Genomic DNA, 144,179 nt, shown 5'->3' with positions numbered 1-144,179 from the left:
TGAAAAATCAATTCAATTGAAAACCTATCTGGACTATAATCCTCAGATGGAAGGAGCTTAGAAGCAACATTAGCCAATAAATCAGCTGCTGCATTCTGAGATCTAGGAATAGGAGAAATGTTGAATGCCAGAAAATGAGTTATGAGATCTTGAACAAGGGACTGATAATGTTTGAGATGTACTGAAAGACAATGAATAGTGTTCCTTACTTGTTTGATGACAATTTTGGAATCACCAAATACTTTCAGATATTCCGGCCTATTGCTTTATAGAGTCCTTGAATCAATGCCTCATATTCAGCAGTATTATTGGTACACTCAAATTCTAGTCTACATGATAGCATAGTTTTTTCCTCTTCTGGACTAACTAAAATACACCCTGCTCCTGCACCGTCATTGGATTTTGATCCATCAAAATATAAAGACCAAAATAAAGGCTTATCTACATATTTATTTACAAGTTCATCAACAATACTAACACATCTTGAGGTATCAGTATGAGAGAAATTTTCAATTTGTGATGTGAAACTATTAACAGGAAAAGGCGATGGTTGAGCATTAAAATTTCCAAAGAATGACTCAACTGAGTAATTTCCGAGAATGTTGTTATTGAAAGCTACATGTTGGTTTTCTTGTTCAAACTCCATTACTATATGGGTCATGTGTTTTTCCCGATCTATTTTGATTTGATTTGGTTTCCCTTTATAGGGAAGCCACATGTGAGACCAATCAGTGGAAATGTAACCATGGAGTTTCTCAGACCAATCCCTGCTTAGAATTAAACCATAGAACTCAGGGATGTCAGAAATCAATATATCAATTCTTTGAATTACTCTGGGATCAACCAAGAACCTAATGGTAACTAAATTAATCTCTCCTAAGACTTGCACTTTAGTCTGATCTAATTGAACAATATGGACTACAGATTTCTGGGGCTCAATGTTTAATTTAGAGCAAACTAAGGTTGGCATTATGTTTGATGAAGCCCTTGAGTCTATCAGGCAATTATGCAGATTTCTATTATAGATCTCATAAGTAAGGAGAAAAGGAGGAGTATGAGAATTAGACCTATCTCCGATCAAAACAACATCAGTAGCATCTACTTTATCCGATGGTGGTTTACCTGATCCTTTGGCCACTTTGGATAATATACTAGTTGGAAGAGGAGAAGAAGGTACTGCATTTAACTCTTTAAGTAACAACTTCTGTTGATGTTTGAGCTTGCTAAGTTCATATAAAGAAATATTTGCTCGAGTCTTCTTCATGTCTTCCACAATGTTGTAATCCATAGAGTCATAGACTACTAATGTTTTAGATGATGAGGATGATGGTTGATTTTGGGTAGGCACAACTAGAGTTTTCTTCATGGGAGCTTTGTCTTTAATAACAGGGCTTGACTTTTTCTTCTTTGGATTCGTTCGAATAGGCTATACTGCATTTTTGCTTCTGGTATTTACTGGGAGAGCTTCTTGTTCACTTTCAATATCAGAGTTAGGCAAGATAAAGTCCCACATTCCATGACATTCAATTGTTTCATCTTCTTCCGTTTCCTCCGATAACAAAATTGTGTCTTCATCTTCATCATCATCTAGATTTGATTCTGCATTGGATATAGCATTAGGTGGTTTAGGGTCAGTTGACTGATTTCTTCTAAAATTTCTAAATGGTTTTTTAGTAGAAGTTTCAGCTACCTGCTTTTTTATTTCCACCATTTCATTGGACATAGTTTTCAGAAACTTTTTTAAACCTTCCATGTCATATGGGTCTTTAACTGCTTTCTTTTTTGAATCATCTTTGAAAGTAACCTTTTTGTATTTTCTTTCTTCAAGAGAATTTTTCTTTTCCAAAGCAATGACACGTTTTTCAACAGTGATCGCTCCCTTCATATTTTCTGCTAATGTGGGTTTGGCAGCCCTATCAACAAAGATGGCTATGTTTGAAGGTAAAGCAGAGATATACCATTCACTTCGGACTTCTTCACTAGGCTTGGATTTTGCAGGAAATTTATTCAATAATTTATTAAATCGGGAGTTGAAGTCTTTGATGGGTTCCTTTAACTCAGATTTCAGATTGGATAGATCATTAATTAAAGTCGTTGTGGAACTATCGTCTCCAAACTTAGTTAAGAATTTCTCCTGAAAAGCATCCCAACTATTGATGGATCCTGGTGGTAATGAAAAATACCACGATCCAGCTGCTCCTTATAGAGTGTATGGAAATAGCCTAACAACAGTATCTTCTTCTGTTACCCCATTCAAGTTTATTGACAGCATGAAATTGTTTATATGTTCTTCTACTAATATGCCAATGTATGGATTAAATTTTGGTAACCATTTTTCAGGATGGGCTGGTAATTGACTCAAAGGTGCAGGCATTGCAACTGCTCCTGGATTTGTCCATGGCCTTGGTTGAGGTTAATTATGTGCCATTGTCGAACTAACAGCAGAAAAGGGTGAGGAGGTAGTTGAAAGTGATTGGGTAGAGGATGTTGGAGTACCTATACCCTTTTGGACTATGATCTTGAGTTGGGGAATGGATGGATGACTTTGCAATGGTTTAGATGAAATGGATGATGATGAAGAAAGAGTCTCACTGTCAGACTCTAAAGGTTTCTTCCTAACTCTTTTTCGACTTGGCAGAGGAAATTCAGTTGGTGGGATACCAAGCTTTTCACTCTGCGATCTTGTAAGAGGCTAAGATGGGATTTACTGCGAAGTCACACCGCCTTGGGATAAACCAGACTGTTCTTGGGATATCGAAAACCCTTGGAGTTTATGAATCAAGGTTTGTACTTCAGGGGGTTCAAGAGAAGAATTGTCACGTGTGTTTAAGTTTTCAGTAGTGGGTGTTGTATTTTCCTTTTCAACTTCTCGCTTAAAAATAGGAGATTTAGAATGCGAAGGAGAAGTTAGAGGAGATAGTGAGGGAATTTTACTCTTAGAATGGCCTATGGATTTGGATTCGCTTGCCATTCACAGTTCATGCCCTCCTTCAAGCACCAAAAATGTTGATGCCTCTAAAATCCTAGCACCAACATTGGGGATAACCACCCGGTCCGGACCTTAGTACAGCTCTTTTTCCATTTGGTGTGGTGGCTCCAACTGGATATTATGGAACCAATTTCCCATATAATAAATGGTTTGATGGATGATTATTTTATAATGTATAATAATGATCATAAGTGCTTTAACCTATAACTCAAAAATATACAAATATACTTATATAACCTGGGTATTCTATAAGCAATGCGATTTCTGATTATTTCTAACAGACAAATAATCATATAGATGAATTACTAATCGATAGAAAGATGCATTCATAGATAATGATTACTTTGTTTAAGAAATTAAACAAAGTAATTATAAATAAAACATATCACATTCATAACAATGTATATCGCTGACACATATCTGTAAAGTATAACAATTCTAAATCTTCAGAAATGACATGATAAAGAATTATTTTGAAGAGTATACATATATCAACAATAGCAATTTTTAAAAGGAATGCTTCATCACATAAGGAAAGAAGAGAAAAGAACAGTGATAGAAATACCGCATGCATTTGAGTCTTTCCAATGTAAATAACACTCCGATTCCACTTTCTTATTTGAGATAACTTCCAGGAGATACAAAAGTCCAGATATTGAAAAAAGTTTCTTCACAAAAATATAGAACCCTAATCCACTACTGATAAAAAAATATATTTAGAAGTACAAAAGTGTAACTTCCCAAATCAAGTTTTTTATGCAAATTGAGGACCCTTTCTTAAAAGACATGAAAGGGTTTAAATAATAAAAATAAAAACTAACTGTCAATGAAAATCGCTTTGAGCTGTTGAAACTGTAAACATGAAAATCTGGGATTTGATCTATGAAAATAACAGTGCGATAGCCTTTTAACTGATTCATTGTATTTACTTCTTCTTTTGTACTTGAAACTGACAAATTGAGAGCATTTGCTGAATTTCCGAAGGATGACTCAACCTGGAATGTAATTGAGCTGTGTACGTAGCATCTGAAAGTTCGGGAACCATGAGATTGACAGTGTCGAAAAGGCATTTGGTGGCCATCTGCTGGCTGTGCGGCTTGACTAGGAAAAACCAAAATGAATCCTAAATCAAGTTTTGTACTTTGTTGATTTGTTCTTCTCTATTGGCCAGATCCTTTCTCCATTGATCTTCTAGCGTTTTTGCTTTCGGGAGCTTTCCTTGAGAGCAATCGGAAATCAAGTTAGTTCCATATAAATTGTCATTTACCAACTCAATCACACTGTTCATTGTAGTCCTGGCTCTTGAAGTAGCTCTTTCGACCTTTATTAACTATGATTCCCACTCCGAAAACAGGATTTCTTTGTGCGATTCTTGGATTTTTAGTAGATTAGCAGCTATGCCTTCTTCTGAACTTTGCCAGAAGAGAAATTTTGTTACCTTATCATCTGCGTTTTCAAATTCTAGCCTGGTGTCAACTGCCTGTTCAATGAGTGATGCAGTGATAGAGCACAATGGATCAACCAATGATATTTTATGGAAAAGGATATTTAGTTGCCGAGATAAGGATTTGGTCACTTCCAGGGCTTCTTTATTGAATTCATCAATCTTTGGATAACCTTTGAATTTCTCTACCTATAATTGCCGCTGTGCAACTTGTTCTTATTTAGCCTTCTTTTCCTCATGAATTGTTGTTTGAAGCTTGCTGAGTTCTTGAGACAACTTTTGTTGTTTCTGGAGAGCCTCCTGATCAATCTTTTGTTTCTCCAGATTTAACTGTTCTTTTAGTCGCTCATTCTGTTGTTTCTGCTCTGCTAGTTGTTGCTCAAGTAGTCCGATCTTCTATTGTTCCACTGCTATTTTCTCTTCAAGTTGGGTGATCCTTAGATCCTTTTCCTTGAATAGTTGGATAAATTCGGAGGCCTTGTCCATTGTAGCAGTTGTACAGGCACCTGCATATTGAGATAATTTGGTTAAATCCTCTAAAGGATTGACTTCTGAGTCTTTCTGTACCACATTCATCAGTTCAACATGAAGAGTTGAAAATGGTCCCTGGTCAATTTTTCTCCTTTTCCTCTATCTTTTTACCATAGCCCTATGCTTTGGACTGTAAAATACATCCAGGGGTGGTATTTCCTCTACCTTCAATACAATCTCTTTGGAAGGGTTTTCTAGAATTATTTCAATATCATGTTGAGTGTTAACTATACCGATCGCCCCTTCAATTGGAATATTAGTAATAGTAGGCTCCTGTGTTGCAGGAGATTTTGGCATAATGATGTTTTGGGATTCATTCTGGTTCTTGATCATTTGATAGAACTACTCCCATTCCTTGATTAAGCTGGAATCAATGTGCATATCAATATCTAGGAGCTCGCTGGTCTTTTCATTTGTCTACTCCTTTTCGATACTCTGCTCCTTTTCAGGACTCTTCTCAGTAGTTTGTTCTTGACTATGGCCTTCTTGCTGCACCATAGGGGTAGTGTTCAATAAATCCAGAGGCAATGTTTGTGACCTCTGTGTCCTAAACTGCATGAACTTATCTACCCCTCCTGCTCCTAATTTGATCTTTGAAAGATGTTTTACTCGTGAAAATGAGTCAGCTGAAGAGAACAAGTCATCATAGTCATCTTTCTCATGTTAAAACTTGGCAAGTTTCACCTGAGTGGTAAATTTGTAAGCCACTACTTTTGGATCATACTATCTCTTAGGAATGACTGCTAACTTTAGAAATTTTATCTTCCCTGCTTCTTTCTCTACATGTTTGAAATCATGGAGTGAATAAGTACCACATCAGAGGGGAAATGAAGGCCACATTTGTTTCTTGAACTCTTTGAGGTTCCTGGACATTCCTGTTTCTGTTATCTGGTAAGCTATTTCTCTGGCCAATAGCTTATCAGGAATGTACAAGGGGAAAACATGTGGATCTGTGGTGCTGCCAAAAAGTCTGACATAGGTGAACTTTTCTTCACCAAACCAATTGTTGATTGATGGTAGGTCAATGTTGGCCTCATCGGATAACTGAGGTGCAGGTCTGTTGAATATGGCCTCATGGGCGGGTAAAACAAAACCATGACAAATTCGATATATATGATCTTTATATTGGGCCTTCCACAAATACTTATGATAAATGTGAATAGAATTTGGGTCTTGAGGAGTCCATTTCCAACCTAGAATGGGGTAATCAGAATTGAAACAGATGGTATCCATGATGTAGGTGCTCATATAGAATGGGGGTATTGTCCGGGTAGTTACAAACCTATTTCTTCTATAATTAAGGATTTGGTTGGTCATTTTATCTGATAAAATGGTTGCCCAATCCATGATATAAGATAGGATTACTCCTTCCATTAAAGGCACCATTTCTATGGTAAACCTAGTTGAATCAGAAACTCCAAAGAGTCTACATATCATAGCGCCAGCATAGCAATAAGGAGATGCTAAGGAGTCTACGGAGTACATACCAGAAGATCCATGCTTATGCTTGTTTGGGAAATGTCTCCATTTCCTAATAAGGTCCGACTCTATATCATTCTTCTTGGTGAAAGCTTCTAAAAATGCTTTGTTGTAATGTTTCTGGGGGTCCAGCAAATGATACATATTCTTGATATCTTCTGCCCTGAATTTCTCGAACATCCTTCCATCGGCTGTATAGAATGCTCTATCGGTTATATTGATACTTTCTATTACCCATCTCACCAAGTCATTATATGGTAATACTTTCACACGTACTATTATTCTGTGGAGGAAGGAGCTGGCTAAATCGTTAAGAGTATTTTTTGATTTATCAGTTGAACCAGTCGTTGCTCCTTCTTCTTCAATTTCTGATGGATCCTCGACTTCTATTAGATTATATATGCCCTCCCATGAAGTCTTGCCAAGGCCTGAACAAGTAGTATCAGCTATCAGTACCAACTTTGTTGGTTCATCCTTCGCTATGACGGGGACTTTTGCTTTCCGAGATTTCTTAGACATTTTTGCAGGACAGATGACTTCAGACTCGCTCTACAAAATGAAACAAAAAGACGTAATAGTGGAAAAACTTGTTCAAAGCTAATACACAGCACACAGGACTAACAACAATTAAGCATAATAGATGCTACGGATCTATGATATGTTAAGCCACCAAAGATGAATTTCTCGAAGGATTCAACCATAACTGCTTATTAATGATTTCCCCATAACTTCCAACGTGAAACTTAATGCCATGATGATATGTCGCATCACAAATTTATAACAATCCTTTTTAGAATGGGTATTATGTCTTCCTGATGGGTGATTAGCGATAATCGCATATCGCAAATCAGGATTTACAAGTGCCATGCTTAAATGGCTCCTTTGCATGGTTGCGATTGCGATCAGTGGTGAGCTAGCATGGGGAGGCGGCATGCTTTAAAATTGATAAATAATTTGACTTATAACTTTAAACCACACATGTTCGTAATACTTCATGTTTTGCTTTATTGAGAGCGTGCTACACGATAATGAAATCACATCGGAAGATTTCAAAGGGGCTTTTGGGAAGTGCTTTATGATTTTAGCGATGCGTGATTGCGATCGGCTTATCGCATCGGAATTTTTCTATGGAACACTTGGGACAGCTTCTTGATGAGTAGTGATCAAGGATAATTTTAGGGGCGAATGTTCGTCCTTTGGCGAAATTAAGGGGTTTTAAATTTTTAGTGGGCGAATATTTTGTATCATAGTACATTTTTACAAATCACCTCAAATAGCCCACCTTATTTTAAGGGAGAGGGTAAAAAAGGTAAATTTAGCCCTTGAAATTAGGACTTACAACCTTCCATTCGCCCATTTTCAAGAATAGGTTTTATTTAAGTGAATTCATTCGCCCATTTTCAAGAATAGGTTTTATTTAAGTGAATCCTATGGGCCAAATACCATATTTATAAAAGAGGTATGGTAAATTAATAAAAATATAAATAAATGAGAGGTATGGTAAATAAATAAAACATTTATTATATTTACTCCATAAGTCACCTTATCTACATGTAAGGGTGTAAACAAATAAAAATATAAGTAAAGTGGAGGTATGGTAAATAAATAAAACGTCTTTTTATACTTACTCAAAAGGTATGGTAAATAAATAAAAATACAAATAAACTAGACGTATCGTAAATAAATAAAACCTCTTTTTATACTTAGTCCATAACCCTCGTTCTATTTATGAAGGCTCAAGAAAGAGGTTTTATTTAAGTGAATCCTATGGGCCAAATACCATATTTGTAAAAGAGGTATGGTAAATTAATAAAAATATAAATAAATGAGAGGTATGGTAAACAAATAAAACATTTTTTATATTTACTCCATAAGTCACCTTATATTTACGAACACTCAAAAAATGGGTTATATTTAGGTGAAACCTATGGCTTTAATACCATGCAAAAAACCATTATTAACCCTAATATTAGAATTAATAAAAATAAAAATGGCACATGGTATTGACCCATGGTATTCACCAAAATGGCACATGGTATTGACCCTTGGTATTCACCTGGAATGTAGCCTATTTAAATGGGGGAATTAAACCAACATGTAGCCTATGCTAAGATTCACTAGGACTTTACAAAGTTTTATTATTTAGTGAAAGACTCGCCAAGATCTTACAAGATTTTATAATTGAGTAAAATATTCGCCATGCCTGGTGAGAGATTCGCCAAAAAATTATATATGCATATTATATTATTGATAAAATCGTCTTCCATTTTTCCTATATACCATGGAGATTCGCCCATTTATTATATTTATAAATTTAGGGGGAGTTCTTAAAATTTTCCCTGGTAGTGATATGCGATTTCCGATAGAGTTATCGCATCGGCAGATCTCAATGGAACACTTTAAGTTCAATATTGAAATCAAGGATGTGCGCAATGCGACATATTCCTTTTATAATTGTTTTTCCTCGATAAAGCTTTATGATAAGGTTTTATTATAATTCAAATCGGATCGGTCATTATTAAGAGGACTTTCATGGGTTCGATATATTTGCAAATTGCGATTGCGATTTAACCTATCTTAAATGCAAATTTTATATAACCTATTATAAAAATTTATTTTCAAATGTTTTATTGATTTTATTTAAATTCTAAAATGGGACCCATTTATTATTAAAGTTTTATATGAAAAAATTGAAATGGGGAGGGTTGTCATATAGCACAACAATTGGCGATTCACTAGGAGAAACAGTTATCTCTTAAAAAATAATGCAATATCTAAAACTTTCTTAAGTTGGAAATAATTGAGGATAAAGAAAACAATCTAAGAATAGCTAAAATAAAAATTAACTCTGAATAAAATAACAATTTTTTGCAATTTCTTTTACAATCCCTTAAAAATAAAAACATTTTTGGTTTCTTCAAGCTTTGATTGGTTGATAAAGATAAAGTAGGGGGCTCCTCCAACTCAGCTTTTAAATTTACTCTTTTGTCACAGGTAGTGCCTCTGCTGCCAGCAAACATCTATAGTCTCGACAGGGTTACCTTTTGACCATAAATCATTCATTTTCCCCATCCATCTAAGAGCATAAGTTTTGAAAGATAAATTCGAAAATACATGTTTACATATATTTTTTGATTTTATATTCTTTTTTTTTTAAGATAAAAAGCCATTGTCCTGGTTTGGTAGCCAGCTTATAACAATGCCATTCACTGGTTGTAATTGAACTGAACAAGCTGGCTCGTGATGAGACCCCTTGTCTTATGATTATAAGCCATTACCCTATTTTGATATGCAGTATTGGTAATGTCAGTTTAATTAGTTCCCTATGATCATGGTAAGCAGGCTCATGATGAGACCTCTTATCTTTTATATCAAACATACTTTAGGATTACACACTGAAAAATCATAAACTTAGTGGATGGGGTGAATGATTTTCTCCTTAAGAGTTTATGGATGACAATTTTTTAGAGTTGTAGATGCCAAGTTTGGAAAAGTCTTTACTTTTTACAAATAACCTCTCTTAACTTTATAAAACTTAGAATGATTTATAGTATTTTCAAGGTTTTGGAAGATTTTACAAATTTTAAAGAGGTTCTCAGAGTTTCATGTTTTATTTAACTTTCCAAAATTGTAATCATTTCCTTAAAAGTTTCCACCTATTGAAAGCAAGTATTCACAATATTCTCTTAAAGAACTTTTCAATAGTAAAAGGGCAATGGAAGAATATTTACAACATTATTTTCTAAAAATAAGCAAACTTGCATAAAGAATATTTACAGGTAAGAAGGGGTTACCTCCTTAAGGAAAGAATTTCTTTAAGATAAGCCCATTCACAGGAAGAGAATCTCTCTTTCCTGATAAATCTTTCAATATGAACGTTGATGAGCCTATCTTTTCAATGATTTGAAATGGTCCAAGCCACATATTTTAAAATTTGGTATGTTTACCTTTGTCTTCATGTATTATCTTGTGAGCTATAGTATCTCCTCCAAAATGTCCACTTGCTAGACCATCATGTAATTCCTGCAAAACCTTTTGTGCTTCAGTTTTTTCAAGGCATATTAATAAAATTGAATCATAATTTCTTCTAAATAACACATCATCAATGATTTCGAAGTGTTTTTCTTTTAGTCTTAAGGCACGTTTGTTTTTGTAACTGAAATCAGGGGGAGCATATCCATTTTTCATGTAAAATATCATATCATCATATTGAGATTCAAAATTTATGATACTTATCTCATTCACTTGAAGAGTATTATCTGAATCTTCATATTTTGTAATATTAGAAGCTCCTACTAATAACCTGCAAAAACCTTTTCCTCTCACAATTTTCGCTGGTTTAATATCAATATCATAATCTTGTAAGGTTGTTACACAATTAGTTCTCTTCTCTCCTACTTCCCTTTGAACTAGCAATTGCCTCACTGCAGAGAATGGGACTATTACTTTTGTATGTGTTTTTAGGGTGAATGGTCTAAAGTGTTCGATAGATTTAAACACAACAAAAGCTTGCTTTTCAACTTCGGAATAGTTGAGTTCAACACCTTGTAAATTAGAACTGAAGAAGGATATAGGTGCTTCTACTTGTTGGTCATTGATCTGTGTTAAGACGGCGGCATAAGATGTTTTAGTAGCCAAAGTATACAAAATAAAATGACTAGAAAAATTTGGAGTATTCAATGCAGGAGCATTAATGATTTCTTGTTTGATTGATTCAAAAGCCTCTTTTTCATTATGTCCCCATTTGAAAACTGAATTTTTCTTAATCATGGTTTACAAAGGCAAGACTATATGATAAAAATCAAGAACAAATCTTTTTACAAAATTTATCTGTCCCAAAAAAGATTGCATTGATTTCTTGTTATGTGGCACAGGAATATCAGAAATATCTTTTATCCTATCAGGATCAATATATATGCCATCTTTGGATACAATAAACCCTAAGAGTTTGCCTTCGTTAAGAGCAAAGAATCATTTCTTGGGATTTATAGAAATCCCATACCTTTTACATCGTTCACAAATTTGTTTTAAATCATGGAGATGATTGGCCCTTTTCTTGGAAAATACAGTTATGTCATCTAAGTAAACAACAACTGACCTATTGATCAAACCTTTGAAGGCTATATCCATGGCTCGTTGGAAAGTAGCTCCAACATTTATCAAACCAAAAGGCATTTTCTGATAAGCATATGTTCCCCATTTAGTTCTGAATGTAGTTTTTAGTCTATCATCTGGATGCACCAGTATTTGATTGTATCCTGAAAAACCATCAAGAAAGGACATTAACTCTAAACCAACTACTGATTGAAGTATCTGCTCCATTGTTGGTAATGGGAAATTATCTTTTTGACATGCCTTATTGAGATTTCTAAAATCAATGCAAATCCTAATATCACCATTCTTTTTCCTTACAGGTACCAAGTTTGAAACCCATTTAGAATGTCTGACTGGGAAAATTATTTTAGCTTTCAGAAGTTTATTCAACTCTGCTTTGATTTGACTTTCCAAATTTTGATGAATTTTCCTTAACTTTTATTCTACAGGTTTCTCATCAGAAATCATTGGAATTGTGTGTTGAATGATAGAAGTATCATAAGTTTTCAGATCTTCGTAATTCCAAGCAAAAACATTTTTGTGTTTATTTTTTAATCTAATGAAAGCAAATCTTTCTTCTGATGTGAGTTCAAGTCTTAGATTGACATTTTGTGGTTTTGCCTCAGTCCCAAGATTTACTAATTCAAACCTTAAAGTATAACTTTAAATTTTTGCATTAATGACCTTTTTGAATCTATCTTTGATATCATAGAGATCTTCTAGCTTGACCACAGATTTAGGAATAGAATTCTCATTTAGTCTTTGTTTTAGTTGAAGATTATGAACGTTTTCATCAATAATTTGATCATCATAAGATTTTCCAGAAGTCAAGAAATTTAATATGTCTTCATCATGATTAAATACCCGCCAATTGGTGACATTGTCTGTGACAGATGGCCGAAAAATTAATTCAATTGAAAAACTATATGGACTATAATCCTCGGATGGAAGGAGCTTAGAAGCAACACTAGCCAATAAATCAACTGCTGCATTTTGAGATCTAGGAATATGAGAAATGTTGAATGCTAGAAAATGAGTTATGAGATCTTGAACAAGGGATTGATAATGTTTGAGATGTCTTGAAAGACAATGAATAGTGTTCCTTACTTGTTTGATGACAATTTCGGAATCACCAAATACTTTCAGATATTGAATATTCAGGCCTATTGCTTTATACAATCCTTGAATCAATGCCTCATATTCAGCAGTATTATTGATACACTCAAATTCTAGTCTACATGATAGCATAGTTTTTTCCCCTTCTATACTAACTAAAATACACCCTGCTCCTGCACCGTCATTGGACTTTGATCCATCAAAATATAAAGACCAAAATAAAGGCTTATCTACAAATTTATTTACAAGTTGATCAGCAATACTAACACATCTTGAGGTATCAGTATGAGAGAAATTTTCAATTTGTGATGTGAAACTATTAACAGTAAATGTCGATGGTTGAGCATTAAAATTTCCAAAGAATGACTCAACTGAGTAATTTCCGAGAATGTTGTTATTGAAAGCTACAGGTTGGTTTTCTTGTAAAAAGTCTGTTACTGTATGGGTCATGTGTTTTTCCCGATCTAATTTGATTTGATTTGGTTTCCATTTATAGGGAAGCCACATGTGAGACCAATCAGTGGAAATGTAACCATGGAGTTTCTCAGACCAATCCCTCCTTAGAATTAAACCATAAAACTCAAGGATGTCAGCAATCAATATAACAATTCTTTGAACTACTCTGGGATCAACCGATAACCTAATGGTAACTGAATTGATCTCTCCTAAGGCTTGCACTTTAGTCCGATCTAATTGAACAATGTGGATTGCAGATTTCTGGGGCTCAATGTTTAATTTAGAGCAAACTGAGGCTGGCATTATTTTTGATGAAGCCCCTGAATCTATCAGCCAGTTATGAAGATTTCTATTATAGATCTCATAAGTCAAGAGAAAAGGAGGAGTATCAGAATTAGACCTATCTCCGATCAAAACAACATCAGTAGCATCTACTTTATCCGATGGTAGTTTACCTGATCCTTTGGCCACTTTGGATAATACACTAGTTGGAAGAGGAGAAGAAGGTATTGCATTTAACTCTTTAAGTAACAACTTCTGTTGATGTTTGAGCTTGCGAAGTTCATATAAAGAAATATTTGCTCGAGTCTTATTCATGTCTTCCACAATGTTGTAATGCATAGATTCAAAGACTACTAATGTTTTAAATGCTGAGGGTGGATTGGAGGATGATGGTTGATTTTGGGTAGGCACAACTGGAGTTTTCTTCATGGGAGCTTTGTCTTTAGTAATAGGGTTTGAATTTTTTTTCTTTGGATTCGTTTGAACAGGCTCTGCTGCATTTTTGCTTTTGGTATTTACTGGGAGAGCTTCCTGTTCACTTTCAGTATTAGAGTTAGGCAAGATAAAGTCCCACATTCCATGACATTCAACTGTTTCATCTTCTTCTGTTTCCTTCGATGACAAAACTATGTCTTCATCTTCATCATCATCTAGATCTGATCATGCATTGGATATAACATTAGGTGGTTTAGGGTCAGTTGACTGATTTCTTCTAAAATTTCTAAATGGTTTTTTAGTAGAAGTTTCAGCTCTCTGCTTTTTTATTTCCACCATTTCATTGGACATAGTTTTCATAAACTTTTGTAAACCTTCCATGTCATATGGATCTTTAACTACTTTCTTTTTTAAATCATCTTTGAAAGTAACCTTTTTTTTATTTTCTTTCTTCAAGAGTGTTTTTCTTTTCCAAAGCAATGATACGTTTTTCAACAGTGATTGCTTCCTTCATATTTTCTGCTAATGTGGGTTTGACAGCCCTATCAATGAAGTTGGCTATGTTTGAAGCTAAAGTAGAGATATAGCATTCACTTCGGACTTCTTCACTAGGCTTGGATGTTGCAGGAATTTTGTTCAACAATTTATTAAATCAGGAGTTGAAGTCTTTGATGGGTTCCTTTAACTCAAATTTCAGATTGGAGAGATCATTAATTAAAGTCATTGTGGACCTATCGTCTCCAAACTTAGTTAAAAATTTCTCATGAAAAGCATCCCAACTATTGATGGATCATGGTGGTAATGAAAAATACGACGATCCCGCTGCTCCTTGTAGAGTGTATGGAAATAGCCTAACAACAACATCTTCTTTTGTTACCCCATTCAATTTTATTGACAGCATGAAATTGTTTATATGTTCTTCTGCTAATATGCCAATGTCTGGATTAAATTTTGGTAACCATTTTTCAGGATGGACTAGTAATTGACTCAAAGGTGCAGGCATTGCGACTGCTCCTGGATTTGTCCATGGCCTTGGTTGAGGTTGATTATGTGCCATTGTCGAACTAACAGTGGAAGAGGGTGAGGAGGTAGTTGAAAGTGATTGGGTAGAGGATGTTGGAGTACCTGTACCCTTTTGGACTATGATCTTGAGTTGGGGAATGGATGGATGACTTTGCAATGGTTTAGATGGAATGGATGATGATGAAGAAAGAGTCTCACTGTCAGAATCTAAAGGTGTCTTCCTAACTCTTTTTCGACTTGGCAGAGGAAATTCAGTTGGTGGGATACCAAGCTTTTCACTCTGCGATCTTGTAAGAGGCTGAGATGGGATATACTGCGAAGTCACACTGCCTTGGGATAACTCAGACTGTTCTTGGGATATCGAAAACCCTTGGAGTTTATGAATCAAGGTCTGTACTTCAGGGGGTTCAAGAGAAGAATTGTCAGGTGTGTTTAAGTTTTCAGCAGTGGGTGTTGTATTTTCCTTTTCAACTTCTCGCTTAAAAATAGGAGATTTAGAATGCAAAGGAGAAGTTGGAGGAGATGGTGAGGGAGTTTTACTCTTAGAATGGCCTATGGATTTGGATTCACTCACCATTCATAGTTCATGCCCTCCTTCTAGCACCAAAAATGTTGATGCCTCTAAAATCCTAGCACCAACATTGGGGATAACCACCTGGTCCGGACCTTAGTACAGCTCCTTTTCCGTTTGGTGTGGTGGCTCCGACTGGATATTATGGGACCAATTTCCCATATAATGAATGGTTTGATGGATGATTTTTTTATAATGTATAATAAGGATGATAAGTGCTTTAAACTATAACTCAAAAATATACAAATATACTTATATAACCCGGGTATTCTATAAGCAATGCGATTTTTTATTATTTCTAACTGACAAATAATCATATAGATGAATTACTAATCGACAGAAAGATGCATTCATAGATAATGATTACTTTGTTTAAGAAATCAAACAAAGTAATTATAAATAAAACATATCACATTCATAACAATGTATATTGCTGACACATATATGTAAAGTATAGCAATTCTAAATCTTCAAAAATGACATGATAAAGAATTATTTTGAAGAGTATACATACATCAACAATAGCAATTTTTAAAAGGAATGCTTCATCACATAAGGAAACAAGAGAAAAGAGCAGTGATAGAAATACTGCATGCATTTGAGTCTTTCTAATGTAAATATCACTCTGATTCCACTTTATTATTTGAGAAAACTTCCAGGAGATACAAAAGTGCAGATCTTGAAAAATGTTTCTTCACAAAAGTGTAGAACCCTGATCCACTACTGATAAAAAAATATATTCATAAGTACAAAAGTGTAACTTCTCAAATCAATTTTTTTATGCAAATTGAGGACCCTTTCTTAAAAGACATGAAAGGGTTTAAATAATAAAAATAAAAACTAAATGTCAATGAAAATCGCTTTGAGCTATTGAAACTGTAAACATGAAAATCTGGGATTTGATCTATGAAAATAACATTGCGATAGCCTTTCAACTGATTTATTGTATCTACTTCTTATTTTGTACTTGCAGTTGACAAATTGAGAGCTTTTGCTGAATTTCCGGAGGATGACTCAGCCTGGAATGTAGTTGAGTTGTGTACGTAGCATCTGAAAGTTCAGGAACATGAGATTGACAGCATCGGCAAGGCATTTGGTGGCCATCTACTGGCTATGCGGCTTGACTAGGAAAAACCAAAATGCATCCCAAGTCAAGTTTTTCACTTTGCCGATTTGTTCTTCTCTTTTGGCGAGATCCTTTCTCCATTGATCTTCTAGCGTTTTTGCTTTCGAGAGCTTTCCTGGAGAGCAATCAGAGACAAAGTTAGTTCCATATAAACTGTCATTTACCAACTTGATCACACTGTTCATTCTAGTCCTGACTATGGAAGTAGCTCTTTCGGCCTTTATTAACTGTGATTCCCACTCCGAAAGCAAGATTTCTTTGTGCAATTCTTGGATTTTTGGTAGATTGGCAGGTATGCCTTCTTCTGAACTTTGCCAAGAGAGAAATTTTGTTACCTTATCATCTGCATTTTCAAATTCTAGCCTTGTTTCAACTGCCTGTTTAATGAGCGATGCAGTGATAGTGCACACTGGGTCAACCAATGATATTTTATGGCAAAGGATATTTAGTTGCCGAGATAAGGATTTGGTCACTTCCAGGGCTTCTTTCTTGAATTCATCAATCTTCGGATAACCTTTGAATTTCTCTACCTGTAATGCAAATGTGCAACTTGTTCTTCTTTAGCCTTCTTTTCCTGCTGAATTGTTGTTTGAAGCTCGCTGAGTTCTTGAGACAACTTTTGTTGTTTCTAGAGAGCCTGCTAATCGATCTTTTGTTTCTCTAGATTTAACTATTCTTTTAGTCGCTCATTCTGTTGTTTCTGCTCTGCTAGCTATTGCTCAAGCTGTCCGGTCTTTTGCTGTTCCACTGCCATTTTCTCTTCAAGTTGGGTGATCCTTAGATCCTTTTCCTTGATCAATTGGCTAACTTCGGAGGTCTTGTCCATTGTAGCGGCTATATAGGCACCTACATATTGATATAATTTGGTTAAATCCTCGGAAGGATTGAATTCTGAGTCTGTCCATACCACATTCATCAGTTCAGCTTGAGGAGTTGAAAATGGTCCCTGGTCTATTTTTCTCCTTTTCCTCTATCTTTTGACCACAGCCCTATGCTTTGGACTATAAAATGCATCCAGGGGTGGTATTTCCTCTACCTTCAATACAATCTCTTCGGAAGGGTTTTCTGGAATTATTTCAATATCATGCTGAGTGTTAACTGTACCGATCGCCCCTTAAATTGGAATATTAGTAACAGTAGGCTCCTGTGTTGCGGGTAATTTTGGCATAATGATGTTTTGAGAGTCATTCTAGTTCTTGATCATTTGAGAGAACTGCTCCCATTCCTTGATTAAGCTGGAATCAATATGCACATCGGTATCTAGGAGCTCGTTGTTCTTTTCATTTGTCTGCTCCTTTTCGAGACTCTGCTCCTTTTCGGGACTCTGCTCCTTTTCAGGACTCTTCTCCTTTGAGTACTCTTATCAGTAATTTGTTCTTGAATGTGGCCTTCTTGTTGCACCATAGGGGTAGTGTGCAATAAATCTAGAAGCAGTGTTTGTAACCTCTGTGTCCTGAACTTCATAAACTTATCTACCCCCCCTGCTCCTCATTTGATCTTTGCTAGATGTTTTACCCGTGAAAATGACTCAGCTGAAGAGAACAATTCATCATAGTCATCTTTCTCATGTTCAAATTTGGTAAGTTTCACTTGAGTGGTAAAGTTGTAAGCCACTGTTTTTGGATCATACTGTCTCTTAGGAATGACTGCTAACTTTAGAATTTTTATCTTCCCTACTTCTTTCTCTACATGTTTGGAATCATGCAGTGAATAAGTACCACATCGAAGTGGAAATGAAGGCCACATTTGTTTCTTGGATTCTTTGAGGTTCCAGGACATTCCTGTTTCTGTTATCTGGTAAGCTATTTCTCTGGCCAATAGCTTATCAGGAATGTACAAGGGGAGAACATGTGGATTTGTGGTGCTGCCAAAAAGTCTGACATAGGTGAACTTTTCTTCACCGAACCAATTTCCGATTGACGGTGGGTCGATGTTGGCCTCACCGGATAACCGAGGAGCAGGTCTGTTGAATATGGCCTGATGGGCGGGTAAAACAAAACCATGACAAATTCTATATATATGATCTTTATAATGGGCCTTCCACAAATACTTATGATAAATGTGAATAGGAGTTGGGTCTTGAGGAGACCATTTCCAACCTAGAATGGGGTAGTCAAAATTGAAACAGATGGTATCCATGATGTAGGCGCTCATATAGAATGGGGGTATTGTCCGGGTAGTTACAAACCTATTTCTTCTATAATCAAGGATTTGGTTGGCCATTTTATCTGATAAAATGGTTTCCCAATCCATGATATAAGAGTGGATTGCTACTTCCATTAAAGGCACCATTTCTATGGTAAACCTCGCTGAATCAGAGACTCCAAAGAGTCTACATATCATAGCGCCAACATAGCAATAAGGAGATGCTAAGGAGTCTACGGAGTACATACCAGAAGATTCATGCTTATGCTTGTTCGAGAAATGTCTCCATTGCCTGATAGGGTCTGACTCTATATCGTTCTCCTTAGCGAAAGCTTCTAAAAATGCTTTGTTGTAATGTTTCTTGGGGTGCAACAAATGATACATCTTCTTGATATCTTCTGCCCTGAATGTCCCGAACATCCTTCCATTAGCTGTATAAAATGCTTTGTCGGCTATATTGATACTCTTTATTAACCATATCACCAGGTCATTATATGGTAATACTTTCGCACGGGCTGCTATTCTGTGGAGGAAGGAGCTGGCTAAATCATTAAGAGTATTTTCTAATTTATCAGTTGAACCAGTTGTTGCTCCTTCTTCTTCAATTTTAGATGGATCCTCGGCTTTGAGTAGATTATATATTCCCTCCCATGAAGTCTTGCCAAGGCCTGAATAGGTAGTATCAGCTATTAGTACCAACTTTGCTGGTTCATCCTTCGTTATGACGGGGACTTTTGCTTTCCAAGGTTTCTTAGACATTTTTGCTAGACTGATGACTTCAGACTCGCTCTGCAAAATGAAACAGAAGGATGTAACAATGGAAAAACTTGTTCAAAGCTAATACACAATGCACAAGACTAATAGCAATTAAGCGTAATAGATGCTACAGATCTAAGATATGTTAAGCCACCACGGATGAATTTCTCGGAGGATTCAACCATAACTGCTTATTAATGATTTCCCCGTAACTTCCAATGTGAAACTTTAATGCCATGATGATATGTCACATTGCAAATTTATAATGGTCCTTTTTAGAATGGGTATCGTGACTTCCCGGTCGGCGATTAGCGAGAATCGCATATCGCAAATAAGGAGTTACAAGTGCCATGCTTAAATGGTTCCTTTGCATGGTTGCGATTGCGATCAGTGGTGAGCTGGCATGGGGAGGCGACATTCTTTAAAATTGATAAATCGTTTAAATTTTCTTTATAATTTGACTTATAACTTTAAACCACACATGTTCGTAATACTTCATGTTTTGCCTTTATTGAAAGCACGCTACAGGACAATGAAATCGCATCAGAAGATTTCAAAGGGGCTTTTGGGAAGTGCTTTAATATTTTAGCGATGCGTGATTGCAATCGGCTTATCGCATCAGAAATTTTATATGGAAAACTTGGGACAACTTCTTGATGAGTAGCGATATGCGATTTCCGATAGAGTTATCGCATCAACAGATCTCAATGGAACACTTTAAGTTCACTATTGAAATAAAGGATGTGCGCGATGCGACATATTCCTTTTATAATTGTTTTTCCTCGATAAAGATTTATGATAAGGTTTTATTATAATTCAAATCGGATTGATCCTTATCAAGAGGACTTTCATGGGTTCGATAGATTTGCAAATTTCGATTGCGATTTAAAACACAAATTTTATATAACCTATTATAAAAAATTATTTTCAAACATTTTATTGATTTTATTTAAATTCTAAAAGGGGACCTATTTCTTATTAAAGTTTTATATGAAAAAATTGAAATGGGAAGGGTTGTTGTATAGCACAACATGTCCTTAAAGGAAGATGGGCAAGCAAGAAAATAAGGATTAAGTGTCAGCATATGTAGAGATAGACAAATTGTCCTCCAGGTTGGAGGAAGATATCACCATGTTTGCAGCTATACCTGCAGGAGTGAGGTGGAATGATATGGAGCTATAGTCCCAGAGTTGGGAAAAGGTTTGGGAAGGATCGATTGAGGTGAGAATCAGTTGGTGTTTTCTCATGGGTCATTACCTTGCTATAGGGGACCACAATATTCAGTAGTAAGTGGATTAGTGTTAGTTGATGCATTTAGATTCCAGAGTGACAATTGTAGAATAGTGCACAATGGGTCAACCAATGATATTTTATGGCAAAGGATATTTAGTTGCTGAGATAAGGATTTGGTCACTTCCAGGGCTTCTTTCTTGAATTCATCAATCTTCGGATAACCTTTGAATTTCTCTACCTGTAATGCAAATGTGCAACTTGTTCTTCTTTAGCCTTCTTTTCATGTTGAATTGTTGTTTGAAGCTTGCTGAGTTCTTGAGACAACTTTTGTTGTTTCTAGAGAGCCTACTAATCGATCTTTTGTTTCTCTAGATTTAACTATTCTTTTAGTCGCTCATTCTGTTGTTTCTGCTCTGCTAGCTATTACTCAAGTTGTCCGGTCTTTTGCTGTTCCACTGCCATTTGCTCTTCAAGTTGGGTGATCCTTATATCCTTTTCCTTGATCAATTGGCTAACTTCGGAGGTCTTGTCCATTGTAGCGGCTATATAGGCACCTACATATTGAGATAATTTGGTTAAATCCTCCGAAGGATTGACTTCTGAGTCTGTCCATACCACATTCATCAGTTCAGCTTGAGGAGTTGAAAATGGTCCCTGGTCTATTTTTCTCCTTTTCCTCTATCTTTTGACCACAACCCTATGCTTTGGACTATAAAATGCATCCAAGAGTGGTATTTCCTCTACCTTCAATACAATCTCTTCGGAAGGGTTTTCTGGAATTATTTCAATATCATGCTGAGTGTTAACTGTACCGATCGCCCCTTAAATTGGAATATTAGTAACAGTAGGCTCCTGTGTTGCGGGCGATTTTGGCATAATGATGTTTTGAGAGTCATTCTAGTTCTTGATCATTTGAGAGAATTGCTCCCATTCCTTGATTAAGCTGGAATCAGTATGCACATCGGTATCTAGGAGCTCGCTGTTCTTTTCATTTGTCTGCTCCTTTTCGAGACTCTGCTCCTTTTCAAGACTCTGCTCCTTTTCAGGACTCTTCTCCTTTGAGTACTCTTATCAGTAGTTTGTTCTTGACTGTGGCCTTCTTGTTGCACCATAGGGGTAGTGTGCAATAAATCTAGAAGCAGTGTTTGTAACCTCTGTGTCCTGAACTTCATAAACTTATCTACCCCCCCTGCTCCTCATTTGATCTTTGCTAGATGTTTTACCCGTGAAAATGACTCAGCTGAAGAGAACAATTCATCATAGTCATCTTTCTCATGTTCAAATTTGGTAAGTTTCACTTGAGTGGTAAAGTTGTAAGCCACTGTTTTTGGATCATACTGTCTCTTAGGAATGACTGCTAACTTTAGAATTTTTATCTTCCCTACTTCTTTCTCTACATGTTTGAAATCATGTAGTGAATAAGTACCACATCGGAGTGGAAATGAAGGCCACATTTGTTTCTTGGACTCTTTGAGGTTCCTGGACATTCCTGTTTCTGTTATCTGGTAAGCTATTTCTCTGGCCAATAGCTTATCAGGAATGTACAAGGGGAGAACATGTGGATTTGTGGTGTTGCCAAAAAGTCTGACATAGGTGAACTTTTCTTCACCGAACCAATTGCCGATTGATGGTGGGTCGATGTTGGCCTCACCGGATAACCGAGGAGCAGGTTTGTTGAATATGGCCTGATGGACGGGTAAAACAAAACCATGACAAATTCTATATATATGATCTTTATAATGGGCCTTCCACAAATACTTATGATAAATGTGAATAGGAGTTGGGTCTTGAGGAGTCCATTTCCAACCTAGAATGGGGTAGTCAAAATTGAAACAGATGGTATCCATGATGTAGGCGCTCATATAGAATGGGGGTATTGTCCGGGTAGTTACAAACCTATTTCTTCTATAATCAAGGATTTGGTTGGCCATTTTATCTGATAAAATGGTTTCCCAATCCATGATATAAGAGTGGATTGCTACTTCCATTAAAGGCACCATTTCTATGGTAAACCTAGCTGAATCAGAGACTCCAAAGAGTCTACATATCATAGCGCCAACATAGCAATAAGGAGATGCTAAGGAGTCTACGGAGTACATACCAGAAGATTCATGCTTATGCTTGTTCGAGAAATGTCTCCATTGCCTGATAGGGTCCGACTCTATATCGTTCTCCTTAGCGAAAGCTTCTAAAAATGCTTTGTTGTAATGTTTCTAGGGGTGCAACAAATGATACATCTTCTTGATATCTTCTGCCCTGAATGTCCCGAACATCCTTCCATTAGCTGTATAGAATGCTCTGTCGGCTATATTGATACTCTTTATTACCCATATCACCATGTCATTATATGGTAATACTTTCGCACGGGCTGCTATTCTGTGGAGGAAGGAGCTGGCTAAATCATTAAGAGTATTTTCTGATTTATCAGTTGAACAAGTCGTTGCTCCTTCTTCTTCAATTTTAGATGGATCCTCGGCTTTGAGTAGATTATATATTCCCTCCCATGAAGTCTTGCCAAGGCCTGAATAGGTAGTATCAGCTATTAGTACCAACTTTGCTGGTTCATCCTTCGCTATGACGGGGACTTTTGCTTTCCGAGGTTTCTTAGACATTTTTGCTAGACTGATGACTTCAGACTCGCTCTGCAAAATGAAACAGAAGGATGTAACAATGGAAAAACTTGTTCAAAGCTAATACACAATGCACAAGACTAACAACAATTAAGCGTAATAGATGCTACGGATCTAAGATATGTTAAGCCACCACGGATGAATTTCTCGGAGGATTCAACCATAACTGCTTATTAATGATTTCCCCGTAACTTCCAATGTGAAACTTTAATGCCATGATGATATGTCACATTGCAAATTTATAATGGTCCTTTTTAGAATGGGTATCGTGACTTCCCGATCGGCGATTAGCGATAATCGCATATCGCAAATCAGGAGTTACAAGTGCCATGCTTAAATGGTTCCTTTGCATGGTTGCAATTGCGATCAGTGGTGAGCTGGCATGGGGAGGCGACATGCTTTAAAATTGATAAATCATTTAAATTTTCTTTATAATTTGACTTATAACTTTAAACCACACATGTTCGTAATACTTCATGTTTTGCCTTTATTGAAAGCACGCTACAGGACAATGAAATCGCATCAGAAGATTTCAAAGGGGCTTTTGGGAAGTGCTTTAAGATTTTGGCGATGCGTGATTGCAATCGGCTTATCGCATCAGAAGTTTTCTATGGAAAACTTGGGACAACTTCTTGATGAGTAGCGATATGCGATTTCCGATAGAGTTATCGCATCAACGGATCTCAATGGAACACTTTAAGTTCACTATTGAAATAAAGGATGTGCGCGATGCGACATATTCCTTTTATAATTGTTTTTCCTCAATAAAGATTTATGATAAGGTTTTATTATAATTCAAATCGGATTGATCCTTATCAAGAGGACTTTCATGGGTTCGATAGATTTGCAAATTTTGATTGCGATTTAAAACACAAATTTTATATAACCTATTATAAAAAATTATTTTCAAACATTTTATTGATTTTATTTAAATTCTAAAAGGGGACCTATTTCCTATTAAAGTTTTATATGAAAAAATTGAAATGGGAAGGGTTGTTGTATAGCACAACATGTCCTTAAAGGAAGACGGGCAAGCAAGAAAATAAGGATTAAGTGTCAGTATATGTAGAGATAGACAAATTGTCCTCCAGGTTGGAGGAAGATTTCACCATGTTTGCAGCTATACCTGCAGGAGTGAGGTGGAATGATATGGAGCTATAGTCCCAGAGTTGGGAAAAGGTTTGGGAAGGATCCATTGAGGTGAATCAGTTGGTGTTTTCTCATGGGTCATTACCTTGCTATAGGGGACCACAATATTCAGTAGTAAGTGGATTAGTGTCAGTTGATGCATTCAGATTTCAGAGTGACAATTGTAGAATAGTTGTAGTTAGGTGCTAAAGAGCATAGAGCAGTGTTGATAGTAGAGAAGGAAGCTCAGTAACAGAGTCAGCATCGATGCAAATTCCCCAGTGGATAGTGCAGAGGCTAGTAGCACTCATATGCTCAAGAGATAGATGCAGCACAAAGGCACAATTGATTCAACATTTTGGATGCTTCTCAGTAGTATTAGTTGCAGTGGCAACAACAACAGTTGAGAGGGATATGCAGTGTAGATGCAGAGTTAGCAATAATATAACAGTGTCAGAAGTAGCACAGATGCATCATTAGAGATTCATAGTGGTTGGTGGGCAATGGCAGGCAGTCATAGTGGCCAGACATCAATAACGTGTATAGAGGGTGATGTAGAGACAAGGCGTTGTAGCAATACGACACTAGAACAACTTCCTTGCTAAGAGGGAGTGTTAGTTTTTTGTAGCATCAGCTGGTGTTCTAGTCTTGACAATTGTCAAAGAGGCTAAGAAACACTAGGAATCTAGAACCCAACAAATGTTTCAAGATAATCCACCTAGAAATGCCTTAATTAAGTTAATTAATCAATAATTAATTTTTTCCTAAGTATAACTTAGAGAAAAGGATTAACTAACAACGATTAATTGAGGAAGGCGAGATTTCTCTAGAAAATCACATGGATCGACTAGGAAATGATCTCATCCATTGATCAAGTTTTAATCTTTGCCGTTGGAGTCCCAACTAGAGGTTATAAGAAGAAGTCAATGGGTAGATGGAGGAACACACTTGAGATCAATTTCCTTGGGTAGTTCGACCTTCCAGAGAGCAACAACATTCTACTGGAAGAGTTCGAGCCAGTGAGGGTGTTAGCACTCCTCAGTGTCCCAACGCTAAGAAAGGAAGCCATGGAGGTAACCTCAAACCAATCTTTAGAGTTGGTAGCTAGCCCTGCCAAATCAGAGAGGGCTCTCTCAAGAAACTCATAGCCAATGAAATGACTGGAGAGAGATTTCAGATGTTAGGCTAGATATTAAGCTCAATGGTGTTTGATTTTAGAGTTTGTTGGATGAAACTCATAGATCTAGGAACTAGGCTAAGGTTTCTAATGATCAATTGCAGAGATATAATGGGGAAAGATAGGCATGATCAGTGACAAAAATAGTTTTTCATGGTGGTGCATAGATGAAAAGGTAGAGGATCAGAATGATCATGTAACCATGAATTCATTCATTAAGAAGAAAGACCACTTGCATGAAGATCTCATCAAAACAAAGTATATAACTTATAAATTATGTTTAAAACTCATGAGATGATCACAAGAAAGCATAGAGATGGTAGGAAAAACAAATATCATAGAAAACATTGTCACATAAACATACCACAAGAATCCCAAGATAATAACTGCAATTGTCTGTTATATTACTGTAAAATGTACACTAGCTCCAAGCTATGATTATCAAACATCCAACCTCCAATACTTCCAGATTTGAAGTATTTATACAATTATTTACAGAAAAATATCTTGAAACGGAATTCAAGATTTTTTACAAAAATTCATAAAAAAAAGTTCAAATTGCTAAAAATATCATTTGGCTGAGCTCTAGTGTTGTTCTGGCATTCTAGTGTAACTGAGCCCTCAAATAGACATTTTTGTTAACCCTGTTGATTAATGAATTGCACTGATGTTCCTCTTTTTTTGCATTCTGTTTGAGTAGAGGTGAAACGGAAATGCATTGCAATGTCCTTGTTTCCCTTTGAGCGAATGATCTGGTGCTCTGTGAATGGAGGTCGTGATTGTTTAGTTTGGAAATTACATGAAAACAAGCGAGAAAACCGTGGTCGGGAGCATAGAAAATGAACTGTTTTTTACCATCGAGAAATATTGTGAACCGTTGATCTGAGCCTCTTGATCCGAGCTGATCAAATATGGGTCGTTAATCCTTATCACAATCGCATCTGGGACAGGCCTGTGTCGTATCGCAATCACAATAGAGAGAGGGGCCTTTACACTAATATTTCTTGTTTTACAAAAAAGGCAGACCTGAAATTTTAAAAATTGCAATACATAACATATCACGTCCAAAGGAAATCACACATCGCCATTGGGGAGTGGGAAGGGGTTTCGGTGGAAGGGGAACTTAAGATTTTGCGATCTCCGATTGCGATATCGCAATCAGTGGGTCGGGTCTCATCGTAATCAGCGAGGGAGGAGAGTGACGGGACTTATCAGGGAGCGAGACTATTTGCGATATGTGATATCGCAATCGCAATCGGGAAGGGGAGACGGGAGGTCATTTTACTGTTTCATGCAATATGTTTGATGGGTCCCGGCCTTTAAAAGACTTCAGCATAGTTTTGAATATTTTAAACATTTCAAAGGAAAATGGAACAACGACTAGAGTTTGGAATATTGAATGGATTTTCGGCTTGAGGGATATACAAAGGGATTTTTGGGATAAGGCTAGAGTTTGAGAATTTCAATATGGTATAAGGCTAGAGTTTAAATATGTTTTTTTTCAAGGAAAAATGGGTTTTGAATTAGAATTTAAGGAGTTTCTCAAGGAAAAAGGGGTTTTAGAGGGAATGAGGGGATTTATGAGAGAAGGTTGAGAGAGGTATATGGAGTATGAGTGAAGATGTTGAAACACGTTGAAAACTCTTTGAACATTTTTCCCTATTACTACTCCCATGATGATGACCTAAGTGATGTCATGACTCTTATATAACTCATTGATGATTTGGACTTTGAAACATGACTGACCATGATATGAGACTGAGATGGTGATCAAGACATTTTACTGATGACTCATCATAAATAGTGATGACAAGACCAAAATGGAAAGTTGACCATGAAACGTAGGGAGTAGTAATAACTTAGAACTAACCAATGATCAAATTTTATTTGAAAATATAACAATTTGTACTAATAACCCTATCAACAACTTTGAAAGAGTACATTTGATCACTGGTAACTGGTAGGACGGACATACACTAACATTGGCTCCAGCTGGGGATGGAAGCTCCTTTAGGAAGTGTCAAGATCACCATAGACGAGGTAGCCTCATCCATTGGGCAATGAAGTCAAGAAGAATAAACAGACCCAAAACTCAACACTGAAAATGACTGACTGACAAAACATAGGACACTGAAACTATCTTAACTACAAAATATTGACTTACTTATGGCAGAAAACCATCGAGATCTTAAAGCCTTCACCTCAGGCTTCAAATCTTGATGATAACTGCCCACCTGCTGAATATATATATACAATCATGCGATATGATCCCTCTAGTGTAACCAATCCAACAAATGGCTACTTGAATCTTGCTCACACTTTCCTTGAGCAGGCAAAAAAAGCAAAAGCTAGGCAACTCCAAGTGACCACTGAACATGTGCTCATGATCCATAAATATAAGAAAAGACATCTCCCTTGATGACTACAACAAATCAATAAAAGGATCTTCAAACAAATGTGCACTTAGGTTTAGCTCTTCCAACAGATTGTAATTCTTCTCTAGATGGTATTTATACCATAAATATAAACTTTCATTTTCATCCTTACTCTCATGCAATTCTAACTTATAATTGTCCTGATATGACTGCACATTTTCAGATGAGCTTTGTAATGAGACTCCTACTGAACAAGACAATGAAGTCGGTTGTCTGATCAAGTTTTTATCATCTCTATTTTTAAGCTCATAGTTAGCTAATGGAGAAGGAATTTGACTACATATATCATCCAAAACATCAGCTATTGGATCATGGAGAACCTGAGAAGACTGTTGCAACTTGTTATACATTGGTTCCAATGAGACTACATGATTTTCTATAAGCTTGTCATTCTTTGCTTCAGAGATATTATCAAAAAATTTCTTCAAAAACTGAAATGAATCAAAACTTAATGGTACAGAATTATCCTGCATCAATTCATAATATGTTTCAGGTTCTAATCTTTCATCTGTGGTTTGAAACTCAATGTAACTCAGTGACTGCGATTTTGGAGCGAAAGAAGCTTCCATATCACAAGTGACATCCTCAACCAATTCATGAGAAGATTTCCCATTTATACTGTTGACAACTCACTGATATATTTGCTTATAAATTTCTCTTATTTTTGCAAATGAAGAGAAACACAAGGGTAATGAGTCTTGATCAAGAATTTCAACGTTGTCTTCATGTTCAATATCAAAACTGAAAGACTGCTAATTACTAATTTTGGGAAAATTCTCTCTCAGAAATTGTAATGAAGTGAAACATAAGGGCAAAGACCTTTCACTTACTTTGAAAATTTCTGCATTTTCTTCATTGCTGTTATGATTGATATGCACAGGCTAAGTGCAATATTTCAGTTGTTGTAACTGAGCTTCCTCCTCCCAAAAACATGTCGTTGATTTCTTCGAAGAGTCAACCTAGATTTCGACGATACTGATCATACTTGGGTAACTCATCAATATAAGGAATGTCATCAAGCATGCACATTAGATCAACAAATTTCTTCTCCACAGATTGATCTACAAATCTATTTTCATGATTGTCCATAAATGAATACAAAAAACAATCATTTTTTGATCTACGGTAACTGGGTTTAGCAGTAAAATGGTTAGAATCAGCAACCTCTTTTTCTTCTGCAATAAGTGGGACATGGTGTTTTTGAACAAAAATTTCATCTCTCATGGTGATCCTTCACATCATTTCTTCCATTATTCTTACCAAAATGTTGAGCTTCACTTCTGAAGATGTCAGGTGCTCCTTCTCTATATTCTCCCTCTCTGCTTCCTTCAACTTTGACCTTTTGACTAGCAGATTAGCTTCCATAGCTATTGCAATGTCCTGCATTCCTTCAAGTGTGGTAGGGTCCCTTTCTCTCAATTGAAACACCATTTTCGGATCAAAGGCATTCGGGTAGTGTAAGAGAGCTAAACCGGGAGACAGTTTGATATCAACAAGGATTGAATGGTATACTTGATTGAACCTAGCTGAAAAGTGGCTATTTTTTCAAACGATTATATTCTTCTAAAATTAGAAAAGGATTCCTCTTGATCACCCATTTCTTAAGGAAGATTTTCACAAATTGGTGGCAAGTTTTTAAACCATTTCTTGGCTTCACCTTGCAAAGATAGAGCAAAAATCCTGATATTGACATTATCTTCTTCAACCTCAAAAGGGTCGAGAAATTTTTCCAAACTCTGAATGTGGTTTTCAACAGTAACGTTACCATATTCTCCATCAAACTTGGGAAGATATTTGTAATAATCTTGAGGGAAGTCGTGGAGTATAGGAGGTAAGATGAGTAGCTTGTATCTATATGGTATTTTACAAGGTATAGAAGTATGTACAGAAGCTATAGGATTATTCTTGATCTCCTGAGACTCATCAGGATGAATATGATCAACATAAGTTTCAGAAGAAGGTTATTGACCAAGATCAAAAGTGTAAAGGGAATTTGTATTCACAATCTTCAAAGGAAAGGAATCAAATGTAGGTCTGGGATCTTTTCTCAAATATAGTATACTTTGGGAAACCTTCTTGACATTCTCAGGAAAAGAGAGGAAATAATTTATGAAAAAGAACATGATGTCTTGCATGAAAGTCCAAGTTGAATACCTATATTGTCTTTTCATGTTTCTGTTGGTAGGGTTCATCCTCCAGTCGAGTCTTCAAATCAGGTTGTAAGTTGATTGGAGTCACCAGGTGAATGATTCAACCTTCATATGTGTCTGATTGCTTTCCACCATCAACAAATCAGATCTAAACTTTGATAATCTTTCCTGGTGAATATGAAATTGTTTGCTTTCCACAGTATGGACACCAAAAATGTTATCACTCCTCAGTGTCCCAAGGCTAAGAAAGGAAGCCAAGGAGGTAACCTCAAACCAATCTTTAGACTTGGTAGCGAGCCCTTCCAAATCAAAGAGGGGTCTCTCAAGAATCTCACAGCCAATGAAATGACTGGAGAGGGATTTTAGATGTTAGGCTAGATATTAAGCTCAATGGTGTTTGATTTTAGAGTTTGTTGGATGAAACTCATAGATCTAGGAACTAGGCTAAGGTTTCTAATGATCAATTGTAGAGATATAATGGGGCAAGATAGGCATGATCGATGACAAAAATAGTTTGTCGTGGTGGTGCAGAGATGAAAAGGTAGAGGATCAGAATGAGCATGTAACCATGAATTCATTCATCAAGAAGATAACTTATGAATTCTGTTTAAAACTTATGAGATGGTCACAAGAAAGCATAGAGATGGTAGGAAAAAGCAATATCATAGAAAACACTGTCACAAAAACATACCACAAGAATCCCAAGATAATAACTGCAACTATCTGTTATATTACTGCAAAATGAAAACTAGCTCCAAACTATGATTATCAAACATCCAACCTCTAATACTTCCAAATATGAAGTATTTATATGATCTGATATTCACCCTATGAGTGACATCAGTTAAAGATTTATTAAACAAAGGTATTACAGACTCATGTGCTGGTGTGTGTTCTATGTTATTTAAGCAATGAATCGATCAAATTGCCAATACACAGACATTTAAATGGAAAGACAACAGAGAAATACAGTAAGCAAACACAAAGACACAAGAAATTTAATAAGGAGTTCACCCTATTCTCCAAGGCTACATCTCCAGTCCAAATTTCAGTAGTGGCCTTGTTTTATTGTGTCTTTAAGCAGAGAATTACAATACAGAGACTCAATGTGAGTTCTCCTGAAGCATGTTTTGCTTGGCAGGGTGGTCCTTGGATTCCCCAAGCCACTTGAGTACACAGACTTCTTCTTCCTACCAGCTCTGTGACCTTCTAGTCTACAGGGGAAAGAGCCAAATGTGGTGCTCAGTCCGGACAAATCCTCTATGGGATGGCTTGAATCTTCAAGTTCTTCTAGTGCTCGATGCTGCCTTTGATCAGCTCGGCCCTTTGTCTTCTTCTGCTTTGCTTTACTGCCTTCTTCTCTGTTTCTATCTCTCTGTGTTCAATCCTCCTCTCGAGGTTCTAACTAACTGACTTCTTCATCTCTCAACTAACTGACTGTGACTGTCTCTGTTCATGACTTTAGCCATTCGTTCCAAGACCGTTTGGTTCCTCTCCTGCCTCTGTCAATTCACCTTCTGTAGCTGCGCTTGGAGTTCCTGTTTGACGTCATCATTAGCGCTTAGGGAGTGGCCACATGTCCTCCTCTAACTCGCGCCAGCCTGCTTTGTCGGTTCGTTTCTTTAGTTACGTCGTGGATGAAGTCTTTCCTCCACCGTGGCGGTCAACCAGATTCCAAATCTTTACAAATCGCGATGCATTCCCTCGTCGATTCTGCTTACTCCATCGGGCATGATCTCAGTCATCCGATCTGGGACCTCCAGATCTGATGCCATACGCACGTTTCGTGCAGTTGACTTGCTCAACCGTTAGCACACGATCAATGGCAATTTTCTCTCTCCTCCGCTTGCCACACATCGATCGTTGAGTGGAATCACTTCACTCTCATCCAAAACCACTTACCATTTGAGGGCGCCCCGATCAATACCGTCGGTTTCCAGAGCGCGGGTCCCGCCTTTGTACTTTTAGCGCCTTTCACTTTTCCGCCCGCGGTTCTCTGGCTCCCAATGCGACCGAGTGCTCGGGCTTCCTCCATTTTGGCCCTGTTCGCCCATCAATGTGTGATTATCAAAAATCACCTCCATTTCCTGATCTGGGCTCCCAGGGGCTACTTTGACCTTCCGCGCAGTCTCCATGGGCCTCGGTCAGCGCGCTTTGACCGAGGTCCTCGTCGTTCCACACTGGCTGCCATTGCCACTGGTTTAGGGTGTTTTTGATCATTGTTTTTTATTCTTTAGAGATTTGCTCTGACCTGATACAGTCATGGTTCTTTGACAATCTTTTATGGATCCAATTCGGATCACGGCCTTCCCACTGAAGAAGATTTTGGACCACCAAAAGTTGGTTTTCAAGCATCGACTAAGTGAGGGTATTGCTTCTTCACTTGTCCAATCTCAATGCACTTTGCACTGCTCGACTTCGAACCTTTGACCCCAATTCTGAGGTATTCGACATCCCCCCTGTGCGTTGTCCTCACCTTCTTGTCTAGCACTGTATCTTCCTGCAATTCATTAAGATATTCAAGTAGCAAGTCATCAATAGAAGGCAATTGACTCTGCTCTTCAGGGTCCTCAATCATTGAAGGTTCAAACAATCTCAAGCAATTTGCATTACGACAGAGTAGATGTGCATGTAAGCTAGTAGATCAAGGCGAAAAGCATTTTCACCAATCTTCTCAAGTATCCTGAAGGGTCCATACCTGATAGGTTTTAGCTTTTTACCTTCACCTTGCATCCTGTCCTTGCTGATATATAGCCAGACTTGGTCTCCAACTTGAAAATTATGCTCCATCCGATGCTTGTCATGCCTAGCCTTGTACTTGGCCTGGCTCTTTTCCAGTTGTTCCTGTACTGCTTGGTGGATCTCCTGGATCTGTTCAATGAACCTAGTTGCCTTGTCCACATCATTGTGTCCATCAACCATGGTATCTTTACCAAAGACAAAATCCAAAAGAAACCTTGGTGTGAAACCAAAACAGGTCTCAAAAGGAGATCTTTGTGTAGAAGAGTGCTTGGCTCTGTTGTAAGCATGTTGCACATAACACAAGTGTTCATCCCAAAGCTTAGGATGTTTGTTGCAATAACCTCTCAGTAACTGGATCACTGTCCTGTTTACTACTTCTGTCTGGCCATCTGTTTGTGGATGAAAAGTCTTGTTTTTCTTTAGTTTGGTGTCCATCAGTTCCCACAAACTCGACCAAAACTTCCCCACAAATCGGGTGTCTCGATCAGATACAATGGAAGTGGGTAATCCAAAATGAACCCATACATGTTCAAAGAACAATTTTGCAGTCTGTTCAGTTGTAATCTGTTTATTACAAGGTATCAAAATACACATTTTGTTGAACCTATCCACAACAACATATAAATAATCATGACCTTTCCTAGACTTAGGCAGTCCTCCAACAAAATCCATGGAAACACTTTCCCAAGTGTGAGAAGGAACTAGGAATGGAGTGTACAAGCCTAGTTTTCTGTTGCTGGGCTTGCTTTTAGCACACATAGCACACCCTCTTACATATCTAGAAACTGTCTCATTCATTTTCGGCCAATAGCAGAACCTTTGCAGCTGTGCAACTGTTTTACTTACCCCAAAGTGACCTGATATCAGAGAAGAGTGTGCTTCCCTAATTATCTTTACTCTCTCGGTTTGTGGAATGCAGAGTTTCCCACAATGATATAAGAGTCGATCCTTCACATGATAGTATAATTCTTCTACTCTTTTGCCTTGACTCAAAGTTGCATATACATCCTTAAAGTCCATATCCTGAGCATATTGTTCTATGTAGCTCTCATGTAGCACAAAAGTATGCTTAAGTATGGTAGATGCATTTATAATGGGTCTAGATAACATGTCTGCAACCTTGTTATGTATGCCCTTTTTGTATCTGATGACTAAATGAAATTGTTGTAGAAAACCCATCCATCTGTAATGTCTTGATTGCTGCAACTTAGTTTGGGAGTGTAGATATTGAAGTGGTTGATGATCAGTATGTATTACTGTCTCTTTGCCCATTAAGTCATGTTTCCACTTTTTCACACCCCGAACTAATGCATACAATTCTTTATCATAGGTAGGATAGTTAACTATTGCAGGATTAAAAGTCTCAGAATGATAACATATGGGTTTACCGTGCTGTGTCAACACTGCTCCCATGGCATAGTCATTGGCATCAGTTTAGATCTCAAATGGTCTTTGTAAATCTGGCAGTGCTAGTACATGTGTTGTACTAATTATCTCTTTCAAGGTGTCGAAGGCTTTTTGATGTTTGCCTCCCCACTGAAACACCTTATTCAATCCTGTTAGAGCATGTAAGGGAGCTGCAATCGAGGAGAAGTTAGAAATGAACTTCCTCCAATATTGTGCTGCTCCTAGAAGCTTCTCACTTCTGTAGCAGACCTAGGTTTAGGCCAGTTCACAATGACTGCCACTTTAGAGGGATCTATTTTTAATTCACCTCCCCCTACGATATGACCCAAGTAGTTTAGAGATGTTTTGCCAAATTCACATTTTGAGAGTTTAACATAAAGTTTTTCTCTTTTCAAAAAATCTAATGTCTGCTTAACATGCTTTAAATGTTCTTCCAACGTTTTACTAAAAATCATAATGTCATCCAGATACACAATAACAAAATCATCAAGAAAAGGTCTGAGTACATCATTCATTAATCTCATGAAAGTAGCAGGAGCATTAGTTAAGCCAAAAGGCATAACCAGCCATTCATACAATCCCTGCTTTGTTTTGAAAGTAGTCTTCCATGCATCTTGCTCTGCAACTCTGACCTGATGGTATCCACTGTGCAAATCCAGCTTGGTGAAATAAACAGCTTCCTTTAATTGATCTAAAAGATCATCTATGCGAGGAAGGGGATAACAATTTTTTATTGTTATCTTATTCAGTGCTCGGTAATCAATGCACATTCTCCACGAGCCATCTTTCTTTCTCACCAAAACGATTGGTGATCCGTGTGGTGATGTGCTAGGCCTGATGAACCCTTTCTCGAGCAACTCCCGCACCTGCTTCTTGATTTCAGCATTCTCTAAAGCAGATAACCTGTACATCCTAATGTTAGGCAATGGAACATCTTGCTGCAAAATAATATCATGTACTATTCCCTTTTTGGGTGGCAAACCTTTAGGTTCTTGAAATAAGACATCATACTTTGAAACAACATTTTCTATATCAGCTTGCTGTTTAGCATTACAACCCTCAAATACATTGGTTTTATCAGGTTTCTTTTCCTTTACAACCATCAGTAAGAATTGTTTGCATGAATTTATCATTCTTTTCATCTGCCCTGAGTTTATGAGAGTATAATTATTCTTGAGCTTATGAGCTCTTACAAAGTATTCGATTCCATATTTAACAAGTAAATACATGTTCTTAGCTCTATATAAAATAGCCTTTCTATCATACAAGTAAGGGCTTCCTAAAGCAATTCCACATATATCCAAAGGAATTATGTCTAACTCAACCTCATCTACAAATGCTAACCCAAAAGAAAACTTGAGTTTGCACTATCTAGTCACTTGTAGTTGTGCTTTATCTCTCAACCATCCTAATGGGTATGGTTTCTTGTGAGGTGTAGTTGCTAATCCCAATTTCTTTACAATTGCTTCAGAAATCAAATTTACTTATGATCCACTATTAAACAAAGTATCAATCTTTTGATTTTTGGAAATAACTCGAATATGGAAAAGCTCATGTCTTTTTCTCTCATTTTCTTCATCAACAACAGATTGAGCAGAATTACTAGTAGATTCTTCAGAATTCTTACCTTTTATACCTGTGGCTGCTATAGTTGTTTCATCTCCTGATTCTGACCCCAAATCTTTCTAAATAGCTGCAGCAGTCTTCTTCTTCTTGCCCTCGGACTTCTTAGGTCTCAGCTCTGGATGCAGAATCCAACAATGCTCATCATCATGCCCCTCCTTTTTATAGTGAGTGCATGAAGCTTTGGCTTTCTGTGCAGTGTTAGCCTTCCTTGCTTTCCACTTTTGCTTTCTTTTCTCCTTGCTCTTGCTTACAGTGGGTTGGGATGGTCCCCCAACTTCTGGATTTCCATTCTTTCCTCTAGCTTCTAGATGAGTAGCTTGTACAGATACCTCATCTATACTAGAGGGATTAAACATGAGGATGGTATGCCTCATGTAGTTTTTTAGACCACCAATATACTTCAAAAGAGTCTCTGGTGAGTCTAATGAGATACCCAACATCAATGCTCTCTTTCTGAATTCTTGAGTATACCCTTGCACAATTTGCCCTTTCAATTGTCGAAGAGTTTTCCAACTCATCATGGCTTGTTGCATGAAACAAAGTCACTCCAGACAGAGATGGTCTTACCATGTCTTTTCATATCAGCTTGGGTTCTGCCTTGCCACCAAACCAAGGCAGTGCCTCCTAGGCGTAGGCTTGCCAGTTGAATATTACTCTTGTCTGAGTCTATGTTCTGTACCCTGCAATACACATCAATTTGTCTAATCCAATTGTCCAACTTTTTAGCATTTAGCTCTCCATCATATATAGGCAAATCAAATTTAACATCTAGCTTGATCAAAGATGCTTTCTTATTATGCACAGGGCTATTAGGAGGTGTGAGAAAGCTTTCCTCTTTCCCCTTTCCTTTGGAGTGGTCATGGCAGTGAGACTCATCTTCTTCCTTATCTTGTTTAGAACCTGATGAATCTTCAACCTTATGCTTTCTAAAGTCTCTATACATTTCTTCTACCATAGACTTTATAGCTAGGAAACTTTCTATGAACTAAGGGTTTGGCCCTATAGAACCTTCTTCTGACATTGTCTTCCGAGAATAGACTCTCCCAATTTCAGGATTAGTTTCCACCAGCTCTCTTTCTCCCAATTTGAGCTTTGATCTTGTGAGCATTCACAGCTAAACCAACACAAGCTTGTCTAACCTTACAGCCTAGAGCTCTAATACCACTTGATCTGATATTCACCCTATGAGTGACATCAGTTAAAGATTTATTAAACAAAGGTATTACAGACTCATGTGCTAGTGTGTGTTCTATGTTATTTAAGCAATGGATTGATCATATTGCCAATACACAGACATTTAAATGGAAAGACATCAGATAAATACAGTAAGAAAAAACAAAGACACAAGAAATTTAATAAGGATTTCACCCTATTCTCCAGGGCTACATCTCCGGTCCAACTTTCAGTGGTGGCCTTGTTTTATTGTGTCTTTAAGCAGAGAATTACAATACAGGGACTCAATGTGAGTTCTCCTGAAGCAGGTTTTGCTTGGCAGGGTGGTCCTTGGATTCCCCAAGCCACTTGAGTACACAGACTTCTTCTTCCTACCAACTTTGTGACCTTCTGGTCTACAGGGGAAAGAGCCAAATGTGGTGCTCAGTTCGGATAGATCCTCTATGGGATGGCTTGAATCTTCAAGTTCTTCTGGTGCTCGATGCTGCCTTTGGTCAGCTCAGCCCTCTGTCTTCTTCTGCTTTGCTTTACTGCCTTCTTCTTTGTTTCTATCTCTCTGTGTTCAGTCCTCCTCTCGGGGTTCTGACTGACTGACTTCTTCGTCTCTCGACCGACTGACTGTGACTGTCTCTGTTCATGACTTTAGCCATTCGTTCCAAGACCGTTCGGTTCCTCTTCCACCTCTGTCGATTCACCTTCTGCAACTGTGCTTGGAGTTCCCTTTTTGGCGTCATCATCAGTGCTCAGGGAGTGGCCACATGTCCTCCTCTAACTCGCGCCAGCTTGCTTCGTCGGTTCGTTTCTTCAGTTACGTCGTGGATGAAGTCTTTCCTCCACCGTGGCGGTCAAATAGATTCCAAATCTTTACAAATCATGGCGTATTCCCTCGTCGATTCCGCTTCCTCCATCGGGCGCGATCTCAGCCGTGCGATTTGGGGCCTCCAAATCCGACACCATACGCACGTTTCGCGTGGTTGACTTTCTCGATCGTTAGCGCGTGATCAACGGTGGTTTTCTCTCTCCTCCGCTTGCCACACATCGTTCGTTGAGTGGAATCGCTCCACTCTCGTCCAAAACCACTTACCGTTTGAGGGCGCCCCGATCAATACCATCGGTTTCCAGAGCGCGGGTCCCGCCTTTGTACTTTTAGCGCCTTTTGCTTTTTCGCCTACGGTTCTCCAGCTCCCAACGTGACCGAGTGCTCGGGCTTCCTCCATTTTGGCCCTGTTTTCCCAGCGATGCGCGATTAGCACTAAGAGAGCATCAAAAATCACCTCCATTTCCCGATCCGGGGCTCCCAAGGGCTACTTTGACCTCCCGCGCAGTCTCCATGGGCCTCGGTTAGCGTGCTTTGACCGAGGTCCTCGTCGTTCCACGTTGGCTGCCATTGCCACTGGTTCAGGGTGTTTTTGATCGTTGTTTTGGATTCTTTAGAGATTTGCTCCAACCTGATACAGTCATGGTTCTTTGACAATCTTTTATGGATCCAATTCAGATCATTATACAATTATTTACAGAAAAATATCTTGAAATATAATTCAAGATTTGTTACAAAAGTTCATAAAAATAGTTCAAAATGCTAAAAATATCATTTGGCTAAGCTCTAGTGCTGTTCTGGGCATTCTGGTGTAACTAAGGCCTCGAATAGACATTTCTGTTAATCCTGTTGGCTGATGAGTTGCACTGATGTTCCTCTTTTTTTCTGCATTCTGTTTGGGCGGAGGTGCAACGGAAATGCATAAAAATGTCCTTGCTGCCCTCTAAAAGGAGGCGGAATATATGACCTGGTTCTTTGTGAATAGAGGTCGTGATCGTTTAGTTTGCAAATTACATGAAAAACAAGCGAGAAAAACGTGGTCGGGAGCGTAGAAAATGAATTGTTTTTACCATCAGGAAAGGTTGTGAACTGTTGATCTGAGCCTCTTGATCCGGGATGATCAAATTTGGGTCATTAATCCTTATCGCAATCGTATCTAGGATGGGCCTGTGTCATATCACAATCGCAATACAAAGAGGGGCCTTTACATTAATATTCCATGTTTTACAAAAAAGGCAGACCTGAAATTTTAAAAATTGCAATACATAACATATCATGTCCAGAGGAAATCACACATTGCCATCACGGAGTGGGAAGGGGTTTTGGTAGAAGGGGAACTTAAGATTTTGCGATCATATATTGCGATATCATAATCAGCGGGTCGAGTCTCATCGTAATTGGCGAGGGAGGAGGGTGACGGGACTTATCGGTGAGCGAGACTATTTGTGATATGTGATATCGCAATCGCAATCGGGAAGGGGAGATGGGCGACCATTTTACTATTTTATGCAATATGTTGGATGGGTCCCAGCCTTTAAAAGACTTTGACATAGTTTTGAATATTTTAAACATTTCAAAGGAAAATAGAACAACGACTAGAGTTTGGAATATTGAATGGATTTTCGACTTGAGGGATTTACAAAGGGATTTTTGGGATAAGGCTAGAGTTTGAGAATTTAGATATGGAATAAGGCTAGAGTTTAAATATGACTTTTTTCAAGGAAAAATGGGTTTTGAACTAGGATTTAAGGATTTTCTCAAGGAAAAAGGGGTTTTAGAGAGAATAAGGGGTTTTATGAGGGAAGGTTGAGGGAGGTATATGGAGTATGAGTGAAGATGTTGAAACAAGTCGAAAACTCTTTGAACATTTTTCCCTATTACTACTCCCATGATGATGACCTAAGTGATGTCATGAATCTTATATAACTCATTGATGATTTGGACTTTGAAACATGACTGACCATAAGATGAGACTGAGATGGTGATCAAGACATTTTACTGATGACTCATCATAATGAGTGATGACATGACCAAAATGGCAACTTGACCATGAAATGTAGGGAGTAGTAATAACCTAGAACTGACCAGTGATCAAATTTTATTTGAAAATATAACAATTTGACCTAATAACCCTATCAACAACTTTGAAAGTACATTTGATCACTGGTGACTGGAAGGATTGACAGACACTAACAAAGGGGACACAAAGACAGAGAGGGGCAAAGACAGTGAGTCTGGAGGAAGTTTTCTAGTTCCAGAGGGTTAGAAAGAGGAGGCTGAAAATATTCTCCAGGAGGCTGCATAGAGGCAGTGCAGATCCTCAAGTGAGCAGTTTGATTCAGCTGAAGGGGAGGATGTATTCAGTTGTAGAGGCCGGGAAGATTTTCCAAAGGGTCGGAGAAGCATTTTCCTAGTCAGCAGCAAGCAGGACAACTAGATTGGTAGCTGATTCAGGTAGAGTGTTTGGGAGGCAACGCAAAGCCTGCACAAAACTAGTTTGGACGACTAGCTTTTTAGAGGTCAGACAGTGCCAAGATTGCTCGAAGAGAGGGTAAAATCCCTCAGTATATTTTCGCCAGTATTTCTCTTGGGTAGATTAGCCAGTTTTGTGACATTTATTATACTCATATTTTTCTCACTGTTGTTTAATAATAAAAACCCTCACCTGCTACATTAGTTTTCCCACATTGGGTTTTTCCGAGGACTTTTGTCCAAAAATAACAGTATTATATTTTTGTGTGTGTGTGCTAGTATTTTCTCAGTTTCCATTTTATCTTCCATAGTAATTATATTTGTGAATATTGCATTGTGATTAATTCGTTGTTGTCATAGCAATAAACTGCATAATTTATTTTCAGTTAGGAGAATTAATTCCAGTTGCTGTAGTAGAAATTTCGTAGTGATTTTCACACCTAGCCCTTTAAGACTTATTTTTATTTATGTGTACATGGTGAACTCTCACACATAAGGCATCCTTGGACATGCACTACATTTATTTTCCTCATTTATATGATAACAAGAATATAAGTGCATCCTCAAACATTAATGTGGATTGAGTAGCACTACTAATTGCTACAACTAGATTGTCCCAAGATTTTGGAAAATAACATAGTAAGGTAATACATGTATCTTCTTCCTCCATCTTAATTTCAATAGAGATAAATTGACTTACAAGAGTGCTAAAGGAATTTGTGTGCTCCATAACGAAATCAACATCGTCCATCCATCATAAGTTTGCCTCTGATCTACCTTCTTTAGCTTTCTAGGGGAATATTATGAACAAGTCACCAAGGTATGGGTTCTCCTCTCTCCCATTGTTGCTAACCTTTTTATGGAATTTTTTTACAAGAAAGCCCTTGACTTGTACCACCTAAAGCCTTCAAGATGGAAGAGGTATGTTGATGATACTAATGTAATATGGTCACATGTTAATGAAGAGTTGATTGAGTTCCTTAACCACCTAAATAGGATCTTTGAAGATATCCAATTTACCATGGAACTAGAAAAGAATGGAGGCATCTATTTCCTTGATATCTTTCTCACTAGGAAGGATGATGGAAATTTGGGGCATCAAGTTTTCAAGAAAAAGGCTCACACCTAGAGCTATCTCCATGCTAACTCCCACTATCATTTGTCACAAAAGATTGGTATTTTGAATAACCTCTCGATAAGAGCCACACTAATATTTGATCAGGAGCATCTCCAACAAGAATAAGAATACTTAACCAATGCTTTCAAAAAGATAGGTTATAAGGTTAAACATACTAAGAATGCCCTTAGGAACGCTGAAAGTATGTCCCACTCTCAAGGTTATCAAAACCTTGGAAGCAAAGCATACCTCCCCTACATCAAAGGTGTCACTGATAAGATAGCTAAAGTTCTAAGAAAAAAGGAAATTGTGACTTCATTCAAACTTGTAATATTTTCAACTTAGGATAAAAAAGCATGGGGCCGACATTAGGAATGAAGGTATTCATACCTCCTCCCTTGCAAAACATTTCATTAAATCTAAGCACCATATCCTCCTTGAAAACACAAAAATCATTTTTAGAGAAGACCAATACTACAAATGTAGGTTTAGGGAAGCCCTAGAAATAATAAAACACCCAAGCAATCTAAACAAGGATGGAGGTACCAAGGTTAGCAGGAATTGGATTTTGTTAATTATGCACCATCGAACCTAAGGTATTTTTTGTCCTCCACCCACCTACCATTTTCTCCTATGTCTATAATTGTTCCCTTGTTTTGTCTTTCCTTTTCTTTCTTCCTTATATCTTCCAACCAACTTCCTTATCATTCTTGGTTATTTGTTCATCCTACCCTATATTACATTTTATAGAAAGTTTTATTTTTAATTATTGTTATATTTTTACAACATATTTATCTTATTATTAGTATGATTCTTTATGATTGATAAATAACTCATTATCAATATCAATCATAAAGTCTATCCATTAAATTTTGTTAAAATTTAATTGATATATAATATTATTATATAATATACAATATTATCGTATCTATAATATAATATAACATTTAATTGAATATAATTTTAATACACTATATTATTAATATCATTAAATGTATAAATTGTTAATATATATATATATATATATATATATATATATATATGATTCATATTAATTTATTACTATATTCATTTTCTTTGAACTTCTATTCTTATTACTTGTATATATAATTTTACATCATTTATTAATTAATTTTCCATTTGAATAATTCAATATTAAGGAATCTGAAAGAAAGTTTTTAAATTGGATTTGAGATATGATAAGACTTTTTGGAAGTGTTTTGGGTTATTTGTCAACACTAGGATAATTATGGAACAAATCTAGATTCATTTGGTAAATCAGATTCAACAAGTTACTGATCCCAAGGGGTACAAATTTGTGATAAGCATATAGAGATTATTTTACAACAAATGACATTGAAAGTATTAATTTCAAAAGATGAAACAACTAATGTTTTTTCATCAAGGGAACTCGTCGGATTATCAAAAGCACAAAGAATGCAACGTGCTCTGGAAGAGGCAATTTACTATCAAACCATGTTATTGAATTATTTTCGTTTTTGTTTAATTAATTTAAATTATTCTAGGTTTGTCGCTTCTTCTTTTTTCTTTTAGAGTTTATGTTAGCCAATCTTTGCACCCTCTGTATCCTTATGCCCTTTGCATCTTCGGTCCCTTGACATTTATTTTTATTACTGATCTATTCTTCCTTATCTCTTGACTAGTGGTCTTGATGATGAATCCTAGTTGTGATTCAAAACTTTGACTTGAAACAATGAACATTGTGGATCATCTTCCAAGTTTACACTCTTCAAACTCTAACTACATAAATTTGCAAACCGTAATGATACCACTTATTTAAAAAAAAAAAAACCTATTTATCAAGGATTTTGATTGATACAAATTCCCCATCTTATCCCATAACTTCTTTTACTATCTTCTCTAGAGACAACCAACAACATTGAATCTCAGTGGCAAAGTTGAATCATACTTCTTTCTTTTATTTCCAAGTTCTCTTTGTCTTCTTTCGACATATCAATAAGTTTTGTTCTTGGATCCATAACAACCCATAATTCTTTATCTACAAGAAGATATTCTATCTCAAACTTTTATAGCTCAAATATTTGACTATTAAATTTGTCAATCTTGATCCTAGAAGTGCTCTCTATTCTCTCCAACACAAGGTTCACTACCATAAATCTTCCACTAAAACTAGGTTTATCATAGACCTAAGAAAAACTTGCTCTATTAAGAATGAGCTAAATATTGGCAACAAATGTGTCCCCTGATGCTAATAACATCACTCTTATACAAATTGTAAGTTTTAAACATTTGCTAGTGAAGCAAGGCATACAAATCCTTAAGCAAAATAGAAATAACAACAATGACACACATACAATGTATAATGATTTACCCTGGAAACCATTAATTGAGAAAACCAACTTAATTAGAGTCACATCTTTATTTTCTTTATTATTATTGGGTGTAACACCCCACTTGATGCCATCTCTCACTATTGGAGTTATTCAAGTTTCACCTAGCACAATGGACATGCAAAGAATATAACACATCTCCAACAATTATCCCACTAAAATCAATTTTGACCTTGTTAAATTTGACTAGGCCCAATTGGATGTCAGTTAATCAATGCCATTAAATTGATTAATCAATGCCCCAAAGTGGTTGTCTATTAAGCAATGTTTATCAAGCCCCCCAAAAATGAGAAATTTCATTAAAAATTGATGTTAGAATCAATTTTTTATTCAAATATGGATATCAATGTTGGAATTTGACTTTAGATGTAATAGTCCCATAAGGATTTTAACAACCCGTCACTTTCCCCAAGCATGGGTTGCCCCATCCAAACACTATATGCTACTTTTAACTTATCTTCTACGTGTGCATGTGTTGCACCATGAATTCTAAATTAAATTTTCTTACCTGTCATTTCACTTCCACTTCACCTCCAAAGTTGTATTATAGGATCTTCTACTAAAGGTTGAAAGTTGGTGTATGAGACTTCCATTCACCTCTTATTCTCAGAGGGTTTTCCTCCTCCTCTTCCTTCTTATAGCTTCCAAGGTTATGGGATGAGGTATTTGATTTAGTGTCTATTACACCAAAATTTAGCACCCTAGTGCAAAGCCTCGCTAGGTGATAGTGATGACACTCCCATCGTTTCTCATTGTCTAGGTCATCTAGTGAGGCTTTACACTAGGATGATGACTTGGCCATTTGAACCATAAGATCTAGTAAAGAAGTCTCCCTTGTGTTGGATATCCATCCTACACTAAAATGGGGGGAGTAGTTGCTAAGGTGACAATGGCGACACTCCCATTATTGCTCATTATCGAGGTCACCTAGTGAGGCTTTGCACTAAGTGCTAGATTTTGTTGTAATAATTTCCATGGTTCATTTTCCTAGGGAAAATCACATACCAATTACCTAATTTCTTTTGCTAATTCATGAAGCTTTTAACCAACTTTGCTTTAGCTACATCGTAGGATTTGGGTTTGTTCTTTTTTGTTTAATACCACATAAGACACATATAAATGAATGAAGCTTTAAACCAACTTGCAATGTTTATGTGCCCAAGATGGAACTATTATTGTAGCTATTGATTTGAAAAAAGTATAAAACTAAGAATAATAGAAATAAGAGCCAAACACCTAAGGGTGAATTGTGCTATAAACTTGATCAACAAAATAATACTTCTTCAATAAGTTAATTAATTGTATTGTTAAAATTTTTTAGGGGGAAACCCTTTTTATACTAAAAGAGACTCTGACATAAATCTTGAGTGTTTAATAAAAATGAGAAAGCCCTTATGTAAGGGCGTCCTTTTACAAATATTAAATATGCTACTATAAAGGCCCATAACCATAACTTTATCCCAAATCATGAGCATACGTACAAAATAAATTATGTGCATAGAGTCTAATACCTAATAAAAATGTTGTAGTTAGCTATACCATACCAATCTTAGGTAAATGCGTTATTACCACCCTTGAACCAAGCATTTGAACTGAGAAAACAATGGTGCTTGTCTCACACATGCTCACTCATAGGTTTGATCTTACAACTCCTAGTAGCTAAAGAAAAAAAAAATGCTATTCTATGTTCCAAGAACAAGAGAGAACAACAACCCAAACATCCACAAGACATGTCGTGACAAGTCAGATGATAAATTGCTAGCCTACATGCTAATACAAGTATTCCTTACCATGCTTCATACTAGGCAAGAGACCCTATTCTACCAACCTATCCCATGAGTCAAATTATCGTTAAAATACAATGTAACTTACTCTATATAGCCATCACTAGTACTTATACCTCTCCATAGAAGGATGCAAACCATAACAAAGTAAGGTGTGCTATTAGAAGTGGACCCTCTCAATTAGGGATTTCACAGTTGCAACCTTAATATATCACATAATCCTTCTTTAACAATGCATTTGACTCACAATAGTACTCACCAAGTTCCCTTTTTGATTGAAGCAACAAGAAGACGAGGAGGTCTCCATAAAGAAAATGCATAGTCTCCGAAATGAAAGTGAGGAATCAAAACTTTTACATAATGCAAAAGTTGACTATTTATACCAAAAGTTAAGCTATATGTAAAGTACAAGGGTGATTTTTTTTCATGTTTATCCATACAAACCACCTATATTTATATCATGAAAACGAATTATATGCATTCCATGTGCCCCACCCACTATCTTTCATTCTGATATGCCTATTGTCATATCCCCTTCTATTTTAATTATAATCATTTATGTTCACTTTTATATTATTTATATATATATATATATATTATTCTTACCACACACATGAGAATTAGCTCAACAAAGCATATAATATTGATATAACCTACTTGACAATTGTATTCATATTGCTTCACTAAAAATTTACATAATCACATAACTTTATCATAAATACACGAGATTCACACTATAAAATGCTTTTAGCTCGCACCAAAACAAAATTTTATAAAATATCTTTGATTTAATACTTATATATGATATATATTTATTTATACTTTCACTCTTACATTATTTAAATAATTATATTATTTTTACCTCACACACATGAAAGTTAACTCAACACATGTACAAAATTTTATAAAATATCTTTGACTTAATACTTATATATGACATACATTTATTTATGCGTTCACTCCTACATTATTTAAATAATTATATTATTTTTACCTCACACACATGAAAGTTAACTCTAACACATATACAAAATTTTATAAAATATCTTTGACTTAATACTTATATATGATATATATTTATTTATGCATTCACTCTTACATTATTTAAATAATTATATTATTCTTACCTCACACATGAAAGTTAACTCAACAACACATATATTAATAATATTAATAACACGTATATTAATAATATTAATAGCAACATTGACCTAGCTTATTTGACAATTACATTTATATTATTTTACTAAATTTTTTTACATAATTACATAACTTTTATCATATACATCATAGAATGCCTTTAACTCAACACCAAAACAAAATTTTATAAAATATCTTTGACCTATGATATAATATAATATAATATAATATATATTAAAAATAACTCATATCTACATTTATATTCAAAATAATTCATATTGAAAAAGTACCTCCAAATGCATTTTATCCAATCCTCTTTTGTTAGGATTAAATAGAAAGCTACAGAGTAAGACTACCAATAAAGTTTTAAACTATTAACCATCACATAATAAGGAATCCATTGCCAACTTTTCACAAATCCATTCCCAACCTTTTTGACCAGCAATGTGTTTTTATAATTTATTTCATGTCACTTAATATGATTTATATCACATGGTAAATTCAGGAAAAAAATCGATAAGCCTGCGTCCGAATATTGTAAGTTAATTTTTCACTTCCAAGGATTTAGGTAAACTTTGTTGAACTAATTTATTTTTCACACTAGTTTTAGATATAAGAACCACCCTCTGTAAATATATCTGCAGTGCATGTCAAAATCAACTTAAACATATAAGTTAAAAATTTTCTTTTATAATATTTTAATTATATATATATATATTTTTTTTTTTTTTCAATTTTATAAATTATAAAATAGGTAACGACTTGCCACGGAAAGATACATATGCCGTGCATGTAAACAGCGACTCAAGTGAAGCAGCGAAGATGGCAATGGACTGCTGTCTAGACGTCATCATGCTGCAAATTCTTATTCTGTTGTGCACCTATGTATTTTCCTGTCTCTCATCGCCAGTTAATAGAACTGCTGAACAGATACAGAGCAACCTGCTCTATGTCACATGAGAGATTTTCGATGGAACATGACTTCCACTCTACAGATTATATCTGCTACTCACCATTCTCATTCTCAGTGTAAAGGAAAAGGAAAAGCAAAAGGAAGAAAAAAAGTGGAAGGCAGGACGAAAGCTCTAAAGTTGAAGTCGCTCAGAAGGAGCCGTGGAACAGAAAAAATTTGATTCCAAGTACTGTGTGTAACTTCCTCGTAAGTGTACTTTATGTTTTCCTTTTTGTTTCAACATTGCACTTCAATTTACAGCTGTTTGGTCCCTGCAGACTTGGTCCGCAAGCAATGATTTTATTATTTATTTCCAAAACAGGGTATTATAAACCTCTGAGAAATAGTAGACATTTTAAGTTTGCTGAGCACAAAATATAGATTTGTCAAATGAATCGTTCTCGTTTTAAAGGGAGAGTAATCGATTTCAAGACCCAACTGTGTTTCTTTGAATACCCAATTATTTATTTTGTCACCCAAATTTGTTTTCTGAAGTGGGTTTGATATCCATATATCGTTTATGACTAACAGATTTGAAGCAAGGTTCAGAAGTTTGAATTGTGTACAATGTTTGCCTGAGCATTTCATACATACTCCTGTGGTTTTGGGTTTTTGTTGAGTACACAGTATGGGAACACCCACACAGAAGGAGATGCAATCCATGAATGATCAGATTATTAATGATTTTTTCATGAAAGGCATTCAAATTATCCTGCAATCGAGGATACCTGGTAAAGGAGAATCATCTGCAAAGTCTTTGTCTCTGCCTTCTTCTTCTTCTAGAGGAGGACCACGGGACCGTCGGTTCAATCTTGCATTGGGGGACTGTCCTGCAGCTGTCGGTGCTTTGGAGGTTTCTAATATGATTGGGTTCAGGTCAATTGTTTTGGATGTCCTTCTTGTGCAGTCTAAACAACACCAAGCGGTTGATCAGTTAGACTTTAAGCTTGGTAAGATAGACAAGCTGTGGAGTATAACCCCACGACAAGAAGATTGTAAAAGTGTTATTGAAAGATGGATTCTACAGTATTTAGATCAAGATGATGGGAAAAATGTAGGAAGTCACACATCGGGCACAGAGGAAGTGCCAGTGGTATACAAAAGTATTATGATACTGTTGCGGTCCTTGTTCTGTATGTCAAGAGTTTTACCGGCATATCGTCTTTTCCAGCTGGCCAGTTGTTCGTCATATGGTAAACTGTTTGCTCTTTCCTATAGATTTTTGCCATTACCTCGACCCCTTTTGCATGGAGAGAGTATGAAAATGAAGTCTTACAAATTTACTCCAATTGAGGCTCCTTTTGGCAAGATATGTTTATCAGTGGACTTCCGTTCAATTGTGGCTTCTGAAATGAAAATTCCATCGGAAATAAGGTTACCAAGAATCATGCCAAATTACATAGGAAGCCCAACCACTGATCGATTCAAGAAGTTATCTGATCAGAGCAGCACAAATCTGATGCTGAATTTTGGTGGTTATCTTCCTCTAGATGGAAGTGTCCTGCCTGCAATTCCCCATGACAGCTGCAAAGAGAAAAAGTTGAACTGCCAAAAATGTATCACTACAAGCGATAGATATTCATATCCACAAGGAGCCTTACAGAAGTCCCTATTTCATGGAGCCTTAAGAAGGTCCCTCTCTTGTAGAGGATCATCTGGAGGGATCGAATTCTCAACCGAGGCACACTTTAAAGCTGCGAGACAGGTAAGCGCACCTTTTTTCTGCTTCTTATTATTTATTAGTGCAGCTGTAAGAGGCAAAATAGGATTGTTATATCTTTGGATTGCATTTAGGAATTCTTTTCCCCCTCCGTTTGTATTAAGCAGTTTATGAAGACTGTTAATCCCTTTTAGTCCCTTCTATGTTGACACTGCTGTCTATTTGAAAATTTGTTAGCCCCTTCTATATTGACACTGATCTCTACCTAAATTTGTTCAATTTAGTTTTTAACATAATATGTTTGACCCCTGTAACTTTCCGAAGGCAATATTGACTGTTTCTTTGGTAGTTGTACTAGTTGCAAATTTCAAAACAACAATGTTTCCATACAAAACACAGTTCAAATTGTTTGACAATGAATATGGTCTCTGTCTATTAGTATGATAAAATAAAACTTACATAAAGATTAGTTGACGTTTGGATTTGTTAAATTTGGGATTAGTTTAATTAAATATTTAGTTAATATGTTATGTACTTTAGCAAATCCAAATTGCCAGTGAACTTTGCTGACATACAAGAAGTGAAAGCTCCTGAAAGATTTTTGAATATGAAACTTTTCTTTGTTCAGCTAACATGAAACCTCTCCAAAATCTGAAAATAGGTCTGCTGCCATGAACGTTGAATGGGTTGCGAATTCAAAAGTGAAAAACCATGGTAGTCTCAAGCTGTTTAAGGTGGCATTTGCCAGTGATTTTAAAGCCTATTCAGTGATGTTTTTAAGTGCTGTGACTCCCTACTACATAGACATTGAATTAATTACTACAAGGCTGCATGGGCATAAACCTTCATTTATTGGAATACAGGAGATGAAAGGGAATTGGTCCTGCATCCAGGCGAGGCAATGTGATTTCCAGATTGCCTACAGCTTCTCCTTCCCACAACAACAACAGCAAAATGTTTTGGCTGTCTGTTTAATTTTTTACCTGTTTCACATCCTCAATGGGGTTGCGGCAATTCATGATTCAACAAATGCTCTAATTTTGAGCTCACCAGATTCATAAAACTTAAATGTTGTTGAAGCTGATATAGTAGATACCCTGATGTCAATGAACATTGAAAATTCAGTTATAACTAATACGTTTGAGGTCAGAGCAATGCTATATTGGGGGTTGATGAGCAGTATCTGTTGAGCTGCAGTCTGCCTGCCATTTTTGATTTATGCGTTCTGTGATTATCATCAACCCCTCTGTTTTTTTTTTTAAACAAGAATGAGTACTGTTTAGATTAAATCCGCACCCGGTTGTGGCAAGAACCCAGGTGAATTACATTGCAGAGTGATTCCCAGCCATCACAGTGGCCATGAGAGAGCTTTCGAAGCCAGTCCAAGCAGAGTAAAAAATTATACTATATGACAGTACCCTTATTCCTCTAGTACTATATAGACGACAAAACTGATGCAGAAGAAAGATACATTGAAAACCAAACATCTAGACTGGTTAATCAGTGGGTGAAGCCAGCTGATTCAGGTCTATATTCCTGCAAAGCTTAGTTGGTGGACTGTCAACCTTGGCAACCTGCAACTGGAGATCCACCACAATGTTCCGGAGGGCCTCCACTTCATCCTCAAGCTGAGAAATCTTTTGCCGCTGGCTCTCTATGGTGTCCAAGGTGGAATTATCAGCGAGGCTCTGCTGATGAAGCAGAACTTGGAGGTCATAAACATCAGCTCTTAATTCTGCAAGTTCTTTGCAGTATTGTTCACATGAGGGAGCCATGGCTTCAGCGCTGAAGAGATTACTTGCAGGGGCACTGCGCTTACCAAGCTTCCGAGCCACTCTCCTGGAGCGTTGGTGTTGACGGCCCCAGAATCCAAACTCCATAATTGAGTCAAAGAACCAACCACAGATGCACAAGATAAAGCAGCGAGAGTCGGAGAAGTCACAAACGTTCTGATGCTCGGAAAATTCCACAGAGAAGGAGGTGACACAACAAATTTGGAGAATGGCAACTACTAAGTGGGTGAACTCAGGACTTAGAGTAGAATAGGGAGGTTTACCCTTTCATGGACGAAATTTCCATCTGTAGAATTGCGCAAACCCTTGAACCGAGACTGCCAAGAGGAGCTGAGCACCCTGACTCCAAACGTTCGGTGGGTTGAGGCTAGAAACGAACTGAAGAACCAGTGCACTGAGCGGCAAGCAAAGCACTAATTTATGCCCATCCAAATCCCTAGAGCTTGTGCGGAATTCCAAAACTGCAACTACACTGCCTGGATCCCAAGGTTTCGCCATCTATCTCTTACGACCATCTCTGCAACGCTGCAAAAATTGCGAAACTCAAATATTTGGAGAATACGAACATGAATTTCCTCTCTTTCCTGTGGCTCCACTTCTGCTACTTGCACTCCCTTCTGGAATGCGCATTCCTACCTACTGGTTCTGCCTATGCAATTGGAAAAATTAGATCTCTAAAACTCGAGATCCCCTGAGAGAAATTTTCCCTCTATGTGCGCTTTTCTCTTCCAACCGACGCTGATCTTGCTGCTGCAAAACCCTCTATGTCCAACTAGAAATTTGTTTCGCGAAAATCTGAGTTGTTGTTGCTCCCTCTGACTTTTGGAATCACTATCCTAGGCAACTCGACTTTCCCTGCAACCTTGCAACTGAAAAACGAATTTCTGCCCCAGCGATTCGGCCTGCCTGTCAATGGACTGTGCAGCCTCTAGGAATTTCAGCCTGTTGTTCCCACTGAACAACGAAATTCCCTTGTCTGCTTCTGAGCTTCTTGGTTGATCACTCACGCTCTGATACCATGTGAAAATTCCAAAACTAAAATCCTATTGCAGCAACTAGAATTAATTCTTCTAATTGTTAATTAATTTAACAATTTATTTGCTACGACAAATATCAAATTAATCACACTGCAACCTTCACAAATAAAATACCATGGAAATAATAGCGATGGAAACTGAGAAAATTCTAACATCTACACACAATAAAAAATGGCACTATTATTTTTGGACAAAAGTCCTTGGAAAAACCCAACTTGGGAAAACCGGTGCAGCAGCTAAGGGTTTTTATTATTATGAAGCAGTGAGAAATTCTAAGTACAATAATCTGGATGCCAAAGCTGGCAATCCTACAAAGAAAAATACTAGAAAAATTCTAGTGAGGAATTTTCCTCACCCCACAGGAAAATCCGAGCTTTGACTGCAGCTCCAAGTGAGCCGTCCAAACAGCGTTTGCGCTGGCCTACGTCATCCTAGCACAGTATCTGTGTTGCTTAGCCTAAATTAGCTGCTCTTGTAGCCGTCCTGTCTGCCATTGGCTGAGAAATTGTCTCTCTGGCCTTCTGGAACCCTTTCCTGACCTCTGGAACTGAAACTCGACTTCTCTCCAGCTAAATCGAATTGCCCTCTAGAGGCTTCTGTGCAGCCCCTGTATCAGCCTCACTGTGGTACTTCTGCGTCTCTGCAAATGCAATCACTGGATCTAGAAAACTTCCTCCAGCCTCACTGTGCCTGCCCCTCACTATCTCTTCTTTGATCTATGGCTCTTTGACAACTATTGCAATTGCTCCTGGAAATCGATTTGCCAAGGAAATCGAACTTCTGGTGTATTCTCCATCACCACATCGATCCCCTCTAATATCTTCCTATTGGGACTCCAACAACCAAGATTAAATCTTAATCAATGGCTGAAATCATTTACGGATCGATCCATGTGAGTTTCTAGAGAATTCTCACCTTGACTTAATTAACTTTGATTAATTAACCACTTTTCCCGAGTTTAGACTTCGGAAATATTAAAAAAATTGGTTAATAATTTAATTAAGTAATTTCTAGGTGGAATTTCTAGAAACAATTTCTGGGTTTTGGAGATCTCATGTATTCTAGCCTCTCCACCAAATTTTGTGGCTAGAACACATCTGATGCTACATAAACTAACATATCTTACATATCATGCTCTCATCCCCCCAAGCTCTGAGCAATTACAAAAAGAAAATCTATAAAAGGAAAATGGCATATGAAGATGGGTGGAAAAACAATGGCCGGGGTAACTCATGTACCATGATTTCTCCCTCCTACATTCATATACCCAAGTGTGGGATTCCCTTATTTTAGCTACCCTTGTACTGCGGCATTTGGCTTGGAGTCTTCCCCTATTGCCCCACTCCATTCCATCATTATTTCACATACCACTTGCCATTTGATGGATGTACTGTTGAATTTCCACGATCTTGGTTCTAGGTTAGAATCTTAAAATCTCTGACGCTACCAAACCAAGAATCTCAACTAGAACTACTTTGCATAACGAAAAATATAAAGCAGTAAATCACATATGCACAAGTTATGCACAATTTTTAACAAAATTTTACAATAATGTAAAACCCCAATCTTCGTTATATTAAACCAAATTTGAATAATACAACAGTCTATGGTATACAAGATACAATGACAAGCGTCACTGCAACTTCTATGTCGTATCTTGTCCCGCCGGTCCTTCGCTTCCGTACTGCTCACTAGTTGTGCCTTAGTCCATCAAGGCCACAACACATCGAGACTCCAGGAGGGCTTCCACCTAACACTGTTGCACGCCACTTATGTAGCATGTACACGGGCTGATCCAATCTGCTCTCTGGGTAGGCCTAATTCCCGAGCTCCAATCTGCCAGGATAGTAGTCACCTTTGTCCATCAAGGTACTGCACTTTGGCACCAAAATTCACCCAATCTTCAGCTCCTCTTCGTCACTTCAAGCTAGCTCGTCTAGGGCTACTTTGGGCTATCAACATGCTTCCCTCCACCAGACCAATGATGCCCAATCCTTCACTACGAAATTTGCTCCTAATTGAAGTCTTCTCGCCACCCAAGTCAACTCCAGTACATGGCTTCCACAGGATGCAATATTCTGATCCAAATTGGTCAACAGACTGTGACCCAACACACACCAACACTACTGTTTTGAACTTGCTGCAATGCTGGAATTTTGGGATTGGTTAGGGCACTAACCACAGTCCCTAACAACCCATCAAACTAGCCAAGAATTGCTCCTATTGGCTACAGCTATCCTCCAATGGAATGCTGCCCTGTACGCTGCTCCTTTAGGGAGGTTTCAAGCCCAATCTTAGGCTTCTCTCCCTAAAACATCTACGGTACCTTACAGGACCTTAACTAGGTATGTGGAGCCTCTTAGGAGGTCTGTCCAACCTCTAGGAAGCCCTCAAACACACCTACCTGCATTCAACCTTCAAGAATAGGGCTACGACCCTCAAGACTGCACCTTGGCCTCCTCAACAATGCCCAAAACAAACTTTCAACCCTTGTTGTATTGTTCCTTTAGTTGCTGCGACTCCACAAAGATATCCAAGTTCTTATCTAAGGTATGTGTTGCACAAATGGATTGCTCAAATGCCTCCTTTCCACCTTCGATTTATACACTAAATGAAGGTCTCCAGGAATTGATGAAGAGACATGTCTATGGGACGAATTCCTCAAGCCTACATGACTTTGACTGTCCAAACATTAACTGTCAACTTAAAAAATTCATATCTTCGTTTCTAGAGCTTCGATTTGAGTGATCTTTGGAGCGTTGGAATCGGCAGGCCAAGCTCTATCACCTCAAATTTTCTCATGCTCAAATTCTTCATGGTTTTGGCCCAAATCCCGATGGGTACAAAACCCCTACCCTGGGTTCCAAGCCCACAAGTGACCCTTGTGGTGCTTTGCCCTCCAAACCCTAAACCCTAGGGCTTGGAGTACCTCTCAATCTACACAAATAAACACTTACTCTTAGCGAGGGAGGTACTTCCAAGAATAGGAAGTAATTCATCATCACTACTCGCAACACTCGCCAAACTCTTGGCGGTCACAATTGCAACAATCCCTGTTCTGTGAACTACGTCTTTCTCGGAAGTGTCATTGTCACTGCTGGAAGCACCTTGCTTCTTCTTCTTTTCCTATAACGTCTTCTTCTCTCTCCATGATTCCTTCTTGGCAGTTGTTGGAGCACCCTTGCTCCCCACTGACCACGCGCTCTTCTTGGACTGCAAAGTCTCCCTCTGCACCTGCAAGCTCCCTCTCGAACTTGACTCCCTCTGAGTCTCTGGAATCTGGACCTTCTTCTCGGGAACTTGTACCTGCTCCTCTGAAGCTTGCCTGCACCTGCTTCTCATGATCCATGGGATTGCTCGTCAGCCTATATAGACCATGCTCTCTAACTCCAAGTACGATACTAGCGGAGCTAGAGCCTCTAGACCTGAGTCTTACCTTCCCATCCTAGAACAAGACCTCAAACCCCTTCCTCTCGATCATCGAGACGGAAATCATGCTATATCTAAGTCCTGGTACAAACAATACATCTGGACCCGCATCACTTGTCTTGTCTCCATCTTGAATGGCACAACACCCGATCCTCGGATCTCCTTCTCACTCTTGTCGCCCAACACCATGTGCAACTTCGAGTCCCATTCAGCTAGAGTCTCAAAAACCTCCTGTGGCCCTGTCATATGCTTTGTCACACCATTGTCCACGTACCATCCATCCTTATTGATAGTACCCTGCGAGAAATGAGAAATCATAGCAAAGTCCTCCTCTTCCAATCTCCTGGTGAGATCATCTATCTCAGTTGAAGTGGCAACACTGATGACCTGCTTTCCTTTCTTCTTCTCGTCATCTCCCTTCTTCTTCATCGGACATCTCGACAAAAAATGACCCATCTCGCCACAGTTGAAACACTTGATTTTACTCAGTCCTGCTTACCCTTCATTCGCGCTGCAAGTGCCACATCATCGGATGAAGATCCTCGTCTCACAATTCTTCTTGAATGAAGTCATCCCACAACCTATCCCAGTCTGGCAGCTTCTCCCTAGCAACAATCCCTTTGATGAAGGGCTTCCATTCCTCGGTGAACCCTTTCAAGGCAATCCTTACCATATTTCCATCTGAGATAGTCACACCGATGGAAGCAAGCTCATCTTTGACCCGAGACAATCTTGTCAGATACGAGGTCACGCTTTCACCCTTTATCATCTTGCTGTACTTCAACTTATCCTCCAATACCAGTACCCAGTTCTCATTCTTATTCTGGAACAAATTCTGAAGAGCCATCCACATCTCATGTGCATTGTTCTTCTCGGACAAATGAGGTATTAGAGCATTCTTCACACCATCTAGGATGATCAATCTCGCCTTCGCATTCAAATCTTCAAATATTTCCAGCTCCTTAGGGTCGGTTGGCTTCTTGATCTCTTTCTCGATGAACTCCCAGATCTTGTTGACCTGCAATACCAACTTGATCCTTTCTTTCCAAGGACTGTAGTTGGATAACCCCTCCAACCTATCCTCATATCGGAGACCTACCTGCAACTTCGACATTGTAGTCAGCCCTTCACTTACAATGTGACCAACTCCCTCTCACGTGTTGAAGAATCTAGGGCAAATTAGTGTTGTGATGATTCTTCGTTACTTGATAACAATTTGTGGAGTCTTTTTACTTTTCTTGTTAGCTTATGCCTCTTCTTCTGCTTATCAGTGCATATGTGTGTACTTCGTCAAACTACTACCAAAACAAAATAACAAGAACACAAAGTTTGGCTCTTTGCCAAGGACAAAACCTCTCCACTCTTGAGAGGAAAACCCTTTGTAAGTTTTCTCTTATTGAAGCTTCTTATTTGAACAATTGCCAAACCCTAGACCCTTGACTAGGATATCCTCCAAGCATAAGTCAAATCCTTCCTCTTTCTGCGCTATAATTTCTGGCACATGATCCTCTGTCTTCCGACACTTTTGCTCCTTAGCACTTCGTCCTTCTTTTGCTGCTTGTCTGAGTTAGGAAACCCTAGAACATTAGGGCTTCTTTGCTTTGTTATAGAGATAACCTTCTTTTCCTTTCTTTGTATACCTTGTAGACCTAGATGCACATCCAAATGAGACTCCTCTTGTTGCTATCTACAATTGTTGTCAAATCCGCAAAGCTTTCTTTGTTGTACGTGTGGACAGAACCCTAAAACAATCCTCTTTTTCCTCGCTGGAGAGAGAGGCCTTGTAGGCCTAGTTTGCACCCAAAACAGTGATATATAATGATCTTTATTTTCCTGCTGCTATGGGCGCAGGCAAGCCTTCCTGAACCTCGCTTGTGTGGCTGTAGCTCACCTGGAAACTATCTTCTTACCCTCGTTGTTCTATCTCCTTATCATGCTGTCCTTGTAACCCTTTTCCTTGGCTTGTCTTTGTCTTACTTCGTTCTCTTCTGCTTGCAGATTTCAAAGCTTGGTTGTACGTTGTATGAGGAATGGACAACCTCTATAAATAGAGGTATGTCCCTCCTCTTTAGGTTGACTTGACTGTCCTTTAGGCCGACATGATAGTTACACTAAAAATTCATCTTTTATCCATTGTTTTGCTGCTTGGAGACTTCATTGATGCTAGGAGCGGATTTGACTTATCTTGGAGGTGTTCCCATGACCTTGTACATTGACTTACTTGATGTAACATGCCCTCAAAGGGTCTAATCATAATTACATTTTGACTTTGACTTTCAAGAAGCAAAAAAATGTGCTTGACCTATTTTCAATGAGCAAGAAACTCATTGACAAATATTACAAAAATAATTTCTCTTTTCTTGAATAAATACAAATATCAAAATTACATTTATGAAGACCTAGTCTAGTTACATTTCCTTCCACATCACGTTTTACTTCGCTGCACACAACTCTGATTTACGTACTTCCAAAGTAGCTCAGACACACTCCGATACCATGTTGAATTTCCACGATCTTGGGTCTAGGTAAGAATCTTAAAATCTCTGAAGCTACCAAACCAAGAATCTCAACTAGAACTACTTTGTACAACGGATAATATAAAGCAGTAAATCACATATGCACAAGTATAAACAATTTTTAACAAAATTGTACAATAATGTATAACCCTAATCTTTGTTATATTAAACCAAATATGAATAGTACAACATTCTATGGTATACAAGATACAATGACAAACATCGCTGCAACTTCTATGTCGTATCTTGTCCAGTCGGTCCTTCGCTTCCATACTGCTCACTAGTTGTGCCTTAGTCCATCAAGGCCACAACACATCGAAACTCCAGGAGGGCTGCCACCTAACACTGCTGCACGTCACTTCTGTAGCATGTACACGGGTTGATCCAATCTGCTCTCTGGGTAGGCCTAATTCCCGAGCTCCAATCTGCCAGGCTAGCAGTCACCTTTGTCCATCAAGGTACTGCACTTCAGCACCAAGCTTCACCCAATCTTCAGCTCCTCTTCGTCACTTCAAGATAGCTCGTCTAGGGCTACTTTGGGCTATCAACACGTTGCCCTCCACCAGACGAATGGTGCCCAATCCTTCACTACGAAATCTACTCCTAATAGAAGTCTTCTCGCCACCCAAGTCAACTCCAATACATGGCTTCCACAGGTTGCAATATTCTGATCCAAACTGGTCAACAAACTGTGACCCAACACACACCAACATTGTTGTTCTGAACTTGCTGGAATTTTGGGACTAGTTAGGGCACTAGCCAAAGTCCCTAATAGCCCATCAAACTGACACATAATTGCTCCTATTGGCTGCTATTGTCCTCCAATGGAATGTTGCCCTCCATGCTGCTCCTTTAGGGAAGTTTCAAGCCCAACTCATAGGCCTGTCTCCCTAAAACATCTTGGCACCCTACAGGACCTTAACTAGGTCTATGGCAGCCTCTTAGGAGGAGTGTCCACCCTCCAACAAGCCCTCAAACACACATCCCTGCATTCGGCCTTCAAGAATAGGGCTACGACCCTCAAGGCTGCACCTTGACCTCCTCAACGATGCCCAAAACAACCTTCCAACCCTCGTTGTACTGTCCCTTTAGTTCTTGTGGCTCTATAGAGATATTTGAGTTCTTCTCTAAGGTATGTGTTGTATATTCAGAAATTGCACAGTTGGGCCTCCCACGACTTCGTCCTGGCAACAGTCACTGCCCGCTGAAACTGTGCTGATATATCTCTCAGTGACTACAGGGAAAGGTGACATGCTAAGATCACCCCCAAGGAGTTGAGGAGAAGGACCAAGAGACTAAGTGATGGTAAAGTTCAGGACAACATGCAAACTCCGTCGGATGCATGATCATCTTAAGGGTAAGTATGGCAAGTAAAGAAAACCTTTCGAAGTACATCTCTTAGTTGAATTTGCAAGACTACTTGTCATTTTCATATCATCATGTCTTCAGTAACATGCTTGTGTGCAAACACCAAAAAGTCATTTCATGTGTTTCTTCTACATGTTTTGCTTCCTTTTTGCTTGTTTGACCAACTGTCATCTTCAACATGTTGATTGCTATGTCATACTTGCGACCTTGTTCTGGTGATGTTGAAGGTTTGTGTATGAGTTGTGTTCACTATGTAAAATTCTTTCGCACTCACACACGATGTTTAAGCACTGTTGCGCAAGTGTCGTCACAGTCGTCCAAAGGTCTATCCGAAGTGTCGCACTTGTCATTTTCACCATTAGACAGTCCCGTAGTCAGTCACACTGAGCATATGTTGTCTTGTGGTTTGGGGTGTCTTGTCGTCGAGTCATGTTGAGTGTGTGTTTGCAAGGTCATGTATACACGAGTTCACTCGCTCACACACTTAGCCATTTTTTCCAAAAGTCTATCGACCGGACCACCCTCCATCAACCGGACCTCCACTAAGCTACACTGCACAGTCTCAGCCCTTAGTGACCAAGAACTGTTGCCCAGAACTACGCAGAGCTTGAGGTTGCCCTCCAGGCAGTCTGCACTGCGCAATTCTGGAATCAACCCAGCTGACTGTCACCCAGAACAACGTAGAGGTTACCCAAGATGTTATCTCAGTCTACGCTTCCCGCAAGCCTGTCCATCAAGCCTCCCGCTGGTTAACTGAAGAATTTGACTTGGGCAGTGACCCAGGGTTGCATTCCCAAAAATTGCGCAGAAGCTTCTAGCTTACCTGCTTGCACAGCCTGAAGAAATTGCGCAGACAAGAGGGATAGACACTCGCTGCCTGTCACTGCACTGTCTCTGGAAATTGTGTAGTTCTGTTAGTTAGTCCCTCTGCTGGCCTGCTTGCTACTCCTCCTGAAAATTGCACAGTTTTCATGGACAGTCCACCTGCTTCCCGACACCCCGCTCAACCCGAAAACTACGCAGACATGTCCTACATGACTGCCTCCCAGATCTGCGTAGTTCTGGCCAGCAAGCTCCCACATCCTGATCCCGACCTCCTTTGAAAATCTGTGCAGTTTTCATTTCCATTGCCTCCTGCTACCCACACTGCCTTCCCCGAAAAATTGTGCAGTTCTGCCTCCTAGCTGAGCCAGATCCCGCAGATGTCACTGCTTTCCTGGACTGCTCAACCCAGCGTCTCAGTGATCTCTGCGCAGTTTTTGCCGATAGTGTCCCGGAGCCTCGCATCTCGGCCTGACATGTGCTCTGCGTTGTTTCAGAGCCTTGTCCTCTCTCTCGGTCACCTGCACCCGGAAACGAAAGACAATGCATCATGGTAGACTAGGGGATTTTTGGATTTGATGTCGTCTTGTCATGAGTGATTGTAGAAATAGGTACATGGATGAGACATGGCACGACGACAAACAGGATGAACAAGGAGTGCATGCTAGAAGACTTGCTCGCGGTTGGACGAACACACGAAGCATACCAAGTAGCAAGCGAAGGAGACACATGCGCATGCATGAACTATCAAGCAAACACCAAGAACATTGAAGACTCTGCGCACTTTTCCATGCGGAGGTGAATTTATGGTACACCACGGGCACACTCATCACTCAACAACACAACAGCTCGACACAAACAACACAACCAACATGTGCATACTAGCAGTGTCATGTCAAGTTGTGTCATGAGTCGCCTTGGCCACATCACTATTTTGGGTCATACTTGTGTAATCAATGTAATGTAACGTGGAAGTCCAAGAGACCCATGGATGAAGTTAAAGAGTCATGAAAATCAGAGAGTCATGTAAGTCGAACAGTGATGAGGGAAGTCGAAGAGTCACAAGGGTTAGTTTTACACTTGGCTATATATACCCCTCATTTATACATGCAAAGGACTTTTCACCTTGTCTCCTCCCACATAGCCTTGAGAGTCTGTAGTCTTTTCTTTGAGGAGCGAGCAGTGGCTCCAACGCCCTGCAATTGGGGTTAGTGATGTAATGGTGTACGAATGTGTCTTGAAACTTTCTCTTAATTCAGAAACCTGTTAACAGGCCAACACGTTTTCACACATGTATTGTATTCGTTTGTAAGACTATTCTTTGGACGCTTGTAATGCATGTTGCTTTAACCTGTATTAAGACAGTTGAACTATTTCGGTTGTTTTAGTACATATGCTGTTGGAAATGTGTTGTATTAGTTGTTAATGTTGTCTCTCCTATGTGGATTATTCCACCGGAAACTCGACAGATTCATTCTCATAAACTTGTTATAACGACCGTCGCACTCGTGGACTATTCTGCTGGGTGTTGTACATGCTATATGTTCACTTTGTGTTTGTGACTGCCACATTCGTGTGGACAACTTCGCCGGAAGCTGCGCATGTCCTGCTATGTTCTGTATCTATAACAGAGTTGGGACTATTCCCTTTCAACTTGAGACTCTCTCTCACCCTCTACTTGTGCAGTGAAAGAACTTAGACACAAGTTACACTAAGCACTCACCAGGCACACGAACCTCGTTGTTTGAAGACTAAGTAAACCACTCTCATTTTCTGACAGGCAAGAGCTAAGGAATATCTTTAAGATAATGGCAACTGGGCCATCATACCGGATGAGACTCCTACACTAAACGGTTTGAGGTCTAGTTGGGACTTCATACTGGGGAGATCCCCTGAATGTTGGCGGGTCCAACACCGTCAACATTTCTGGCGCTAGAAGGAGGGCTAGATGACAAGATGAGCCCTCTCAATCTGTTTTGAATCTTCGTACATCTATCATTGAATTTGTTATAGTCCACCCTCCGAAATGTTTGTCCAACAGACATATCTTTGACGTCGAGAGGGAGTTTTGGGATGACTTGTTAGAAATCACGTATGATGGTGAAGGCGAAGTGGCCTGGCTTGAGCACTTAGATGACTTCCATGCACTCATGGAGAACGTGGAAGGTTTTAATGAAACAGAGGTCTGTATGCTGCTCGCACACACACTTCGCGACTACCCATTGTTATGGTGTAGCATACTGCCTCATAACTCCGTGCACTCATTCAAGCAGTTCAGTGATCTAATAGAATCTGTTTTTCACCATTTTGATCCTGAAGCACTTGATAAGAAAATGTTACAACAACGGAAGGCCCCACATGAATCTCTAGAGGAATTTTGGGGGCGCTTCTGTCAACTCTCTTTTGAAGCTCTGAAAAGTCAGATGAAGTTCCAATATCTTATTGAAAGATATGAGTATGTCTGTATCAAATCACTCTGTCCAAAAGTGAAGAAAAAGCTCAAACCCCGCCTCAGCATACTTCGGTGATGGAGCTACGCAATCTTAAGCGGACACAGTCGCTATCACAAGTGACTGTTCGCCTTCCCCTCATCAAACAACTCCACCCCCGCAAAGTGATGTGGGAGAGCATGCACATAAGTTTGTTCAACTGTCACATCCTCCCACCCTCACTACTCTCAATTTCTGCGCAGATTTGGTTGGGAAGCCCATGGGTTGTCATATGCACTTGTTACCTCAACCTCCGTCCCCGTGTTCTGTTGATCCTCCAGATTGTACTGTCTTGTGTTCTTCTGTTCCAGACTCCACACTTGTTGTGAACGAGGATCAAGCTATCGACGGAGTTGATGTTGCATAACCAACCTGCGTTGTCATTTACGATGAGTATGACTGGGAATCTAAGCATGAACCTGCGGTGAAGGATGACCTCCTTCTGTCCGCGCCTCCTCCGCTTTTTCCTGACATCTTTGGTGATTTTGTTACCTCTGATTTTCTTTGTGTAAATCCATCCACGGATGCATCTACTTCCAATCATTCACAGAACACACCCGATGTCAGTTCATCATTTGATAGCGGAGATGACAAATCTTTCATTGAAAATCCACTCGACAGTTCATCTACTATTTTCGGAAACGCAGAGGGTGAACATTCTTGCTTCTCAGCTACCCCTATGCATGATTCATCAAATCATGAGGATGCCGACGAACATCCCGAATTTTCTGATCATGGTTGTCGTGATCTATATACTTCTTCATTTGATCACGATGTTGATTCACTCGTTGTTAATATTTCTAAGCCACTGGTCTCTGATGATCTATCTATTGACGAAGTGGAAACCCCGCAGGCTGTTGAGGCACTTCAGCCTGAGCTGATGGTTATGTCAGGCCCTTGTTGTCTTGAGGTTAGTTCCACTTCCGATCAGAAAATTTGTGAAACACCCAAGGCTCCTCATCACTCATCTGTATGCACTAAAGATCAATCCAACATAGATTTCACTTCCTCCACCGAAATCACATGATCCCATCGCTTATGCACTGGAGGAATCATACACAGCAAGCACACTTGCAAAGCGTAAGTTGTCTCTCTTTCTCATGTTTTCTTGTCTGTCATAGTCAAAAGAGTACGCATGCTTATCATCTGCACGCAGTGTGTCACAACACCATGTTAAGTTCACAGAATGCTTGTCTTGCGCTTTCACTCTTTTCTTTTCTATGGACGCGTTTAAACTCAGAGTGTGTTGGTCTTCATTGTTAAATCTTTCTTGTTCACTGGTTTACATGTATATCTTTCTTGTTTACCATGCCTTCACCAACATGGGCTAGCCAATGCACCGGTGGCTGCATTGGAAATATCACTTCACGTGAGTAGGCCCATGCATTGTTTAGCGTAGGAGTAGTAGTGTTGCTTTCTTGCTTTGCTTTGCTTCTTGGTTTGCATGTTTACTTTGCTTGCTTACTTGGTTTGGTTTGATTGCTTGCTTGCATTGCTTATTTGGTTTGGTTTGATTGCTTGCTTGCATTGCTTACTTGTTTTGCTTTCACTTTACTTCTACTTTTTTCTTTTTGCTTTTTTTGCTTGCTTGTATCCGTAGGTAAGCCTCACATGAAACCGTGTTTGGCTCTCGAGATAAGTCGAGAAAATCTAAGAGGACTTGTACAACTATCAACATTTGGTTATTTGTTGTCCTCTCTCTTTATGAAGAGCTTGTCATCCTCAGTCGACGATGCCTTGATGGAAAATAAGTTTTGTTCAGAGTGAGTCTTGGTGAAAACACAACGCTTGCACTGTTAACTAGTACTGCCTACTCTATTCGGTCCTTTGGGTTAGCCCTTGTCAACTCAGTCAAGTAGAGTAAGGTGAGGGAGAAAACCTTAACAACCTCTTCTGCTCTCAATAAGTCGGGATCCCTCTTCTGCCTCTGAAATAAATAAGTGCCTATGCACAGTTCTTTGAAAATGAAAAAAATGAAAAAATGGAAAAAATAAAATAAGGCGAAAGAAAAGAAAGGCTTTCTGTGCAAAGAGGTGATGCAAGTAACTCTGTCAGGGTACTGACCAGTCTCGCTGGCAGTGGAGCGATGCTTGTGTTCCCGTGTGACTCCGCCGGGGTACTGTCCAGGCTTGCTGGCAGCGGAGCAACACCAGAGATGAAACTTAAACTCTAACAGTTATAATACTTGTGCATCAATATACCCCTCATCCTTAATCAAAACAACTAAGTTGATATGGCTTGGAATGTGTGCTGACTGATCAAGAGAATGGCAGGGGCTACATCTTTCACACAAGCTAGTGTGGAAGCCATTGTGATCAAAGAATTGAACAATACTTCCGGAAGGGTTAGACTCGTTTTTTACGAAACAAGGTCCATACAGAGAGCTGGGGTTCTACCATTGTGTCGCTAATGTTGTAGCGGCTACAACCACCCTCCAAAATTTTGTCTCGCATGCAAATTTAAGAGCCTACCTTGGATCCTGCGATTGATCATCTTTGGTCACTTGTTGTTAAGCTGACAATTTCAAGCTCCCCTCCTTGATCTTAAGAGTTGTTCATGTTCACATCTTTATGCAGCATGTGTCATCTTGGGCATAGGGATTGTTGTTTTTCATGCAAAGGGAATGTTGTTTCGCTTCAAGGGAAATCTTGTGCGTAGGAGTTGTTTTCATTACATAGATATGTTTCACACTCACTTCACACACTCTTGTCACGAAGGTTGTTGCATCAAGCAAAGTATGTCTTATACATTCTGGATGGTCTATGTTGTATCACTAAGTGTTCGTGTGCGATCATAGTCAAGTCCTATCACTGTTTACATCTGTTTCACTGATCTCACACTTAGCCAATTTCCCGAACAACCTAGCCTCATCTAGCTTCCCGAAACTATGCACTTTGCTTCTGCAACCATCAAGCTTCCTCCCTTGCCTGCTGAAACTCCGTAGTGTGCAGAGACCCCAACATCCCTTGGCATCCAAAACTGCGCAGTGGTTTCCTACAATGTCCTTCCCCTAGCCGAAATCCACTGTCATCAGCAACTGCACAATATTTCCTCCCATCTGCTCAAGTAGCACTGCACTCAGAAATTGCACAAAGGTATCCTCCCAAGATCCCATCCTGTAGAAGTGTCTTGTGCCTCAAAATTGTGCAGTGTTGTCCAAGTTGCCCTATCTGTGTTACATTAAGAAACTGTGCAGTTGGGCCTCCTAGGGCTTCGTCCCGACAACAATCATTGCCCGCTAAAACTGCGCTGATATATCTCTCAGTGACTACAGGAAAAGGTGACATGCTAAGATCACCCCCAAGGAGTTGAGGAGAAGGACCAAGAGACTAAGTGATGGTAAAGGTCAGGACCACATGCAAACTCCGTCGGATGCATGATCATCTTGAGGGTAAGTATGGTAAGTAAAGAAAACCTTTCGAAGTACATCTCTTAGTTGAGTTTGCAAGACTGCTTGTCATTGTCATATCATCATGTCTTCAATAACATGCTTGTGTGCAAACACCAAAAAGTCATTTCATGTGTTTCCTCTACATGTCTTGCTTCCTTTTCGCTTGTTTGACCAATTGTCGTCTTCAGCATGTTGATTGCTATGTCATGCTTGCGACCTTGTTCTGGTGATGTTGAAGGTTTGTGTATGAGTTGTGTTCGCTATGTAAACATCTATCGCACTCACACATGATGTTGTAAGCACTATCACGCAAGTGTCGTCACGGTCGTCCGAAGGTCTATCCGAAGTGTCGCACTTGTCACTTTCACCATTAGATAGTCCTGTAGTCAGTCACACTGAGCATATGTTGTCTTGTGGTTTGGGGTGTCTTGTCGTCGAGTCATGTTGAGTGTGTGTTCGCAAGGTCATGTATACACGAGTTCACTCGCTCACACACTTAGCCATTTTTTTTGAAAGTCTGTTGACCGAACCACCCTCCATTAGCCGGACCTCCATTGAGCTGCATTGCGCAGTCTCAGCCCTCAGCGACCAAGCATTGTTGCCCAGAACTATGCTGAGCTTGAGGCTACCCTCCAGGCAGTCTGCACTACGCAATTTTGGAATCAACCTGGCTGACTGTCACCAAGAACAACGCAGAAGTTACCCAAGATGCTATCTCATCCATCAAGCCTCCTGCTGGTCAACCGAAGAATTTGACTTGGGCAGTGACCCAGGGATGCACTCCTCCCAAAAATTGCGTAGAAGCTGCTAGCTTGCCTGCTTGCATAGCCTGAAGAAATTGCGCAGACAAGTGGGATAAGCACCCGCTACTTGTCACTGTACTGTCTCTAGAAATTGTGCAGTCCTGTCAGTTAGTCCCCCTGCTAGCCTGCTTGCTACTCCTCTGGAAAAGTGCACAGTTTTCATGGACAATCCACCTGCTGCCTGACACCCTGCTCAGCCCGAAAACTATGCAGACATGTCCTGCATGATTGCCTCCCAGATCTGCGCAGTTCTGTCCAGCAAGCTCCAGCAGCCTGATCCCGACCCTCTCTGAAAATCTGTGCAATTTTCACTGTCATTGCCTCTTGTTGCCCGCACTGCCTTCCTTGGAAAAATTGCGCAGTTCTGCCTCCCAGTTGAGCCAGATCCCACAGATGTCACTGTTGTCCTGAACTGCTCAACCTAGCCTCTCAGTGATCTCTGCGCAAGTTTTTGCCGATAGTGTTCCGGAGCCTCGCATCTCGACCTATCATGTGCTCTGCGTTGTTTCAGAACCTTGTCCTCTCTCCCGGTCACTTGCACCCGGAAACGAAAGACAATGCATTATGGTAGACTATGGTATTTTTGGATTTGATGTGGTCTCATCATGAGTGATTGTAGAAACATGTACATGGATGAGACAAGGCACGACGACGAACGGGATGAACAAGGAGTGCATGATAGAAGACTTGCTCGTGGTTGGACGAACACATGAAGCATACCAAGCAGCAAGCGAAGGAGACACATGCGCATGCATGAACTATCAAGCGAACACCGAGACCATTGAAGACTCTGCGCACTTTGCCATGTGGAGGTGAAGCTATGGGACACCATGGGCACACTCATCACTTAGCAACATAGCAACTTGACACGAACAACACAGCGAATATGTGCATACCAGCAGTGTCATGTTGAGTTATGTCATGAGTCACCTTGGCCACATCACTATTTTGGGTCATACTTGTGTAATCAATGTAATGTAACGTGGAAGTCCAAGAGACCCATGGATGAAATTAAAGAGTCATGAAAATCGAAGAGTCATGTAAGTCGAACAATCATAAGGGAAGTCAAAGAGTCACCAGGGTCAATTTCACCCTTGGATATATATACCCCTCATTTGTACATGCAAAGGACTTTTCACCTTGGCTCCTCCCACATAGCCTTGAGAATCTGTAGTCTTTTCTTTGAGGAGCGAGAAGTGACTCCAATGCTCCGCTATCAAGGTTAGTGATGTAATGTTGTACGGATGTGTCTTGGAACTTTCGCTTAATTCAGAAGCATGTTAACACGCCAACACATTTTCACACATGTATTGTATTCGTTTGTGAGACTATTCTTTGGACGCTTGTAATGCATGTTGCTTTAACCTATATTAAGACAGTTGAATTATTTCGGTTGTTTTAGTACATATGTTGTTGGAAATGTGTTGTATCAGTTATTAACGTTGTCTCGCCTGTGTGGACTATTTCGCTGGACACTCGAGAAATTCATTCTCATAAACTTGTTATAACGACTGTCGCACTTGTGTGGACTATTCTGCTAGGTGTTGTACGTGCTATATGTTCACTTTGTGTTTGTGACTGCATCCGTGTGGACTACTCTGTCGAAAGCTGTGCATGTCCTGCTGTGTTGTGTGTCTCTAATAGAGTTGGGACTATTCCCTTTCGACTTGAGACTCGCTCTCACCCTCTCCCTCTGCGGTGAAAGAACTTAGACACAAGTTACACTAAGCATTCACCAGGCACACGAACCTCGCTGTTTGAAGACTAAGTAAACCACTCTCATGTGCTGATAAGCAAGAGCTAAGGTATATCTTTAAGATAATGGCAACCGAGCCATCATACTGGATGGGACTCCTACACCAAATGGTGTGAGGTCTAGTTGGGACTTCTTACCAAGGAGATCCCCTGAATGTTGGCGGGTCCAACACCGTCAACACATCCATTTGATATACTTTAAAGATATGAAAGCTTGAAAATGAAAGGAACATTCTTATGGCTTCAAGTCTAGCTATAGGTGCGAATGTTTCTTCAAAGTCTATCCCTTCTTGTTGCGCATAGCCTTTGCATACAAGTCTTGCTTTGTTTCTAATTACGTCTCCATTTTCATTTAGTTTTTTTTTGAATACCCATTTTGTCCCAATAACATTTTTATCACGAGGTCTTGGTATCAATTGCCATGTATGGTTATTTTCTGTTTGGTCAAGCACTTCATTCATAGCCTTAACCCAACATTCATCTTTACTAGCTTGATTTACATTTTGTGGTTCTTTTGTCGATAGTAAGGCTAGATAACTAGAAGTTCCAACAAGAGTTTTTTTAGTTTGTGTTAGTTTTTGTAGCATCGGATGTGTTCTAGCCATGAAATTTGCTGGAGAGGCTAGAATACATGTATTCTCCAATACCCATAAATCGTTTATGGAAATTCCACCTAGAGACGACTTAATTAATATAATTAATTAGTTTTTAATATTTCCTAAGTCTAAACTTAGGGAATATGATTAATTAAAGGGTATTAATTAAGTCATGGTGAGAATCTTCTAGAAAAAGGCATGAATCAAGTTCTAGTTAATCTTAGGCATCGATTAAGTTTTAATTGTGGTCGTTGATGTCTCAATGAGAGATTATAAGAAGAAACTCGATGGGGCTTGGAGAAGACACACCAGCAGTTCGATTTCACTGGCAGATCGATTTCTAGACTAGCAACGCTGAGTTGTTGGATTGAGAGCTAGTAAGCTCGAAGCAGTGAGAGAGGGGCAGGGATAGAAAGGCCGGAGGAGTATTTTCCAGCTCCAGTGAGTGCATTACAAAGAGGCAGTGAGTGCCACAGAGAGGCAGCGCAATGCTTCAGAGGGGATTTCGTATTTCGCTGGGGAGAAGTAGTGATTCAGTGCCAGAAGCCGAAGAGAGAGTCCGGAGGCCAGGAGGATCCATCTTTTAGACAACAGTTGATTAGATAGCGAGAGGGAAGCAGTTCCAAGTTGTGGGACGTAGTACTGCATAGGCTGAAACAGTGACTGTGCAGAGGCAGCAAAGAGCAGCTCAACTTGAGCCAAGGTCAGTGTCAGATCGCCAGTGGGAGTGAGATTTTTCTCACTAGATTTATTGTCAGTAATTTCTCTGTATGTATTGCTAGATTTGAGCTTCCATAGTCTTGACTCAGATTTACTACTGCATAATATTAAAACCCTCAATTGCTACACCAATTTTCTCGAGTTGGGTTTTTACGGGGAATTTACTCCAAAAATAACTGTGTATTTGTGTGTGTGTGTGCATCTATTCTCCCAACATTTTTATATCTTTCGCTGTATTTATTTTGTGAAGGCTGCTCCCTAAGAAACTGCAAATAGTTTGTTTAATTAATTTAACAAATAGAAGAGATATTATTAGTTGCTGCAATATGATTTCGGGTTTCAAAATTATCATAGTTTGTACTCCAGCTTCCTTATCACCTAGAATTTGAGATTCTGGATGATTTTTCTAAACATACCGTGATGGAGTCTTTTTTGATGCTTCTATACTGTCAATTCCTTCTTTTGATGCTTCATTGGTTCCTTCTCCAAAATTGTTTTGGCTTGTTGTAGGCGTACCTTCATCATCTGCTGGTGCTTCCTTTTTGGTACGTGCAGATGCTTCATCAATCACAACATCAATACATTCAACAATCTTTTGAAGTCTTTTATTGTAGCATTTATATCCTTTGCTTCTAGAGGAGTATCCAAGTAGAATTCCTTCATCTGCGCTAGCTTCAAATTTCCAAGTTGATCATCATTATTCTTTATGTAACATTTGCTTCCAAAGACTCTAAAATGCTTGACAGTTGGAGGTTTAACAAAACATAGTTCATGAGGAGTTTTGTCATTGTTTGCCAAAATATGAGCTTTGTAGAGGATATTTGTTGTTGTATGTGTTGCTTCCCTCCATAAGGTATGAGGTGTTCTGGACTCATCGAGCATGGCATGTGCCATTTGTTGGATTGTTCTGTTCATTCTTTCTATCACCCCGTTTTGTTGAGGAGTTTTAGCTATAGAAAATTGCCTCTTCATGTTATGTTGTTTACAAAAGTCGAAAAACTCATCCAACATAAATTCTCCTCCTCTATTAGATCTAAGAAATTTGATTTTTAAATCTAACTCATTCTCTACTAGAGCTTTGAAGACTTTAAATTTATCAAATGCTTCATATTTATGTATTAATAAGCCAATCCAACATATGCGAGTAAAGCCATCAATGAATAATATGAAGTATTGTTCCCCTCGAGTATACTTCTTTCTCATAGGACCACACAAATCAGTATGAATAAGTTCAAGTGGCTTACTTGAAGTACCTTATTTGGCATTAAACTGCACCCTAGTTTGCTTACTGAATTGACATGATTTGCATATGGTACTTTCTGGTAGAGAGATGTTAGGCAAGTCGCGAACTGCTCCCATTTTGTTTGACTTCTGTAGTTGACTGAAGCTTAGGTGTCCCAATCTTCTGTGCCAGAGCCAACTTTCTTCTGATTTTCTCAAGTAACAATGTTCTAAACCGCCTTCCAAGACATAGACATTACCTGGAGTTCTCGTTCCCTTTATTATGATTTTACCTGTATCGAGATTTTGTACCACACAATTCTTTGATCTGAAAACCACTTCATGCCCTTGATCACACATCTGACTAACACTCAATAAGTTATGTTTTAATCCATCAACAAACAAAACATTTCCAGCTTTAACCTTTTCTTTCAGCAAAACAGTTCCTTTTCCTTTGATAGCAGCAGGTGAATTATTTCCAAATGTTACATTCTTTTCTTTCTTTATTTCATTAAAGGACATAAACTTTTCTTTATCACCTATCATGTGTTTTGAACATCCACTGTCAATGTACCACAAATTTTCTTGATCTCCTGCATATAAAGCTAAACCACAATTCACGATTCTATGGTTTTCTTTTTCCATACCTTAGATGTTGTTTCTTTTTGTTCATTCTGAAGAGTAGATCGTATTTTTCTTCTGCATTCAGTTTCTCTATGCCCAAATTTATTGCAAAAGGAACATTTAGATTCATCTTGAAGAGGTGAGAAGGTATTGTAAGAGTATTTCTTTAACCCAGTCTCATTCTTTTGTTTTCTTGCTTCTCTAGTCATGATAGTTTTATAAGCAACACACTAAGCAACCTTATGACCAAAATTATGACAAGTGAAGCATTGACCATTAAAGTAAAAGTTCCTGGGAGTGGTACCTTCTTATGTAGCTTTCCCTTTGATTGTGATAAGGGTGATTCACCTAAGAAACATTTGATCCCTTACTCCTTTGCTGAGAGATGGAATTTTGTTGATTGCTTCCTTTTACTGCATTGAGATAGCTTCTTGTACCTGTTTTAGAAGATTTTACAGTCTTTTATGATTCTCCATTGTATCCGAGGCCTGTTTTTATAAGAGGAGAGTGTTGTACTTTGATGATTTCTTCTAAGGTCTCAGATCCTTTAGCAAATCTAAGGTTTAGACTTTTTGTTTTTCAAGTTCCTTCCTTAGACTTACAACTTCTAGTTCTAACTTTTCATTATGCCTCTCATTTTCTAGGATTTGTTTCTTTAGAGCATCTTCTGCTAATTTAGCTTCTTCTAAATGAATTTTAAGTTGAGTTATTTCTTCTATGAGATTATCCTTTTCTTCTAGGGCATCCATAAAAACATCATTAGATTCATCAATACATTTATCTTCAAATGCCATAAGTAGTTGATATTCTTGATCAGACTCACCTTCTTCTCCATTTGAAAGACCATCACTATCTTCGTGTGTGTAGAAGCTTCTCTTGTTTTCGAACCTTCTTCTAACCTTCATTTTTGTAGCATCCTTTCCTTTCTCATGGTTTTCTCTATAAGGGCATTTAGCAACATAATGACCAACTCTTCCACAAGCAAAACATTTGAAAGGAAGCTTACCTCTAAATCTGCCAGTACCTACTTGGAGTTTCTTTACAAAATTTGCCTCTTCTTCATCTGATACATAACTTGATTCCTTGAGCTCCTCCTTTTCTTTAGAAGTAGCTTTGAATGAAACTTCTCTGATATCTGAGGGATCCCCTTTCTCATTTCATAGGCTATTAAAATCCCATGAAGTTGTTTAGTAGTAAGATTCTTCAAATCCTGCATTTCTTCAATGGCAGAGACTTTTGAATCGAACTTTGGGGTTCGAGATCTTAAGATTTTCTCAACCAAGATTTCTCATAGAATTGACGATCTCATCTACCCTAAGAAAGAAACTTGCAATACTTTCATCATTATGCATTTTGAGAGTTTCATATTGAATTCTAAAAGTTTGAAGTTTGGCACTTTTTACCTTGGTGTCACCTTCATAACTTTGGATGATCTTGTCCCATATAGCCTTTGCAGTGTTCAACAACATGAATTTGACAAATTTTGATTTTTCCAAGCTCCCTAACAGAGCATTGACAACCTTTGCATTGGTCTCATATTTTTCTTTTTCTTTTTCTGCTTTATTTGTGGAATAGAGGATGGATATTGATAAGTTCCTTCAATGATTCCCCAAACATCTTCTCCAAGTGACTGTAGGTAAGCTCTTGTTCTGACTTTCCAGAAAACCAGATTGGATCCATTGAACAATGGTGGCCTGATAGATGTTGATCCTTCTTAGTTGCTCATCTTGATGAATCTTCCTTCAAGCGATCAAGCTTCTTCTGAAGGACCTTCTCTGATTCCAATTGTTAGAAAAATATTGAGAGGGGGGGTGAATCAGTATTTTAAACTACTTAAACTTTTCTTTTCTTATTCAGATTTATGTACGTGACTGTTATGAAGTAAACCTGCATATGTACGCGACTGTGATGAAGACAAGTAGCGTATATCTAGTTCACTAACTATTTCAGTTAATTCATCATCTGTTTAACTTGAACCAGTATATCAGTACTTCATTAAACATTAATTAAACAGTAATCATGTGCAGTAAGAATATAATAAGTCATCACACACAAGCAACACATGAACACCAGGATTTTTAGGTGGAAACCCAATGTGGGAAAAAACCATCGCTGTTGTCATCTCTGTCTTCTTCTTTTATTATAAAGAGAAATTTCTTACAATACTTGTACTGGCGCAGACTCATACCAGTACGCAGGCACCCACCTGTAGAAGGCTACAACCTTCTCTCGTTTTCCAACTTCTACTGGAAGGGAGCTACAACCCCCTTATCCTCTATTCTTTGTGGATCACTTTTCAGAATATTTCAAACTAGATCCATTCCAAATATCAGACAACAATACTGAAACCAACACCAACTTAATCACCAAATCATTGAATAAACCAAATACCGAATCTCAAACAACCAAAGCAGCTAGATCATTTCAATTCACTGTATACTCTTCATCAGAATGTTAGACCACCTACTGTTCATCACAGAAACTAGATCCTGTCACTGCAAACCTTAGTCAACCTTATGTCAGAATATATACGCTATTATTATGAGACATACCTGCGTATATATGTGCTTTCTCTTTAGATAACCCGCGTACAGATCTCAAAACACTGAACCCTAAAACTGAATCACTGCACTACTGAAATCAATCACTGAAACACATATTGACCTTGTCACAGATCTTTGAACCAAATACAAATCATTTCATAGAAGCATCATTACTATTCAACATTTCATAATCAGTTCAACCTCAATCTGCATTGTCAAACACATATCATCATGAAGACTTCATTGACAGAGAACAACAAACACAACAAGATATACAACAAAACCTTGGCATATGTACGCAACCCTTCTAAGACACTTTAGTGTATGTACACGCATTTCAAGAAGCATACCTGCGTATAGATCTATCCATATTGTAGAATTGATACACGACTACCCAAAAGCAGATCCGCGTATGTACGCGAACTTTCTGAAGAAAAACTGCGTATAGATCTGTAACTACTGAATAATACCTTCACTGCACAACAGATCATCAATCAAACCCAAATCTCGACACACATTGTAAAAGGCACACATCATCATCACAAATCTATCAACCCATAAGTAGATTATTCAATGTGTAGTCATTTCAGATCTATAAGATCTGATCCATCATCACACTCCTGGGTGCACACTTATTTCAGATCAAGCAATTCATCAATAAACCAAATCATACACGCCTAACACTTTGATCTCCATCTCTTTATATAGCTTAGGCCTTAGCCCATACCTTAGGCCAATTCCGTCATTATGCCGATGGTATTCTTTGACTGAATCAAATATGCGTTGTCACACTCATTACTATGGACCAATACCATGGTAAAGACCCCTGGTATTTAGAATACCATGGTGCAGAAAATGTATGCTACTTTTCTTCACCATGCTCGCGTATGTACGTGGCTTTGCTTCATAGAACCCGTATATACTTCCTCAAACTTCACCTTTATCATTCCTTTGTCTCTGCACTGATATTCCTTTGTCCAATCTTTCTGTCACATCTGTAATGGTCTGAATACTCATCCTGCTACCATCATGTTGATATCTTTATTTACTAGGTTGCCGTCAAGGACAACAAATTTGTCATAATGCCAACAATATGAGTGGCACCTATGCTAATGAAGATACCCTAGGGTGAATAATACGCTTTTAAGATTGGAGCCAAGCTAATCACAAGGGGTCCATGTAATTGGTGTTGGAGATGACAGGTGCAAATAACCAAGAGCATCACAGAGCTTGATGAGATCTTAGATCAAGATGTGATGCTGATCTAAGTGTGTCCCTACAAGATAGGGTTTCAAAAATAGAAGAGTTTGAGAAACTATACAAATGGGAGTTCAATGGTCTAAATAGACAAGGGAATGACCTCAAGGTACAGGTCTATGTTAGGTTAGAAATTGGAGGGTTTGAATTGTATGAAAAAGTTGTACCACACAATTTGATTTAGTATTGTACGTTCTGTAAGACTATTTTGTGGGTTTCTAAGCCCAAACTCCTCTTTGTCACATGTAATGTGGAACATAGACAAAATACCCTTTAGGAACACTCTCCACCAAGAGACCATGAAGGTTAAGGAGGTTTAACTAATTTTGACTCCATGAATAGAAACCCAAAATGCATTTGGGTTGCGTTGAACTTGAGTTGAGTTATCCTAAGTGATTATGGACCTTGTTACTGCTCAATTTAGCAAGGGTCTTAGGAGGGGTTCCAAAGGGGCAACTACTAGACCAAGTGGAAACAATGGAATAAAGACCCACTATCACCTCAGTCAATGCCCCCTGCTCTTTATAGATTTTCACCAATGAGAGGAGTCCCGGTATTAGGAAAATCACTACGAATGGTGTATCAATGATCTATAGATAGTGATTTCAAGAGCCTACTCAAAGGAGAGACTCAAATTATAGGGGTTGCTTGCTTTAAAAGCAAGATGTATGGCTCTCCAAGGAGGGCTAAAGGGGAAACCTAGACCTAGGGTTGAGGAGTATTCCTTGATAAAGGGGTGCCCCAGACCTAAGATTTCCTATAATAAAGGGTTCCTACGATGATCCTTGTGAAATTAGAGTGATAAAGGGTGTGCGACCCCAGAGAAACCCTACTAGACCCAAACAAGGTCAAGGGTTTCAGGTGAAATTTCAAACAAAAGGTCTTGAGCAAGTAAGAAGGAGAGAAGGATCAAAGAGATTATATCTGACTTGAATTTACAATGAAATGATCCTTGATGAAGCCACTAACCTATGAAACCTAGGAACAAGAACGAAATTGGAGTTAGGGTTTGGGATAATTCCAAATCTAGCCACAGGAATTCTCTCAAAATTTGTGAGGGCCAAGAGGACACCCCAGTGCAGTTGTGCTCCAACTCGCTCACCAAATGGATGGCTGCAATGGATTTCATGTGATGCCCTAGGAGACACTAGGGTTAGGGCTTAAAAAAAGAGAGAGAGAGGTGAAAAGATATTCGTTTAGGTGATCACCAAGGATAGGACCAGTGCCTAACCTATTGGGAGAATGGAGTAAATGAGATTTCAAGCTTTGGAGTTCTTTCACCCAATCAAGGAGTTCCCCAACAACTTTGCATAACCCTAAGCGCAACAACTAGGTTACCAAAGAAATTTATACTTCTTATTGCTGCAATTTGATGACTTATCAAGGCAATTATGAAGATAATGTACCCCTAGGAACATTCATTCACTATACCCAATCATGTAACATGCAATACCCTTACAAAATCAAGGTTCAACAAATTCACATTTCAATTAGGGTAGAAACTTATATTCCATGAGAGAAAATTCCATACATTATGTTGAAGAAAGTGTAACTAGGTTCGGTCTTCATAAATGTAATTTTGATCTTTGTACTTGTAATAGAAAAAGAATTATTTTTCTGTCAATTGTAAAAATGAGTTTCTTGCTAATTGCATAGGTCTAGCACATGTTGAAGTGCTATAGGAAGGTCAAAGAGTCAATGTAATTATGAAAGACCCATTTAAGGGCAAGGTACACTATGTAAATATGTCAAAGGTGATCGTCCAAAGCAAAGACAAGTCTCCTCTTCAAGTCGGCTAAAGAAATGAATTTTTGGTGCACTTAAAGTCAAGTCAGCCTCACTGGCTCAAGTCGGCCCAAATAGAAGGGACAGTCTCCTATATATAGGGCAGTTCGGCCTCACAAAAGCATCATCAAGTGATCTCTAAAATTAGCGAAGAAGAGAGTCAAGAAAGAGGTGCGAAAAAAGAGCAAAAAGGTGGTTCTGGGGCACCGAAGAAGGAAAAGAAGAAACTGAGTTTGGAAGGACTGTTCTAGGGCCTAATTTTGTCACACGTGCGAAGAAAGGGGGGCAGTTCTGCAGTCACATCAGATCCACAAATGCACCAACATAATAGAGTTCGATCGAGCTAAGAAGAGACTCCAAATAGGTCTCCATCTCAAGCGAAGGAGGTCCCACATCTAGCAAAGGAAGGGAGCAAGTAAAAAGGTTTATCTCAAGCCCTATATCAGCCACACGTGCAAAGAAATCAGGTCTACAGTAGGGTTAAGAGGATCAACCTCTAACTTAGAAATATACTGGAAGAAGAGCCTCAATTCTCTAGTCTAAGTATCAAGGAGAAGGAAGATTGGCAAGCGAGGTAGAAAAGGAAAGGAAGGCACCAAAGAAGAGGTCTCTAAGAAGACCTAGGGTCTCTGTAGTTGCCGGGAAAAGAGCGAAGGAAAGTGCCATCAATTGCCGGAAAAAGTGCAAAGGAAGAGATCAAGGTGCATTCTAGAAGAAGGCTTTGATTGAATAACATAAGGGAAGGTACAAAAGAGAGACTACATCTTGTGCTTGGAGGATCTACTGGTCAAGGGTCTAGGGTTTGGCATTTGTCAATAGAAGCTTCAATAAGAGAAATTTGCAGAAGGGTTTTGCTCTCTAAGAGAGAGAGGTTTTGCCCTGGCTGAGAACCAACATCTTCTGTTCTTGTCTCTTTGTCTTTTGGTATCTGTTTGATGAAGTAAGAGAAAACACACTAATAATAATAACAGAAGATTGTTCCAATAAGAAAAAGTAAAAGGTACCACACAAATAGTTATCATCGTCAGAAGAATCTCTTCCTCACCTAGATGCCCTAGATTCTTCAACATGGTATCAGAGCTAAGGTGACACATCAAGGAAGGGCATCTCAAGAACACATAGAAGATTGAAGCATTAAGATCAAGAAGCAAGGGCACACAAAGGTTGACGCCATAGATCTACAAGCAAGGGTTTCGGATCCATCAAAGACAAGGAGCATTACCATCTCGTCTCCTAGATCCATCAAGAAGGTACATCCAAGAAGGGTTTACATCAAAGACTCATCATTTTCAAAGGAACGTACTCAGATCCAAGCCAGTCATTTTAGATCTCCAGATCTACACATTGAGAAGTTTTCATCAACAAGCAAATCTCTCATAAGGCACCTTGAAGGAAGCATCTTGAAGAACTCCAAGATCTAAGAAGTCAAATCATCAAATCTTCAAGGAAGTAGCAAAATCTCTTCACAACAACTCTCTCAAGTAAGTATTTTTATGTTCTCTTCTGAACATATCAAAATGTCTTTTTGCAAGGAAAGCAACAAATTGGTTGGGACTGCTAATTTCCTTTCATGGAAAAAGAGGACTGATCTACTTCCCAAAGAAAATGAACTTATGGACTACATCAAAGTGAGTGTTAGTGTTCCTGCTAAGGAACAAACTCAAGCCCTAGCATAGTATAATAAGGATGAAACAAGGGCTCAAAAGATTTTGATATAATCCATCAAGGACACTCTCATTCCTTATGTTTCTAAACTTAAAACATCTAAAGAAATCTATGATAAGTTGGTGGAGCTATTTTCAGTTAGTTCAGTTGGAGAAGTGATATCGTTGCATAATGAACTATATAAAATGAAGATATCCAAGGAACAAGGTATAGCTCCCTACTTCATGAAGGTCTCTAAGATGAGACACCAACTGCAAGAATTGGGAGAAGTTATGTCAGATAGAGAGATGAAAACTGTGGTGCTCAATGCACTACCTAAGGAATGGGGCAACTTCACATCAAGTATATATGCCAAGAAGGAAGCTAGCCCGTTGAATGAACTTTGGTCTCTATGCAAAATTGAGGAGACTAGACTCAAAGCCAAAGATGATGTGGGATCAAAGGAGAAGGCATTTGCTGCTATGGCCAAGAGAAAAGGGAAATTTGGCAAGTTTGGTCCACAGAGAAAGGGTAAAAGAGATATGTCCAAAGTCTAATGCTTTGGCTTGCAAGAGTATGGACACTATAAGAGGGATTGTCCTAAGTTCAAGATAGACAACAATAAGAGGAAATGAGAAGAAGCCCACATTACCCAAGAAGTGAAAGAAGAAGAGAAGTAGAAGAAGGAGGACCCTTCGGATCTCTACTATGACTGAGATCAACTTCTTCACAAAAGTCTCCCTCAAAGTATTGGGTATTGTAGGAACATGTAACATTAGGATAGAATGCATGGTTTATGAGAATGGCATCTTCAGGAATATAGGAGCATTATGTAGAGATAGCTCAAATAATGATATTCATATAGGAAGGATGTAACCATTGAATGATCTCATCAATAAAGGAATGATCATAACTGGGAAGAATCATCTTAGAAAACCACTATCATCAACGGGAAGGAGCATTTGAGAATGAGGACTATAAGGATCCTCTGCTGGAATCTTCAATAGAGGGTTCATGACTTTTAGGAAAAGCAGATGTCTTGATAGGAATTCCACCTATGGGGGATTCAAGAAAAGGATGATATGTAGGCAAGGAAAGATGTGGCAAACCAAAGGGGATTGAGGTAATCTCAATCTTGGAAGTTGTCAAAGGAAAGCTGAGATGATCAAGGAAAGAACTAAGATGAGGTATGTATGCATCTATGTTTTTAGTTAAAGTTATGTCATCATTTGTATCAATGAGCATGCAAAATTTCTCTGGTAGCATGGTCAAGAACATGGTAGATCTTTTTCATTGAAGATATGCATGAAGACATGGTTCTCACACTAAGAAAGGTCAACATGAGAAATATCCTCATATGAGGTATGAAGTGGTTGACAAGAGAACCTATAAAGAAGCATATGGGAAAAGAGATCAGGAATAAAAGACACCATCGACACCAGGAATCAACATCTAATAGATTTGTTGAGACATATTCTGGAAGAAAGTACGAGAATTCTGACAAAGGAAGGAAAAGATCAAAGGACCCTTGACACCTAGAAAGGCCTTGGAGATGTGAAATGCAGGACGCTGATGATTCAAGCCAACAAGATGTCATGATGAAGAGCCATCTCGAAAGGTATTGTTTTACTTAATGTTATATTTTGATTTTTCTTGAGTAATATTTGGATGGAATCATGCAGGGCTACTGGAACAAGAGTTGTAAGTATAAAGTACAACTAGCATTCATGTAGAGGATGGAAATTCTGGAAAGAAGCATGATGAGAAAGAAGTAGCTATATGACGAAGGTTCCAGATATGTATGAAGAAGGCCAATTTCCATGAAGAAAGGAAGGACATGACGAACTAAGAAGGAAAGTGATCGATCGCTGATGCCCTACAAGGAAGAAGCTCAACTGAATTTCATGACATCAAGGAAAGAAAGTGATAAAGTAGTTGAAGGACCCCCAAGAAGAAGTTGTTGATGGATAAGGAGAGTCCCTAGTTGAAGAGGGAGCTCTGAAAAGTCCCTAATTAAGAGGGAGCTTGGGCAAGTTCCTGGTTAGAAGGAAATTGGGTACATTCCTTTACAGGAATGGGCATATCTTCCCTCGCTGAGAGGGAGAGATAGACACAACATTCTTGTCTTCACTTGGGAAGAAAGAATGGAGAATTGGGTAATCATCTGGCATCCAATGCTCTTTGAGGATGTGTAGGGCATCCAAGATAAGAGTAGGCAAGGGTATCGATATTCTTTGAGGGCTAGGAACCCAAGACAAGAATAGTTCTAGAAGGTCATACTCAGTGAACACTCAGGTGGGTATGTACCTTGAGAGACAATGATGAAGGTCTCTAAAGTCATTGGTCTCGCCAACATTGTGCTCTGATCTATTCTCTGTTTTAAAAGCTGGTCGGCTCGGAACCGACTCGGCCGAGTTGGTCCGAGTCGGCAAAAAAAATTATGACCTGGCCTTCGAATTGGTTCGGCCGACCGAGTTAAGACCAAGCTGGCCGAGTCATGTAATGACTCGGTCAGCTCGATCTCAACTCGGCCGGCTCGGCCGAGTCCGTGTTAACCCAGCCGGGTCACTTCCTGCGGCCAAAAAACCAAAAAAACGCAATTTTTTTCTATTTTTTTATGATTTGGCTGAGTGTTGGGGACTCCAAATTGTTTTATTAATTGGTTAATTGTCTTTGGGGTCCATTCCCCTCTCCCAAACCCTATTTAACCCACTCGTCTCCTCTCATTCTCTCATAGCCATCTCATGCATTTGAGTGAGAACTTCAGTGAGAGTTTGTGAGGAGTTGTTGAGTTTGTTTTTGGAGCAGCAGTGAGGAGTCTTGGGCAAGCATTGTAGCTGGAGTGAGGAGCTTCTTGGGCAGCCATTTGGAGCAGCATTGAGGAGTTGATTTCTTGGAGCAAGCTTGAGGAGGCAGTTTGTGCCTAGAGGTATTTTTTTTCACTTGTACAAATCTGTTTTTGCTTATTAAATTTTAGGTGCATATCTAGAAATCCTAAAGAGTGTTTTTTGTGAAAGAAATGAACATTGAATCAATGGTTTTTTTTTTTTTTTTTTTCATTTTCAGATTGTTTGTTTTCATTTCCTAGTCAAAAAATGGCACTTAGAGTGAAAGATGCTACTTGGGCATATGTTGAAATGGTTGATAGTCAAATGCATTGCAAATTTTGCCAAGGAAAATTAAGGAAGGTCTTGGGGGCATTAATAGGCTGAAACAACACTTGGCGAGGATTAGAGGCCAAATTACTCCATATACCTCACCAAAAATTGGGGAGATTAGGAAGGAATTGTTAGCCAGCTTTGAGAAGGTTAAAGAAGATAAGGCTAGGCAAAAAGAGTTAGAGGCTGAAATTGGGAGGAAGAGGGAGATACAAAAAATGATGGCCTAGGCTACCAACCCCCATTGTGATTTTGAGGGTTCTTCCTCTATCCCTCATACTGATGCATCCAACCCTTTCTGATATGTTACTCCCTCTTTTGGTTCTACTCAAGATAAGGGAAAGGGTAGAATGAATTTGAAAAAGGGTGATATCAAAAGTTATTTCACTCCCTCCTCTCCATCAAATGCACATGGTCCTCAACCTAGTAAAAGTCAAATGCAGCCCACTTTAGATGACCATTGGAAGAAAGAATTGATGGAAACTGCTTGTGATTACATAGCTAGATGGTGGTATGATGCTGATATCCCCTTCAATGCTTCCCGTTCACCATATTATGAGCCTATGTTTGATGTCATACATGCTGCTGGAAAAGGCTTCAAAGGCCCTACTATGCATGAGCTAAGGGGGTATTGTTTGCAGAAAGAAATTTCATCCATTAATGAGTATTTGAAAGATTTCAAGGACTCATGGGCAAGAACAAGATGTACCATCATGTCAGATGGATGGACTGATCAAAGAAACCGTACCATCATAAACTTTCTTATCTTCTGCCCACGGGGAACCATGTTTTTAAAATCAGTTGATGCATCTGATAAGGTAAAAGATGGGCAATTGTTGTTTCAGCTATTGGATCAGGTTGTTGAGGAGGTGGGGGTGGCTAATGTTGTTCAAGTCATCACAGATAATGCCTCTAACTATGTTCTTGCTGGTAAACTGTTAGAGGAAAAACACAAGACCATCTTTTGGACCCCATGTGCTGCACATTGCATAGACCTCATGCTTGAGGATATTGGAAAATTAGATTGGGTCAAAAACACTGTAGATCATGCCAAAAACATAACAAAATTTATCTACAATCATTCATGGATTTTGAGTCTCATGAGGAAACACACTGGGGGCAAGGATATTATTAGGCCTGCCATCACTAGATTTGCTACTCATTTTTTGACATTGCAATCTATGCTTTCCCAACATAGAAACTTGCAAAAGTTGTTTTCCAGTGATGAATGGAATCAAAGCCAGTGGTCTCACAAACTGGAAGGCAAAGAATTGAAAAAGAAAGTGAATGAAGAAATATTTTGGAGAAAGGCAGCAGAGATTGTGAAGCTTGCTGAGCCACTGGTTAAGGTGTTGCAGTTGGTGGATGGGGAAAGATTGGCTATGGGCTTCATTTATGAGGCTATGTATCAAGCAAATGAGCAAATAAAGAGGGCATACAAGGATAAAATGGCTAAGTATGGGCCCATTTGGACAATCATTGATGAAAGATGGAACAATCAACTCCATTGCCCTATACATGCAGCTAGGTATTTTTTGAACCCACGGTATCATTATAAAGCTAAGGAGTCAGGAGCTTTGAGGGGGGAGGTTAGAGATGGACTGATTGATTGCATTGATTGCATGATCCCATTGGAGTCTGATCAGCTGGAGATACACCGACAGGTCACGACCTTCAGCAATGCCTCAGGTACCTTTGGGAAGAACCTAGCAAAGATTGCAAGAGAAGCAGATGAGCCAGGTAAAGAAAAATTTCAATTTTCAAATTCTTAATCGTTTTTTAAAATTTTGTTAAATCGTTTATAATTTTAATGTTGGATATAATTTGTAATTTTGTTGAGCTAACTCATTACACTCCTATGTTTTTTGCAACACAATGGTGGGAGGCTTTTGATGGCCATTGTCCTGAATTGCAGAAGTTTGCAATTCGTATTTTGAATCAAACTTGCAGTGCTATTGGGTGTGAGTGCAATTGGTTTGTCTTTGAGAGGATTCACACAAAGAAGAGAAACCATTTGGATAAAAAACAGTTAAATGATCTAGTGTATGTCCAATACAACCTCCGGCTCAGACGCAACCAATTGCTGAACAAAAGACCTGATTCAGATCCCATTGTGTTGGAAGACATTGATCCAACATCAGATTGGGTAGTGGAGAGTCATCCAGCAGAGTTTGATCCTGATGAGGATCTTGATTTTGATTTAGATATGGAGGCATCACTTGAACATGATGTTCAGTTGAATGTAGATCCTGATCCACTTGTACTACTAGCCTCAGCCTCACAGCCAGCAAGGACTCCACTTTCAAGCGCTTCCTCTACTCAGCCACGATAGAGGCGCAACTGCGTATCTACTCTATCTCAGCTTGCATCTGCTGCAAAGCCTGTTAGTGCTACCACTTCTACAGTTGCAGTTGGAGATGATGATGAGGAGGAGCCATGGGCCCCCCTGTTTGACTCTGATGATGATCTAGAGATTGATCCATATGATCTTGGCTCCTTTGGCAGTAGCTACTAGCCAATAGTACTGGTCACAATTTACTTTTGTTGTAGAGGGCATTTCTAGCCTCCTTGGTTATGTGTTTTTGTTTCGATCATGTATATATTGGACAGTGCACTGGGTGCCATTTTGATATAATGGATATATTCATGAGTCTACTTTGATCATATGTTGTCTTCCAAAGTTCCATCTATATTCTAATTTCTAATGCTGTGTGTTTGAACTTTGGAAACATGAATGAAAATCTTTAAAAATATGTTTTTTTATTAAAAAAAAATATTTAATGTATTTTTTACAATGACCGAGTCATTGAAATCAAGCCGGCTGAGTCGATACCGAGTCAGAGTCGGAGTCGGAGGCGGAGTCGACCCTCGGCCGAGTCGAAGTTTTAAAACATTGGATCTATTGAGAGATAGAGCTGTCAGTCAAGGCCTTGTTGTGGAAACAATGTTGGTTACTATGATGCTAGAACAGATGGATTGCCAATCCAATTTCTCTTATGTGAATTCTTCAGATTGAAAAGGTCCAAACACCTTGTAAAGTGATTTATGAATACCTCCATAGTTAAGAGGGAGTGTTGAAGAAAGTGTAACTAGGTTCGGTCTTCATAAATGTAATTTTGATCTTTGTACTCGTAAAAGAAAAAAGAATTATTATTTCTGTCAATTGTAAAAATGAGTTTCTTGCTCATTGCATAGGTCTAGCACATGTTGAAGTGCTATAGAAAAGTCAAAGAGTCAATGTAATTATGAAAGACCCATTTAAGGGCAAGCTAAACTATGTAAATATGTCAAAGGTGATCTTCCAAAGCAAAGACAAGTCTCCTCTTCAAGTCGGCTAAAGAAATGAATTTTTGGCGCACTTAAAGTCAAGTCGACCTCACTGGCTAAAATCAGCCCAAATAGGAGGGACAATCTCCTATATATAGGGCAATTTGACCTCACAAAAGCATCATCAAGTGATCGCTAAAATCAACGAATAATAGAGTCAAGAAAGAGGTGCGAAAAGGAGCAGAAAGGTGCTTCTAGGGCAGCGAAGAAGCAAAAGGAGAAACCGAGTTTGGAAGGACTGTTTTAGGGCCTAATTCTGTCACACGACGAAGAAAGGAGGGCAGTTCTGCAGTCACATCAGATCCACAAGTGCACCAACATAATAGAGTTCGATTGGGCTAAGGAGAGACTCCAAATAGGTCTTGATCTCAAGCGAAGGAGGTCTCATGTCTAGCAAAGGAAGGGAGCAAGTGAAAAGGTCTATCTCAAGCCCTAGATCTGCCACACATGCGAAGAAATCCGGTCTCTGAGATGAGAGACCAGCTGCAAGAACTGGGAGAAGTTATGTCAGAGAGAGAGATGACAACTGTGGTGCTCAATGCACTACTTGAGGAATGGGGCAACTTCACATCAAGTATATATTCCAAGAGGGAAGCTACCCTGTTGAATGAATTTTGGTCTCTATCCAAAATTGAGGAGACTAAACTCAAAGCCAAAGATGATGCAGGATCAAAGGAGAAGGCATTTGCTGCTATGGCTAAGAGAAAAGGGAAATTTGGCAAGTTTGGTCCATAGAGAAAGGGTAAAAGAGATATCTCCAAAGTCCAATGCTTTGGCTTGCAAGAGTATGGACACTATAAGAGGGATTGTCCTGAGTTCAAGAAGGACAACAATAAGAGGAAACGAGAAGAAGCCCACATTACCCAAGAAGTGAAAGAAGAAGAGAAGAAGCAGAAGAAGGAGGACCCTCCGGATCTTTACTATGACTGAGATCAACTTCTTCACAACAATCTTCTTTAAAGTTTTGGGTATCATAGGAACATGTAACAGTGGGATAGAATGCATGGTTTATGAGAATGACGTCTTCAAGAATATAGGAGCATTATGTAGAGATAACTCAGATAATGATATTCATATAGGAAGGATGTAACCATTGAATGGCCTCATCAATAAAGGAATGATCATGACCAGGAAGAATCATCTTAGAAAACCACTATAATCAATAGGAAGGAGCATTTGCAGAATGAGGACTGTTGTCGCACAGAATGTTTAGGCACCACGACAACGGTTCAGATCGGGGGTTGTCACCCTGATCACCAATCTCTCCGTTTAAGTTGTCTCCCTACAACAGGCTAAGGTGGGTAGACCCTATGGAAAAATGGAATGAAGAAGAACTAGTTGGGAACCAACTAGTTCGAGAGACACAATGAAGCGATCAAGTACTTAATTAAGATTTATCAAGACTTACAGGATTTGATTAGATTTTAAACGATTAATACCAGTGCCTTATGGAGTCATCGATCTTGCGAAGGAAATTAAGACCAAGTAATCGATTAGCAATTGTTGCTTAGATGAATGACTATCTTATATGAAATGCAGATCCTAAAACTAATGTGAGATGCAAGAATCTTGGTTAATTTTAGTTAAATGCCTATTTGAATTTGAATTTTTCGATCCTTTCTGTGTTGAGCCTGATTTCGTAATAATTGCAGAAAGAAGATAAGATGAAGCACACTAAGGTGTGATTAATGATACCTCTCCTGAAAATCTAACATACCCGGTGCCTCCAGCGCTGCAGAGAGTTGTGGCTTCGACCTCTGCAAGGTCATCGTTTTAAGTACTATTAAAAGCAGGCTTCTCAAGCAAAGATGGATGGATACTTATATCTCTATCGACCAAGCTTATGCTTGGAAGTAAATTTTATTTATGTAAAGCTAACTTATATGCAAATGCACTAGATGGTGAGATGAAGTTAGACTCGAGGATTAAAAACACTTGTGTCACAAAAGCCCTTAATCTCCAAAATAAAATGCTCGCTTTATTGGATGAAGACTTAAAAATAAACTCTTGAAAATATTACAATTAAACCACAAGCTTATTATAGCTCAAAGAGAACATAAACTTCTTTGCAATCAATGTCAACAGATGTTCAAAAAATACTCAGCGTAGGAAACAAAGATATGTAATTTATTACAATTCCACAACAGAGTACTTTAACAATTACTTGAAAATATTTGCAAAATATCTAACATGTAATGAACATCAAATAATTCAAGTAACGACGATCAATTTCAATAGATGCAAAATATTCTAGCAATTAAATTTCTAGAGATCCAAATACTTTAAAAAACCATGAAATTTAAATGCTAATCAATTCACAATCCCTAAATCTAGGAAAATTTACCACTTTCCTATAGTCAATTTTTAGATACAATTTTTTTTTTTAAGTGTGTTTGACTATGGAGAAGTTAAAATGCTTAATACCACAAAAGTTTTCTTTTAGATTTTACTCCAAGCACAAAAAGACACCAAGAAGGAACTATAGATTGACAATTTAATTATTCCTTAGGAAAAATTCTTCGATGAGGTAAGTTAAACAAGACTAATGCGGTAAATGATTAATCAAGATTTTTTCTTAATGTGACCAAAGTAAAACAAATTAAAATGATTTAATAATTAAAAAAAAAAATTAATGGGCTAGAGGCCACATAAAAAATTTTAAAATCTTTTAATGCGAAAAATTACTTTTGATTTGAATTATTAGAAAGTCTCGAAGTCACATGAAAAATAAAAATGGAAATGAAGCCCTTTTTTTTGTTTGAATTTTTAGGTTCTTAGGGTTTTATTTAAAAAAAAAAGTAAAAAAAAACAATCGAACAAAAAAAATCAAAATCAAAATCAAAATAAGAAAAAAGGAAAAGCAAATTAAAGTGAAAATGGAAAATATCAAAGTCAAAAAATTAAATGGAATTTAAAATCTTTTTTCTTTCTAGATCAAAAAGAATAAAAATAAAATGTAAACAAAGCAAAGAGCAACCAAATAAAAAAAATCAAATTGTATAAAAAAAAAGACACCCTAATAAAACATTAAAACACAAAGCAAAAGAGAAATTGTATGGAAGTATTTTTGCAAGTTCGATAAGTTTCGACGGTGGAAAGTAAAAGAGGAGCTCGACACAGACAGGGAGCAAGGCAGGATTTCTTGTTTTCTTGTGTTCGCAGAAGGTGAGGTGTGGAGTTGCGCATTGCAATGTGGGAGATGTAGCGACAGGCAGCAGAACAACGCTTGGAGGGTTGCAGATGATAGCAAGGAGCTTGCAGCAAGGGTTTAGTGTAGGAATGGAGGATGCAGGCTGTAGATCTGCGTATAGGAAGAGAGGGAGGAATATGATGCGATGGGAAGGAGCTGCGTGAAGGTTAGCAGGTCGAGGCTTTGGCTGTGGTGAGGGAAACACACAGCAGAAGTGGAGCAGTGAAATGAAGGATGTGGAAAATCACAGGTTTGAAAGAAGGGGTTAGAAGTACCACTCGACGAAGGTGGACAGAGCTCGAGGAAGAAAGGAATGTAGTGAGGGTTTGCCGATAGCGTTTGGAGAAGGGGGAAGGACACAGGAGGAGGATAAACCTGAAATTTCCAGAAAACCCCAAGATGAAGACAATAAAACAAATTCGAAATTTTCTGTTTAGAAAAACCCTAGGTAGCAAAAAAACTGTAGCCAAAACTCAAGATAAACCCAGAAAAATGAATTTCACACCAAATTTATGCTTCAGATTTATTAGCGAAATCCCTTTAAACTTATTTCCAGATTTTAAAATTTTTAAAACCCTTGGATTGCAAACCGCTGGATAATATTCCTGCAAAAATGATTTTGAGGCCAGATCTTACCCTCTAGGGTCTAGATCTGGCTTCGAATCAAACTTCACCTTTAGATATGCAACCTGTACCTAAAAACAAAAACACCTAGAACCCAGATATACAAAAAATAAATAAAACTCAAGAAACCCAAGTCAGAAAACCCAAAAAAATTTACAGATCTATGCACAGGAAAGGTAGATCTATCGTATCTAAGGAGTGTGAGTCCAACTCCACTCCCAGATCTGATAATCTAAGGCTCTCAACAACCGATTCATCAATTTCGCACATAAAAAATTAAATTTTAAAATTTTAAAAGAGGTTCTGAGCTCAAAACCCTTCATGCATCACCAATAAAAATCTTATGATAAGCATGGGATTAAATTAAGCTGGGCTCTTCAGAAAACACGGATCGGGAGTTGGCTGGTCCAACCGAAAACTTCCCCTAACGCCCGAGGATCTAAAAATCAAGACTTTCTTGCAAAACTCAATTCAACCATCAAAATAGAGCGAGAAAATAATAATAAAATTCAGCTAAATAGATATTTTCCAAAGGAAAAAATCGGTAACCTTTTATTTAAAAAATGAAAAGTTACACAAGCAGATGCATTGAAGCATTTCCATAAGATGCCCATTGGGCTCGAGTGCTTTCACACCCCATGCAACGTTACAAAACTAACGTGCATTTAGAAGAAGAAAAAGAAAAAGAAAAAGAGAGAAGTAGGGAGAAAGAGGCAGAAAAACTGGATTCCGGTAGTGAGTAATGGACTCACCCTTCAAGTTTTTCTCCCCTTTTCCTTTTCGACCTTGCGCCACTCTCCTTGAGTGGGCTCAATCGAAGCTATGACTAACTGTGTTTCTGCTTTCTGTGAGGCTGTTTCCTTGTCTGAGTCTGAAGTATCTGAGTGGTGATGTCGTTTGATCCCTCCCATGCTCAGATCCTCGCTTGCCTTCTCTGCCTGATTTGAGTGGAACTGTGACGCCTTTGTGTCTGATATGGTTTCCTTCTGAGTCTCCATTTCTTGAGAAACCTCGGCATTCTCTGCGGGGGTATCTTCCTCTTCTGCTTCTGATTCTTCGTCCTCTGAGTCAGGGGGGGGAAATTGCCATCCTTTCCTCTGCTTCCCTTTCTGCTTCTTTTTACTGTTTGCTTTCTTGGCTTCTGGACATGTGCTTTGCAAGTGTCCTGTCAGCCTACAGAGCCTACATCTGAAAGCAGTGTTTTCATAGTCTAGTGCTTGCAGCGAATTTTGTTGTTTGTAGATCAACCTTATGTTGTCCAGCAGCCCTTTACTTAGATCTACTTCCACACAAATGCGTGCAAAAGTGTAGACCCTTTCATCAATCCTTTCCAGATCTGTTTTGATATATTTCCCTATGCTGTTCCCAATGCCTTCCAATACTCGTTCACTCCAAAAGTGAAGGGGAAGGTTATATAGGCGGACCCAGACCGGCACTTTGGATACAATCATTTTGTTTGGATCGAAATCTGGAAACCATGGGGTCATAAACAACCCCGATGTTCCCCAAAACCAAGGCCCAGCACTGATGATTGTATCTCTGACTTCCTTGGATGCAAATCTAACTATAAAAAACCCCTTGGAGCATAAATGTATATCACATTCCATGGTCCAACTGGTGAAGATCCAGTGAAATAGATCCATTGGTTTTGGCCAAAAACTGTTAAAACGGCAGATTAGGGCCTGCGTTTCATAGGACTTAACGAAATCATCAAGCCCTGTAGAATCAAAGTTAAGGGCTGGAGTTTGCCCTAGTTGATCTACTATGTATGGCCTAAGTGTATATCCGCCTTGTTCTGGAGAGGACCCTGAGTCTCTGTTACCCTGTAAAATATTTTTGTATGAGGAACCTCCCTTGGGTTGATGCTGAGGTGCTGTCTTTTTCCCCTTGTCTCCTCCTGAGGAGCTTGGCTGTCCCTGAGGCAGAGCCCCTCCTCTCAGCCTAAGGTTTAAAACAATGATTGTTCCTGGACTAATCTCATAGCTTTTCAGGGTTCTACTATCCTGGAGGGACCACCTACCACTAACCAAATGTTGGATCTGAACTGGGTATCCTGTCACTGCCCATATTTGCTGTTTCAGCTGCAAGATGGTGCTTTCTGCATGTACCCACACTAAACAGGTTTTCCCCTCAGGGGTTTTAATAAAAATCTGAAAACGAGTTGTTGTTACCTGTAGCCTGGGTTTTGACTGAGTTCCTGATCCGCCTAAACCGGTGTCGCGACTAATTTCCGTGTGCTCTGGCTGTAAACAATCTTCCAGATCTGGCCTCGTATTGGGTCGTTTTTCCCTTTGCATGTCTAGATCTACAAACCCTCTGCTCGATCTATGCTTATTGCCGCCGATCTGCTGCCTGGGTTCTGGCTGTTCTCGAATATTGGCCAGATCGGGTAGATCCAGGCCGGATCTGCAATGTTTGGGCCAATGCATTGAGAGAGGGAGCAGATCTGCAACATGCAGTCCCCCTTCTTTGATTGCAACGACCGAACCAGTGTGAAAACCTGCATATCCCAACCCTGCCGCGTCCCGGATTTCTTTTCTTCTTCCCCCCCTGCCATTGCTCCGCGCGTTCTGGGTATGGCACGACCTGGCCTCTAAACGCGTTGCGGCATGATGGCTGCGTGGCTCAAAACCGAAGTTGGGCACATCGATTCTCTGCAGCCCTAGAACCTCCTCGTATATCCGCGCAAGGCGATGGACTTCCATTTTTGACCTCGTCGCGTGGTCCAGTTGGGTTCCTGCCATGAAGACGGAGTTGCTCGTCTCTGGGATCGATCCGTGTTCCGCACTCGTCCGCTTATAATATTTCTTCTTGCTCTTCCGGCTCTCCAGATAAATAGATATACCTACTATTACATTCAAAATTTAAATTATCATTTAAACCCTAGCGACTGAGTAAGATACCTGTACTCAAATCACTCTTCAGAAGCTATTTTCAATGGCTAATAAAAAATTATGCATGAAAAAACGACACATCTTACAGTATTTCCATGAAGAGTAACACCGACGAAGATTAACCCCAAAGTTTTTTGTTATTATTCAAAAAATATTACATGAGAGCTTTTAGCTTAGCACACGACTCAAAGATCAAATGGATCCACTGACAAATGACCTCCTATTTAAAGATAAATCCTCTAACGGCTAGTTTGAGTGATCCTCGTCAAAGCAATCTTGACCATTGATGAAGATTAAATTTTCTTTTAATCTCATCCGTCGAAATATTAAATTCTTGAGGAAATTTGTTTTTTAAAATTAAATTCATTTTAATTAACTAAAAAATAAAAAAAAAATTGCATTAATTTCTTCGAAAATTTGATTTTGACTTAACCCCTAGGGACCAAAAGCTTAAAATTTAGCAAAATAATTAATTTACCTTAGTCCCGAGACCTTTTAAAATTTGAATTTTAAGGACCGACGAATTTTGCCTTCGGAGAATTTAAATTTACCTAGGACCTAGACTTAATTAAATTTTTGGCTTAGAATTTTAATTAATTTTTTGCTAGAAAATTTAATTAATTAAGTTATGAGGGGATAAATTATTTTTTCAACTCTCAAGACACTTTACATCATGATTTTCATATTTTTTACATCATAAGGGGGAAAACTCATTTGTAATAGACCCTCACAGACTACCCATTTCTGCGACACAAATATATCCAGTAGACCAAGCAATTTGTAATAAAATAACCTAACCAAATAGTTAGGATTATTCCCAAATCACTTTTACATAGACTCTATCTATAACACTAGGACGCCTAAGATCCTAGTGACAAGATACATTCCGTCTTTGGGGTGAGACTGAAGGAAAACTCTGTCGACCATTCGAGAATGGATCGATGAGACAGAAAACCTCCCAGAATATAGATTGTCACCAGAAAAGTAGGTTTACCTAAGCCATTGCATACATGACACTGTTCCGCTGAGATTATTTACATCATATACATGCAGAATGGGTTTACATTATAACATGATAATCAAGTTGATGATGATAGTTGAACGACATGGACACATCGATCAGGTGCTATCCCTTTTGCGAAAAAAAGAGGGTGCACTGCTATGGGTCATTGACACGTAGTGGTCAACATCTAGCTCTACTTGGGGACATGTTGCTGCACTGGAGGAATGTAAGAATCCAGAATCTGCATCCACGCAACACACAAGATAACATAAGTAGCGTCCATTCAAAAACCATCATATAACATTAAACATAGGAAAGATATAAGCTCTTCATTTATTAATTATCTAGTAACATGCAAAGTAAATCTAATCCTAAAACATTAATGAAATGCTGAAATGACAAAGTGTAGGGTTAGAAATACAATACAAAGGATGCCCAGTGGCATCAAATGTCATCTTTGAAGAATAGCTTGAGCATTTGGCCATTTGCAGGTAAGTCAAGTGGTTCGCCATCCAATCTGCTCAAGTGGAATGAATTTGGCCCAACAATGTCTCGGATAATGTATGGTCCCAGCCACAAACTGTCAAATTTCTTATGTTTTCCTGGTTTTTCATTCTTGTGATCCCAAAGGAGTACCATATCTCCAACCTGCAAAGATCTAGATCGAGACGATTTATCAAAGCTTTTCTTAATGTTAGATTGACTTTTACACATATTATCAAAAGTTGTCCTACGAGTTTCATCCAACTCCACAATTTGATCAATTCTATTTTGAACAACATCTTTATTAGTATAAAAATGCTAAAGGAGTTGATAAGCTGGAAATTTAAGGTGCACAGGTAAAGTTACATCCAAGCCATAAACTAATTCAAAGGGACTTTTACAAATAGCTTTCTTTTTAGTAATCCTATCTGCCCATAAAGCATACTTGATTTTATTGTCCCAAGATCGCTTATTATGTCCTACTATCTTCTTGATAATGGTTATAAGATCTTTATTACTTGATTCAGCAAGTCCATTACCCTGAGGATAGTAATTAGATGAATGAGATAAGACAATGCCAAACTTGAAACAAAAAGATGAAAATTCTGAAGAACTAAAAGCTTTGGCATTATCGGTAATGATCCTAGCAGGGACACCAAATCTAGTAATGATATTATTTTCAATGAAATCCATAATGACCTTTTCAGTGGCATTCTTAGCAGGGATGACTTCGACCCATTTAATGAAATAATCAGTAGCATTCAAAATCCATGAGTAGCCATTGCTAGAATTTTCATGAAACTTCCCAATGAAGTCCAGACCCCAATGTTGAAAAGGTGCCTCCACAACCATAGGTTGTAAGGGTAGGGAAGCAAGCTTCTGTTTCCCAGTGAATAGTTGGCAGGCTTGACAATTTCTAACAAACTTATGCACATCAGAAAAAATCGAAGGCCAATAATAACCATCTCTCAGAATTTTGTGGGCAACAGTTCTAGCAGCATAATGACCACACAAAACCCCGAATGAAACTCAGATCTTGGACTCAATTTCATCAACACACCTAAGTACTATGCCCTTAGGATTTCTCCATTCGAGGCCATCCTTCATGAGGCAATACTTAGTGTTTTTTAATCTAAGAGCCCTTCTCTTATGAGCGACTAAATGGTTAGGACATGTAAGATTTAACAAGTAATAAATAATGTCCTTATACCACTCATGCTTTCCTAATCTTTGCAGCTCAGGTGAAGATGAATCATTAAGACAAATCAAACCAAGAGCTTTCTCATTACCTTCAGTCATCATTTGAGTCAAGCCTTGGTCTTTAACTAACTTGGTGGGTCTAATCTCTAAATCATATTCTTGTATTTTAGTAACCCACCTAGCACGAGTCCTTAAGCAATTAGTTTGAGTTAATATATCTTTAACCGCAGAATGTGGGACAAAAGCAATGATTTTGGAATAGCCCACATAAGTTCTGAAATGCTTAAGAGATTTGACTAAGGCATAGGCTTGCTTTTCCATGGTAGTGTAATTTAATTCAGAATTTTGAAGCGCTCTACTCATGAAAGCAATAGGCTTCTCATGACCATCCTTATTTTTCTGCAATAAGACACCAGCAATGGTATTTTCAGAAACGAAAGAGAAAATGATGAAATCCTTCGAGTAATCAAGACTAACTAAAACAAGAGCTTTTGCAATAGCACCTTTGATTTCCTGAAAAGCCTTTTTTCCATCTTCTTTCCATAAAAAATTTACATCCTTTTTCAGAAGACTTTGAATAGGCTTAGCTACTTCTGCGTAATTTGGAATAAATCTTCTAAGAAAATTTGTTTTTCCAAGAAAACACTGAAGGGATTTAAGATTATGGGGGAGAGGAATCTTTTGGATTGCCTCAACTCTTTCAGGATCAATCTTGATTCCATCTTTAGAAATGATGTGACCAAGTAATTTCCCTTCAGTTACTCCAAAAACAGACTTAGTCGGATTTAAGGAAATCCCATACTCTCTACATTTATCAAAAACTTGCCTAAGATGACCTATATGACTAACACCATCCTTAGAAAAAACAGTAAGATCATCCTGATAAATTTCGATAATCTTCCCAATTAAACCCTTGAAGGCATAATCCATAGCCCTTTGAAACGTAGCCCCAGCGTTGGTTAACCCAAACGACATTCTAATATATTCGAAAGTACCCAATGGTGTGGTGAATGTAGTTTTGTGACGATCCTCCTTCTTAACCCATACCTGATTATATCCAGAAAAACCATCTAGCATTGACATCATTCCAGAACCAGTTACTCTTTGCAACATAGTCTCCATGTTTGGCAAAGGGTAATTATCTTTCTTACATGCTAGATTAAGGTTTCGGAAATCGACACAAAGTCTAATTGTACCATTCCTTTTTCTAACAATCACCAGATTGGAACAGCGTGTTGAATGTCTCGTTTGAGCAATAATTCCTGCTGCAAGCATCTTTGAAAGCTCCTTTTGAACCAAAGGGGCTAACTTAGGATTTATTTGCCTAAGATTTTGACGAAAGGGTTTGGCATTTTCATCTTTCAAGGGGATATTGTGTTCCATGATATCTTCTCTATAACCTTTTAATTCATCATAAGAAAATGCTAAAACATCCCGATATTCACGAAGTAAATTGGTTAACTTTTTCCTTTCTTCATCATTAGTACCCTTACCAATTTTTATAATCTTGGGATCACTAGAGGTACCAATGTTTACCTCAATGAATTCGCCTGGATTGATTTTATTTTCCTCTTTCATTTTTGTGGCATCATGCCGATCAGAGTGTTGTTCTAAAGAAACAACATTCCTAGGAGTAGGATTTATAATATCTTCATGATCATTAGATCCATCCTCCTTAGAATCTATCCGAAATTTTTCAAACTCATCCAAATTATCAAGAAAACGAATCACTTGTTTCTCATCATCAAAAACTTGCCAATGCTTTGAGTTCTCTGGCACAGAAGGCCTAAATATAACTTCCATTTTTATCTTATCCTTGATCAACCCATCAGATAGTTGCAAAGTAAAAGCAGCTACGACAAGCTCATCTGCCAAACTATTCTGTTCTCTCAGGATAACTTCAAGGTCAAGGGCATCAAAGTATTCCATAGTATCCCATATAGCATTTCGATAATTCCTTAACCTTTGATTTTTACATGTAAATTTATTTTTAATTTGCATGATAATTAAATCAGAATCCCCCTTGATGCTAAGCAACTTAACTCTTAAAGCCTTTGCCAACTCAAGACCCAACAACAAAGTTTCATATTTAGCAATGTTGTTGGTTGCTTCAAATTCCAATCGATAGGCAAACTTGAAAATATGACCAAGGGGAGATTTTAATACTATACCTACACCTTTACCATGCCTAGACGATGCACCATCAAAATACATGTACCAAACTTTATCCTTGAGATCCCCAATCTTTTTTTCAACCTTATCATCAGGAAGAACTATGGAATTAGACATAATAACATAATTCCCAATGTCAGATTGTTCTTTAATTATCTCATTATGAGGTCTCTTAGGATCTTCAACATGGAATCTTCTCTCGGGCTCTCTATTAAGTCTTACAAACCCATCACCTCTAGGGGAAAGAATCGTAGCATAAGACCAATTCATTTGAATACTCCCTCTTAGATCAGAAGCCCATTTTCTAGATAAAAGCATACCCCAGGCATCAAGCACATCAACAACAACAAAGTCCATAACAATCATAATGTCAGGGTAAACCGATAAATGAACTTGTAAATCCTTAATTAACCCATGAACTTCAATCTTCTTAGAATCCATGGCACATATATTGTAGTAAGGCCTAGAAACTCTTAAATTAAGCTGTTCCATGACCCTGTTGGTCATGACACAAGCTGATGCACCAGAATCTAGCTTACAATTATTCAATTTATATCCATTAACCATCAAAGTAATAAAGAATGGTTGATGATCCTTGTTATTTGAATCCAAATTTTGCAAATATATAGGAGCATCCTGATAATCAGCTTCAGGTGCCTTCTGTTGAGAAAGATTAACTTGAGGAGCTTCAATAGCTTTAAGTAACTTAGCCCTTTGGGAAGGAATCTTCGCAATCTCGGCGACAGGAACCCAGATTTTTGCATTATTAAACCAACTATCGATATCTAATCCAAAGTTTGAACTCTGGTTAAAATTTCGAGGGCGAATTTGATTCCCACTTTGATCTTTATCCGTTCTTTGATAAGTTAAATCCTTATCTTTAGCAATTTCCATGACTTGCTCTGGAGAAGGCTTTTAATTTAACCGTCATATCATTTTTATGCTCAAAATTATTTATACTAAAAGCTGATGTGGAAGGCCTAACATCTCGACTGTTTTTCTTAAATTCCATCCAGTCTTCCATAGACAAAGAAAAATCTTTGCCCACTACATTTATTTGATTACTTGCCCCAAACATTCCACTATCCAAAATCCTTTTAACTGTGGGGCAAGTAGCCTCCTCGTGAAGAGCATCACAAGCCCGACAATAAGGCGGAGCTTCATCGACCAAATTAGTAGATTCAAGCGGATTAGGTGGTCTCTACTCACTAGATTGACCTTTCTTCTGCCAATTATTATTTTGATTATTATTATTATTATTTCTAGGCTGGAAATTCTGCGTTTGAGCTCTTTCCATTTGAACCAACCTAGACTGCAAAGTAGTTATCTCCTTAGCATGGTTAGAGATTAATTTCGCTTGGTTAAGCTCCATGCTTTCAATTTTTTGCAGTAATTTTTGAATAGGGTCATCATCAGATTCTTTAACCTCTTTTCCTTTAGGTTCTTTCAATTTTGTTGAAGCCTTATCAAAACCTGGGATTTCAGACTTCCCAGATGCCTTCTTATATTTTTCGAGCTCTACTGCTAAAGCTTGACAATCCCTATAATTAGGAAATTTAGCACTTCTTAATTCATAAGAGGGATCAGGGCTAAAGGCATCAATATAGAAGTCCTGAAGAGATTTATCAGGAGGTTTATAATCTCGAGGTAATTCCTTAATAATATCATTGAACCTCTTATTAAATTTTTCTATAGGCTCATTTTCTTTCTTTTTAATGACATTGATAACTTTTACGAGATGCATTTCCTCTCTCTTATCTCCATACTTTTCCTTAAAGGCATTAATAATCGATTGCAAAGAATCAAATGAATTATGAGGCTTTTCCGTAAATCAATCTAAAGCACCCCCCTCCAAGGTAAGAACAAAAAGGCTCATTTTTACATCTTCATGATTATAATCAATAGCCCTCGCATACTTACCCAGCCAAGAACCAAAAGCTTTCAGATGAGCATTAACACTAATTGCATTATTGCCCTGAAAGGAAGGCAATTTATCCATCCCATGGTCTAGAAAATCATTGGGATAACCTTGAATGTTAGCAAAGTTACAAGGGGCAAACACGTCCATGATGTCATACTCAACCGGGTTAGGAAAAAGAAAATAGATATCAGAGAGAGCCTCTTGTCCAAGATTAACAAGAAGGGTACGAGAAGATAGTTTGTGTAATCATACTTTGAGAGCCCTTTCAGGATCAGGAGTAGGATTAACCAAACTACTTGGATGTCTTCTAGTACACACTCTTCTAGAAGAGAGAGGAAGTGGAGTCGCCACTCAAACAAATATCTAACTCGAAATAACCCGAAAGAAAGGAACCAAGGATAAGGAACTTATCCTGGCAAGAGACGAAAGAATGAGAAGAATGAAATGAGATGAATGTCGAATGTCGTAAAGCCGAAGTCCAAGAAATTGGTCCCCGGCAACGGCGCCAAAAAATGTTGTCGCATAGAATGTCTAGGCACCATGACAACGGCTCAGATCGGGGGTTGTCACCCTGATCCCCAATATCTCCGTTTAAGTTGTCTCCCTACAATAAGCTAAGGGGGTAAACCCTATGGAAAAATGGAATGAAGAAGCACTAGTTGGGAACCAACCAGTTTGGGAGACACAGTGAAGCGACCAAGTACTTGATTAAGATTTAGCAAGACTTATAGGATTTAATTAGATTTTAAACGATTGATACCAGTGTTTTATGGAGTCAACGATCTTGCTAAGGAAATTAAGACCAAGTAATCGATTAGCAACTGCGGCTTAAATGAATGACTATCTTATAGGAAATGCAGATCCTAAAACTAATGTGAGATGCAAGAATCTTGGTTAATTTTAGTTAAATGCCTATTTGAATTTGAATCCTTCGATCCTTTCTGTGTTGAGCCTGATTTTGTAGTAATTGGCAAAGAGAAGATAAGGTGAAGCACACTAAGGTGTGATTAACGATACCTCTCCTGAAAATCTAACATACTCGGTGCCTCCGGCGCTGCAAAGAGTTGTGGCTCTGACGACTGCAAGGTCATCGTTTTAAGCTATGTTGCGGGGGAGCGCCCCCCCCCTCGAACCCGCTCCCGAATCGCGCTCCGGGGGAGCGGCTCGGGAGCGCGCTCGGGAGCTATTTTCGGGAGCGCGCTCCCTTAAAAAAATTTGCGCTCCCTGGTCTGTTCGGAAACGAATTAGGGAGCGATCGCTCCGGCGCTCCCGGAGCGATTTTTAATGCCCGGGAGCGATCGGGGAGCGATCGCTCCCCGATCGCTCCCGGCATTAAAAATCGCTCCAGGAGTCATTCGCGCGGGGCCGGGAGCGGGTTGGAGGAAAAAAATTCCGCGGACCCAAAAAAAATTTTGGTTTTAAAAGGCCAATGGGCCAAAAAAATATCCATTGTTACTCATTGAGCTTGAGTTTAGAGCTGGAGCAAGAGCAAAGGAGCGAGGAGCAAGTGCTGACGAGTGAGGAGCAAGTGCCAAGGAGCGAGGAGCAAGCCTGCAGAGGTAAGTAACTTAGTAATTTAGTTAGTTTAGCTGGTTAGGTAGTAATTTAGTTAATTTAATTTAGCTTATTGAGTTTAAAAATCATGTATTTAAATCAAATTAATAAATTAAATTAATTAATCCCAATAAATTAAATTAATTTGCAGATTCAAGAATCAAAACCCTACAAACATCAAACACCATGGACCTGGCTATATTTCTTGGCATTTTCCTCTTCCTGGTCCCTTTTATGGTTATTATGGTGCTGGAGAGTAGGAAACGGAGGGGCCAGCCTCAAACTGAAGAGGGGGATGAAGAAGCCGGAGAAAGTCAAATGGGTGAAAACCCCGGTGAGGAGGAGCTGGAGGAGGGTGAACATGACTCTCAAAAAACTAAACAAGACCAAAATCCATTGTGGAAATATGTTAACAGGGCTGAAACAGGGAGAGGGGGTGGAACCACTAAATTTCATTGCCCCCATTGCAACACTGATTACACAGGTTCATACACCCGTGCTAGAAGACACCTCTGCGGGAAAAGGCCATGGGATGGAGAGAAACAAATAGGAATCAAAACTTGTACAGCGGTGTCAACAGCAGAGAGAGCCAAATACATAAGGGAAGAGGAGGAAGCCCAATACAGAACAAAAAAATCAAGGGGTTTCTTTGAACCAAGCTCACAATCACAAAGAACTCCTTCAGCATCCTCCCAAGGCAGTGGATATGGACATGGAGGCACAGGGTCATCATCTTTAAGGCGTAAAACCATATCAGATTTCCTTGATGAGGGGTGTAGGAATGATGTGGATTCAAAAGTTTACAGGTTTCTCTATGCATGTGGGATACCATTCAATGTTCTTCGCTCACCTTATTGGCATGAAATGGTTTCTGCCATAAATGATGCCCCTAAAGGATACAAGAGCCCTGGGTATGACAAGGCAAGAACCGTTGGCCTTGATCATGAAAAAGCAAAAATATCACATTCTTTGAATAAAATGACAAGTTCTTGGACTGACCATGGGGTGTCCATTGTATCTGATGGATGGACAAATGTAAAAGGCAAGCCATTGATAAGTGTTCTTGCTGTGTCTGTTAGTGGTCCCATATTTCTAGCTGCACATGATTACTCAGACAAGTTCAAGACCGCCATCAACATTGCAGAAGCATTACTTGAAACAATTGAGCGTATTGGCCCATACAATGTCATCCAAGTCATCACTGATAATGCTCATAATTGTAAGGCAGCGGGAGCAATTATTGAGGATAAATACCCCAACATATTTTGGTCTGGATGTTTGGTTCACACATTGAACCTTCTGTTGCATGATATTGTCAAAAACAAAAATGAACAATACCAATGTATTGGTAATTTATACAAGAAAGGCAAACAAATGATAAAATTTATTACAAATCATAGCAATACCCATGGCCTTTTCCGCAGTCACTCGAGATTGGAGTTGCTGAAGATTGCGAAGACTAGATTTGGTAGCTATTACCTCACCTTCAGGCGCCTTTTGAAGGTAAGAGAGGCATTAGCTAGCATGGTATCAAGTCCACATTGGCAGGTGTTAAAGGAAAGGGCTACAAATGTAGCTGACATGGCAGGTTTTGAAATGGTGGAGGAGGCCGCTCTTGATGGGCAGTTTTGGACAAGTGTGAGGCAGGTATTGGATTTCACCAAGCCAATTTATCACATGATTCGGTTTGCAGATACAGACAAACCAGTGATTGGCGAGGTGTATGAGCAAATGGATACCATGTTGGGGGAAATAAAAGACATTGTTCATAATAGAGATCCCAATTTGTACAAACTGATTCATGATTGTGTGTGTGAACGGTGGAATAGGCTTAACCTTCCACTACATTGCTTGGCGTATATCCTTACGCCAAAATACTACTCTACATCTTGGTTGGGCCAACCTGCAGCAGGGGGTGGGGTTAGGACCAAACCCCATTTAGATCCAGAGGTAACTAAAGGATATTTGGAAGCATTAGAAAAGTCGGTACCTGACAGGGAGGAATGTGCAGCTGTGCGCCTTGAAATAGGCAGATACTTCAGTGGCACTGGTTTGTATGGTAACTTCCATGCAATGGACGACAAAGATAAATTTGAATCTCTCACATGGTGGGAAACATATGGCGGCCACGGACTTTTGCCAAAATTGGCAAAAAAAGTTCTTTCACAGGTTGTAAATTCTTCTTCTGCAGAGAGGTGTTGGAGCACCTACAGCTATATACATAATGTGAAAAGAAACAGACTCAATGAAAATCGAGCAGAAAGCTTGGTTTATGTGCACTACAACTTGAGGTTGTTGAGTCATTTCTGTGATCGGGCTAATGAGGATCCCACATATAAAATTTGGGACAATCACCCAGAGGATGACAATTTGGAGGATGGCATTGTACATATTGAAGAACTAGAAGAGGAACTTGTAAGGGATGAAAATGAAGCAACAGCCATGCCACCTCCACCTCCACCTCCACCATCCAGTAGCAGTGCTCGAGGTCCGAGTCTTGTTCCTTTGCTGTCGCCACCTCCATCTACACCCTCGCGTGGAGGTTCTAATTCTGGTCGTCGGTCTGTGCGGGAGACTCCTAGAAGACCACCACGACCTGCTTATACTCCTGGAGACTCTCGTGGCAAGGGCCACATGTAGATTTACAGTTTACTTGTCTTTTTTAGTTTCTATTAGACTTTAGTTTTCATAACTGTTGAGTTTTGAGTCCTTGACTCTTGACTCTTGACTCTTTCATATCATAATGATATTTTTTGTAAACATTATATCACTGTGACAATGAAAATTTGAAGTTTGAAGTTGGGCCTTGGCAATTATAACTCATTGGTAATGATTGTGAATTATGAATATGATGCTTTGTGAAAGACTAAAGTTGTTTCATTTCATCTCATTATTCATGTTTCATTTTATAAATTTTTAACATTTCATATCATGTTAACAATTAGAAGTTAGGACTTAGAAATATCTTCGATATTACTTCTTGTAATGGTTAAACTTAGCTTACAAGTACAACTTTGGTGATCAATGATGATAAATGTTATTGAATTTTCAATTCTGAAAGCTTGAAGTTGAAACTTTAAGATTGAATTTGATGAATCATGATTTATAAGACTCAATATGTTGCAGTTGTAATATGTATTTTACTAACTTGTGGACATGGTTGATGACGATTATAATTTCTAGATGATTGATGTGATATGGTTCAATGATCAATCTATGTTTTTTTATGTTTTTTATGTCTAATTCATCATTCTACATGTTTTTGTTGACATATATGTATCAAAAATTAAAAAATATAAAATATATATATATATTTTTAAAAAATCGCTCCTGGATTCGCTCCCAAACCGGGAGCTTCTGAAAATGGTCGCTCCCGCTCCCGCTCCCAAGTAACATTGGTTTTAAGTACTATTAAAAGCAGGCTTCTCAAGCAAAGATAGATGGATACCTATCTCTCTATTGACCAAGCTTATGCTTGGAAGTAAATTTTATTTATGCAAAGATAACTTATATGCGGATGCACTAAATGATGAGATGAAGTTAGACTTGAGGATTAGAAACACTTGTGTTGCAAAAGCCCTTAATCACCAAAATAAAATGCTTGCTTTATTGGATGAAGACTTAAAAATAAACTCCTGAAAATATTACAATTAAACCACAAGTTTATTTCAAATCCTTTTGATACCATTATAGCTCAAAGAGAACAAAAACTTCTTTGCAATCAATGTCAACAATGTTCAAAAAATACTCAGCTTAGGAAACAAAGATATGTAATTTATTACAATTCCACGATAGAGTACTTTAACAATTACTTGAAAATATTCGCAAAATATCTAACATGTAATGAACATCAAATAATTCAAGTAACGACGATCAATTTCAATAGATGCAAAATATTCTAGCAATTAAATTTCTAGAGATCCAAATGCTTCAAAAAACCATGAAATTTAAATGCTAATCAATTCACAATCCCTAAATCTAGGAAAATTTACCACTTTCCTATAGTCAATCTTTAGAAACAAATTTTTTTATGTGTGTTTGACTATGGAGAAGTTAAAATGCTTAATACCACAAAAGTTTTCTTTTAGATTTTACCCCTAGCACAAAAAGACACCAAGAAGAAACTATAGATTGACAATTTAATTATTCCTTAGGAAAAGTTCTTCGATGAGTTAAGTTAAGCAAGACTAATCCGGTAAATGATTAATCAAGATTTTTTTCTTAATGTGACCAAAGTAAAACAAATCAAAATGATTTAATAATTTTTTTAAAAAATTTAATGGGCTAGAGGCCACAAAAAAATTTAAAATCTTTTAATGCGAAAAATTACGTTTGATTTGAATTTTTAGAAAGTCTTGAAGTCACATGAAAAATAAAAATGGAAATGAAGCCCTTTTTATTTTTAGGTTTTTAGGGTTTTATTTCAAAAAAATAAAAATAAAAACAATCAAAAAAAAAATATCAAAATTAAAATAAGAAAAAAGGAAAAGCAAATTAAAGTGAAAATGGAAAATATCAAAGTCAAAAATTAACTGGAATTTAGAATCTTTTTCCTTTTTAGATCAAAACGAATAAAAATAAAATGTAAACAAAGCAAAGAGAAACCAAATAAAAAAAATCGAATTGTTTAAAAAAAAAAGACTAACCCTAATAAAACATTAAAACACAAAGCAAAAGAGAAATCGTATGGAAAGATTTTTGCAGGTTCAACAGGTTTCGATGGCGGAAGGTAAAAGAGGAGCTCGACGCGGACAGGGAGCAAGGTAGGAGTGCCTGTTTGCTTGTGTTTGCAAATGGCGAGGTGTGGAGCTGCGGATTGCAACGACGGGAAGCAGAACAACGCTTGGAGGGTTGTGGATGATAGCAAGTAGCTTGCAGCGAGGGTTTAGTGCAGGAATGGCGGATGCGAGCTATAGATTTGCATATAGGAAGAGAGGGAGGAATATGATGCGTTGGGAAGGAGCTGCGTGAAGGTTTGCAGGTCGAGGCTTTGGCTGCGGTGAGGGAAACACACAACAGAAGTGGAGCAGCGAAATGAAGGATGTGGAAAATTGCAGGTTTGAAGGAAGGGGTTAGAAGAACCACTCGATGGAGGTGGACAGAGCTCGAGGAAGAAAGGAATGCAGCGAGGTTTTGCAGTCAGCGTTTGGAGAAGGGGAAAGGACGCAGGAGGAGGATAAAGAAACTTGAAATTTCCAGAAAACCCCAAGATGAAAACAGTAAAACAAATTCGAAATTTTCTGTTTAGAAAAACCCCAGGCAACAAAGAAACTATAGCCCAAAAGTCAAGATAAACCCAGAAAAATGAATTTCACACCAATGTATTTTTATGCTTCAGATTTATCAGCAAAATCCTTGTAAAATTATTTCCAGATTTTAAAAATTTTAAAACCCTTGGACTGCAAAAGGCTGAATAATATTCCTGTAAAAATGATTTTGAGGCCAGATCTTACCCTCCAGGGCCTAGATCTGGCTTCGAATCAAACTTCACTTTCAGATCTGCAACCTGTACCTGAAAACAAAAACACCCAGAACCCAGATATACAAAAAATAAATAAAACCCAAGAAACTCAAGTCAGAAAACCCAAATTTTTTTTACAGATCTATGCACAGGAAAGGCAGATCTATCAGATATGAGGAGTGTGAGTCCAACTTGCTCCCAGATTTGATAATCTAAGGGTCTCAACATTCAGATTCATTAATTTTGCACATAAAAAATTAAATTTTAAATTTTAAATGAGGTGCTTAGCTCAAAACCTTTCATGCATCACCAATAAAAATATTATGACAAGCCCAGGATTAAATTAAGCTAGTCCCTTCAGAAAATACGGATTGGGAGTTGGCTGGTCCAACCGAAAACTTCCCCTAACGCCCGAGGATCTAAAAATCAAGACTTTCCTGCAAAAATCAATTCAGCCATCAAAATAGAGCGAGAAAATAATAATAAAATTCAGATAAATAGAGATACCTGCTATTACATTCAAAATTTAAATTATCATTTAAACCCCAACGACTGAGCAAGATACCTATACTCAAATCACTCTTCAGAAGCTATTATCAATGGCTAAAAGAAATTTATGCATGAAAAACGACACATCTTACAATATTTTCATGAAGAGTAACATTGGCGAAGATTAACCCCAAAGTTTTTCTTTATTATTCAAAAAAGATTACATGAGAGCTTTTAGCTTAGCACACGACTTAGAGATTGGATGGATCAACTGACAAATGACCTCCTATTTAAAGATAAATTCTCCAACGGCTAGTTCGAGTGATCCTTGTCAAAGAAATCTCGACCGTTGATGAGGATTAATTTTTTTTTTTAATTTCATCCGTCGAAATATTAAAGTCTTGAGGAAATTTGAATTTTTCAATTAAATGCATTTTAATTAACTCAAAAATAAAAAAATTTGAGTTAATTTCCTCAAAAATTTGACTTTGACTTAACCCTTAGGGACCAAAGGCTTAAAATTTAGCAAAATAATTAATTTACCTTAGTCCCGGGACTTTTTAAAATTTGAATTTTAAGGACCGACGAATTTTGCCTTCGGAGAATTTAAATTTACCTAGGACCTAGAATTAATTAAATTTCTGGCTTAGGATTTTAATTAATTTTTTGCCAGAAAATTTAATTAATTAACCTATGAGGGGATAAATTATTTTTCCAACGCTCAAGACACTTTACATCATGATTTTCATATTTTTTACGTCATAAGGGGGAAACCCATTCGTAACAGACATTCACAGACCATCCATTTCTGTGACACAAATATAATTCAGTAGACCAAGCTATTTGTAATAAAATAACCTAACCAAATAGTTAAGATTATTTCCAAATCACTTTTACATAGACTCGATTTATAACACTAGGACTCACCTAAGATCATAGTGATAAGATACATTCCGTCTTTGGGGTGAGACTGAAGGAAAATTCTGCCGACCATTCGAGAATGAATCGGTGAGACAAAAAACCTCCCAGAATGTAGATCGTCATCAGAAAAGTAGGTTTACCTAGGCCATTACATACATGACACAGTTCTGCTGAGATTATTTACTTCATATACATGCATAATGGGTTTACATTATAACATGATAATCAGGCTGATGATGATAACTAAACGACATGGACACATCGATCAGGTGCTATCCCTTTTGCGAAAAAAAAAGGTTGTATTGCTATGGGTCGTTGACATGTAGTGGTCAACAAGAACTATAAGGATCATTCAGTGGAATGTTCCATAGAGGGTTCATGACTTTTTGGAAAAGCAGATGTCTTGATAGGAATTCCACTTGTGGGGGATTCAAGAAAAGGATGATATGTAGGCAAGGAAAGATGTGGCAAAGCAAAGGAGATTGAGGTAATCTCAATCTTGGACGCTGTCAAAGGAAGCTGAGATGATCAAGGAAAGAACTAAGATGAGGTATGTATGCATCTATGTTTTCAGTTAAAGTCATGTCATCATTTGTAAAAAATGAGCATGGGAAATTTTTCTGGTAGCATGGTCAAGAATAGGGTAGATCTCTTTCATTGAAGATATGCATGAAGACATGGTTCTCACACCGAGAAAGGTCAACATGAGAAATATCCTCATATGAGGTATGAGGTGGTTGACAAGAGAACCTATAAAGAAGCATATGGGAAAAGAGATCAGGAATAAAAGACACCATGGACACAAGGAATCAAGATCTGACAGATTTGTTGAGACATCTCCTGTAAGAAGGCACGAGAATTCTGACAAAGGAAGGAAAAGATCAAAGGATCCTTGACACCCGGAAAGGCCTTGGAGATGTGAAATTGCAAGACGCTGATGATTCAAGCCAACAAGTTGTCATGATGAAGAGCCATTTCAAAAGGTACTGTTTGACTTAATGCTATATTTTGATTTTTCTTGAGTAATATATGGATGGGGTCATGCAGGGCTACTGGAACAAGAGTTGTAAGTATAAAGTACAACTAGCACTCATGTAGAGGATGGAAATTTTGGAAAGAAGCATGATGAGAAAGAAGTAGCTATATGACGAAGGTTCTAGATATGTATCAAGAAGGCCACTTTCCATGAAGAAAGGAAGGACATGACCAACTAAGAAGGAAAGTGATTGATGGTTGATGCCCTACAAGGAAGAAGCTCAATTGAATTTCATGACATCAAGTAAAGAAAGTGATCAAGTAGCTGAAGGACCCACAAGAAGAAGTTGTTGATGGATAAGGAGTGTCCCTAGTTGAAGAGGGAGCTCTGACAAGTCCCTAATTAGGAGGGAGCTTGGGCAAGTTGCTGGTTAGAAGGAACTTCGGTACATTCCTTTATAGGAATGGGCATATCTTCCCTAGCTGAGAGGGAGAGATAGACACAACATTCTTGTCTTCACTTCGGAAGAAAGAATGGAGGATTGGGTAATCATCTGGCATCCGATGCTCTTTGAGGATGTGTAGGGCATCCAAGATAAGAATAGGCAAGAGGATCGATATTCTTTGAGGGCTGGGAACCCGCGACAAGAATGGTCCTAGAAGGTCATACTTAGTGAACACCCGGGTGGGTATGTACCTTGAGAGACAATGATGAAGGTGCCTATATTCATTGGTCTTGCCAACATTGTGCTCTGATCTACTAAGAGATAGAGTTGTCAGTCAAGGCCTTGCTGTGGAAACAATGTTGGTTACTATGATGCTAGAACAGATGGATTGCCAATCTGATATCTCTTATGTGAATTCTTCAGATTAAAAATGTCCAAACACGTTGTAAAGTGATTTATGAATACCTCCCTAGTTAAGAGGGAGTGTTGAAGAAAGTGTAACTAGGTTCGGTCTTCATAAATGTAATTTTGATCTTTGTACTTGTAAAAGAAAAAGAATTATTATTTTTGTCAATTGTAAAAATGAGTTTCTTGCTCATTGCATAGGTCTAGCACATGTTGAAGTGCTATAGGAAAGTCAAAGAGTCAATGTAATTATGAAAGACCCATTTAAGGGAAAGTTACACTATGTAAATATGTGAAAGGTGATCCTCCAAAGCAAAGAGAAGTCTCCTCTTCAAGTCGGCTAAAGAAATGAATTTTTGGTGCACTTGAAGTCGAGTCAGCCTCACTGGTTCAAATCGGCCCAAATAGGAGGGACAGTCTCCTATATATAGGGCAATTTGACCTCACAAAAGCATCATCAAGTGATCTCTGAAATCAGCGAAGAAGAGAGTCAAGAAAGAGGTGCGAAAAAGGAGCAGAAAGGTGCTTCTAGGGAAACGAAGAAGGAAAGGAAGAAACCGAGTTTGGGAGGACTGTTTTAGGGCCTAATTCTGTCACACGTGCGAAGAAAAGAGGGTAGTTCTATAGTCACATCAGATCCACAAGTGCAGCCACATAATAGAGTTTGATCGGGCTAAGGAGAGACTCCAAATAGGCCTCCTTCTTAAGCTAAGGAGGTCCCACATCTAGCAAATTAAGGGAGAAAGTAAAAAGTTCTATCTCAAGCCCTAGATCAGCGACACATGCGAAGAAATCAAGTCTGCAGCAGGGTTAAGAGGATCAGCCTCTAACTCAGAAATATACCGGAAGAAGAACCTCAATTCTCTAGTCTAATTATCAAGGAGAAGGAAGATTTCCAAGTGAGGTAGAGAAGGAAAGGAAGGCACGAAAGAAGAGGTCTCAAAGGAGACCTATGGTTTTTGTAGTTGCAGGGAAAAGAGCGAACGAAAGTGCCATTAGTTGCTGGAAGAAGTGTGAAGGAAGAGATCAAGGTGCAGTCTAGAAGAAGGGTTTGATTGAAGAACATAAGGGAAGGTACAAAAGGGACTCTATGTCTTGTGCTTGGAGGATCTACTGGTCAAGGGTCTAAGGTTTGGCATTTGTCAATTGAAGCTTCAATAAGAGAAATTTGCAGAAGGGTATTCCTCTCTAGGAGAGAGAGGTTTTGCCCTGGCTAAGAGTCAACATCTTGTGTTCTTGTCTCTTTTGTTTTTTGGTGGCTGTTTGATGAAGTAAGAGAACACACACTAATAATAATAAGAGAAAATTGAGCCAATACGAAAAAGTAAAAACTACCTCACAAATAGTTATCATAGTCGGAAGAATCTCATCCTCACCTAGATGCCCTATATTCTTCAACATGGTATCAGAGCTAAGGCGACACATCAAGGAAGGGCATCTCAAGAACACATAGGAGATTGAAGCATTAAGATCAAGAAGCAAGGGCACACAAAGGTTGAAGCATCAGATTTACAAGCAAGGGTTCCAGATCCATCAAAGACAAGGAGGATTACCATCTCCTCTCTTAGATCCATCAAGAAGGTACATCCAAGAAGGGTTTACATCAAAGACTCGTTATTTTCAAAGGAAGGTACTCAGAGCCAAGACAATAATTAAAGATCTCCAGATCTACACATTGAGAAGTTTTCATCAAGAAGCAAATCTCTCATAAGGCACCTTGAAGGAAGCATCTTGAAGAACTCCAAGATCTAAGAAGTCAATCATCAAATATTCAAGGAAGCAACAAGATCTCTTCACAACAACTCTCTCAAGTAAGTATTTTAATGTCCTCTTTCGAACATATCAAAATGTATTTTTGCAAGGAAAACAACAAATTGGTTGGGACTGCTAATTTCTTTGCATGGAAAAAGAGGACTGATCAAAGAAAATGAACTTATGGACTACATCAAAGGGAATGTCACTGTTCCTGCTAAGGAACAAACTCAAGCCCTAGCAAAGTATAATAAGGATGAATCAAGGGCTCAAAGGATTCTGATGGAATCCATCAAGGACCCTCTCATTCCTTATGTTTCCATACTTGAAACATCTAAAGAAATCTATGATAAGCTGGTGGAGCTATTTTCAGTTAGTACAGCTGGAGAAGTGATATCGTTGTGTAATGAACTATATAAAATGAAGATCTCCAAGGAAGAAGGAATAAATGCCTACTTCATGAAGGTCTCTGAGATGAGAGACCAGCTGCAAGAACTGGGAGAAGTTATGTCAGACAGAGAGATGACAACTGTGGTGCTCAATGCACTACCTGAGGAATCGGGCAACTTCACATCAAGTATATATGCCAAGAAGGAAGCTACCCCATTGAATGAACTTTGGTCTCTATGCAAAATTGAGGAGACTAGACTCAAAGCCAAAGATGATGTGGGATCAAAGGAGCAGGCATTTGTTGCTATGGCCAAGAGGAAAGGGAAATTTGCAAGTTTGGTCCATAGAGAAAGGATAAAAGAGATATGTCCAAAGTACAATGCTTTGGCTGCCAAGAGTATGGACGTTATAAGAGGGATTGTCTTAAGTTCAAGAAGGACAACAATAAGAGGAAATGAGAAGAAGCCCACATTACCCAAGAAGTGAAAGAAGAAGAGAAGTAGAAGAAGGAAGACCCTCCAAATCTCTACTATGACTGAGATCGACTTCTTCACAAAAGTCTTCTTTAAAGTTTTGGGTGTCATAAGAACATGTAACAATAGGATAGAATGCATGGTTTATGGGAATGGCATCTTCAGGAATATAGGAGGATTATGTAGAGATAGCTCAAATAATGATATTCATATAGGAAGGATGTAACCATTGAATGACCTCATCAATAAAGGAATGATCGTGACCAGGAAGAATCATCTTAGAAAACCACTATCATCAACAGGAAGAGCATTTGCAGAATGAGGACTATAAGGATCCTCCGGTGGAATCTTCAATAGAGGGTTCATGACTTTCAGGAAAAGTAAATGTCTTGATAGAAATTCCACTTATGGGGGATTCAAGAAAAGGATGATATCTAGGCAAGGAAAGATTTGGCAAAGCAAAGGAGATTGAGGTAATCTCAATCTTGGAAGCTGTCAAAGGAAGTTGAGATGATCAGGGAAAGAACTAAGATGAGGTATGTATGCATCTATGTTTTTAGTTAAAGTCATGTCATCATTTGAATCAATGAGCATGGGAAATTGCTCTGGTAGCATGGTCAAGAACAGGGTAGATCTCTTTCATTGAAGATATGCATGAAGACATGGTTCTCACATCGAGAAAGGTCAACATGAGAAATATCCTCATATGAGGTATGAGGTGGTTGGCAAGAGAACCTATAAAGAAACATATGGGAAAAGAAATCAGGAATAAAAGACACCATGGACACAAGGAATCAACATCTGACAGATTTGTTGAGACATCTCCTGGAAGAAGGCATGAGAATTCCAATAAAGGAAGGAAAAGATCAAAGGACCCTTGACACCTAGAAAGGCCTTGGAGATGTGAAAATGTAGGATGCTGATGATTCAAGCCAACAAGATGTCATGATGAAGAGCCATCTTGAAAGGTATTGTTTGACTTAATGTTATATTTTGATTTTTCTTGAGTAATATCTAGATGAGGTCATGCAGGGCTACTGGAACAAGAGTTGTAAGTATAAAGTACAACTAGCATTCATGTAGAGGATGGAAATTCCGGAAAGAAGCATGATGAGAAAGAAATAGCTATGTCGAAGGTTCCAGATATTTATCAAGAAGGCCACTTTCCATGAAGAAAGGAAGGACATGACGAACTAAGAAGGAAAGTGATAGATGGATGATGCCCCACAAGGAAGAAGCTCAACTGAATTTCATGACATCAAGGAAAGAAAGTGATCAAGCAGCTGAAGGACCCACAAGAAGAAGTTGTGATGGATAAGGAGAATCCCTAGTTGAAGAGGTATCTCTGACAAGTCCCTAATTAAGAGGGAGCTTGGGCAAGTTCCTGGTTAGAAGGAACTTGGGTACATTCCTTTACGGGAATGATCTTCCCTCGCTGAGAGGGAGAGGTAGACACAATATTCTTGTCTTCACTTGGGAAGAAAGATTGAAGGATTGGGTAATCATCTGGCATCCTATGCTCTTTGAGGATGTGTAGGGCATCCAAGATAAGAGTAGGCAAGAGGATCGATATTATTTGAGGGTTGGGAACCCAAGACAAGAATAGTCCTAGAAGGTCATACTCAGTGAACAACTGGGTGGGAATGTACCTTGAGAGACAATGATGAAGGTGTCTATAGTCATTGGTCTTGCCAACATTGTGCCCTGATCTATTGAGTGATAGAGTTGTAAAGTGATTTATGAATATCTCCCTAGTTAAGAGGGAGTGTCGAAGAAAGCGTAACTAGGTTCGGTCTTCATAAATGTAATTTTGATATTTGTACTTGTAAAAGAAAAAGAATTATTATTTTTGTCAATTGTAAAAATGAGTTTCTTGTTCATTGCATAGGTCTAGCACATGTTGAAGTGTTATAGGAAAGTCAAAGAGCCAATGTAATTATGAAAGACCCATTTAAGGGCAAGCTACATTATGTAAATATGTCAAAGGTGATCCTCCAAAGCAAAGACAAGTGTCCTCTTCAAGTCGGCTAAAGAAATGAATTTTTGGTGCACTTAAAGTCAAGTCGGCCTCATTGGCTCAATTCGGCCCAAATAGGAGGGACAATCACCTATATATAGGGCAGTTTGACCTCACAAAAGCAATATCAAGTGATCTCTGAAATCAGCGAAGAAGAGAGTCAAGAAAGAGGTTCGAAAAAGGAGCAGAAAGGTGCTTCTAGGGCAGCGAATAAGGAAAAGAAGAAACCGAGTTTGGAAGGTCTGTTTTGGGGCTTAATTTTGTCACACGTGTGAAGAAAGGAGGGCAGTTTTGCAGTCACATCAGATCCACAAGTGCAGCAACGTAATAGAGTTCGATCGGGCTAAGAAGAGACTTCAAGAAGGCCTCCATCTCAAGCGAAGGAGGTCCCACATCTAGCAAAGGAAGGGAGCAAGTAAAAAGGTCTATCTCAAGCCCTAGATCAGCCACACGTTCGAAGAAATCAAACCTGCAGTAGGGTTAAGAGGATCGGCCTCTAAGTTAGAAATATACTGGAAGAACAACCTCAATTTTCTAGTCTAAGTATTAAGGAGAAGGAAGATTTCCAAAAGAGGTAGAGAAGGAAAGGAAGGCACCAAAGAAGAGGTCTCTAAAGAGACCTAGGGTTTTTGTAGGTACCGGGAAAAGAGCGAAATAAAGTGCCATCAGTTGCCAGAAGAAGTGCGAAGGAAGAGATTAAGGTGCAGTCCAGAAGAAGGCTTTGAATGAAGAACATAAGGGAAGGCACAAAAGAGAGACTGTGTCTTGTGCTTGGAGGATCCACTGGTCAAGGGTCTAGGGTTTGGCATTTGTCAATTGAAGCTTCAATAAGAGAAATTTGCAGAAGGGTTTTCCTCTCTAGGAGAGAGAGGTTTTGCCCTAGCTGATAGCCAACATCTTGTGTTCTTGTCTCTTTTGTTTTTTGGTAACTGTTTGATGAAGTAAGAGAACACACACTAATAATAATAAGAGAAGATTGTGCCAATAAGAAAAAGTAAAAAGTACCTCACAAATAGTTATCATTGTTAGAAGAATCTCATCCTCACCTAGATGCCCTAGATTTTTCAACACATTATGCATGTGACATAAAATAGAGAAATTTACAATGAAAACACACTTACAATTATAGTGAATATATCCAGTCATCAAAGAGAGACAAAATCGAAGCTCCAAGACCAAGAAAATATTTCCAAATGTCAAATGCATCAATGTTCATCCAATTCGTCTTCCAATAGCTATAGCAAAATTCTCAACAAGAGAAAGAATCCAAATCCAAGCGATGATGAGAATCAAATGATCCTCTCATCAATATATATCATCCTCTAAGTGTTTGATTTGCCAAAATAAGCCTAATGATGCCCCAACTAATAAAATAATGTACAAAATAACATTACTTGGTGACAAACCCACCAAGATAGCTCCATAACATGAAAATAAGCCTCTGAAGAGAGCTAAAATGATAGATACATAGGTTGAAGGGCCATTGAAAGGCCAAATGGAGTCCAACATTTGCCAAAGTGAGTGGAAGGGCTCCAAATATAGTGACAAAGGGGGTGGTCCCTTGATCTCCAAGCAAATGATCTGTGGTGCTCCCAAGTGGGTTTTAGGGCACAAAAACATCCTCATGGGTCTCCAAGTAGATCGAGCAAGCTCGTATCCCATCTGTAAGGGCTGGAAAGATGATGTGAGCCCTCCCTATGTCCCCCATAGCAAGCCACAACCTCATCTGGGCCCTGGATCAACTGCCAAGTGTATGGTGCAAGTGTGTAGCTGGCTGGGCAAAGTGGTCCAGGTGCATCATCATCATCAAATAGGTGGAACACGAGCTAGAAATGGATAGAACTGAAGGATCCCATGACATGGCTATCTGCTCTCTGCGATAATGGAGGCCCATGGCTCTCAACGCAGCCCCTACAAATGCCAATATAACCCTCTGGAGGGCTTGGATCCCGTATAGGGAGACTAAACCCCAAGATGAAGACCCACGTGCAATTCTGTATAAGATCCAATGCGTCTCTTGTCCTTCCAATACTACAAATCATTAGTGTAATTGAGTAAATAATTTTACAAATCATGGAGCCAAGTGGACACTTTATGATGGCATGCGCTTCCATAATGGGCTTTAGAGTGTACAGGTGTCTCCAAGTTCAAGAAGGAGGTTAATCAAGGACTCTATTAGGTGGTTTGAACCTTTATGAGAATGATAGGTCCATGGTGCATCCCTCGAGTGGTAGGTGTCATGTGATATAATTGTGAAATGAAGTGGGGACATTAGGGGGAGGCTCCAAGCCACATGCCACAGTAAAAGGGTAGCTATGATAAGGGAAGCCCACACTTGGGTATATAGATGTAGGAGGGAGCAATCGTGGTACATGAGTTATCCCGACTTTTGTTTTTCCACCCTTCTTCATATTCCTTTTGCCTTTTATTGATTTTTCTTTTCATAATTGTTTAGGGCTCCAGGGGATGAGAGCATGATGTGAGAGATATAGCAATGAATACCCCCTTAAGGTTGGGTAGTTCATCGCCCACCAGGGGTTGGGACAATCATGGGTTCCTTAATGATGTAGGGGGCCAATATGAGAGCCCTAGGAACCAGGGTGACGGTCATAATGATGGGGTAGAGCTCATGTTTGGCTTTTTCCCATGCACTAAATTTGTATGTCCCTACCATATTTTGCATTTTGTGGTACATTTACTATTGAGAGTGGCCAAATTATGCATTTTACTTTCTTTTTAGCCGCATCAACCTCCGAGGCATCGTTCTAGGCCCGACCCAAAGTGTGGACAAGGGGAGGGAGAAGCTAACTCCTTGTGGACCCTGTTGACCACTACGTGTCAACGACCCATAGCAGTATACCCCCTTTTTCACAAAAGGGATAGTGCCTGATTGATATGTCAGTGTCGTTCAGCCATCATCATCAGCTTGATTTCCAAGATGTTATAATGTAAACCCATTCTGCATGTATATGATGTAAATAATCTCAACAAATCTGTGTCATGTGACGACCTAGGTAAACCTACTTTTCTGATGACGATCTACATTCTGGGAGGTTTTTTGTCTCACCGATCTATTCTCGGATGGTCGGCAGAGTTTTTCTTCAGTCTTACCCTAAATATGGAATGGATTTTGTTGCTGGGATCTTAGGCGAGTCCTAGTGTTCTAGATCGAGTCTATGTAAAAGTGATTTGGGAATAATCCTAACTATTTGGTTAGGTTATTTTATTACAAATTGCTTAGTCTGCTGGATTATATGTGTCACAGAAATGGGTAGTCTGTGAGGGTCTATTACAAATGAGTTTTCCCCCTTATGATGTAAAAAATATGAAAATCATCATGTAAAATGTCTTGAAAGTTGGAAAATAATTTATCCCCTCATAGGTTAATTAATTAAATTTTCTGGCCAAAAATTAATTAAAATCCTAAGCTAGAAATTTAATTAATTCTAGGTTTTAGGTAAATTAAAATTTTCCAAAGGCAAAATTCGTCGGTCCTTAATTTTAAAAGGTCCCAGGACTAAGGTAAATTAATTATTTCGCTAAATTTTAAACTTTTGATCCCTAGGAGTTAAGTCAAAGTCAAATTTTTGGGGAAATTAACTCAAAAAATTTAATTTTTGAGTTAATTAAAATGCATTTAATTGAAAAATTCGAATTTCCTCAAGAATTAAATATTTTGACGGATGAGATTAAAAGAAATTTTAATCTTCATCAACGGTCGAGATTGCTTTGACGAGGATCACTCAAACTAGCCATTGGAGGATTTATCTTTAAATAGGAAGTCATTTGTCAGTCGATTCATCCGACCTTTGAGTCGTGTGCTTAGCGAAAAGCTCTTGTGTAATCTTTTTCCTGGATAATAAAGAAAGACTTTGGGGTTAAGTTTTGTTGGTGTTACTCTTCATGGGAATACTGTAAGATGTGTTGTTTTCATGCATAATTTTTTCTAAAGCCATTGATGATAGCTTCTAAAGAGTGATTTGAGTACAGGTATCTTGCTTAGTTGTTGGGGTTTGAATAATAATCTAAATTTTGAACGTAATAGCAGGTATCTCTATTTGTCTGAGTTTTACTATTAGTTTCTCGCTCAATTTTTAATGGTTGGATTGTGTTTTGCAGGGAAATCTTGATTTTAGATCTTTGAGCATTAGGGAAAGTTTTCAGTTGGATCAGCCAACTCTCGATCTGTGTTTTCTGAGGAGCCTAGTAAAATTAATCCCGGGCTTATCATAAGATTTTTTTTTTGTTGGTGATGCACAAAGGGTTTCGAGTTAGCACCTACTTAAAATTTAAAAATTTATTTTTTGTGTGGGAAATTAATAGATTTGGCTGTTGAGAGCCTTAGATTATCAGATCTGGGAGCGGAGTTGGACTCATACTCCTAAGATCTGATAAATCTACCATTCTTGTGCAATTTGTAAATTTTGTAATTATTTTTCTAACGTGGGTTTTAGTTTTTATCATTGTATATATCGTTTGAGTGTTTTCTTGTTGTCGTGCAGCTACAGATCTGAGAAAGAAATTTGTGTAGAGTCCAGATCTAGGCCCTGGAAGGTAAGATCTGGATGTCTGGGGGTTTATCAACATAATTTTCTAGGGATATTATTCAAATTTTTGCGGTCCAAAGGTTTGAAATTTTCTTAAATCTGGAAATTTTCATGAGGGTTTTAGGAATAAATCTGAAGCAAAAGGATTTAACATTTCAATCAGAATTTTTTGGAAATATTTTGAAGAGTTTCTGGGTTACCATTTCTTCGCTAATTGGTTTGTTCGATTTACTGCCTGGGTTTTTGGATTCGCTGCAAAATTTTGATTCTTTTTAGAAAGCGCTTATCCCTCCATCCTGCAGCTTCAACGCTGCCCAAACCTCTTCTGCCCCTTGCTGCAGCCCTCTCCACGACCTCCCTTACCTCCCTTTCTTCCTGCGTAAGCTCCATCTCCCTCCTAACCCATTCACGTCCCTTGGCCCTTCATGGCTGCCAGCTCCCTAACCCGCGGTCCCTGCAAGACCTGTCCACTACTCTCCTCATTGATATGCAACTCGAATCCCCTCCTGCGTACACCCCTCGCTGTTGCTACCTGTGTGCAACTCATTCCAATGCATTGTCTCCTTCCCTTCTGCCGCCGTCGATCCCAACTCCTCATCCCTTCGCTGCGTTCTTTTGCATATCTCCATCCACATCCCTCTCTACGTGCTGCCCTCCTTTCTCTGATGCGTCCTTCTCTCCTCCCTAACGCTACCGTCCTTTCTCCTTTGCCACCAACGAGCCTACCTGCACAACAAAAAACAAACAATTCGACTTTTTTTTTCCTTTTTTATATCATTTGTATGTATGCGGGTTAGTTTCGAACTTTCATTTTTTTGTTTGTTCTTTTTGTTTTAGGTTAGGTTTTAGTTTCACGTTTAATTCATTTTTATTTTTTTTTACTTTTTGTTTTAATTTTATTTTATTTTTTGTTATTTTTTATTATCTTGATTATGTTTCAGAAAATTAAAAAAAAAACACTAAAAAATCTACTTTTGGTTTAGGTTGCATTAGATTTATTTTATTTTTCATTTTGATTTGATTCTTTTTATTCATTATTTTTATATTTTGACTTGTATTATTTGTGTTAGTTAAGATTTGTTTTATGACTATTTCGATTGGTTTAACTTCTTGAATTTTTTTTTTTGCCTTTGTGTTTTGATTTTTCATTATTTTGATTCCATAAAAAAGAAAAACATTTAAAAATCTAAAAAATTAAAAAAAATATTAAAATTAAGAAAAAAAATCATTTATGTGACTTTAAAATTCCTAAAAGAATTAAATCAAAAGAGGATTTGCGCTTTCACATTAAAAATTTTAATGTGGCCTATGGCCCATTAAAATTTCAATTTATTAACCCTTTTTTGATTTGTTTTACTTTTGTCACATTTAAAAATTTATTTTTTTCATTTGCCACATTAAATTAATTACCTAAGGAATAATTAAATTGTTAATCTAAAGTTCCTTGGTGTCCTTTCGTGGTAGTGATTTCTCTATTGTCAGGTGCAATTAATGTTTTAAAATCATTGACTATAGTAGAAAGATAAATTCTTTTAAGATCTGGGATTTGATTGCTAGAAGCTTTTGCATGATAAAGTTTTAGGTGTTCACATTTAATTGTTCATGATCGTCGCTTTGCCACATTATAAATTGCTCTGGTAACTTGTTTTTATTTAGTCTTTGGTTAATTGAACATAAGGCACTGGTCTAAAATCATTTTTATCTTGTGGTTGTGTCTTGGTTGTATTAGTGTTTAATCTATTCATCTCAGTTAACTAGGACTCATTTACATTCGTCAAGTTGTCCATCTTTAAATCTCCTAGAGCCTGTGTTCCACATACTATCTTCATCCATTCACCTTAAGGACTACCCCCCTTAACTTGTCTAGGAGAGAGTCTAAACGGAGTGAGTAAGGATTAGAGTGACACTTCTTACTCCGAGCGTTGTCGCAGTGCCTAGACACTTTGTGCGACAACAGAACCAATGGACAAAAGTGGAAATATATGAAATGGGATTATAATGAGCGGAGGGGAGTGATGTATAAGGTGTTGGGAAGCAGGACCATGCGACCAAAATCAGGATTTCCCATGTAGTGGCACTCCTAAAGCTAAGAGCCAATAAAAGAGATCCCATAGGACTAGGATATGAGGTTAACCACCAAGTTGGACAGAGGAGACAAGGGTACAAACCAAGACCATTCTTTCTGCGAAATCCCCACACCAATCCATCCCCAAAAGTGCCCATGATAAGTAAACAAAAGTACCCAACTACATAATGAAAAGCCATACCTTCGGGTTTGGAAGGCCCACCTTCAAACATATGATCATGGCAGATGGGTAAGGGCCATAATCGCTGACTTAGGTGGCGGAGATGGTGGCACATCGAGCTATCTGGTGGCTACAAGTGTTGGTTGCTGGCTGAGGACCATCCGGGAGAAAAAATTTCTCCTATGGGTGTCATCCACGGGTAGTGGGTAACAAACCCAATTGGACCCATAAAGTTAGGAAATACCCCAAAAGAGTGCTTCAAGAGTCAAAGTGAACCAAACTAGTGACCAAAGGCTAGAGACTAAGCAAGAGATAACAATCAAGGATCCTACCAGAGAGCTAGATACCCCTAAAGAGGTCTCACATCTAGTTTAAGGTGGGGGCAACTCATGGAAGGTGGCCCACTACAAAATGATAATCTAGAAAGATATTGTATCATCATTGGATAGGCCACTTATGGATATGACACAGAAGAGGGTCACACCCTGGCCTTCTTGGCAGGTAGGCGTTTATGAGTAAAAAGTGTGAATCCATATGCTACAATTTTAACTAGATTTGATTTACAACTGTCATTATGCCCTTTGGTTGTCACAATAAATTAACATGCATATTGAACCCATAATATTCAAAATCAGCCGGTGCGAACTATAAACTGGTCAAACCAGTCGGTTCATTATCCCAGACCATTAGACCATTTGAAAAACTTGGTTTTCTGAGCAACCCTACTAGTTTTTTGGTCCGACCAACCATAAACAGGTTGGTTTATGATAGAACCGGTCAGTTTTCCGTTAAACTGACCGATTTTGAAACTGGGCGGTTTATTGCTATGCTAGTTGCAGACCCCACAAAATGCAGTTTTGTGAGTTTTGAAGTCGTTTTGAGGAAAATTTGGGGTTGTTTCCCTCCAAAAACAACTCGTCCAAGAAAAGTATGCCTCCCCTATCATTTGCCTCACACATCTCAACCCTAGCGACACTAACAATCAATGGTAATGTTTAAGAAAGTGATATTTCCTTTATTTTTCATTTTCATCCTTTTACTTAAATTTTTAACATTACCATGAAATGGCTTAGGATGTTTGAGAGTGGTTTCAACCTCGTTGGATTTCATATGGAGAAACTAGATTTTTAGATTTCATTCCAAATTCAACAGACTTAATGGTTTTCAGGATTTCATGGTTTGGGGGATTGCAATATTTCAATTTGATTCTATCATGTGTGAGGGTATGAGATTGACATTTGATCAAGAGCATGAGGCCCTTTAAGAACATTGATGTTGACAGTTGGTGGCATTGAAACTTTGTGGATGTTGGTGGTATTGATTGTTGAATTCCTCTACCACAACCTTAACAAGAATGTACCCTTCACTCAAAGGAAAATAACCGATTAAGCATGCTAAGCTTATTCTACCACATTATAAGGTTGAGGAGATGAACCCTTCACTTAAACCAAGAACATTGGTTAGGCATGTTAAATTTTTTCAATTTCTATCATATTATAAGGTTGAGCAATCCAAGTCTAAAGACTTTGAGCTAGATGATGTTTATGTATCTCTTGTTTGATGAATATGATCCCATTTCTAGTACCGCTGAATCAATGATGAGTTTCATGAGTGATATGTTGAACAATGATTTGTAATTTTGATGTCTATTTTGCTACTACTACTACCACTACTACTAAGGTTGCAGAGGAGTTTTAGGAGTCCTCAAACTCTGAGCCTGATTATTTATGTCGCTCATGTTGATGATTCCTTGTCTAGTAGCGGTGATGAGTTTGATCATGATGAGGAGTGATCATGTTGATCACTGACATGTAGACTTGTAGTAGGCCAGTGGCACCATAGCTTGTAGCATTGTTTTTGATCTCGAAAGGCCATTTAGAGCCTCAATGATTATGTATTTTGTTGCTGATATGTATTGCACTCAGTGTCAATTTGATATATTCACCTTTACATGGTATATAGATGAGCAAACTTTGCATATTTTGCCTCTATTGGTTTGGAATCATGGTTTTAAATCTTAAAAATAGTTATTTTCATTAAAAACTAATTATTTCATGTATTTTTTAAAGACCAGTTCATTGAGATCTGACCAGTCCTGGTTTGACCGGTTCCGGTTTGAAACCCAGTTTGATAGTTGGACCGGTCCAGTCACTGGCTCCGGTTTTGAATACTATGATTGAACACTTAATGTTAATTATTCTTTAGTGATTTTCTTTTGTGACCATTATGATGCTGATTCTGGGTATTGTTTGTGCTGTTTTTTAAATTCATTCTTCATTCTTCTTTAATTCTTGCATATAAGTTTTTATCCGTCTATACTGTGTATGCTTAGTTGATATAATGATAAGTTATTAATTTTCTGAAGATTGCAGTTCACTAGGCAAACGAAGAGTTTATCTGGAACAATCTCAGAAGTTGAGGCTGGGCTCATGGCTTCTGGAGCTCAAACTGATGAGTGGAATGATGCTGAAGTTAACAACTTTTCATTCCCTTTTGCAACAGACCATTGTTACAGTGGAAAGTTCTTCAACAGGTAATATGGTTTCACTACCTACATTTTCAGCTTTTAGTTTCCTGGAAACTCCACTCTTCCAATACCTGTAAAACAGCTTTATCCATTGCAGCTGTATTTGGACACCATTAAGATTGTCAATGGAAGCGATTGGCACTTGCAGACTTATAGTGTAGGAAGTCTACACTCCTGTAACACACCGTGCCTCAGATAATTCTTGAAAATATATAAGATACTGAGATCTATGTATTATGTTAATCTTTCTTCCCATCTTTCTGGATAAGATATCCATTTTTATAGTGATCTTCTCCCTAGGGATTACCAAAGAAAGAAACTTAAACTGTATTTTCTTAGTGTGCAATTAGGTGACTTTCTGAACGAGCTTTCTTCAATTTCCTTCAATATGCCTTCATTTGGAAATAATGCAGATTTTGAACTAAATAGTGCATACAATTAGAAATTTCTGGGTAGTTGATATGGTGGTCAAATTTCCAGAAATTCTGAAGCTTCCAAAACTATCATACTAATTGGGTCACTTTCTGAACTAACTTTTGTCAGTTTGTAATTGTGTCACTTTCTGAATAATCATTCTTCAATTTCCTTCAATAGGCCTTTATTTGCAAGCAATACAGATTTTGAACTAGGTAGTCACTTTCTGAACCAACTTTTGTCAGTTTGTAATTGCGTCACTTTCTGAATAGTCATTTTCCAATCTCCTTCAATAGGCCTTTATTTGGAAACAAAACAGATTTTGAACTAGGTAGGGAACTAAATAAGAAATTTCTAGATAGTTGATATGGTGGTCAAATCTCCAGAGTAACTGAAGCTTCTAAACATATTGTAGTGCTATTGAATTGCATGCCATTTCCTAGGGATCTCAACAAGGATCATTCATTATTGTCCGGTATATGGCCTGGCCCAGCTTGACTGTAACAAGTGTGTGTCCATCTGCTTTTTCCTTTTAGTGCTTTCTTTTGTTGCTGTTTGTTTCATTTTTACTGCTGCATTCTGTCATGCTTTTGTTAAACTGTTCTATAGCTTTGGCTGCATGAGTCTTCTATACTGATCGTTTATGTTTTAGTATTTATTTCTGATTTCAAGGCTCATAGACTTGTGTGTGACAATATGCTTATCAGACTATCTCTGCTAAACCATGTTCATGAAAAAAACTCATTCTAGGGTATCATAACAGACAGTTGCAGCACTAATTATCCTTGGAAGGTCGATAATTCCTACCCTAATGATGAAGAGATTAATGAAAAAACAACTTTTTCTATCAATCAGATTATAATTAAAAAAATATGACGAAAGGAAAACTGTATAAACTAATATGATATATGTAGTCTATTTTTTAATAAAAAATTAAAAAGCACCCAAACCAAGGCCTTGCAAACGTAATTAAGGACTTGAAAGTGAGCTGGCCACTCAAACCAACCAGTATAGAATTCTTGTCAAAACATGCACTGTTAGAAAATCAGAAAGGCAGAATTTTTTTTCTTATATATATAATTACTTGTGATTCTTTTATCTTTATGTTCTTTTATCTTTTAGTTCATCAAACAATTACCAAAACAATAGCACAAGGACAACAAATGTAGGTGGACAGCCAGGGAAAAACCCCTATCTAGGGGAATACCTAGTCAACAATTTTTCCTTCAATAGTTTCTTGAGATAGTCCAAGACTCTTGACCTAGACAAAGACTTCTTCCACACCAAGTCAGCCCTCAATCCTTCTTGCAGATGATAAACCTTCAAAAGCAACTTCGACCTAGCAGCATCAACTCGTAGTAGCAACTTCGACCCAGTAGTAGTTGCAGTAGTAGATTTGACTAGACAAAGAAGCCTTCGATCTCCCATGATACTCCTTAGAAGTGAGAGAGAGATGGCCCAAAATTTCAATCTTTGTGTCTTCTATCTTCCTCCAAAAGTTTGCACTCCTTTTCAGCCTCCTTCCAACTCTTTTCCATCTTTGCACTTCCCAACTTCCAGCTTCAGGATATTGAACTATGTGAGAGAGAATGAATTGCTCCGAATGAATTCGAACTTCCTTTGTATATATAGCCTTCCAGTGAGGTCAAATTACCCTTCTTGAGGCCGACTTGGTGTGGAGGAGACTAAATTCATTTTTGACTCAAAAATAATTATTTTTACATGATTCGAAAGCCCAAGAAGGGTCTCTTTTAATGGACAATGACTCTAATGACTCAGAATAAATCCTAGAAGTCCTCAATGGGGACTTTGACCTAAAACAAGATGACCCAAGCATGAAACCCATGCTTTAATAAGTCATAATAATAATAATAATAATATTTTCTTCATTCTTTTGATAACTACATTTCAAATACATTTATGAAGACCGAACCTAGTTACATATTTCAACACTCCCTCTTAACTAGGGAGGTATTCATAAGTACAAGTACAAGGAAGATCTCAGAACACATGAACCATGAAGAATTTAGGCACTGCAATGCCATGGACTAGATTCCTGACTAGGGCAATCTATCCAAGGTCCTCTAACAGTTTAGGCACCGCAATGCCATGGACTAGATTCTTGACCAGGGAAATTTATCCAGGGGGGACTAAGATGGACTAAAACTTTTAGCCTCTCTAGGTATCATCAGGTTTACTTGATAACCATCAACCCAGGGATCTAGGTGCGTATTCGAGGTCAAAACTCCATGACCAGCGCCACCCTCCCTACTTTGGGAACTAGACATCAACACAAAGTGTCGACCAGATGTCCTCCCAGGAAATGTATCTTACACACAAAGCCTCAACGCTCCTGATTATTCCAATCGGTAACAAATCCTCCTTGATCAAATAGATCGATAACAAATCTCTCTCGTATAACCTGCATGCTATCAAACCTCAGAGAGATTTACCTGTAAAAACACAACCCCAATTAGTAACAAACTTTTAAGTGTACATAAACACAAACCTCCGGGGTCTTCCAGACAACTGGATGTTGCTTCTCATTTTATCACAATAGGACTTTCAAATGAATCTTGACAGAATATTCCTTAATCATACATTTTCTTTTTCCGACTTCATATGCAACAACATATTCTACATAGATTTGGCTTTTCTCATTTCAGCAGCCCTTAAAAATACATTCTCCAATTTTCTTCTTTCAAGGTGTTCAACATGACTATTATATGCCCTCCCTCTCAACTTAGGGAGATACCTTTCATCCAAGCTCCCTCTCAACTTAGGGAGATGTCTTTTATCCAAGCTCCCTCTTAACTTAGGGAGTTCCACTTCTTTTCTACGGCATTGGAGAATCCTTCATGGCGTCCATCCTTCTTATCAAAGTTATCATGACCATCATCATTCACATAACTTTCTTCACCATGCTTATCATATCACCTTTACTTTACAGACATCTTCACCATCTTGAAGATTATATACCTACACAACTTAGATAGCAAGTACATCCAAATCTATAGAAGTATGAAGTTAACTTATTTCAGAATCATACAATAATGGAAGCATTCAACTTTAGACATTAAATACCCAAAATTAGTTACAAACAAAAGACACATACACTTCAACTTCTTGCTAGGGTTTTTGTCATAAACCCCAAACTATATCATCAAGACTTTGAGTATTTCATAACAACCTTCATTATATCTAGGGTTTCAATGTTTCTTCTAGAGGTATGACATACCCTACTACAAACCCTAGAAGCAATTTAAACAAATATAAATCTACAATGCATCTAACAACTTTAGAATTCATATGTTAGACTTCCTACTAGGATTTTATGCAAAACCCTAGATTTCATACATGAGCTTTAACAATCAAAACCAATCACAACTTAATTCAAGGTAACAACATGACTAACTTCCACTAGGGTTTGTTGTAAACCCTAGATTTTATCAATTCTCAACAACCACAATACAATTTTAGATTTTATCAACTTTTTATAAATCCTAGATTATCACACTGTCATCATATATCAGAGATTTTAACTTCTACTAAGGTTTAGTTACAAACTCCTAGAATTCACAAAAACTATCATCCTAGAGAATCAATCTTTGACTAGGGCTTAGTTCCAAACCCTAGGACTCATGACCATTAACAATTAGGTCAACCCATACATCTAGGATTCCATCATCATGCACAAGCATATCATAACATGTGTTAGTCAAACCCAAAGATACAAATATCAATAAAAGTTAGACATATAACAAACTTGGTTAGACATACACACATATGCCAAGGATTTCATTTCTAGGACATTATAGGGTCTTGCTTATACACCCTACCAAACCCTAACGATCTAAGGTTTAATTACAAAAAATAGCAAACCCTAAATTATCAATACTTCAAAGGTTTAGGATTACAAACATTAACATTCAACCCTAACAAGCTAGAGTTTACGTAACCATACCAAAACCCAAACATGACATCATCAAAGCATTAGACATTTTCTTTTGACTTCAACAATAACCCTAAGTAGGCTAGGGTTTACACATTATCATTGACATACCCTTAAGTCAAGGTTTTCAGAAAGAAGCTTTCTAGGTTTCCACAAGAGTAATCAAAGATATAAGGAGGGTAGATTTATGATTTATCTAATGATGAATCACCCAATCAAGAATCTTTAAGATTCAAGAAAGCTAGACACAATGATGTTAGTAATAGTTTATCAAGAATGAATATGAAGAGAGCAAAAACTTGTAGTTCAAAACATACCTCTTGTTTCTTAACAAACCTTGTAATTCCAATGCTTTGTCTTGTGAGGCCTTCTTCCTTGAGTCTTCAATAAGTTTTTCCTAAACAAGGAAAATATGAGTAGAAATTTGATTAGTATTTAATGCAAACAAAACTAGATAGGTAAGGAAGACTAAAAATGAAAAAGGTAATAAGATACTTATCTTTGGAGGTTGGTGAGGGATCCCTCCAAGCTTGAGGGATACCTATAACCTTAAGAACAAATAAAAAAATGTTTTTCCAAAATATGTTAAACCTACAAATACTAAAAATCAAAAATAAAATAACTAAAGCTTAGATCAAAGGACTTAGTAGTGTAAGTCCCTTATATCCAGTTCTTCGGGCTTATTCTTCTTTGGAGATCCTTCTTCAACAACATTGGCTTGGTCTCTACTTCTTTTCTTGTTCTTCGGATTGTCAAGACAGTCACTTCTATAGTGACCCATTTTGTGACATTGGTAGCATTCTATCTTGGACATATCGACCTTCCTTCTTGGCCCTCTTGACTTCTTGGGGTTTCCTTTCTTGTGAGAAGCGGAGTATGCATTTGAAACCTTTTCTTCTTCATTGTTGGATACTAATGAGATTCTCATTTCTTCTTGGGTGCAAGCATTCCATAATTGCTCGAAGGTAGGAGCTTCTTTCCAGCTGTTGAGACCTGAAGCAAAAGAACTCCAAGTAGGTGGCAATCCCAATAATGTAGTGATTACTAGTTCCTTTTCTGGTACAATTTCATGTATGGCTTGAAGTTCATCTCTAATTTTAGATATCCTTACAAAGAAGGAAGCCACAATATTATCCTTTGTCATTTTTGTAGTCCTTAACTCATTCTTCAAACTTGCTACTTGACCAATGTTCTTGATAGTGAACAATTTTGATAAAGCTTCATACATTTCTTGAGCATGGTCTATATTGGAAATGTATGGGACAAGATTGTCCTTTATGCTTTCTACCATTAATGTCATAGCCAATATTTCTGACTCTCTATATTTTACTTTTTCTGCATCATTGGATTATTTGGTAGGTTTCTTCACCTTTCCTTTGACCAAATCCAAGACCCTGTTCTTTTCAAGAATGAGGTCAATTCTCTTCTTCCATGACCTGTAGTTTGATGCTCCTTCCAATTTGTTCTCACTCTTTATTGTGTTAGACATTGTCCTTGAAGATAGTGAGCTTCTTCTCTTATAAGAGCTCCTTATATGATCCCTTGATCAATCCTTTAGACTCCCTTCAATAGATACACAAAACTACCTTTTTCCTCCTTCACCTTAGCTCTGAAACCATGTTAGAAAATTAGAGGGGCAGAAAATATTTTCTTATATAGATAATTATTTGTGATTCTTTTATCTTTTAGTTCATCAAAAAATTACCAAAACAATAGCACAAGGACAATAGATGTAGGCGGACAGCTAGGGCAAAACCCCTATCTAGGGGAAAACCTAGTCAACAATTCTTCCTTCAATAGTTTCTTGAGATAGTCCAAGACTCTTGATCTAGACAAAGACTTCCTCCACACCAAGTTAGCTCTCAATCCTTCTTGCAGATGATAATCCTTTAAAAGCAACTTTGACCTAGCAACCTCAACTTGTGGTAGCAGCTTCGACCCAGTAGTAGTAGCAACGGTAGCTTCGACTAGACAAAGAAACCTTTGATCTCCCTTGATACTCCTCAAAAGTGAGAGAGAGATGGCCCAAAATTTCGATCTTGGTGTCTTCTATCTTCCTCCAAAAACTTGCACTCCTTTCCAGCCTCTTTCTAGCTCTTTTCCAACTTCGCACTTCCCAACTTCCAGCTTCAGGATATCGGAATATGTGAGAGAGAATTAATTTCTCCAAATGAATTCGAACTGCTTTGTATATATAGCTTTCTAGTGAGGTCGAATTACTGTTCTTGAGGCCGACTTGGTGTAGAGGAGACTAAAATCATTTTTGACTCGAAAAAAATATTTTTACATGATTCGAAAGCCCAAGAATGGTCTCTTTTAATGGACAAAGACTCTAATGACTCGGAATAAATCCTATAATTCCTCAATGGGGACTTTGACCTAAAACAAGATGACCCAAGCATGAAACCCATGCTTTAATAAGTCATAATAATAAAAATAAAAATATTTTCTTCATTCTTTTGATAAGTACATTTCAAATACATTTATGAAGACCGAACCTGGTTACATATTTCAACACTCACTACATAACAACCCTACAAGCATTGACCTTTATTTAATTTCATCACTTTTAATCTACATGAGCATAGAGAACAAAAATTTAAAATAACAATGAGTGAGTTTGTTCTGTTGCCTATGGAGTAGCTTAGTTTGGTTTTTTCCAAAATTGTTCTGTGAACTAAACAATGAGATATAAGTCCCAACTGATCCTTATGCCAATGGGGGAATCCTCAATGGAGTGGTGTCTCCTATTAACATGATGGTGATTGGTTGTGGGGTGAGTATTCTTGCTTGCTTATCTATGGGATATGTTTTGTGAGTGTGTGTATGTGTGTGAAACAACAGTTGGATATGCGTATCTTGTGGTGTATTGGAATGACTTCAACAACTATAAAAAAATCCTCTCCTCTCTGACCTTGGAAATAAGTTAGTCTAGCATGTCAATTTTTTTTTTTTGTGGATTGAAGTCTAAACCAATTTTATGCAACAATGAAACATTTACAAAATGATGATACAGATTTCAGATTTACTTATTGCTCTATAAGAACATTCGTAGCCTTTCTTCTGTTTTCTGTTCTATATATAAACACTTCATGGTATACTTGACATCTTTTTCATAAACATAATTTGCTAGATTAATAACCGAATAGATGATGTTTATTTTTAAAAAGTTTCATATATTTTGAAAAGAAGAAAATATAACCAAAGTGTATGCTTCTCAGATTTTTCAACATATCACTTTCTAGCTAGTAGCTAGAGAGGATATGTTGTGTTCAGATTGTAATCCATTGACTCTGATCTTCAAAAAAAACAAAAACCAAAAAAAAAAAAATCCTTAAAAGCAATCCTTTTATTTTGAAAGACAAATTCATACATCCTTTGACGTATCCAAAGGAAATAATAACTAAAGCAAGATCATTGCATGTTAACAAACTGATACATCAACTTGATTAATTATATGATTTTAGTTAGGCAGGAAACTCCAGTGTTTCCACTTTTCGGCCTAAAGAATAATATAAGCTGCATCCAAAGCTTTTACTTCAGGATCCAACTTTCCTTTCGAGAAGAAGGGTTAGCTATTACTCCTGGCCTTCATTGTATTCATTGAACAGTATGGGGTCTGGTGTTTAATGATATGAAATGTTGTTTGATGCCTATTCATAAAGAGTTCTGAATAGCTAGTGATACTTCTTTTGATTGGGTCAATGATATTTATGAATGAGGTTGTTGACAGCTATACTTCAAGCCAAAATCCTGAGACTTCTGAAGCAACCGTAAAGGAAGAAATGGCGTTTCAGTATTCATCAGGTGCTGCAATTGGAGCCATTGTGCAGATCCTCAACAACGCACCACCTCTTCAACAATCTACAACGCTAGTCAATTCAGATGGCTTTTCCAAGTCACCAGAGTTACGATCGCAAAAAATTACAGATGGAAATATCTGCTCTTGTCCTAAAAAACTGGAGTACTCTGGACTGCTGAAGAAAAAACAATCTTTTTTGACACCAGATTGTCAGCAAGAGGGGACAACAAGTTCTTATTCTAAAAAAACTGCAGGTGAAGCTTTAAAAGAGTTAGACAGGTACAAAGATGTGAAGAACTGGATATTAAATGAAGGCAAGAATAACAGAGGACAAGCTTGACCAACTACTTTCTCATGTATCCTCTAATTAGCTTGGTCTAAAAAAAGGCTTTGCTGAATGCATGGAATCTCAATCATGAATTTGACCCATGTTCTTTCTTACTGGAGACTACTTACTGTAATATGGCGGCAACTCTTTTGTACGTTTTAGATAATTTATACTGAAAAAGGAAACCAATGTATAGTTTTATGAATAATCTGCTATTCTATTTTTACAGAAGGAGGTCTAGACGCTAAACTTTAAATTTAAGAAACAAATTATACAATGCAAGAGTTTCATTTGATAGAATGACTGTTGTTGGGAACTCCATTGTCACCCAAACTGTAGCTGTTAACTCGTACCAGTTTCTGGAGTATCTTCAGCTGTATACACATATACATTTTAATATACTCTCTCGTAATAAAAAAGGTTTGAAACTTACCCAAGTTGAAAGTTACATATTTCTCCAATACAGATCTCTGCTAATATGTTTTTTCAAAACTGTGGTTTTAACTTCATGTCACTTTATCAGAAGATTTCAACAAAAAGATAGATTCAAAATTTCATAGTTTCAAGAGTTTCCTTCTGGACTGTCAAATTATACACTAAACCAAAGTTTAGTACTTTTGTCATACCTCATAGATACTCACTAACTGTTCTTCTTCTTAGAGGATATCATTAACAGTTGAGGGTCATCAACTTTATGGCTTCCATAGCTATGCTGAGGCGAAGAATTTGAACTCAGGGCATTGTTGGTGTTGTCACCAAGAGGTATGCGGACCAATTAACATAAAACTATTCCATATGGTCGATCCTTGTTTTTTGTAATTTGGGAGTCTATGCAGGGCCAATCGGATCCAAGCAAATTGACCATCTAGTCACCACTGTTGGAACTAACATCAACCGGTGCTCGAGCAGCACACTGATTCTTGCCAAAATTTGAGTGTTTCCTAACTGTTCATTCCACATTATCAATTCTTAAATTGGGAATAGCCATCACCTCTATAGCCTCCTCATTCTATACTTTATTTCTCCCACCAGACAAAGACATAGTGCTTCATCCATCGTGGCTCAGTTTCCCAACTGACCCTTTCTGACATTGCTTTTTCAATCTGGATAAGGTCAAGCATTTGGGGCCATAATCCTTGATCACATGACAGGTGCTCTTGTATCTAGCCATGTTGGTGGCAGCATCTTTAGTCCTAACGGACATTGGCCTTTCCCAAAACTAACTTTTGTTAGTCCCATTCTCTGGTATTTTTGTTGGGGTCCTGAACAATACTGAGTAAGGCCTTTGAAAGGATCTATAGAATTTGATAGCTTGGTTGGGCCAGTGGTAAGGGGCTCTCGAGGAGTGCCACAATAATGCAAGGAGGTGCCTTGGGATATGATGGCATCTTGCTGCAACTCTAAATCTTGAAAAGTTCATCCCTTGCTTTAATTACTGTAAAGTCATTTCTTTTCATTGGGATTTTCAAGGAGTGTCCCATAGTTGCGAGAGCGTGGGTGCAGGAGCCTTGTGAGTGGCACTTTCCAAAAAATCTTGTCCCATGTGTGTTTTTTTATATACATTTTATATATTATAATGCATTTATATTAGAAAACATGTAGAATGCCAAATTAGTTACATAAGATATGAAAACATGCATATTTGTACTACTTGTAGATAAACACTACATTATTATGAAATTAGAAATGCCATCCATGCTATCTTAATGATTATATTGAAACTTTCAAAGAAGACATTCTAAATAAACGAGCAAGAACATTTAATTAACAAACATAAATGACAAGCAATGTTCCACCATCGCTGATATTGGGATCCTCATCATTAGTATCATCCTTCATCCTTTGCCTCTTGTCCAGCCCTTGCATCTCCTTCAATTCTCTAGGGGTTTCAATCAACATCACCCAATTTTGATGAGACTACCTATTCCAAACCTTAAAATATGGTAGAAAAACTTAGCATCCCTAATCAATGATTTTGGTTTGAGTGAAGGGTACATTTTTTGCTAAGGCCATGACAAAGGAGTTCAACACTCAACACCACCAACATCAGGGTACATTAAGGGTTTGGTGCTCTTCAAGAAATGCCAATCACATACCCTCATGTGATAGGATTCAATGAAAATGTTGCAATGCCACCCATCTTGAAATTCTGAAAACTGTTAAAGTCTATTGAATTTTGAATGAGATATGAAATTCTACTTTTTCCATATGAAGTTCGATGAGGTTGGAGCCACTCTCAAACATCCTGAGACAATTAATGGGAGTGTTAAAAATTTAAGTAAAAAGAAATGTCTGGGAAGTGTGATGAGAGTGACAGCAGTGTGGGAGCATGTACAAAAGCGTTGTGGTTCCAAATTTCCAAGAAGCAAACAAATCAAGGTTGGAGAGCGGTTCCATATTTTGGTAATGCTTTTTGAGGGGCGGTTCTATAGTGGTCCCGCTCAGAGTGCAATTCTAAGGTCTTAAGCAAGGGGGGAGGTGGTTTACGGTTCCTGCAACTATGGCTCAAACCATGGCCAATCCCTTTGGGTTCATCTCTGGCTCCTTTCATCTTGGATAGGATTAGAGGTCCTTGGATGGGTTTATATGAGGACTCATGGTTTTAGAGGAGCCTACTTTTTGTTGGGGTGATCATTGGTGTATGGCCAATCCAGCTCATGTCAAGGTGCAACTATGTCTTTCCACATGGTTATGTGTCCATAGAGTCTATATGTCGCCTTGGCATTGATGCAGTATCCCTCAGACAATTCTCATACATGGCAGTATCACATTGACAACTTTCACAGTTCTTGAAGTATCCCCTATACAATTTCCTTAGTCTTGGTGCAACATCCCTCAGGCAATTCTCATACATGGAAGTCTCACATTAAAAACTTTCATAGTTCTCATACATGGTAGTTCATGTTTCCTAATGTAAAGGGTCCCAAAAGTCAAAAGTTCAACTTGGTCTCAATATGTTCAGCTGGATGAAAGGGTTGCATGTTGCATAAAATTTTTCCACACAGTGAAGGCAACAAGTTAGAACTGGCCAAAGGTGGTCAAATAAATTATATAGGTTTCCAGGGGGAAAAATAGGGTTAGCAATGGGCATTTATGGACAGGCATTAAATCAAAAGTGACCTAGAGATGAAGAGGAACAAAACCCAAGTCTTGGAATCCTTGTGAAAATTCCTACACTGAAGGAACCCCTATTGCAACAAATCTGAATCTGCTTCTCCTACTTGATTTTTAACATACATTAACCAAGTTATTCTTTTGAATATTGAAGCAAATTACTTCTGCAGCCTACACTAATTAAATATTTGATCTCATGAAACAGAAAATAGAGCAAAGAACAAGATACAGAGGACACACTTATTTTTGGACACAATAGTCCCCAGAAAAACCCAATGCTGGAAAACCGGTGCAACAGCTCTAAGGGTTTATTATTATGCAGGAGAAATATCTGAATAAAAATCTAGGATGCTCATCTAGCAATCCTTTATAGAGAAAATACTGGTGGGAAATGTGAGTGAGTTTTACCTCACTTCACCCGACAGAATTCCGGTTGATCTGGCATAACACTGGCTAACCCTGGTTATTTCTGCGTAGGCCCTGCATAGGCCCTGCGTCACCTCTTCTGCCCTCTACATCAGTTATCCCAGCCGTTCTGGCAGTTTCGGCTGTTCGCGACAGTTTTGGCTTCTACGTGACAGGCAACTTTTCCCTCTACGCAGTCCTTTTTGGCTTTGCGTCAAGGCTGCGTGGGCCCAGACTAGCCCAACGTCAACTTTCCTAGCTATTGTGCTGCTTCTTTGCAAGCTCTCTCTGCCTCTCTATTAGTATTCTCCAGAAAGTCCTCTCGGATTCTCACTGCCCCTCTGCTACTGAATGATCACTTAGTTCGAATTTCTCAGCTTCCTAGCTCCAGAAATTGAACTCTTGATCAATTCGTTCTCTCTGTGTGTGTTTCCAAATGAACCCCAAGCCTCCATTTTATATTTTTCCTGTTGAGTCTTCAACAACTGAGATTAACTCTTTAATCAACGGCTAAGATTAAAAAATTACTTGATCCGCCTTCTAGATCATTCTCACCCATATTTTGATTAATACCCATTAATATTTTAATTTCCCTAAGTTTAGACTTAGGAACTCCATTAAAATTATTAATTATTTTAATAAAATACAATTCGGGTGGAATTTCACCAAACGGTTTTTGGGTTCTTTAGAACTCATGTGCCTTAGCCGCTCCACCAATTTTCAAGGCTAGAGCACTTTCAATGCTACCAAAAACTAACACCCCCTCTTAACGAGGAAACTGCGCTAGCAACAATGCCCACCTGCATTCTGCTCTGTTTCTGAAGCACTCTTTTTCTGCACTGCTACTACCACCAACACTGTGCTCCTACTGCAACTGTATTGCTACCCATGACACTGCCACTACCACTGCTGCATCTGTACTACAACTCCCTGTCAAACGCTGCATCTGCTATGTTGCTAGTACTGCCACTGCTAACATTGCATCCGCATTGCAACTCAGTTGCTGAGAGAAGGAACTGAAAAACATCCAAAATTAGTTGAACTTAAATGTGTTCAACATAATACAATGAATGTTGGAATCTAACTGCTGCTGACCCTCTGAATCTTCTGCGTTGCTGTTGATCTCTGCACTGCTGCCAACCTTGCTCTGCGCTGATCAGTCTCTGGTCCCAAGCTACTGCATCTGTCCTCCAAACAATCCATTGCATCATCTGACACTAAGTCCATCTCGCTACTGCTAAATCTTGGGCTCCCGTAGCAAGGAATTGATCCAAGAGGTGGACTCCTCAAGGATCTTGCCCACATGTAGTCCTCCCGACTACAGCTCAATATCGCCCCATCTCCCTCCTGGAGATGCGTGGGCACTCATGGCAAACTCATCCTCGTCAATCTTTGCTGAAGCAGCCTTAGGATCATGTTTCTCATCCTTATCCTTTTTCTTCAAAGGAAACTGGGATGCATAGTGGCCCATCTTGCCACAACTAAAACATTTCACCTTCGAAATGTCCTTCTTTCATGTCTGCTTTTGCTCTCCCTTCGATGCTAGAGCTGTGTTCTCCTCCTCCTCCTTCGTCTTTGTGCCACTCCCATTGCTGCCATTGAGGTTGACCTTTAATAGGTCCCTCGACTCCTCCTGTTAAAGAGCCGCCCACATCTCCTCCCATGAAGGTAGTTTTTCCTTGCCCAATATGCTTTGGACGAAAACTTGCCATTCTTCCGAGACTCCATTCAGGGCTATCCTCACCATCGTGGTTGGCTAAGGAGTGGACCCCACTGCAGCAAGCTAGTCTCTAGTGTCCTGAAGAAGTTGAAGATAGAGGTTCACCCCTTCTCCTTTTTGCATCAAAGTCCGCTGCAACTTCTGCTCTAAATACATCTTCCGCTATTCGGAAGAGCCTTCATATAGTGACGACAAGGCTTTCGACATCTCTCGGGCTGTATCCTTGCCCTGCAAATGTAAGACACATGATCTCGAACTCCATCGAGAATGAGCCTCTTTGCCTTCCCCTGCTCGGCCTTGTACTTCTTCTTTTGATCGTTGTTAGCAGGAACAACTACAACAATTTTGACATAGGCCTCGAGATCATATTCCTCCAGAACATCGAAGATTCTGGTCCTCCATATGACATAATTGGAGGTTCCATCCAACCGGTCCTGATCTCTGAGTCCATGTGATGCCATCTCACCCTATTGTCGAACTGACTCCTTTAGTCACTGTTTAGCACTGCTCAGCTGCTCAGCAAGTGAGAAATTTGAACTTCCTAGCGGAAAGTTCTTTGAGGAGAAAATTCCCCTTCTACGTGTCTTCGTTCTTTTCCAGCGGATTTCTGCCCTGGCATAAACTGCGTTTAGGCTCTGCGTCACTCCCTCTGCCTTGCAAACTCATGAACTAGAAATCGTACCTCTTTGTCGTCTCACTCAGAGAGAGAGATTTCTTTGGATCTACTTCCCGACAAGGACTGCGCAAACCCTTCAAGAGGATTCAAATTGTTTCCAAGTGCAGCTTTCGGCCTCACTGCTCAACACTGGATCTACTCTTCCTGTTTCAAAATCAACGCTCTGATACCATGTGAAAATTTCTACACTGAAGGAACCCCTACTGTAGCAAATCTGAATCTACTTCTCCTACTTGATTTTTAACATACATTAACCAAATTATTCTTCTGAATACTAAAGCAAATTACTTTTGCAGCCTACACTAATTAAATATTTGATCTCATGAAACAAAAAACAGAGCAAAAAACAAGATACATAGGACACTTATTTTTAGACACAACAGTCCCCGGAAAAACCCAATGCGGGAAAACTGATGCAACAGCTTTGAGGGTTTATTATTATGCAGGAGAAATATCTGAATACAAATCTAGGATGCTCATCTAGCAATCCTTTATAGAGAAAATACTGGCGGAAAATCTGAGTGAGTTTTACCTCACTTCACCAGGCATAATTTTCGCTGATCCGACACAAGACTGGCTAACCCTGACTATTTCTACACTGGCCTTGCGTCATCCCTGTGTCACCTCTTCTGCCCTCCACGTCAACTATCCCAGTTGTTCTGGCAGTTCTGGTTGTTCCCGACAGTTTCGACTTTTGCGTGATAGGCAGCTTTTCCCTCTACGCAGTCCTTTCTGGCTCTGCGTCAAGGCCAATGTTGCACGAAGCGGGAGCGAAGCGGAAGCGGAAGCGGAAGCGCGGAAGCGTCATTTTCCAAAAATCTAGGAAGCGAAGCGTCCGCGGAAGCGTCTGCTCTGCTATATATATATATATTTTTATATTTTTTTGCATTTATACTCAAAACAAACATCCCAAATACCAAATTAATTGTAGAAGACATGAAAACATGCATATTTTTGCATAAATCAAGATAGATATGGCATCCATGATTCCATTGTAGTTACTAGTATGTACAACAATCATCTATATTCTAGCTATTACAAACATACATCAAATTTTTAAGCATATTATAAAACATAAAACATTTAAGCATTTTATAAAACATAAAACATAGAGCATATTATGATTTATCTAGCAAGTGAGCAACTGTCAACATTTGTCATGTCCAAAATTCAAATAATAATGTTTACAAAATATGTCACTTGGTCACCGCCAAGCCAAAAAGGTCCAAAATTCAAATTCACAAGTCTACAAGTCTAATGAGTAATCTATGACAAAAAGTAGTAGATTGTGAATATATCTACTAATCTCTCCTCCTTCCACCACGAATAGAACGTGGTGGCGGGCCTCCACGTGGTGGCAATGAAGAAGATGGTGCCTCTGGAAGTCGTGGCACTGAAATTGATGAAGAAGAACCCCCTGCTGTTGGTGTTGAACCATGGAACCTAGGAACCAAGGGACCAGATGAGGGAGCATCTGCTATATTTATATTTTTTTTTGCTTTCATTTGTCACCCTAACCCAAGGTGGACCCACCCCCAACAAGCAAACTCACTTAAAATTTAAAAAAAAATTGAAAAAAAAAACGATTTTCTAAATGCTTTTCCGGAAGCTTTTCTGGAAGCGTCTCGGAAGCATCTGGGAAGCGCCTGGGAAGCGTCTGGGAAGCGCCGTATGAAGCGCGCTTCGGAAGCGCCAGCACTTCCAAATTTCCAGGAAGCGTCTAAAAATTTCGGAAGCGCGCTTCCGGGGGCGCTTCCTGGGCGCTTCCGTACGGGGCGCGCTTCGGGCCTAGGATCCGGGGGGGGGGGGGGGGCGCTTCCTGCAACATTGGTCAAGGCTGCATGGGCCCAAACTGGCCCAACGTCAGCTCTCTCGGATATTGCACTGCGTCTCTGCAAGCTCTCTCCGCCTCTCTATCAATATTCTCCGGAAAGTCCTCCCGGATTCTCACTGCACCTCTGTTGTTGAATGATCACTTAGTTTGAATTTCTCAGCTTCCTAGCTCCAGAAATCGAACTCTTGATCAATTCGTTCTCTCTATGTGTGTTTCCAAATGAACCGCAAGCCTCCATTTTAACCTTTTTCTGTTGAGTCTTCAATGGGTGAGATTAAGTCTCTAATCAATGGCTAAGATTAAAACGTGACTTGATCCGCCTTCGAGATCATTTTCACACATATTTTGATTAATACCCATTAATATTTTAATATCCCTAAGTTTAGACTTAGGAATTCAATTAAAAATATTAATTATTTTAATAAAATACAATCTGGGTGGAATTTCACCAAAAGGTTTTTGGGTTCTTTATAACACATGTGCCTTAGCCTCTCCACCAATTTTCAAGGCTACAACACTTCCGATGCTACAAAAAACTAACAATCCTTAGATTCCTTGAGGCATTAGAGAACTAGCACTGTGGCTTGATGATATGGCAAAGGCAGTAATGATGTGGCAACACAAGGAACGAATTGGAAAATTGAAGGCATACTCAATTCAAATTAGAGCAGGTTACAACAAACCTGAGTGTTAGATTTGTCAAAATCATTAGGGTGTTGGAGATCTAGAGTACAAGTGGCTAAGTCGAGTTTACAAAAAGGAAAAGTCAACCAAATTAGACGTTATGAAGGTCAACTAGCCATTTGAAGGGTCAAATTTGTTGTTGGAGGTACCTTGGACCCGGAAGTTAGAGAAAGGACCATCTACTAGTCATTGTAAAGTTAAAGAATCAATTGAAGGACCAAATCGAATCACCAAAAGACCAAGTGTCAAGTTGTGTTGTACTAAATTGAGCTACCATGGAGATGTTGGAGAGGAATGTTGAGCTCCTTATGGTTACCGTTCTTCGTTAGGGGAATCTTGGACCAAATTGGCCTTTGTGAGCTAATTTGACCACCTTAGTGGGAAAAATTATTCTTGTGATGTAATATTTTATGAAATTACTATGTCTTCAACATGTGGAAGACTGGTTAAAAATAATTTTCTAGAGGAGTTGTCCAACTAGCTGTTAGCTAATCATTATAATTTTTTTTATAAAAGGTCAGCTTCCCCTTTAGCAAAGTTGTTGTTGTCTTGTGAGATTAGTGCCATTAGTAAAAAACTTCATTTGCAAACCAATGTAATTTTTCTGCATTGTGTGGGTTGGTTCTTATTATCTTTTCTTTTCTTGATATATTGTGATATTCGTTTTAATCTAATATTTTTCCACGTAGTAAAATCACATACAAGCTAGAGGATTGAACCACTAAGGGGCTACATAACCATGTGGAGGGGGCAAAGTAGGGAGATATTCCACTTTGTCTTTTTGTTGTACCCTGCAGGTGGATTTTTCCAATGAGGGTCAACCTCCTACAAGGAGCTTCAATCAGTAAGGGAATTTGTACTTCACCACACACTCGAACCGAAGATCAGAGAACACGCTCGTGGCCGCTCCTAGTTGGGTTCTAACAGTGGAAGAAATATTAAGTCAGAAGTGGGGGCAACTTCTTTTAAAAACCAATCCCACTTTCGTGATAAGGTGCAAGATCAACTTAAGGAAAAGTGTGTTTCACAATCTAGTTTTGAGGTAAAGTATTTTTGGCACAGTAAAAGTTGTGGCAACCACTTTATTTAAATACTTCAAAAAAGTTTTTATCTATGTTTAAGTTTAGTGTATTTTGCTTGCTAGCTTTTCAATTTTAATCTCATAACAATAAGTTAATTTACCTTGGACTGTTTGAAATTAAATATCTTTTAGCCAAGGTTTTGATACAGTGAATTTGGATTATTTTGTAGACTTTTTACCCCTTGTATTAAAGTGTATTTCATTGCAGATCTGAGTATTTAATTGGCTGTTACAATAGAAATATGCAAGTATTTCAAGGTTCCTTATGCCTCCCAAGTAAGTACTTTGGTGGAATCTTTCTTTTAGACTCTTATAATAATAATAATAATAATAATACAATAATAAACTGTTGATTTATTGACTTGGAGTCATAAAAATACAAGTTTTTAATTGTTTTATTTGAATATTTAATTGGTGAAAATTTTCTGCGCATAACACCCAATGGAACTTGATCCTAAGTTCACAAAAATACAATTTCCAGCACCCAATGGAACTTGATCCTAAGTTCACAAAAATACAATTTCCAGCTTGCTGGAAATTGATATTTTTCATTATCGAAGGTTGGGAATTAGTCTTCTAAGATCCATATTGATATTTTTTGTTATCCAAGGTTGGGAATTAGTCTTCTAAGATCCATATTTTACCTTCTAACCCCCCGACCCTGCCACCTCTAGATCCTTGATCTAGGAGTGCTTAGGCACTCATAGGTGGTTTATTTAAGTGAAGCAGGTTGTTGTCTTTGCAAATTACTACAAATTTTGCAAATTGCAGTTCATGGCAACAAGCTGATTTGCTCTACAACTCCTCTAACCAACAACCTAAACTAAAAAATAATATCATTACTAGTTAGTATATTTTTTCTATGTTATTTTTGAGTATTTATATGCCATATTTAACATCAATTGGTATAGTGGTTTGTTGTTTTTATTTTTCTACTGCATACTTACATACAACAATCAACAGGACAGTCATCATAATTAACTCCACCATTTCTTGACCCCATTTGATGCATTGGCCTTATTGGGAGTTGGATGAGGGATTGAGTGGAAATCCTCCCTTGGAAATTGGGGCTAAGGAGCAGGGGTTCATTCTAAGGTGATAGTGGGCCCTTACCCTATGTGTGCCCATCCCAGTAGGTTGCATGGACCTTTGCAACCCTACTAATTGAATTGGTAACGAGGCCAAATATTCAGAAACTCTTTTTTCTAAAGAAGATTCTGTCTATTTTTAATGTAATACATTTTGAAAAATAGGGGTATGGGTTTTTTATGTTTAATAATATGAAATGTTGTTTAATGCATATTCACAAGGTGTTTTGATTAGGCTGTGATATTTTTTTTATTAGGCTGGTGTTTTTTATGAATGAGGTTCTTGCAAGCTAATGTTGCGAAATTGAGATATTATTATGATTTTTTCAAAAAATCGCGCTTTTTTCGAGGAGACGATTTAATCAGTCGATAAAATCGGTGATTTTTTCAATTTGAAAAAATCGCGATCTGATAAGTAAAAATCATGGGCCATGACAACAATGAGCTTTTAAAGGGAAAATTCAGATTTTTTTTGGTTCATTTTGCAAACAGAGGGCAAGAGTGAGAGCTAAGGAGGAGGAGAACTCATCTACAAGGGCAAGAGAGGAGAAAAGTGAAGGAATTTAGCATCCCAAGCAAAAAAAATTCAAGTTTGGACCAAGTTTCTTCAGTAGAGCGTGGTTTTCAGGTATGGGCATCAAATTTGGCCATTTTTTTGTTTTTTGTTTTGTTTTTTCCTTGGGTTTCTATCACCCATTTATTTTCCATGATTTTTGTTTGGATTTGAGTGTGTTTTTTTTGTCATTTTTGTTGCATTTAGTGGAGAGGGTTTTTTTTGTAAAAAATGCAAAATCTTGATTGTTAGTTTTATTTGTTTAATTTCTTCTTGTGCCCTAGTTTTTTTCCATGATTTTTGCTTGGGTTTGAATGTGTTTTTTTGCCATTATTGTTGCATTGAGTTGAGGGTTTTTTTTGTTTGTCAAAACTTCAAAATGTTGTATGTAAATTTTTGTTTCATTTGTTTAACTTGCAATTCTTTTTGTGCCCTAGGTTCAAACTTCAAATTTCAATCTTTACATTAAAACTCAAGATTTAACAAAGTTACAAACATGCCAAGGAAATTGGACCCTCTGTGGGAATTTGGTGAACTTGATGGAGGGTTTGACAAATCAAATTTGACTTGCAAATTATGTGGTCATCATATGACAGGGGAAGTATATAGATTGAAGTACCACTTTGCACAAATTCCTGGACATGAAGTAGGACCTTGCTCAAATACAAATCCAGAAATCATCTGAAGAGCCCTCAAATCAATGGAAGAAATAGAGACAACCAAACTGTCGAAGGCAACTTTGAAGAGTCAAATAGCAAGGTGTGGAGTGGCAAGATTGGGAGGTGACCGTGAGAGTGGTATTGGTTCTTCTTCACCATCAGCGTCTACACCAAACCCCATATTTACCTCATCATTTTTTGTTCCTAAAACCACACCTAGTGCACAACCATCTATGATGTCAATTCTTAAAAAAATGGAGAAGGAAGACGCTGACAAGTTGTTGGGCAAGTTTCTTCTTTGGAGTGATATTCCTTTCAACATTGCCAGGAACAATCCATTGTTCCATCCCGCGATTGATGTTATTGTTATTGTTGGCCTAGGGTACAAAGCCCCTTCATATGATGACGTTAGAGGGCACATTCTTTAAAATGAAAAGGT

The 144,179-nt window shown here is 38.3% G+C and overlaps 1 protein-coding gene across 2 annotated transcripts; it reads left to right on the top strand.

The window, feature by feature from the left end:
- Window positions 1-47,633: 47,633 nt before the first annotated feature.
- LOC149153535 (autophagy-related protein 13b-like) lies at window positions 47,634-132,358 on the top strand. 2 transcript variants are annotated; one of them, XM_089441238.1, is made up of 4 exons: window positions 47,634-48,009; window positions 48,334-49,507; window positions 123,276-123,436; window positions 131,530-132,358. In XM_089441238.1, the coding sequence occupies exons 2-4, from the start codon at window positions 48,431-48,433 to the stop codon at window positions 131,936-131,938; spliced, it is 1,647 nt and encodes a 548-aa protein (XP_089297364.1). In that variant the 5' UTR covers window positions 47,634-48,009; window positions 48,334-48,430; the 3' UTR covers window positions 131,939-132,358. The 2 variants fall into 2 exon arrangements, with proteins under 2 accessions (XP_089297364.1, XP_089297365.1); XM_089441239.1 differs by lacking the exon at window positions 47,634-48,009 and having other exon boundaries at window positions 48,096-49,507.
- Window positions 132,359-144,179: the final 11,821 nt, after the last annotated feature.

The sequence above is a fragment of the Pinus tabuliformis genome, chromosome 9 (assembly GCF_031772625.1).
Source record: "Pinus tabuliformis cultivar Carrire ecotype Pingquan chromosome 9, CPIR1, whole genome shotgun sequence".
Classification (NCBI taxonomy): domain Eukaryota; kingdom Viridiplantae; phylum Streptophyta; class Pinopsida; order Pinales; family Pinaceae; genus Pinus; species Pinus tabuliformis.
Note: the sequence above shows the minus strand (reverse complement) of the source record. Positions and strands in the feature narration are given on the sequence as shown.

What these genes read in the sequence shown, in the direction of transcription:
- LOC149153535 (XM_089441238.1), top strand. Translation starts at nt 48,431, where the DNA reads ATGGGAACACCCACACAGAAGGAGATGCAATCCATGAATGATCAGATT. An exon ending in ACTTTAAAGCTGCGAGACAG is followed by an intron (nt 49,508 to 123,275) that starts GTAAGCGCACCT and finishes TGAAGATTGCAG; the next exon opens with TTCACTAGGCAAACGAAGAG. An exon ending in AGTGGAAAGTTCTTCAACAG is followed by an intron (nt 123,437 to 131,529) that starts GTAATATGGTTT and finishes GGTTGTTGACAG; the next exon opens with CTATACTTCAAGCCAAAATC.